This window comes from Argopecten irradians, chromosome 15, assembly GCF_041381155.1.
Source record: "Argopecten irradians isolate NY chromosome 15, Ai_NY, whole genome shotgun sequence".
Classification (NCBI taxonomy): domain Eukaryota; kingdom Metazoa; phylum Mollusca; class Bivalvia; order Pectinida; family Pectinidae; genus Argopecten; species Argopecten irradians.
Genome location: NC_091148.1, coordinates 11,173,232 through 11,317,410, shown reverse-complemented (window position 1 = coordinate 11,317,410; position 144,179 = coordinate 11,173,232). Strand labels below are relative to the sequence as shown.

General features: G+C 36.0%; 6 protein-coding genes and 3 long non-coding RNA genes across 28 annotated transcripts; 3 read left to right on the top strand and 6 right to left on the bottom strand.

Annotated features, from left to right (window-relative positions):
- Positions 1-11,384: 11,384 nt before the first annotated feature.
- LOC138309834 (T-complex protein 1 subunit alpha-like) lies at positions 11,385-27,657 on the bottom strand. Of its 2 annotated transcripts, none has more exons than XM_069251071.1 (12): positions 27,500-27,657; positions 26,577-26,662; positions 26,039-26,167; positions 25,304-25,401; positions 24,269-24,379; positions 22,521-22,702; positions 22,022-22,148; positions 21,315-21,490; positions 20,768-20,891; positions 20,145-20,337; positions 12,559-12,779; positions 11,385-12,012 (listed from the first exon to the last, which is right to left on the bottom strand). In XM_069251071.1, the coding sequence occupies exons 1-12, from the start codon at positions 27,570-27,572 to the stop codon at positions 11,808-11,810; spliced, it is 1,725 nt and encodes a 574-aa protein (XP_069107172.1). In that variant the 5' UTR covers positions 27,573-27,657; the 3' UTR covers positions 11,385-11,807. The 2 variants fall into 2 exon arrangements, with proteins under 2 accessions (XP_069107172.1, XP_069107173.1); XM_069251072.1 differs by having other exon boundaries at positions 12,559-12,722.
- Positions 27,658-28,040: 383 nt separating this feature from the next.
- LOC138309835 (probable enoyl-CoA hydratase echA8) lies at positions 28,041-37,493 on the top strand. Its single transcript, XM_069251073.1, has 7 exons — positions 28,041-28,151; positions 32,769-32,942; positions 33,200-33,294; positions 34,165-34,309; positions 34,778-34,927; positions 35,298-35,471; positions 36,675-37,493. Exons 1-7 carry the CDS (start codon positions 28,076-28,078, stop codon positions 36,752-36,754), a joined length of 894 nt encoding a protein of 297 aa, XP_069107174.1. The 5' UTR covers positions 28,041-28,075; the 3' UTR covers positions 36,755-37,493.
- Positions 37,494-40,822: 3,329 nt separating this feature from the next.
- Positions 40,823-49,869, bottom strand: LOC138309337 (uncharacterized). The gene is made up of 6 exons (XM_069250514.1): positions 49,747-49,869; positions 48,708-49,170; positions 48,290-48,473; positions 43,841-44,234; positions 42,149-42,345; positions 40,823-41,228 (listed from the first exon to the last, which is right to left on the bottom strand). Exons 1-6 carry the CDS (start codon positions 49,749-49,751, stop codon positions 40,912-40,914), a joined length of 1,560 nt encoding a protein of 519 aa, XP_069106615.1. The 5' UTR covers positions 49,752-49,869; the 3' UTR covers positions 40,823-40,911.
- Positions 49,870-55,328: 5,459 nt separating this feature from the next.
- On the top strand, positions 55,329-86,645 carry LOC138308547 (neural cell adhesion molecule 1-A-like). 7 transcript variants are annotated; one of them, XM_069249585.1, is made up of 10 exons: positions 55,329-55,346; positions 55,678-55,779; positions 74,303-74,368; positions 74,906-75,032; positions 77,799-77,939; positions 78,211-78,513; positions 79,812-80,084; positions 82,388-82,702; positions 83,352-83,375; positions 86,104-86,645. In XM_069249585.1, the coding sequence occupies exons 3-10, from the start codon at positions 74,303-74,305 to the stop codon at positions 86,205-86,207; spliced, it is 1,353 nt and encodes a 450-aa protein (XP_069105686.1). In that variant the 5' UTR covers positions 55,329-55,346; positions 55,678-55,779; the 3' UTR covers positions 86,208-86,645. The 7 variants fall into 7 exon arrangements, with proteins under 7 accessions (XP_069105686.1, XP_069105685.1, XP_069105687.1 ...); XM_069249584.1 differs by lacking the exon at positions 55,329-55,346 and adding an exon at positions 55,416-55,434; XM_069249583.1 differs by lacking the exons at positions 55,329-55,346; positions 55,678-55,779 and adding exons at positions 70,415-70,642; positions 83,722-83,777 and having other exon boundaries at positions 86,119-86,645.
- A 1,897-nt stretch (positions 86,646-88,542) lies between these two features.
- Positions 88,543-92,797, bottom strand: LOC138308551 (uncharacterized). Its single transcript, XR_011206149.1, has 3 exons — positions 91,699-92,797; positions 89,569-89,712; positions 88,543-89,060 (listed from the first exon to the last, which is right to left on the bottom strand). It is a non-coding gene; the product is annotated as an uncharacterized lncRNA (long non-coding RNA).
- A 688-nt stretch (positions 92,798-93,485) lies between these two features.
- Positions 93,486-128,094, bottom strand: LOC138308546 (neural cell adhesion molecule 1-A-like). Of its 11 annotated transcripts, none has more exons than XM_069249574.1 (13): positions 127,959-128,073; positions 125,576-125,701; positions 119,355-119,420; positions 117,913-118,042; positions 116,773-116,913; positions 116,222-116,524; positions 114,708-114,980; positions 111,433-111,747; positions 110,727-110,753; positions 105,503-105,697; positions 102,407-102,475; positions 96,083-96,211; positions 93,486-95,601 (listed from the first exon to the last, which is right to left on the bottom strand). In XM_069249574.1, exons 3-13 carry the CDS (start codon positions 119,418-119,420, stop codon positions 95,423-95,425), a joined length of 1,827 nt encoding a protein of 608 aa, XP_069105675.1. In that variant the 5' UTR covers positions 125,576-125,701; positions 127,959-128,073; the 3' UTR covers positions 93,486-95,422. The 11 variants fall into 11 exon arrangements, 10 of the variants coding, with proteins under 10 accessions (XP_069105675.1, XP_069105674.1, XP_069105678.1 ...); XM_069249573.1 differs by lacking the exon at positions 127,959-128,073 and adding an exon at positions 127,100-127,321; XM_069249577.1 differs by lacking the exon at positions 127,959-128,073 and adding an exon at positions 127,100-127,321 and having other exon boundaries at positions 117,913-118,039.
- Positions 127,533-139,547, top strand: LOC138308550 (uncharacterized). 3 transcript variants are annotated; one of them, XR_011206147.1, is made up of 4 exons: positions 127,533-127,753; positions 131,041-131,828; positions 132,932-133,015; positions 137,033-139,547. It is a non-coding gene; the product is annotated as an uncharacterized lncRNA (long non-coding RNA). The 3 variants fall into 3 exon arrangements; XR_011206148.1 differs by having other exon boundaries at positions 127,556-127,753; positions 131,625-131,828; positions 137,033-139,544; XR_011206146.1 differs by lacking the exon at positions 127,533-127,753 and having other exon boundaries at positions 128,806-131,828; positions 137,033-139,544.
- A 1,405-nt stretch (positions 139,548-140,952) lies between these two features.
- On the bottom strand, positions 140,953-142,107 carry LOC138308549 (uncharacterized). Its single transcript, XM_069249589.1, has 3 exons — positions 141,965-142,107; positions 141,478-141,671; positions 140,953-141,263 (listed from the first exon to the last, which is right to left on the bottom strand). The coding sequence occupies exons 1-3, from the start codon at positions 141,979-141,981 to the stop codon at positions 140,986-140,988; spliced, it is 489 nt and encodes a 162-aa protein (XP_069105690.1). The 5' UTR covers positions 141,982-142,107; the 3' UTR covers positions 140,953-140,985.
- Positions 142,108-142,691: 584 nt separating this feature from the next.
- Positions 142,692-143,717, bottom strand: LOC138309174 (uncharacterized). Its single transcript, XR_011206208.1, has 3 exons — positions 143,605-143,717; positions 143,035-143,255; positions 142,692-142,844 (listed from the first exon to the last, which is right to left on the bottom strand). It is a non-coding gene; the product is annotated as an uncharacterized lncRNA (long non-coding RNA).
- Positions 143,718-144,179: the final 462 nt, after the last annotated feature.

The following is a 144,179-nucleotide window of genomic DNA, read 5'->3' as shown; positions in this document are numbered from 1 at the left end:
ACCATTGGAGAGGTCGTGCTGTGCTAAGTGCAACAGTTTCAGGACCGATATCGCGGGTGAGTTACATTGTATTTTAAAGCGGGTAAAAATATACGGTAACTATAAAATATAATTATCATAAATACCAACTGAAGCAAATACCGTACTGCCAGTTATTTTCGCGGATCAAAAATTTCGCGATTTGATCTAAAACAGAGAAAATCAAATTTTATCGGTTTTACATTTTTTTGGTAAAATTTTCGCGATCTTGCTTCTAGGAAATTATATATGATTATTATGATTTAACCCTTTTTTATATTTCGCGGATCAAATTTCCGCAATCCGCAAAATTCCACAGTCTTCCCACCAAATACAAAAATGGCTATATGGCACTAATAAACAAGAGGATTACCTAACATGAATGAGAGCATGCAGATAAACCTGTCTGCAAAGATTAATGACCATCATGACCTTCTGATTTTAGAAAAATAAATTACAGAAGTAAAAAATGGCAAAATTTCTCTGGGTAATGAAAGAAAAAGCAGTTAAGAGTTATGTATGGAGATAATTCAAAACCAAGGTCTTGGTCCTTATTTCAATTGAAAAAATATTTTTGAAAACTAGAAATAAATTATGAAAATGTAAGCGCAATCATGAAATCGCTTAGTTGCTATAATTGCTGCATGAAAGTTAGAACGAAAATGCATTTTGTATATCCAAAGTTCAGCACATCGAACTGACCACATCAGCTAACTTGAAATTATGCAAGGCAGAACAGCGAAGTATGTCTTTCATAATTTGGGAAATGTACATTACGTCAGTGAATTCTTCAATGTGGAAGGACTCGTGACAATATGATGAAATGGGTGAGGAGAAGCAAAAGAGCTAGAAAATGATTTGTATAGTTTGTAATTCATATTGCTATTTTTTTTATACATATGTTATAAATACAGAAAACTGATGGGTTTAAGATTGGGGACTGTGGTTTTGTGTTTATAGGTCACCTTAGACGAAGTCTCGGTGACCTATTCTAATTGCATTTTGTCCGTCGTCGGCCGTCGTCGTCAGTCGTGCGTCGTGCGTCGTATGTCCGTAAACAATTTACATTTTCGACGTCTTCTCCAAAACTGCTGAAGCAATTTATTGAAATTTTGCACAAACCTTCTATGGCATAAGGCCAATCAAAACTGTGAATTATATGGTCGCCACTCCCCAAGTGGCTGTGGGAAGGGCCAAAAGGGGAAAATGGACTAAAATTTCAAAAATCTTCTTCTCCACTCATAGTCACTTATGTGGTGGAATCCAATACTCTTCATGGACAGAAAGGTCTTAAAATCCTCTAAAATATTGTGAATGATATGACCCTGTGGTCTGTCGTTTCCCCCTGGGGAGGGGGTTAAGTTTACTATAGTTTATTTAGGGAAAACATATTTTTTAGCATTTGCTGCTCAATTTTCATAGGAAATGCGTCAACCCTGTTTGGAATTTAAGCATTAGCATTTTAATATCATATCCATATTTGTCCTAGCCGAACCCCCGGGAGTAGAGGGGCGGGGCCAAAAGGGGCAAATAGGCTAAAACTTCAAAAATCATTCTTCTTAACTTCTGGAAATGGTAGAATCAAATACTCTTTATATATGGTAAGGTCTTAAGTGTTTTATGAAAATTGTTAATCATATGAACCTTTGGTCTCATGATTCCCCCTGGGGAGGGGGTAAAGTTTACTTCAGTTTATTTATGAAAAATACATTTATGAACATTATTTTCTCAATTTGCATAGGAATTGAGTTTCAAACAATTTCAGATTAAAAAGTCAAATTCATAAAATCACTGATAGACTTCAAGGACCAGTATATTGGTGTTAACGAAACTGTGACCATTAAGGTCCATGGGCGTCTTGTTTGTGATTGTAGATTGTGAGTTTGGCGATAGGATCGGTACGTGCATAGAGGACAATTGTGATATTGACAAGACGACGTGTTGTGCTCTGTGTCAGACTCCGGTAGAGGAGACGACTACAGAGATATATACAACTACCACTACAGAGGAGGAAACCACTACTACCACTCCGACTACCACAACCACTCCAACTACAACTACCACTCCCGACTACCACGACCACTACAGGTAAATATCATCACTCCGCTACCACGACCACTACAGATAAATACCACAACCACTCCAACTACAACCACCACTCCGACTACCACGACCACTACAGGTAAATATCATCACTCCGACTACCACGACCACTACAGATAAATACCACAACCACTCCGACTACCACGACCACTATAGGTAAATATCATCACTCCAACTACCACGACCACTACAGATAAATACCACAACCACTCCAACTACAACTACCACTCCGACTACCACCACCACCACTACAGGTAAATATCATCACTCCGACTACCACGACCACTACAGATAAATACCACAACCACTCCAACTACAACTACCACTCCGACTACCACGACCACTACAGGTAAATATCATCACTCCGACTACCACGACCACTACAGGTAAATATCATCACTCCAACTACCACGACCACTACAGATAAATACCACTACCACTCCAAATACAACTCTAACTACCACGACCACTACAGTTAAATACCACCACTCCAACTACAACTCTAACTACCACGACCACTACAGATAAATACCACTACCACTCCAACTACAACTCTAACTACCACGACCACTACAGGTAAATACCACCACTCCAACTACCACTACAGGTAAATACCACCACTCCAAATACCACGACCACTGCAAGTTAATCTCACCACTCCAACTACCGCAACCACGACAGGTAAATATCACCACTCTAACTACCGCAACCAATAAAGCTAAGTATAACCACTCCAACAACCAAAACCACTACAGGTAAATACCACCACCACTCCAACTACCACTACAGGTAAATACCACCACTTTAAATACCATTACAGTTAAATATCACCACTCCAACTACCACTACAGGTAAATACCAACATCCAAACTACCACGACTACTACAGGTAAATATCACCACTCCAACTTCCACGACTACTAAAGGGAAATATCACCACTCCATCTACCACAACCACTATAGGTAATTACCACCAATCCAATACCACAACAACTACAGGTAAATGTCACCACTCCAACTACCACAACTACTACAGGTAAATGTCACCACTTCCAACTACCACAACCACTACAGGTAAATATCACCACTCCAACTACTAAAACAGGTAAATACTACCACTCCAAATACCACTACAGGTAAATACCACCACTCTAACTACCACTACAGGTAAATACCACAACTCAAAATAACACTACAGGTAAATATCACCACTCCAACTACCACGACCACTACAGGTAAATACCACCACCAATTTAACTACCACTACCAGTAAATACCACCACTATTCCAACTACCACGACCACTACACCACTAAATATCACCACTCCAACTACCACGACCACTACAGGTAAATATCACCACTCCAAATACCACGACCACTACAGGTAAATAGCACCACTCCAACTACCACTACAGGTAAATACCACGACCACTACAGGTAAATAGCACCACTCCAACTACCACTACAGGTAAATACCATCACCACTCCAACTATCACGACAACTACAGGTAAATATCACCACTCCTACTACCACGACCAATACAAGTAAATATCACCACTCCATCTACCACTACAGATAAATATCACCACTCCATCTAATACGACCATTGCAAGTAAATATCACCACTTCAACGTCCACGACCACTTGGTAGGGATATGTCAACGTAATTTCTGTTGAATTGGCTATGGTTTATATATGATGCAGAAATGTTAATCTGCATTTCATATACATAAAAATGCATGATCACTGTTTTAAAATATAAGTTGTAATTTGACGAGGATTAAGAAAGACAAAAGAGGGTTGCTTAGGCTTGAAACAGTTCATAGTTTACTGATCAAGTATTTTTTTTATCCTGCAACATTTATGAAAAATCTTACCTGAAAGATGTCTCCGCGTTTTCAAATATGTCTTTCAGACAATATTTCGTCTCGGAAGTAGGTCATTCGAATCGGCGAAAGTGTTAAAATACAGCAAAAATATGTGGTAGGTGTATTCCGAAAACATAAACACTAGTTGCAGGATAAATAAAATTATAGAATTCAACATCATGTGTGTTGTTTGTACGATGATGAAACGGCCTTTTTTGAATTTTCAGAAGCTACAACAACTACAGTCAAACCAAGGTATGCCAAACGTTTTTTCTTAAAACCCCAAAAGTGTATTTATCGCGAAAATAACAACAACGCGAAAAATCTAATGCATGGAAATCGCGAAATTAAGCACTCGCGAACATATTCACGTTAACATGAATTGATTTACACGTCAGTGTTTTTACTGATATTTCCTTTTATTAATTGTGCATAGTTATGTTCTGGTTCAGAAATTTCGAAATGTTCACGTCAGAATTATGCCATAGTAGATGAAGAATTCTTGACTGTTAAAGACAATATTTTTGTGGATAATTAACTTCGCGTTCGTTTACATGATAATTTACGGCGATCTTCTTCTCTAGTTAACATACTACCACACATAATATCCTATTGTCTTAAGCATCTTACGCATTTTCTTCGTGATTTTGAATTTAATTGCCAATAAACATGTCTTATCTAGTGTTTTGTTTTTTCGCAAAAACGTAATCGCACGTAAAATTAGTTGATTTATTAAAAATAGTAATATTACTGGCTATCACATCATATTTTTCTTTATGTTTTAAATGATGATAAGCGTTTATGTTATCAATTACATTTTATTTCAATTACTAATTTCAGCACGACAACCACTGCCCCTACAACTACAACACGCAGCCCACGCCCCGATTGCTATAACTTGTTCCGTCTCCTTGACAACTACCCATCGGCTTCTTATAACGACATTTCTGATTGGCCCTGGCTGGACAGACTGTACTGTTTTCTATCAAGGTCAGGATTGTTTGATTTCAGGGGATATTACTTCATGTCACCAATATACCCCAGAGGTTACACGCGGCGACGACGTGGGGCAAGGTCATATAGGAGACGCCAATACAGACGAAGGGGCATGCTTGGATGGAGAGGATAGAGAAATATGACAACCAGAAGCGCCACATTTAAAATATCACTTTTTGGGCTTCATTTTTATAACAATTTTCTTCCATTAAAGACTTTTAACGCATCATGCATTTGAGTATTTTTTTTAGTTTTACAACTGATTGTTTTTACAACTGAATTTAAGTTTTTGGTAATTTACTAATAAAAATGCTTCATTGAAATAGCACTTTGAAAAGGCCAAGCGTTCCACTACAAAGCGATACAACACGAATATATGTGTACAGCATACCGACATTTACATACAACACATCGTATACAGAGGAATCCGTCGTTTTGGCCATGGCACACCACAAAGTCTATAAAAGTAGTAATTTAATTTCTGCTCCGGCTTAGCGTTCAGCATACAGGGAGTGTGACAACTGGTTCGCCCTTTATCAGAAAAAAATTGACCGTGTAGGGTGTGTTGCTTGGTGTCTTCGGCGGCATGCTTCATTATATAGACAGAACACGAATAGTCCGAAGTCTCCCAAAAACACGCATCACACACTACATACACGCAACACATCGCATACATGGGAGGCCGTCCTTACATGACCCCGGTCGTTACTAGAACGCCTGATAAATCAACCAAGTATGTCAATGTAATAGTGGGACCCTTCTCTGTTATAACGTTATCCCACTGAAACAAACTATATGTGTAGTAAATCAATGAACACCATACCAATATAGAGTCCATAGAAAATCAGAATACCATTGAATACACGAATTCTGATCACTGGACAAACTGGCTTAATACGAAGTTCTTTGCTGGTCCCCGTCGAATTATCTCTTAATCCTGACCAGCTCTTGTTTTGCAGCTCGAATTAAAAGAGTTCCAATGTAAGTGAAATGATATAACGAATATCCAATATTGACAATGTCTTTATGTCTTTATGATCCATTTCCAGTGGCACCTCCAACAAGATGTGATTGCGAGACCTTGACGAAGAAGATCGACCACCTAGAAGATGATATATGTCGTCTGAAGAAAGAGCTAAAAAGACAACGTGCTGAAAGTCGACGTCGAGAACGCCATCTTCAGAACAAATACAAGGAATGGAAACGAAGAGTACGAGGGGATCTGAACAGAAAGATGAGAATGTTCATAGAAAGTGTGCAACACAAAGAAAAACATCTTGAGGCTAGATTCCGCAGAAAGGAGAAGAGTATGGAGAGCCAGTACAAACAGCGAGAAATCATCATGAAACGTCAATATGACCGGAAGTATAAAGAACTAGACCGGAAGTACGCAGACAAGATACGGGGACTTGAGATCAAATTCAGAGAACGAGAAGAGGCGATAGTAAAAGAATGCCAGGAGGAACTCGATAAGAGGTCACGTAATATCTGGAGAATGAGGGGCTAGTTGTTTATTGTAAATCAACTTATTTTGACGGCAAACGTGATGTCATTCCAAAAATGTATTGGTTGAATTTTGCGATTTACTCTCATAAACTGTACTTTGGTTTGAGACTTCTTCGTGGTAATTTCATTTTGGAAAATTCTAATCGCTTACGAAACGCGGTTTACTGTTCTTGTGGAAGAAACTACTTCGAGGTAAATTTGTCGCCTTGTCTGCAATGCAGCAGACAACACAAAAAATGTTTTACCTCGGCGTCGGCGTCAGCAGCGACCGGGAAAATGTTTCCGTGCGGTAACTTAAGTAGTCCGGTTTCAACCAAATTTGGTACATTGCTTTATATCAATAAGATCTAGAATAGGTTGGATGGTGGTCAAAATCCGTCAATATTCGCAAGATTAAGAGGACTTGAAAATCTTCAAAACAGATAATTCCTTGGTTTCCGCTCAATACCTTTTGTATTTAGTATCCGATTTCAACCAAATTTTGTGTATTGCTTTATATCAATGAGATCTAGGATGCGTTTGATACTGGTCAAAATCCTGACAGGACTTGGTAATTTTCCAGGCGACACATCCACTTCCGTAGAATTCTTGTTATTGACAAATGACCTTGGTTGTCAATGGAACCTGGGCGCAGATGGTTATGAAATGAATGTTTGTTGGAAAACAAGTATAGTAAATATCATACAAATTGTACAGTATTATTGACTGTTTTTATCCTAGGCTGAGAAATAATGTACATGTAAGATAAACCAGGGACGTGATTGATCGTATATAAGTTGATAAGATTCTTATACTAATAATAGGAATCACTCGCACCCTATTATCTAAATTGACCATTTCATGGTGTTTGTAATCACATCTGACATTATTTGTTTCTCATAAATATTCTTCAATCAGATGAAACCTTCTGAAAAGAGGAAGAATCACATCCCTGGTGAAGTATCAAAGGTATTACGTACATGTATAATGCTAATGTTTTTATTTGAGAATCAAGGTAGTTGAATGTAGACTGTTTAGAACAAAATAAATAACCAATTTTACATCCTTTTGATATACATTTTTTATATATAAACTTCATTAGGATTGATATTGTCTTAATTATTATACTTTCTTATCCTCGACCTATCCCTCACGCTATATCCACCTCCAGACTATAGTACAACTGAAGGTGCTGTGTAATAATTAGACAGGCTGCTTGTTCCTTTGGTGTAATAATGGTTCGATGGCTTTGAAATCGGGCTTCAGTCTGTCATCTTCTAAAGAAAATTCTGTAAGTTGCGATTGGTTATATTACTATCCTCGATACTCTAGCGGTTACTATCACTGTCGTTATATACCCGACACTGACTCCATGGGTTACTATCACTCAACTGTCGTTATTTCCTCGATACTCTAGGGGTTAATATCACTGTCGTTATTTCCTCGATACTTCAGGGGTTACTATCACTGTCTTTTTATCCTCGATGCTCCAGTGGTTACTATCACTGTCGTTATATTCTCGACACTTCAGAAGTTACTATCACTGCCGTTATATCACCGAGGGTAACTTTTCGCTGTTGTTATATATATCGATACTTCAGGGGTAACTATCACTGTCATTTATTTCTCTATATTTCAGGTGTTACTATCACTGTCGTTATATTGTCGACACTTCAGTAGTTACTATCACTGCCGTTATTTCCTCGATACTTCAGGGGTTACTATCACTTTCATTATATCCTCGATACTCCATGGGATGCTTTCACTGTCGTTATATCCTCGATATTCGAGGATTTCTATCGCTGTCGTTATTGTCGTTATATCCTCAATGCTTCAGTGGTTATATATTCTCGATACTCCAGTGGTTACTATCACTGTCGTTATATCATCGATACTCCAGGGTTTACTATCACTGTCGTTATATCATCGATACTTCAGGAGTTACTATCACTCCCGTTATATCTTCGATACTTCAGGGGATGTTTTCACTGTCGTTATATCATCGAGGGTAACTTTCGCTGTCGTTATATATTCGATACTTCAGGGGTAACTATCAATGTCATTTATTCCTCTATATTTCAGGTGTTACTATCATTGTCGTTATTTCCTCAATACTTCAGTGGTTACTATCACTGTCGTTATGTCCTCGGTACTCCAGGGGTAACTATCACTGTCGTTATGTCCTCAATACTTCAGGGGTAACTATCACTGTCGTTATATCCTCGGTACTCCAGGGGTAACTATCACTGTCGTTATGTCCTCGATACTTCAGGTGTAACTATCACTGTCGTTATATCCTCGATACTCCAGGGGTTACTATCACTGTCGTTATATCCTCGATACTCCAGGGGTTACTATCACATGTCATTATGTCCTCGATACTCCAGTGGTTACTATCACTGTCGTTATGTCCTCGATACTCCAGGGGTTACTATCACTGTCGTTATGTCCTCAATACTTCAGTGGTTACTATCACTGTCGTTATATTCTCGACATTTCAGAAGTTACTATCACTGTCGTTATATCACCGAGGGTAACTTTTCGCTGTTGTTATATATTCGATACTTCAGGGGTAACTATCACTGTCATTTATTTCTCTATATTTCAGGTGTTACTATCACTGTCGCTATATCCTCGATACTCCAGGGGTTACTATCACTGTCATTATGTCCTAGATACTCCAGGGGTTAACTATCACTGTCGTTATATCCTCGATACTCCAGGGTTAACTATCACTGTCGTTATATCCTCGGTACATTTCAGGTTAACTATCACTGTCGTTATATCCTCGATACTTTCAGGTGTAACTATCACTGTCGTTATTGTCCTCGATACTTCAGGTGTAACTATCACTGTCGTTATGTCCTCGATACTTCAGGGGTTACTATCACTGTCATTATGTCCTCGATACTCCAGTGGTTACTATTCACTGTCGTTATGTCCTCGATACTCCAGGGGTTACTATCACTGTCGTTATGTCCTCAATACTTCAGGTGGTTACTATCACTGTCGTTATATTCCTCGACATTTCAGAAGTTACTATCACTGTCGTTATATCACCGAGGGTAACTTTCGCTGTTGTTATATATTCGATACTTCAGGGGTAACTATCACTGTCATTTATTTCTCTCGATATTTCAGGTGTTACTATCACTGTCGTTATATTGTCGATACTTCAGGGGTTACTATCACTGTCGTTATTTCCTCGATACTTCAGGGGTTACTATCACTGTCGTTATATCCTCGATACTTCCAGGGGTTTACTTTCACTGTCGTTATATCCTCGATATTCCAGGGGTTACTATCACTGTCGTTATATTCGTTACTATCCTCAATGCTTACAATCACTGTGGTTATATTCCTCGATACTTCAGGGGTTACTATCACTGTCGTTATATATCATCGATACTCCAGGGGTTACTATCACTGTCGTTATATCATCGATACTTCAGGGGTTACTATCACTTCCCGTTTATATCCTCGATACTTCAGGGGATTACTTTCACTGTCGTTATATCATACGAGGGGTATGCTTTCGCTGTCGTTATATCCTCGATATTCGATACTTCTAGCTGTCGTTATATATCGATACTGTCATTTATCACTCATTATATCACTCTATATTCCAGGTGTTACTATCATTGTCGTTATATCCTCGATACTTCAGGGTTACTATCACTGTCCGTTATATCATCGATACTTCAGGATTTTTCACTCCAGTTTGGTATCAGGGGTTACTTCACTGTCGTTATGTCCTCGAATACTTCCCAGGGGTAACTATCACTGTCGTTATATCCTCGGTACTCCAGGGGTAACTATCACTGTCGTTATGTCCTCCGATACTTCAGGGTAACTATCACTGTCGTTATGTCCTCGATACTTCAGGGGTAACTATCACTGTCGTTATGTCCTCGATACTCCAGGTGTAAACTATCACTGTCGTTATGTCCTCGATACTTCAGGTGTAACTATCACTGTCGTTATGTCCTCGATACTCCAGGGGTTACTATCACTGTCGTTATGTCCTCGATACTTTCAGTGGTTACTATCACTGTCGTTATGTCCTCGATACTTTCAGGTGTTACTATCACTGTCGTTATGTCCTCTCGATACTTCGGCAGGGGTTACTATCACTGTCTTTTTATGTCCTAAAACTTCATGGTATACTAATCACTGTCTCGACATTTCAGAAGTTACTTATATCACTGTCGTTATATCATCCGAGGGTAACTTTTTCGCTGTTGTTATATATTCGATACTTCAGGGGTAACTATCACTGTCGTTATGTCCTCAATACTTCAGTGGTTACTATCACTGTCGTTATATTCTCGACATTTTCAGAAGTTACTATCACTGTCGTTATATCATCGAGGGTAACTTTCGCTGTTGTTATATATTCGATACTTCAGGGGTAACTATCAATGTCATTTATTCCTCTATATTTCAGGTGTTACTATCATTGTCGTTATTTCCGAGGTTACTATCACTGTCGTTATGTCCTCGATACTACAGGGGTTACTATCGCTGCCGTTATATCCTCGATACTTCAGGGGTTACTATCACTGTCGTTATATTACCTCGATACTTCAGGGGTTACTATCACTGTCGTTCCTCAGATAGTTCGATACAAATCCTCGAAACAGTAATTTGGTTTCCATATTTTCAGTCTGCATTTAAATCTTCAAAAGAAGCTCACTGCAATTGAGTTTTGCTAGTCTGCATTAACTAGAGGTTAAAAAATAAAGCCTCAAATAGGGGCAGAGGCACTCATAAGGTCGAATAATGCAATTACAATAAACCTAATATCTGATAACAATGACAAAGTGTGAATGTATCAAGTCTCTTACATTGTAATTCTACATAATAATCAAACAATTTTTCTTACATTGTAATTCTACACAATAATCAAACAATTTTTCAAGTCTTTGTAATTTTATTCATTTTAGCTGACAATGGGGTGGGTAAACACAACATACAGAAACATTAAATGATAGTCCTTTGTTCTTGGTCCTCGATAAGGACCTATAATGCCATAAATGTTGCAATCTAAGCATCATTTATGTCAATATCACATTTATTTATTTTTTATAATGACAATAATGTCATTTTATTACATATCATAATGCTTTTGTTCAAAGCATAGCTTAATAATCCAGATGCTTTTGATCAGAACAAAATTTCACCTAATGTTTTCGACTGAAACAAAAGTTCATATCATAATGTCTTTTTATCAAAATTTCATTATGAAAACATCTTTTCACATAGCATGAAGCTGATATAATGAGCACTGTTAATGGAATTCAAAATAAATATAAGAACTAGAGTGACTTTTTAAATTATAGTTCGCCTCTGTTGAGAGCGTCCTGGTAAGAGTTGCCTTCCTTCCTCTCCGGAGTTAATTTGATCAAATCGTCTATTCTCAGGATCGTAATGGCTGCCTCTGTGGCAAACTTCAGAGATTTGATCTTTGAAATAGTTGGTTCAAATACGCCCTGCTTCTTGTTGTCTCTGACTTTACCTTCATAAAGGTCAAGGCCAATCCTACAAAATGAAGCAATGAAGTTTAATTATCTTCATTTAAAGGACAACTCAAGGTCATTTCTACACAGAATACAACACAGTTCTAACGTACCTCTAGGGACCAACGAATTATTTGTTTTAAACATACTGCATTATATGGATATTAAAAACAACTAAGAGGAACATTGATGAGTAATGAAAATCTGTATGAATATGTTGCAGACCTGTTCCTTTCAAACATGTTTCACTGTATTTACATATTTTACTGTTACATCTGATAATTCTATTGAAAAGTATTTTAAATTGAATCACATAATCAATGAGTCGCAAATTAAAGCTAATGTTGAACAGAAATCGCAAAATTTATAGTGGCCTGCACAAAAAACTGGTTGACAGTATATTCATATATACTCCAGTGTTACATGGAAAACCACTGTTAATATATCTACCTTCACCCATATCCTCGTGCATTTACCCCCATAAATTCCAAATGAACTGTTCTGCCTTTAAAATAGGACAACTATAAAGTAGGTTTTGGGGGGTGAAAATGTTCAGGTGTTGACTCACCATCTAAGGTCACGGTGCTCTTGTTGAGTCTGAGACATATTGTGATAAGCGCGGAGTTTGGCCACCAGATCTGTCGAGTCCTTCGCAGCATTTACAGCCAGTTGTTTGGGAATAACCAACAGTGACCTGGCAAACTCAGCGATGGCTAACTGCTCCCTGGATCCCTGAAATACAAGAACAAACAAATTAGTGGATACGATGGCTAACTGCTCCCTGGATCCCTGAAATACAAGAACAAACAAATCAGTGGATAGCGATGGCTAACTGCTCCCTGGGATCCCTGAAATACATTAGTGAATAGCAATACATAAATGACTTGCATCTAGGAATCTGAAAAGTTTGCACGACACAAATGCGCTCCGTCTCCATTTATAACAGCAGAATATGATGCGTGACAAGCTAAAACATGTTATAAACTATGAAAAAGCCGGGTTCTTAGCAACTGCCCCATGTCATGGGATCCAAACTTGCAACACAGCTAGAGGTGGAGAGCTTGTATTAATATATCGAGGCAAACTTGACCCACCCCAAGAGAAAAAACAAGTACTCATTGTAAATGGACACCATTACATAGTCCTCCCAAGACGCACCCCCGCTCAATTGCAACAAATCTGAAAAAAAGTGTGCACTATACGTGCAAAAATACGTTAATACAAGGCTATTTTCAGAGAATTGATTTGGCAGTTATCATGACTGTATGGCATCCCTTAAAATTGAAGATTAAAACACCCCATTTACCAATTTTCAATGAATTGCTGACGTAAAAATTGAAAACGAGGCAAGTTTTGCCAGCGACAATCTTTTAAATTTTTTGATCATATTGTATCTCAGCATCACTTAATACCCCTATATACTAATTATTTATTGATAATCAGAGACCAAAATAAAAAAAACAGGAAGTTAGCCCATCGGCCATCTTGGAATAGCCAAACTCTATACGAACAAACCTTTTTGGCAATCGTGTTTGTGTCGCCCAACACCTAAAAACGCCTGTATAGACCAATTTTCATTGATACGATAGAAGACGCCGAAACCTGTAAACCAAGAAGTGGGGCCAGCGCCAATCCTTTGGAATACTAAAAAGTCTATAGTCGTAAATATGTCTTGCAAGATGATGTTCGCCCTCCCCTTAAACCCCTACATACCAATTTTTCTTGTTGAGATCGGGGACACGACACCGAAGAAAACCTTAACATCAGGAAAATAGGGCCCTGGCGGGCATCTTGACTTCGTGGTTGGAAAAAAAACAAACCTTTATGCACCAGAATCCCACACTCCTAATGAATATGGTGTATGTGCAGTATTAGTGGCCGGACATCGGCCCAGTAGTTTCTGAGGAAAAGCTGCCAGGAACCCCGTGCGGCGGAAGACACCATAGCAGAACGATCTTCGTTTTGGAATAAAAATAATAATAAATCTAATCATAATGAGATCACGGTAGCAAAAACAATATGTCTCCCGCTAACTTCGTTTGGGGGACATAATAATAGTAATAAGAAGAATAAGAAACGGAGCTAAAACAATATGTCCCCCCACTTCGTTTGGGGGACATAATAATAGTAATAAGAAGAATAAGAAACGGAGCTAAAACAATATGTCCCCCCACTTCGTTTGGGGGGACATAATAATAGTAATAAGAAGAATAAGAAACAGAGCTAAAACAATATGTCCCCCCACTTCGTTTGGGGGACATAATAATAGTAATAAGAAGAATAAGAAAACGGAGCTAAAACAATATGTCCCCCCACTTCGTTTGGGGGACATAATAATAGTAATAAGAAGAATAAGAAACGGAGCTAAAACAATATGTCCCCCCACTTCGTTTGGGGGACATAATAATAGATTTGTAATAAGAAGAATAAGAAACGGAGCTAAAACAATATGTCCCCCCACTTCGTTTGGGGGGAATAATAATAGTAACTAAGAAGAATAAGAAACGGAGCTAAAACAATATGTCCCCCCACTTCGTTTGGGGGACATAATAATAGTAATAAGAAGAATAAGAAACGGAGCTAAAACAATATGTCCCCCCACTTCGTTTGGGGGACATAATAATAGTAATAAGAAGAATAAGAAACGGAGCTAAAACAATATGTCCCCCCCACTTCGTTTGGGGGACATAATAATAGTAATAAGAAGAATAAGAAACGGAGCTAAAACAATATGTCCCCCCACTTCGTTTGGGGGACATAATAATAGTAATAAGAAGAATAAGAAACGGAGCTAAAACAATATGTCCCCCCACTTCGTTTGGGGACATAATAATAGTAATAAGAAGAATAAGAAACGGAGCTAAAACAATATGTCCCCCCACTTCGTTTTGGGGGACATAATAATAGTAATAAGAAGAATAAGAAACGGAGCTAAAACACAATATGTCCCCCCACTTCGTTTGGGGGACATAATAATAGTAATAAGAAGAATAAGAAACGAGAGCTAAAACAATATGTCCCCCCACTTCGTTTGGGGGACATAATAATAGTAAACAAGAAGAATAAGAAACGGAGCTAAAACAATATGTCCCCCACTTCGTTTGGGGGACATAATAATAGTAATAAGAAGAATAAGAAACGGAGCTAAAACAATATGTCCCCCCACTTCGTTTGGGGGACATAATAATAGTAATAAGAAGAATAAGAAACGGAGCTAAAACAATATGTCCCCCCACTTCGTTTGGGGGGACATAATAATAGTAATAAGAAGAATAAGAAACGGAGCTAAAAACAATATGTCCCCCCACTTCGTTTGGGGGACATAATAATAGTAATAAGAAGAACAAGGACATAGTCATTCAGATCCCCCGCCAATGGAGATATCAAAGCTGAAGTAAGTTTGATTGTGGAGACTTATGTGTATGAAAAAAAACAGGAAAACCTAAAAATAGCAAAAGGCACTACTAGACCATAAGAACAATGTGTCTATGAAGTTTCATGGAAATATCTCTGCTAGTTTTAGAGTTGTGCTCCGAAACGATTCTTACACACAAAAATCTACCATTTTCAGCAATGTTTCCATGGTTACAGAAAAAAGTACAAAAAGTGAAAACCTTAAAATAGCAAAAGGCACTACTAGACCATAAGACTAATGTGCCTATGGAGTTCCGTGCATATATCTCAACCGGTTTTCCAGTTATGCTGCGGAAATGAACCTGGTACAAAAATATGAAATTTTCAGCAATGTTTCCATGGTTACGGAAAAAGTGCAAAAAAATGAAAACCTAAAAATAGCAAAAGGCACTACTAGACCATAAGAACAATGTGTCTATGAAGTTTCATGGAAATATCTCTGCTGGTTTTAGAGTTGTGCTCCGGAAACGATTCTTACACAAAAATCTGCCATTTTCAGCAATGTTTCCATGGTTACAGAAAAAAGTACAAAAAGTGAAAACCTTAAAATAGCAAAAGGCACTACTAGACCATAAGACCAATGTGTCTATGAAGTTTCGTGGAAATATCTCTTCTGGTTTTAGAGTTATGCTCCGGAAACGTGAACCTGGTACAAAAATATGATATTTTCAGCAATGTTTCCATGGTTACGGAAAAAATGCAAAAACTGAAAACTAAAATTAGCAAAAGGCACTACTAGACCATAAATACCAATATGTGTATGAAGTTTCGTGGAAATATCTCTACTGGTTTTAGAGTTATGCTCCGGAAACCATTCGTACGGACGGACCGGACAGACGGACGGACGGACGGACGGACGGAACCCATTCCCCCGCCAACTTTTGGGCGGGGGATACATAATAATAGTAATAAGAATAAGAAGAATAAGAAACGGAGCTAAAACAATATGACTTCGTTTGGGGGGGGAATAAAGAATAAGAAACGAGCTAAAAACAATATGTCCCCCCACTTCGTTTGGGGGACATAATAATAGTAATAAGAAGAATAAGAAACGGAGCTAAAACAATATGTCCCCCCACTTCGTTTGGGGGACATAATTACCACCTAAAGGAGTTCCTTAAAGATGCTCCACCACCGACAGAGCATAAATGATATTCATCATTTGAAAAATAATTGGTGTTAAATCGTGTATATATATGCCTAATTAACACAAAACCTTATATAAAATAATTTGTTTTGCTTTTGGTGCATGCACAATCAGTAATTCATTCCATATAAGATTTAGTTTCACGGAATTTTTTCGGGATGCAATTAATCATTTTTTATATTTTAAACTTTAAGTAAAATTAGAAGCTCAAACTTTTCAATGGTGGTAACAGTGTGAAGTAAGTAACTTATGTAACTGAAGAAAAACAGCAAATCGTATGCTCCTCTTTTTGATAGTGAAAAAATACCATTTGTCAGCGGTGGAGCATCTTTAATAGTCTGATCATAACCATTTCATAATGCTCTAGTGCCAATTATGAAGGTTGCTTACAACTGAAGGTCTGTTGTCTATGTAAACAACAGCTCATAAACAGGAGAATTACACCATAATACATTGGTCCTCAGAAAAAAATTAGAGTGGTTGAATGTTACAATCATCAACATTTCATAACTAATTTTCATCACAGGACAGTAGCAGCAAAGCATAAACCTTCTGTAGTAAACAGCTTTTCAGACAAGATTTTGACCATAGTGGCCAATACATATAGGTTAATTTCAGCTCATTTGTATTGGTGGAACTGGAGAAGAAGTTCAAAATGTTTTCAAGACCGAGACCATCTTTTATTTCAGATCAACGCAAGATCGTTACTATCAGCTCAAGTACACTGGTAGATGATCAACCAATCTGAACGTTATTTCAAACAGCATTTTTTTTTTAAAGTACTACAGTAATGTAATCGCACCAATACCCCTAAAATTCCATAATGGACTGGTCTAGTCTTTGATTTAGAAGAGCGCTAGCCTTAATATGTCTTTAGGGTTGAATGACTTAAAACTTTAAGTTGTAGTTAAAGTTGTATGAACTTGGGTGCAAACATATTAACAGCGATACAGTAGTTTGTCTATCCGTATGGTCATTGATCTAAGAAGATTTGATAATGACAGATATTGACCTCAGAAAAAAATTAGAGTGTTTGAGTGTTACAATCATCAAAACTTCATAATTCATTCTCATCACAGGTCTTAAAGGTTTTAACAAAGCAAAATTTAGTTTGGTTTCAACTTTTTAGGATCCAGTACTCTGCTTAGAAGTCTTAAATTTAATCGACAAAAACCATGACTATACATAATGTACATACAAATTACTCATTGCTACATTATATCTTTCATTATTCATTAAAATCTATCATTGATAGTTCAGACAACTTTTTTCCCTTGCTTCCTCTATATTCGAAAAGTCAAAGCATCTCCACGATTATGGAAGGAAAGTCCTATAGGACTTTCCTTCGAAAATCGTGGAGATGCTTCGACTTGTCAGTATTTGTTTTTAAATAATAATTTAAAACACGGGTAGACTAAAAGTTTTGAGTAGTACTAAATTGTATGATAGTAAACGCATATATATATATATGAGAGTACGAGTAATTTTCTTCAGTCTGTCTTCAGAAAAAAAATTAGAGTGAATGTTATTACAATCATTATATTACATTCATAAATAAGATTCATCATCAGACAGACACTAGTGTGCATTTTAACAAGATTTTAATCATATCATTCTGTATTTGCATATTACAGAGATATCTGCCCTTGCGGGTAGGTATCGATTGTGACGTCATGTGTTTGCAAGCGTTAACATCATACTTTTTGGAGCAAACGGCGTGAATTGCGCTCACAAAATAATGACGTAACAATCAATACCTACCCGCAAGGGAGCTAACTCTGTAATATGCAAAGACTGAATAGTACCGAGTGAGTATTTCTTTAACCATATTTTAATGATATTTTACAGAGTGTGTATTTTCAACTAGATTTTAATGACATACAATGTGTATATTTGTAATAAGATTTTAATGGCATAAAAAGTGATATTTTACTGTGTGTATTTTTGACCATATTTTAATGATATTTTACAGAGTGTGTATTTTTGATCAGATTTAAATGATATTTTACTTATGTATTTTTGATAAGATTTTAATGATATTTTACTGATTGTGTTTTTGAACCAGCTGAACCAGAACACTTTTAGACTCTTCTTAGTCCAAAAATAGACCTGTTCATTATGAGATTCCAGAGGAGTGAGAGACACTTTCATCAACTATAATAGAGTGTATTTTTATGTCCAATTGTCCTCAGAAAAAAATTAGAGTGTTTGATAGTTACAATCATCAATATTATCATATTTCATTCTCATCACAGGACAAACATTTCAGAAAAAAAGATATCGCCCTGTAGTATTAACAAATTGTCTAGTTTTTCTTACATTGTAGAGTTTCCTCTTGTTCTACATAACAAGCTTAAGAATCATGTCAATTATTTCAAAATTGAGGTCTACAAGATTTTACAGGGCATGTATGACAAAGTATCATGGGGTTTCATTAAATGATGGAAAGCCACTGTTTAACAGTAAAGTGCCAGAGTAAACTAAGATATTTCCACATCCAATCCAGGAGATAAGCAAAACCCTTGCTATTACAGCTGTTCATGTGTTTTTCACTTGGTCACAAAAATAAAATGCTCTTTCACATCTACATACCTACCCCATTACTCATGTAAAGTTTCATTGCAGTCTGACAAATGTTTTTTTTAGAAGTTTTCTAAATCAGTTAACCAAACCAACTGTCTTTTGAAGAGATCAGAAATGGTTTGGCCTGAGTATTATAGAGAAAAAAGTAATTACAGCATTCCTCAGCAATTAAATTAAGATGTGTCAAAACATCATAAGTTACAAGAAAGTCAAATAATGGAATTGATGATCAGAATTATATTTTGTATGTTAAGTTATCATGACTTTGTGTTAAGTGTAGTTTTTGCGAAACATTTTTATTTGTCCTCAGAAAAAAATTAGAGTGTTTGATAGTTACAATCATCAATGTTTTCATATTTCATTCTCATCACAGGACAAATATACAGAGCCAGTTGCTTTATACAAACTTCTGAACATAAAATATTTCACATCTTTTATGTAGGGATTAAAATACTAAAATATTTACTGCATTGAGTAGATAAGGATATCTCTAATCCATTAATGAGTATCTCATGAAACATCAAGTTGGTTAGTACTCAACAAGCCTTACTAAATTTTGGAGTCAAGATATTCATTTGAATGATCATATTTACAGGGTTCCCACTATTTTTTTGGACCAGAATTCAAGGTTTTTCTAAGTTTTTTTCAAGGACATTAAGTGAAATTCAAGTCATGTTTACACACTTTCAGATACCTTTCACAAGTTGGGTGCCTATTTTTTAAGAGTAATGCAACTTGAATGATGCTGACTGGACCTATTCCAATTAACACAAGAGGCCCAAAGGGCCTTATCGCGCACTTTTTTTTTTTTTTTTAGTAATTATTAAAAAGACTCTTACAATTAGAAAAAATTAGCAAAATTGACCCCTAAATTTGTTCAATTTTGATTTCCAACCATATAATGACGCTATAGATACCATACAAATATGCTATCCAATACATACAGGGTTCGACATTAACTTTTTAGATCCTATTTAGATTCTTCTTCTTATACTTTTCATAACACTTACCAGTGAGGTAGCATAATCTTCAAGGTAATTAGACAGTGCGGCCTCCACAGCTCCACCCCCAGGGACAACAGATTTGGACTCGAGGACACGCTTCACTACACACAGGGCATCATGGACGGATCGTTCCATCTCGTCACACATGAAGTCATTGGCTCCACGAAGGATGATGGACGCTGCAGATCTGGCCTTTGTTCTGATAGATAACATGGATGAATGAATCTGGTTATTACCAAATAAACTGTTTATCATCTTAAATGAATAGCAAGCCATTTTTCTTCAAAAAAGTAGTAAAAACAACTATTTCCATTAAAAAAAAAAAATTCATTATGTTGATTTTGTAGTTTTAATTAGCTTGGAATCTTTTTCACTTGGCCTATATATAGATGTCAATTTTAATACAAGAAACCATTGCTGACTGAAATCTTTTATAAATGTAAATGTAAGACAAAGCTTGTAATCTTCAGTATAAGACACAAGACTTATTTCTATCGAGACTTCCATTTCAAAACAAAATTGTGAAGATTAAAATTCATGAATTTAAAACCTGTATGGAATTTTTTTCATAGATTTGAAGAAGACACTTTATCACGCATTCCTGATAAGCATCAGTATAAGAAACTTACCCCTTGATAAGAATGAGTTCGTCATCTGATACTCTTTCCTGAATCACCTCTTCAGCCTGTCCGAGCATGCTGGCATCAAAAGATTCTTCGCCTTCTAAGTTGGCCAATGTTAGCACAAGTTGTCCTAAAGTACAGCAAACATAAGTCAATTTAATCACTTTTTTAAATTCCCGTCCAATTTTTGTTTTAATAATATGGCTGATACAGGTAAGGCAATTGACCTGTTCAGAATAAATTTTTATCTAAAATTTGATGAAAACAATTACGGATAAACTTGAATATATTTCAATGTTATGGATATATCAAAATTGGTGTGTACTCTATATAAATAAATTACAATCCTAATAAAACTTTTTTAGATGTATTTCCTCTTTTATTGGTGGACTCTTTTCTCTTAGAAATTATCATCCTGCTGTATCAACCAATCAAATGCAACGTTATAAACGGTGACGCAATTTTTTACGTTATGGGTTGATAACGCTATTTTTTAAGTCGTTGACAAACAAGATTAAATAATAATAATATTAATATCTTTTAGCGCTCTTACCTCCTGTGGCCTTAGCTATCCTCCTAAGATCCACCTTTTTACACCTACGTACGGCCATGGCTCCGGCCTCCACAAAGTACTTCAGGCAGAGGTCATCAATTCCTCCCGTGGTTAGGATAACATTAGCTCCTGAGGCCATGATCTTCTGTATTCTGTCTTTGGTAATATCAGATTCTCTGTAACGCAAGCAATAAAAAAAAACCATACTACTGAGGTAATCTCATCTACAATTAGAATAATTTACCATGATTTAAACCTGTACATCTTTGAACATTTAGCAAGTTTTTTTTTAAACACAAAATGCATTGTAATTATAGGATTAACCATCCTCCACATCCAATCTTCACAGAGGTTAACTGGTTTGTCTGTATTTATCGAGAGTGAATAAATCTTCATAGGGGTTTGTCTATATCAATTGAATGTGAATAATGTAAACGTACTGATTTTAGCACAAATGCGACAAAAACTTTACGAAAAGAAATTTAATATAATTTATTAGTGCAGATATGAACCAGCATGCTCCGGTTGTTCAACACAGGAAATACCCTTTAAATTTTTTTTAGTGCTGTACATAAATTAGCACTTCAAAGACAGCATGGAAAGTGCTAAAGAAACCTAAATGTACTCGTAAAATAAGTATGCAGAAGTCTCAATCACATCTCATCCTTGCCGACCCAGATATTCTCCAATATGACCACAACACTTACTTCTGTCGAACACCGTCGAGGTCTTCTGGATTCTCTATAAGTATTTGTACTCCCATCTTCATCTTGGCTTTCATCAAACCAAAGTCTAAACAAGCTATCTTTGCATTTGTGATCTTCTTTGGCATGGCTGAGAAAAAGAAATAGAATTCATAATATTTAATAAATGCCACTATTTAAGATGTTTTTTTTCTTTGCTTTTAAGGCTACATCTAATTTTTAGACAAAGCTTGAAGAGCAAATTTTAAATGAAATAGAGATTATTGTAAAGTTCAACTCAGCATGTCTCAAATTTCATTTCAGGTACCAAAATCACAAAATTATATTAGAAAGTTAATAATCAACTTGATCGACTACGAAACTAGAAATCTACATCAATGGTCGAAACTCTCACACAATATTTCTATTTGTCCTTCAATAAAACAATACAAACTGACATCAATACATGTAATTGTAAAATATTTTATGTAATCGTAAAACATTATTTGAGCATTCCTCTTACCTTGAGAAGCAACTGTGCAGTTGAGAGCGTACCCTTGAATCAGTGTACTTTCACTGGAGCTACGGCCATGAGCTTTCAGCACATTAACTGCCTTGATTGGATATTTATAACCTCCCTTTCCATCAGACGTCTTGATGGCATAAGCAGCGTCCACCACCATGTTGGAGAAGAAATCTGATTGGCTGAGAAGTGTGTCAAGGTCATAACTCAAAATATATTTTTTCTACTTGATTGAGATGACGTGCTACAATAAAATGTATATAAACAAACATGCTTACAACATATTTATGGTTATACTGAAGTATTTTTCATTAGGGCTGAAACGATTAGTCGAATAATCGGAGGCGATTAGATTAATGAAACTAATTGCTGATAATCGATTAAAGATTTTATTAATCGTTACATGCATAGCAAGTGCATTGTAAGCTGAAGATCATGGATTTCTGAGGAAGCCATCCCGACTGTAGTTTCATCTGTTTATGTACACGTTGTGAACTCAACAAAGCATATATGATTATGATGTGAGAAATTAGTCTCTGTGAAAGTTAAAATGAGAAAGTGAATGTCATGAGAAAGCTTGCAACACGCTGTTTGCCAATTTTCACTAGCAATGCTCCATGTTGTTACGTCAGGGAGGACTAATTGCCGCCGGGACGCTCGGGAGTGGAAGGAGCAGTAGTCATGAACATTTTAATTTTACTGTTGCATGTGTTTTTCATAAAAAAGGAATATTTTTGCTCATATTCCAATAGAAGATAAGAGTTGTTGATTTATTTCATTTTTTTGATCATGGAAATATAAAAGTTCATTGACAAAAATTTGGTGATGTCGCTCCGTGGCGATCCTGATTTGGTTGATTAGTCGTACGTGTGAAGGTCACGTCAAAGCAGCGGGTTAGCAGACTGGATTTAAACAATGTTACAGAAGATGATACAGGAACGGAATTTGGGACTTATTTGGGATAAAATATGTTTATTTTGTCATTAAATCCATTCTTATTTATTGGTAGGCTTATATTATGTAAGGCATGTGCTCTGTCATTTCGATACCAAAACATGGCGGACGTTTTCAGTAGTCAGTAGTGAGACAATATAGACTTTATCTAGTTGCCTTCAGTTCAAGTAATTAATCGATTAGTAATTGATAACATGTGACCGAATAATCGAATACAAAATTTACTAATCGTTTCAGTCCTATAATTTTCATCGCCCAATATGGTTTCTTAAAGGTGAATTTGATATGTGTAGACCAAACAGTGCATCTTTGGTTCTCAGAGGTTCCTTATAATCGTAGATATCCTTGCTGTGACAATTAAATGTTTTTGTCTGTACTATTTTGGTTCAAGACTACATTTCAGCTAAAATCGAAATTATGCTGCCAAAAAAAAAAAAAAAAAAAGATATCGTTTGTTTGTTTGATTAATTAATGTCCTATTAACAGCTATGGTCATGTAAGGACGGCCTCCCATGTATGCAGTGTGTTGTCTGTGTATTGTGTGAGGTGCGTGGTTTGGGAGACTGCGGTATATTCATGTTGTGTCTTCTTGTATAGTGGAACTGTTGCCCTTTTTATAGTGCTATATCACTGAAGCATGCCGCCAAAGACACCAAGCAACACACCACACCTGGTCACATTATACTGACAACGGGCAAACCAGTCGTCCCACTCCCTGTATGCTGAGTGCTAAGTAGGAGCAGAAACTACAACTTTTATAGACTGATATAAATCCTGGAGTGTATGAAGGATACGATCCAATGATTTTGCTGGACATGCTGGTCTTGGCTGCGTTTATGATACACTCTCGGCCGAGTTCTTCTACGTTGATGGTGAGGTGCTCCTGGACATATTTACAGGCTTCTCTAGAAAGTCACCAAACACACAATTCTTTCCATATTATGATCTGATATAGTACAATTTTTTATTTTAATAATAAGGAACATGATTCTATATAAAAATCCAATATCTAATGGAATTATGATGTGAGGGCGATAATTACTGCCGATATATCATATGTAACAAAACTATTCTTGCTAATTGCCATATTTCACTTTTTAAATGGAAATTTACTCTTCTATTATAAACATTTTTTTCTGTCTGTCCTACCCTGATCAACAATAAAGTTGATTTGCTGTCCTAGTCTGATTAACGATCTAGTTAATAACAATGAGATCAAATTAATCGGACCAGATTTTATATCTCCCACTGTATATACCTCCAGATCACAGGAACAGGAGGGAAGTTGAATGGGAATGTATTCACAACATAATTTGGTTTCTAGTCTTACAGTCTACATATATCAAACTTGTGAAATCTATAGATCTAACAACTACACCTCCAGCTCACAGGAACAACTACACCTCCAACTCACAGGAACAGGAGGGAAGTTGAATGGGAATGTATCATATCAAACTTGTAAAATCTATAGATCTAACAACTACACCCCCAGCTCACAGGAACAACTACACCTCCAGCTCACAGGAACAACTACACCTCCAGCTCACAGGAACAACTACACCTCCAACTCACAGGAACAGGAGGGAAGTTGAATGGGAATTATTCACAATGTTAGTAGGTTTCTTGTCCTACAGGCTACATTACATCAAACTTGTGAAATCTATAGATCTTAACAACTGCACCTCCAGCTCACAGAAACAGGAAAGAAGATGAATGGGAATTATCCATAACACAAGTATTTTTGGAAAATTGGTTTCAAGGTATTTAGTCTTACAGATCATACGACAAAATTGTGAGATCTATAGATCTGGACTTTTTTTTTTACTTACTTGCATGCTAATCTGTAGCCACTGATTATGGACGTAGGGTGTATTTTACATTTCACCAAGTCATCGGCGTTCTTTAACAGTTCAGCAGCAATTATAACCTGTATATCAAAGACAAAAGATTAGTCATTGCAGTAGAAAGTGATATTTCTTAACAAAAGTTGCTTGTACAAATTAATCAAACCTCAAGTTCCCAAGCAATGTGTCCTATTTATAATCACTGATAAAATAGTCAAATTGCTCATTTCCTTAATATTTTGTTTGCTTGAATGCTAATGGGACTAACTTACATACCACATGACACCTGATAAGTTTGTCTGAGACTAATGTTTCTATTGGTGATCAAATGATGCTAAAATATGATACTCCACACTAACGTCATTTCAGCAACAAAAATACAAAGAGTTATGTTCCATCACCACTGGAAATAGTCCCGCACAAACGTTATCAGGTATCACATGGTACATGAATTATTTCCATTAAAAATTGCAATTTGAAATGGAACTTTTACATAGACCTTGAATCTAGATACCTTTTCAGGGTTTTCAATATCAATAGTCTGATTTGGGCTAAATTACATTAGATAGCATACAGATGGTAACGAAAAGTACCCCCTGAAATTGCAATTGAAACTGAAATTGTACAGCCTCTCCTGAAAGATAATGAAACCTCTGCCTTGTACGCTTGAAGTTCAGATAGTTTGTAACTAGACCTGAAGTGAAGGAAGTCAATACTCACCACAGAAGTCGTACCATCGCCAACCTCCTGGTCCTGTAGTTCAGCGAGCTCTACCAGAATCTTAGCTGCTGGGTGTTCTACCTCTAATAGCTTCAGAATCGTGGCTCCGTCATTGGTAATAGTTACATCCTACAATATCAACACTTTAAAACTATCTCTGTCATTAGTAAAAATTACATCCTACAATGTCAAAACTTAATCAGATATTACTAATACGACAGTTTTGAGATCCCAAAACAACATTTGTAAAGTGCTATTTACTGACAATAAGTTCCACATTCAAGTGATTGACATCGTCTACTCTTTTGAAGGAAAGTAGGACTAATTGACGGTATATTGTACTTAAAAGTCATTTTGGGATCTCAAAACCTACCTATTACGTCAAAACCCCCTTGGAATTATCGCGGATCACCAGATTAGCCAAATTGTTTGTATAGGGTCATTTAGTTTTACCTGAAACAAACATTTTTTTTGTATGGCCATACATACTTTTTTTTTAATATGACAAGTTTCTGATTATGTATTTGTGCATACTTACACCAATATCGTCCACAAGCATTTTGTCAAGTCCAACTGGACCCAAACTGCTTTTGACTATATTTGCTATTGAACTTGCTGCCATCACTGAAATGAAGTAGGGAAAATCAAGCTTAAGAATAACTTAAAATAATAATATTTCTTTAAATAACTTAGGTTTTATCTGCCTCTAGCCACAAAAGGCAGCAAAAATGCTTCACTTGTATTAAGTCCACTTGTTGCAAATTAAAATATAACAGAAATATTTTTTGTACAGAGTCAATAATCATACTTATTCATATCAATTGGAATTAAGCAAGGCCATAATCGGAACAAGAATTCTTTCAAAAGTAGTCTTAGCTACACTAGTACAGTCCTACTTCAGTCTACTTGGCACTTCAGAGAGTTCGTTTTATTTATTTTTTTTGTTAACACCAATTGCAACAGCTCACTTCGGAAGTATTTGAAAATGGTCCGTGATTTTACGAGCGAAAATGAATATTGATGCTTTCAGAAAATGGACGACATTGTCTTGATATATTCTAGAGCTGGACAGGACCATTTATGTGAGGACTTGCTGAGTGTCACAAAACATGTTTACGATTGAGAGGCTAAGAAGGGATTTCCGTGTATTTGTTTTAATTAAAATAAAAATTCAACCTAAAACAATGGTTTGCTTTCTTTGTCTATATGTCTTCTTAAAAACCGAACCCTTCTCCCCAAACATTATATATGAATTCAAACAGTAAATTATCGACTTGAGTTTTGCAAAATATCCCTTTGGTTACCGGAGAACATGCCCGAACATTCGAGACCATGTGCGAGTCATGCTTGTTCTATGCCGTGAGTTGCCGGCTTCTGTAAACCAAAGACTTCGATCTTTATACTCAGTCAATGATTTTTTAAGCTAGATTAGAACACAAATTACATATTCTAAATACCAACCATTCTGTGAACGGACGGACTGGCCCGTAGTTCTGTCCCCACCGACAGTGAGTGTAGCCGTAGTGTCTGCCATGCTTGTTGTTTATTCTCGCGTTGTCTCGTTTCTTTCTCGAAAGGCTACGAGATCTTCGTTCATCTTTTTTTTCATTATATCATTTAGCTAATTTATTTATTCGAGATACTCATAAGAAAAATTATAGTATATCTTGAAAATATTAAAACTCGTCAATTCTGCCGAAAAGCAAATCTTAAAAATTTAAAACAATCTTCGTTGATGTCTACAACTCGTCACATTCCGGTGATTTCCGGTATTTATAATTTGAGGCCCAGTAGAGGGTAACGTAATCCTCCGACATTTAATTCATAACTTTCTTTATTCGATTCTTAAGCAAATCCGTTTTAATTAATTTCATGGGATTCAAACATGATATTAGGTAAGAAAGACTTATTCATATTTAGTTGCCAAATTAAAGTTGTCGTTATCCGATATTTTCTTTTAAGAATCCGGCTCTTATCCGATTTCTTTATTAGTGTTTTTTGTCATACGGTTTACTTTCACTTTGACCGTTGGACGGTATGTTGCCAACACGTTTGATCAGATACATTACTCCGCCGATATCTCGAATAACAAGGCGGTTTGCTACCGATAAAGGTAAATATATGTTGTACGGTTACACTACTGTGCACTCATAATATCATCTCTACAGTACATGTACAATTTAGATACGTACATTGCAATACACACAATGTGTACATGTAGATTATCTACCTCTCGAGCTTCTTTGATTTCAATCTTACATGAACATGTACAATGTATATAGCATCCTCGATAATTCAGGGGTTCCGATCACTTACGACCTCTACACCCCTGGACTATCTCATGGTAAAATTGGAAGCAACAGAACAGAACAGGTAATTTAGTCGTTCGATGTACATCAAAAGAGCCGTATAACGGTACACTGTGGTTGGCCATGATGTTGGACGTCGCTTTCTCTATAGTCTTCAAAGGAAAATTTTGTAGGCCCTGATTGGTCCAGATTTGTACAACTGAGCTACCTTCAGGTTTACTATGAGATAGTCCAGGGAATCATCTTTGCAAGTACAGACATTCAAAGTTGGGACTTCACAGATTCACCACTTCATGTGTTACTGAAGTCCTGCTCTATTTCTTATATACTTACATAGTGCTGCCTCTGGTTCTAGTGACTGACCATGTAAATAGCTTGTTCTTATCTAGTTTCGACTGCTCGTTTAATGTTTGATATTTTTATACAACCTTGTTACGTTTAAATATTGGTAACCATATTTGAAAAGCCTCTCCGGTATGGTCTTGTATGGTATATGCCCTCTGTACATTTTCATTAGATATTTTGTCTTCCTCTAATGTTGGATACCACAAATTAGGCGTAATAGGACTCTTGTATAGTGATAAAAATATTGTTATGTTCATGTACATTAGAATTCTGAAGATAAGTCCTAGAAAGCTATATGCCTTTTTAACCGATTGACTTGTAGGTGTATAAAACATGCTAGCTGAATTTTAAGTGCTTGTCAAATGTCACTAGTCTTTTTCCGTGGATACCTTTTGTATTTGTGGAAATAAGTAAATAGGATTTTGTGTTAGGTTACCAGTATTCAGGTGCTTATATTTTTTTCTGTGTTCAGTGCCATTTTTCGGTATTTGGTTCATTCGACTATGTTATTTATATCAGTCCATGTTAACAATGTTGTTCCTGAATAGTTTAGATTATAAGACTCTTTCATATGTGGATATGAAGGATAGAGATATTCTACCCGAGGGTCACAAAATGTTGTAAAACCCAAGGCTTGCCGAGGGTTTTGCAACATTTTGTGATCCCGAGGGTAGAATATCCCTATCCTTCATAACCACTTATGAAAGAGTATTTTTCTTTCATACCTCGACGTTTTATTGCAATTTTACAAGTATAATATCCAACCATTTAAAGGCCCACTACCTTTCCGAAACGGCTTTTAATTTTTAAAATGGGAATGTAAAACAGGATCGATAATTTTGTAGAGTCCTAAAAATTATTAACTTACCGTTAATACTACATTTATCATCACCTTCTGAACGATTTGATTAAAATAAATAAAATGTTTATTTTCATAACGCGGGTCGTATTATGTTTCCCGCCGTCGTCCTAAATACCGCGCGGTAGTTGACTATCACTGCGCCAGACGGCAAAACAGCGAATTGACTCTCCGCTGTTTTCATATATTACGCAGGCAATCTTGCATATGTTTGGTGTCGTAACCTTATTTTAGATCATCGGTATGCATTTTCTGGTGTTATTAATGTTTTTTAAGAAACCTTTATATTTTGCTCCGGAAAGGTAATGGGCCTTTAAGGATTGAATCTTGCTTTGGTCGATTTCATGGGGTGATGAATTGAGTTGCTCTTGAAACAAAATGAATGAACTGCGAAGCAGTTCATGTTGAATTTGTTTCAAGAGCTACTCCATTCATCACCCCATGAAATCGACCAAAGCAAGATTCAATCCTTATATTTCAATTTAATCGTATTAGATTTTTGTTTTGTTTAAAAAAATGCGAGTTTCTGGGCTTGTGCAAGTCTACAACGAGAGATGTAAGAAAAGAGTGCGTCATTAGTAGACAACTAATTAAAATAAATAGCGCAAATATTAGAATTTGTCATACATTTATTTAGAAACAACTTTATTTTCAATGTAATCCAGATGAAACATAAAACATTTACAATAGATTTAGAAGTGATTGCAAAAATGGTCCGCCGAAGATGCGGAAGGATAATGTCTAGACCGTGTGATACGGTTGTCTCCCGCTTCGATTTAAAATGGTAACGTGATGGGAACGGAAAGGTTCTAGTGGTTAAATGTAGCCTTTAGCTCTGATACAAGTTAAACAACTGATTAAAGGTAAATCAACACTCATTGAATTTAATATAGTATTTCTTATCGCCGTTTAGGCTTCATCATTTGTTTGTAACTGAGACGTTCTAACGTAGTTTCGATACAGTACACGTCACACAGGGACATGGCACATTTTATTGTGCTTCGGTAGGCAATGTTGCTGACTCGAACGATACACAAGAGTCAGTAAAACGAGAGTTCATAAAAATGCTTTTGAAATTGTAGAAATTTGTCCGTAATATTTGCACTTTTCTAAACCACCTCTGTTTAGGTCTATGCTAGTAGGAAGCTACACGTACGACTTTTTAGGCAAAAGTAGGTCTAGATAAAATATTTTCTTGCGCGAAAACCGATGTTAAGATACAATTATGAACCCACGTTCATACCCAAGTTCATGAGCAAATAATTATTTTTTCTTTGTTTTCATACCAAATCTGGCTTTCTGATTGGCCAATATTTTTTTGCATACCACTATGAAAAAAAAATCCGAGAATGGCGCGAAACCCCGACGTTATCGTGACGTCACAATAGAGACATTGACGTTGCGTATTGATTCGGAAAAAAGAATCCCTTGAAAAACCACTATAATGTTACATTTAAACATACATGTACTTCATTTTATCAAATAGAGTATAAAATTAATTATAAGTATTGATGTCACTATTTTTTTTTAATTTTATCGGGGTATGAAAACAAAATTGTTTGCAAATTTTTGTGAGAATCCGCTACGCGGACGCGGATTCACACAGTTTGCAAACAATGCTTAAATGAAACCGGATTTTTAAGTAGTTTCATTGAGTCCCACTTCAGTGAAAATTGAAATATTTTGAAATGAATGGGGAAAAAGTCAATTTTTCAAACATGAAAAATTACGTGATAAAAATTTCGTTCTTTGCATCTTTTGTAGTAAAGCAAGTCAAGTTTGTGAAAAAAAATGTTAAAATTATACCGAGGAAATGGAAATTTTGTTGACGCCGTGACGTCACGAGGCTTTATTGCATGGGTGCAGTACAGCCTCAGGTGACATGAGTATATTGCCCTAGACTAGCCAGTATTACACCCGTAGGTATGAAAGAAATAAAACTCCTTTGCATACTTCATTGCCCAAACGCTGCATTTTTCAGGGTGGCGTTCTTTGACCAATGCTTTTCATATAATTAATATACATACATGTTAGAGATTAGTTTTGATATAAACTATTCCTTTCTCCACGAGCGCTCAATGCTATTTTCCATGTACATGCACGTAAAACAAATCGGTTTGCATCACCAAATGTAATATCATGGTATCAGATGACTTTATCGCATTTTCGCATTCTCATATGAAATACACGAATATACCACAGTTTCCCACGCACTGTGCACTTCATACAAACTACACACTGCATACACGGGTGGCCGTCCTTACATGACCCTGACTGTTAATAGGACGTACATTTAATCAAACAACAACACAAAAAACCCAAAAACCGACCAAAGACACGTAGATTGCAGACAAATGCTAGGTGTATATGTATAGACTGAGTGCACGTGTATCGATTCACGCGCTATATACATTGTATAGGGATCGGTGAGCGCGCCGGAATACAGGTTGAGAGGAAAACGAAAATGTCTGACCTCGACAGGTGTATGCTCATAAACGATTCTTGAAATTCAAGTTTACTTATTTTATTCAAATCACAAAAATACGTTTTAACTTACATTGTCAGCTGTAATCAAACAAATAAACAAACAAAAATAAGTAGATTGAAAAATCTGATGTGCATGCTACATTTTGATTGCAAGAAAACCGACGGCCACAGGATGCCACCCTTAAGAAATCAACGTTTGGACAATGAAGTTCACAAAGGAATATGTGTTGCTTGGTGTCTTCCGCGGCATGCTTCAGTGATATAGCACTATAAAAAGGGCAACGGTTCCACTGTCCAAGAAGACACACTACAAACATACCGCAGTCTCCCAAAACACGCACCACCTACTGCATACACGTAGCACAAAACATACATGGGAGGCCGTCCTTATGTGACCTTGGCTGTTGATAAGACGTCAAGCAAACAACAAACAAAGGAATACTCATCGAGTTTCTACACTGTACGCTATACTAAATATCGAACTCCACGTGACCATGTATTAGTTAATGCTAATAGATGAAACTCAGAACATATCTTATTTATTTTCGTCGTGTTTTTAATCAGAAGTCAAATTGTTTTGATGAGATTTTTTTTAATCATCGTGTTCTATTCATAGAGAACTACACGGAAGATCACAATCCCTATGACCAAAATAGTTATTACTAAATCATTTTCATATTTTATGATTTTTTTCCCATTTTCATCTAAAACACCACATCATCGTCTCCAGCTCCCGAAACTGTGAGGGTAAAGATATTGAGAGACAAACATGTCCGTCTAATTGAGATCCAAAGGCCAGAGGTCAGGAACGCTGTAGATCCACCCACAGCCAAGTCACTTTATGAAGCCTTCCGCGAGTTTGACGAGGACAAGGATTCGTATGTAGCTGTACTGTATGGAGCAGGTGAGCAAATTGAATGATTGAAACTTAAATGTCAAATTGTCGGAAAACAATCTCCCGATTTTCTTTCTAAACTTTTGCTATTTCGTTTTCAAGTTAACATCCGCGAATTAAAAAAAAAGAAATTTCTTTCAATATATATGGTGTAGTTATTAATTCTCGGAGATGACATTTCACGAATTTACTCTGATCGCAATGTTGTACGAAGGTTCCTCCATTTCGTGATGACATCCAATGATAACATGAAAATATTGTCCTAGGTGGAAATTTTTGCGCTGGCTATGATCTGAAGGCCTTGTCGAAGTCTGACGGTACAGAAATTAAGTCACCAGATGTATCGGACATGGGACCTATGGTAAGTATAGTACTTTTGCTTCAGATCACCTCGATATCCCTTTTCCTTTTGGTTGCTTGGTGTCTTCGGCAACATGCTCCACTGATATAGCACTATAAAAAGGACAAAAGTTCCACTATACAAGAAGACACAACACAAACATACCGCAGTCTCCCAAAACACGCATCACGCACTACACACACACTACACACCGCATACACGGGAGGCCGTCTTTACATGACCCTGGCTGTTAATAGGAAATTAATGCATCAAACAAACAAACAGACATCTTGCTTCCGATAGAGGGAAAGTAATGTGGTGTAATCTTTCAAGAAGCATGGCAATTCATTCTTAAAAGATCGACATTTCAGTGTGACAGTGCGACAAGTGAAGAGCGACAGTGCGCTTGGCGCACTGTCGCTCTGCCGCTGAACACATTGTCGTTTCTAAGGCGCACTGTCGCTCTTTGTACGACACATTTCCGCTCTCTTGGCACAGTGTCGCTCCTCACATTGCACAGTGGTGCTTTTCAATTGGCGCATTTTTGCCCTGTCGTTCTTCGCGTTGTTACGTTAATTGTCGATGTTCATAAGGTACATTGTCCCTCTTCGCATGACACACTGTCGTTCTGCATGTGACGCACTGTCGTGCTTCTGATTGAAGCACGACTGGCAAGGTGAAAGGAGAGTGGCTTAAACACTACGCAACCCGATCACCCATAAAATTAGGAATGCTACACTCGTGTCACCATCGCGAAAAGCGACAATGATTCTTTCGAAGAACAACATTGTGCGACAGTGTGCCATGTGAAAAGCGACAATATGCCATGCGAATGACGAATGGCGCATTGTCGAAATTAGCCACATTAAGTATCATTTACTACTGCTGTAGGGACCTACACGTTTGAGGCTATCAAAGCCCGTCATTGCTGCCATATCGGGATATGCCGTAGCTGGAGGATTAGAGCTCGCCCTTTTGTGTGACCTCCGAGTTGTTGACCAGTCAGCAGTCATGGGTGTCTTCTGTCGGCGATTTGGTATGTTTGATAGCGCCACGTGGTATACTACTGGCGTCTAACGTCATGCTTAGATGCTTTCATAGCTACCAACTTGATATATTTTGAATGTTCACGTGTAAAATCATTGGCTGGAAATATTATTTTGAAACTTAAGGATATTGCCAATCTTGACGCCATTTTTTGTTAAAAGATAAAACAGCAAGAATAGGTCTGTAAAATATAATGAAGTCTGTAGTCAAATATAATAAGAAGTTAACATGCTGCTACATAAAGGTTAAGTTTATTTAACTTGGTTTCCACAGATGTACAAAAATACATAACATGAGGCACATGTATTATAAAACGAAAGCCACTAGAACTCATTTTTACCAAGCGTGTTAATACTAAAGACGTACTTGTTATTGGTATACTGTATTGGTAACTTTGTATAAAAGCATAGAAGGCCGGATATGTATATTCTTTCTAACCAAACTATTACATGTACAGGTGTCCCTTTGGTGGACGGAGGGACTGTCCGACTTCCTCAACTGATCGGATTGTCACGTGCTATGGACCTAATACTGACCGGTCGTCCAGTGGATGCTCAAGAAGCTTTCTCTATAGGACTGGCCAACCGATTGGTTCCTAAGGGCACAGGTCAGTAACAGAATCTTATACAATCATCGACCCATTTTCAGGTGGATACTGTTATTTATCAACCCGAGTAAGTTATATAACCCATGGTCGCAGGCTGATGATTATATCACTTTAGATGGTTGATAACTCTCCGTATCCACCTAAGAACAGGTAAATAACTGTTTTATAATACACAATTGACAGCCCTTTGAAAGAGACAATACTAAAATTGTCAGGATGATGCTGATCCAAGTATTTAACAAAAATACAAAGTTCTTTTATCCAAATGGGTATATGTTAATTTTTTTTTCTTGCTTATGTCGTCGGCTAGTGGTAGAATCTGAAGGTAACTGCCCGTCAATAAAGCATTATTGCCTTCGTTATTTTTTAGCCCTTGAAGCGGCCATCAGTCTTGCAACTAACATCGCCCAGTTCCCACAGCGATGCATGAGAACTGACCGATCGTCTGCTCTCAACGCCGTGTACGACACCGGAAGTGAGGCTGACGCGCTTGCGTACGAATTCTCTCATGGCATCAATGTAATTCAGGAGGAGAGTATCCCAGGTAAATAGAATTTAATTTTGTCTATCGCACGTAAAACAAAGATAAATTCAGGACGGCATTACTTGTATGTTTTATTTTTGTGTATAATGAATATCACCCTTGATATCCAGGAGTTATGATTATGATCACAACTCCCCTGGAATATTTCATAGCAAAACTGAAGACAGTTCTGGAGAAACACAAATGAACAATTACATGCCTGCAGAGATTATTTTTGAAGATTTACCGAGTGCGACGCTCAAATTCAAAGCCATGCATTGTACCTTCTACTCTTTTGATGTACATCAAATGAATATACTACCTGCTCATCCAAAGTCGCGCAAATGCATTTTTAAAATATTTCTATGACATGTTCCAGGGAGGTATAGGTTGTACGTGATCTTAACCCATGAAAATCGAAGATGACTGCGTATTGGTTTGTTTGTGGAAAATACACGTTAATACTACAATTACAATACAACTAGTATTACAATTAATTAAGAAACGAATATTAAAAACGACTAGGCCTAGCATGTTGTCCAATCCAATATTATTACATGTAATCTTCCTTCTTGCATGAATGAATGTAATACTTTTGTTTTTTGACCATAATATTTTGACATGAAAAATCAAACAGTAGCAGGGGATTATAGTAGACATCACAACCATGCTTTAAGCCTTGAAATACCACTTGGTGGTGCAATATATGTTGTTTTTCTATTTCGATGATGAAGAGTTTTCTATTTTGTATTAGCAATATCTAGTCAATTGTTGTTATCCCCCATGCGACACAAGTTTTTCATTACTTTTTTGATACGGTATTTACAAGTTTTTCATTACTTTTTTAATAAGTTTTGAACATAAAAATATTTAGTAAATGTCCATTTATCACTTTCTATATGCTGTTCTCTCTCCTGCTCAGTATACAGGGAGTGAGACGACTGGTTCGCCCGTTGTCAGTATAATGTGACCGGGTGGAGTGTGTTGCTTGGTATCTTCGGCTGCATACTTCAGTGATATAGTACTATTAAAGTGGCAAGAGTTCCACCAAACAAGAAGACAAAACAGGAAAAAACCACAGTCTTCCAGAACACACACAACGCAATTCAGACATACTACACACCGCATACATAGGAGGCCGTCCTTACATGACCATAGCTGTTAATAGGACGTTAATTAATCAAACAAAAAATTGTCATTTGTAAATCCTTTCTGTTTGTACAGGAGCATCATCATTTGCCAAAGGAGCAGGTAGACATGGTGACTTCAGACATTTGAAGAAGGATCCGTCATCGAAGTTATGATGGATATTGATATCCTTACATATGCCGTGCCATAGATATGATAATGTTTTATTGGAATGACCAAATTTTTTCAAAAATGATATATATATTAATTATGGACCTGTGTTGAGGTCCATCTAGTGTTATATCGCCCGAGTAGAATAAACAATAACCGACGGCGATATGACACCATGTGAACATAAACTATGGTTCCTAATTATTATATTTGATTTGTCGTTTCTTTAACAAATGTCGAAACCAATCTCATGTGTATATTAATTACAAGAAAAACATTGATCAAAGAACGCCACCCTGACGAATGCAGCGTTTCGGCAATGAAGTTCGCAAAGGAATATTAACTCTATGTTTCTAAAAATGGAAACACCGAGTTTATATGCTATATCACGCGACCTTAAAAATAGTTGAAAATCAGAGCATACCTAATATACAAGTATATCACACAGTAAATCATGGTGTAATTTTCCGTAATTTATTTCCCGAATTTTGATATATTTCAGTAAAATGAGCTTTGCTTTTGTATAACTTCACTTATAATTAAACTGTAACAAATATGTTATTGTATTCAATCAAGTGTAATTTATGGTTTAATACTGCATTGATGATTTGTTATTGAAATGAAATGGTTTTGTTGTAAATACGTAAGACTTTATGTACACAATCTATATAGGCTATAATGCCTAAACGAGAATATTTGTGAATAAAAAGACGATTTTAAGAGTCAACGCTTCTTTATTTTCAAACAAATTACCCATAGATAACCCCTAATTGCGTAGAATGTAAAATAATACACTAATATCAACTGGAAGAAAACGAATACTTTCTATCTGTCGAAAAACAAACTTTAAATTAGTCTGTTGTTTAGGAATAGGATATAGTCTGAGAAATGAAATGGATTATTGTGAGTTTGTTTACATTAAACCTGACAATGCAAGATAAAAATAAGGTAAAGGTTTGCAGATGTCCTCTGTAATAATCGTTACTAAGGAAGTATCCAGCAATTGTGTTTAAGTCTACCAAAATCGTGTAAGAATTAGTGATTGTAAAAACCGGCTTTAAATTGAATACTGAATGCGTATGCTTGCTCTACAACAACGACCAGAGTTTCACAAGGTTCTATTCTTGGGCCATTCTTATTTCTCATTTAAATATTAATTCCTTAATTAACTATTTTTTTACGTTTTTTGTTAATACTCTTAAACGTAGTGTAGAAATGCAAAGTATGAAAAATGATCAAACTATCAATAGGGATACTTACAATAAGCGGTATACGTATACGCATACTGACATGTACGTATAGGAATTATTCATAAAATATTTCATATTTTCTATTTTCCGTCTATTTTATTCATATCTTATATAACACATTGTAATTCTCTCCTCTTCTGATCTCATAACATTAATCAATCGTTGTAAAATGAAACAAACTATAATGTTAACCGTATAACCCTACCCGTTACCCAGGTATCACAAAGAACACACTGTGACACAGGTACATTGTACAATATACACTGCAGTCACGCAATGATTGTGCGTATTCGATTGAGCGGGTAGCCTTCCTGTGATCATGATATGTTGACTCGCTAAAGAGTATTGTAGTACTTCTAGCATGCAAATTACGATAGTATGAGTTTATTTTAAACTCAATATTCAAAACACGAAAATAGAAAATATGAATTTTTTTAAGAATACTGGTCGCTCCCCTTCCAATACGCACATATCCGTATGCGTATACGTACATGTATACCACTTATTGTAAGTATCCCTATTAAGAATAGGTGACCTAAAAATGGACAATAGCTGGTATCTCATTGAAGCGACACGTCAAATTACAGTAATTTACCCATCCACCATCATTTTGCTGATCAAATATTTGTTTCCAGTGTCACAAATTTGCAAAAATATTGTCGCAAATTTCCCATCACTGTATTATGACTGAAGGCAAGGCCTTAAAGGGCACAGCCAGATGTTTCAGTAAACCATTAATTTAACAAGGTTAAAATGTTCAATTTATGGAAATAACCGAGCCGACCGAATTTTCTGTTTATTTTAGGATGAACTATTGTTATCATGCACCGTCCGTCGCCGTGCGCCGTCCGCCGTGGGTAAACTTTTCATTCAAATGACTTCTTCTCAATAACCGAAAGGCCTCGGTACTGATATTTGGCCTGTAGCATGCTGGGATGAAGGGCTACCAAGTTTGCTCAAATGAATGACCTTGACTTTCATTCAAGGTCACAGGGGGTCAAGAAGGCTAAAATCTTCAAACGACTTCTTGTGAATAACTAAGAGGCCTAGAGACTTGATATAGGGCTCCTGACACGCTGGGATGAAGGACTATGAAGTTTGATCAAATAAATTACCTTGATCTTCATTCAAGGTCACAGGGGTCAAAAAAGCTAAAATCTTTAAACGACTTCTCCTCAAGAACCAGAAGGCCCAGGATGAAAGATTACCAAGTTTGTTCAAATGAATGATCTTGACCTTCATCCAAGGTCACAGGGGTCAAATAGGCTAAAATCTTGAAATAACTTTTTGTGAATAACTAAGAGGCCTAGAGACCTGATATTGGGCCTGTGACATGCTGAGACGAAGGGCTACCATATTTGTTTTAAAAAATGACCTTGAACTACATTCAAGATCACAGGGGTCAAAATGGCTAAAATCTTAAATGACTATGTTGTATTTTGCCAATAGTCAGATGACCGTTAAGGCCCATGGGCCTCTTGTTTATTCATGTATTCACACTCTGTCCTTATCCCCAAGCCCCCATTTGAGAAGGAAATCCACATTTTATTTCCGTAACAGATATTCCGTTTTAGGTGATTATAATGAAAGTGGTCTATCACTTGAATGCTTGCAAATAAAGAGCAAATAGCACTAATCAAAAGCTTCTGCCAGACGAAGATTATGTTCATCGGATCATAAAAGCGTTTGAACCGCTTGATTATATAATGAGCTGACTTCAAAGCATCTCATCACGATGGGATTTTTTACAGTGGGTAAAACAATGGCGGCCGTAAACTGAAGTTGTCAGTGTGTTCGATTGAATTTGAAAATATTGTTCTTTTCTTATTATTTCGTGTATGTGTTACCTTAGAAGTGCTTCGCACTTTGTGCCCTTCGGGTAGAAGGGCTGCGCCCTTATTATAGTATATTTCTTTTTTTTGTATTGTTCCACTCAACGCATTTATATTTGGTCTGTGATTACTGTAGAGTGATTTAATCTTGCTGTTTACTATTTTGAAATAAGTAAATATATATTATGATACTGATAAATTTTCGCGAGGATTTAAGTTTTCCGAATTTATATGAGTCCTCGGATATAGCGATATTAAACCCATCGCGAATATTAGCAACTCTACAGTACTGTACCTGACTACCATGATATTTCAACATCCCTTCCACCCATAATGCACACGTCAGCAAAACAACTTTAACTCGTAAATTGAAATCAAATGTAAGTATTGCGAAATAGGCGTTTAACAACTACGGTATTTCACTGGAATTCGACCCCTATATTAAAGAATGGAACAACACTAGTTCCCGCGATATTCACCTACATGTAGCAGTATCTGTGAAAATCATGCTCTGACTCCCTAGAGCGGTAGCAGAAGTGGGACCTTTTAGAGGGAAATAAGAGGTAATTATTTTAAAAATCTTTGAAGAAAAACACTTAACCTGTATGTTGTTTGGCTTAACATATCAGGTGAGCGATACAGGCCCTCTATGCCCCTTGTTTCAGAATGGTATGCTGTCTGTGTTATTTAGTTTGCTTGTACTTATTTATCTCTGTTCAGAAGTTCGCATTATGTGGGATTAAGTTATTTGCTTGTCCTCACAGGCTGCTATAGTCAAATAATTGGAGTATTTAGCATTTCCAATGCCTGCTATATAAGAACACTTTTCTAGGGTCCCAAATTTCACTTTCAGCTCTTGTTGAACCTTTGTATAAAAACTACCTGGCTATAAAGACCATTTCCCTCTGCCTCTTTGGTGGTCTCTATAGACAGGTTTTTTGAAAAAAAGAACATTTCTAAAGTTCAACAATGATATCTATAAACAACTCCACTGTTATTAGTAATTTTGTGTTTTATTCCTTATATCCGTAAATGATACATATGCAAGACATTTTTCCTGCCGTCTGCTACTTACAGTCGTTACAAATCTCGTCCGACACAGTCAGCGCACGAGAACACGTTGTCTGGGTCTACAGCACGCTTGATGGCCTCCAAACGAGCATAATTACTTCCCCAAAAGTCGTCTTTCCATGAAGGCGAATCAGCCGAACCTTCGTTTCGGTAACTTCCGTTGCCGTACGGTCGCAATTTTTCTCTGACCATTTGACCTTCTGCCACGAACTCATGTTCGTGGTCACCTAACCCAGACCAGCTGATACCGGTTGTCAAGGACATGTAACACTCCCGGAAGCCCGGATGTACTGATGTATCCGCAGTACCTACGTCATGGACTTTGCCTAAAACAAGCAACATGTTTTACCTTGAGGATTTTTTTTTCGTTTAAACATTGGATATTTGACAAATACTGATGTGTAACATACAATGTACATTAAGTGTTCTATCATATACATCAAGGTGCGGGTTGAGGTTCATTGGTGTGTAACATGGTTCCGGTCGCTAAACCGATAAATACAACAATTCGATCCATATCCAAATATTTCAATTTTAATTTCATATTGATCAGTTTTAAGAATACTTGTATTATTTTTCCGTAAAGTCTAACACTGGCGTGAACCCAGACTTTCCATGACCTTTTGAGTTAGAATTTATAATACATTGTGCTTAGTTGTAACACATGGGTACTGTATAGTTGTTAAATTTTCGCGGGTGTAAAATTTCGCGGTTAACTGTTTTGATTTTATTCCCGGGGTTTTATTTTCGCGAATTATCTTTCTAGCCTTTTAAAGTCAGATTTTTATGACAGGCTATGATATATGAAACCATGATTTTGATAAATTTCCAAAGGTATGAAATTTCGCAATTTTGGATAGATCCGCGAATTTAGCGAAATTAAAACCCCCGCGATTGCGAATATTAGCAACTGTACAGTACTGTGCAGCGGTGATGTTACAAAATATGGATACTTATACATATACATATATATATATATATGTGACTTTATACACATAACATTGCCACGGTGAAATGTCAAGGTCACAATTAAAGGCGTGTTCACGTGCATTTTTTCTGACGGACCCTAGAATAACAAACATAAATAAATAACAGCATTAATAGATGCTAGATACTAAAGGTCTATGAATGAGTTTATAATTTTTCTAAGTAGTATTTTTATTTGATATGATGTTTTATGATATTTACAGAATAGCATTCTAAAGTATATTTTGTTACAAGTGTAAAGACAATATCGGTAACTCACCTCCAACCCACGTTCCAGTTGCAAAGATGGCGGACTTTCCAAGCGGGAATGAAAATGCCAGATCAACCATGGCCTTCCTCCATGCCGGGGAAAAACTTTTATTGTTCATCAGGATGTTGGATATGTAGGTTCTGTAGTATTTAGGGTCAACGGCCGTGCGCTCGTATTCGATAAAGGACGAATAATTGTTATAGACACTGTAAGACAAAATACAACCAATCAACTGCCCAGAATCGATATAAAACATTTCAAATGTACAACAACAACAAAAAACAAAAAATACGATTATCAATTTTGTTAGAAGAACTGATATTATTACAAATACCAGCATGTATCTTATTGAAGTTCACTGATAACATTCAATACAATACAATGACACTGCATTGTTCTTCATATTGTACCAGGTATCCACCCTCGCTACCGATCTTGGCAATAGTAACCTAACCTGCTATAGTGGTATCCACCATTCTCTACCATAAATGTAGCGCCTTATATAGTTCCCTTTTTTCGCACTTTTTCGTGTAACATAAACATATCCCTACTATATATCATCTATAAAAAGTAGTTTCCGTTCCTGAACACTCAGTATGGTAATCAATATAAGACTCTTTCATATGTTGATATGAAGGATTGGGATATTCTACCCAAGGGTCACAAAATGTAGTAAAACAAGAGGCTTGCCGAGGGTTTTGCAACATTTTGTGATCCCGAGGGTAGAATACCTCGAAATTTTATTGCAATTTTACAACTATAATATACCGCCATTTTGAAATAAATTCGAAGAAATCCATGACTGGAAGTCAATTTTCCATACATGAAAAATTACGTGATATTTTCAAAACAAATTCCGTTGTTTGTATCTTTTATAGTAAAAACAGTCATACTTGTGAAACCAATTTTACCGAGGAAATAGAGATTGTGTTGACGCCGTGACGTCACGAGGCTTTATTGCATGGGTACCCATGCAATACAGTACCCATGCAATATAGCCTCAGGCGACATGAGTGTATTGCCCTAGACCAGCCAGTAATACACCTATAGGTATGAAAGAAATATTGTTTCTTTACATTATCTGGTAGTCCTAACGTTTCTACATGTCGCTAACAGATAATCATGCCAACTGTCCATATGTAGCTACATACGTCATTAATAAATCAGTTATTTTCCCTTTGGCTCAACTTTTGTGGAGGACACTAATTTAAAATTTCTTTGGGATACAAGTTCGTTGAGAGACACATGTACATAGTGATTGCGTGTTCATGTGGTGTCATTATTATTCAAACTTTTACTGTGAATGTGGATATTTTTGCGAGTGTTTATTTTTACGATTTGCATGCGCAAAACTTTCGCGGTGTTGTAATTTTTGCGATAGATACACTTTAACAACATTTAAAATATTACGCGGGGGAAATTTTCGCAACCAAGCGGTCATCGCATAAATAGTGTAAATTTACCCCTCACGTAAAGTTACACGTTTACACTATGTTTTCATTGAAAAAAAAACCAGTGAGTACCTCACCCTTGACCTAAAAATAGATGATTTAGACGCGTGCCCCCCTAACCCCCTAAACACATCAAATTTCGTTAGGACTTCAGGTTAAATAAACGAAAACCACGTAAATTAAACCTCCACGAAATATAACGATTTCGCAGTACTACCAGAACTACCATTGATCTAGCAATAGTACTCACGCAAATTTCTGCCACTCGGGTTTAAAGTTCACCAACTCATCCATATACTTGCGGGAGGCTGTGTCCCAGGTGCCGTAATGATTGGCGAATAGACTGATCTGTCCATGCGTTGCTCCTTCTGGTAATCCGTTAGTCATCATATATCCACCCCAGTTTGGAGGAGCTGAGAGGATAATCTCCGACATCTTTTCCAGCACTTGGTCTGCGACAGAAGTGCCGTTTGCCAGAACCATAGGATAGGCTATGTTTAGGTTGACTACACCGGGAGCCCCTCTGTGAATTTTAAAGGTGAACTTGGTTGATATACCGAAAGTTCCTCCACCGCCACCCCTCAAGGCCCAAAATAGACTGGAATCTGACGTTTGTGACTGGGTACCGTTCGGATCCGTAAGAACTTTGAAATGAAACAATGATGATACGATTAACAACATTTGAAAGACTACATTCTGCAATTCTGTAAGCAGTTCTTTACCAACGAGAACGGTAAAATGCTTGCTGCAATCATGAAATGGTTTAATATAGAATTAAGGACACTATAAATTGAAGATTGTATCGTTTGTCATTTGCAAGAAAAGGTCGACGAGAAGCCGGAAGCTTAAAACGCGACGTTGTGGAACGATTTTATCATCCAGCTGTTCCATTAATTTCGTTTCTCGTCGTATATGGGTGTCATAGTTTTAGATATAACATAATAACCTTTCAATAATTTTTATTTTCATAGTTTTTTCTAATGTAAATATATGGATTGAATGTATTTTTCTAATTTTCAAAGCCGCTATAAAAATAAGAAACAAATCATTTAATTCTTAATGATCATGATGTATACCGGCAATGCGAGAGGAAGCATTCTAAATTTAAGGATACATTTCAAAGGAAAACGTCGTTCATGTACAATATCTTTTCAAAGTCGCTTACAAAACATAACAAATCTTAGCGAAGATCTTGATAAAACATGTACTAAAATGATAAGAAACGACACGAAAACAATGTTATATCGGATGCCACTTCATTGTCATACACAGTACGGAAGTTCGATAGGGAAATTGCATTTTCAAATAAAATTTATTTCATAACCCACTGAAAGTTAAACACTCATGACACCAATGCATTTGATTAATTTTCAGACTAACTGATCAATGTACGATTTCTTTGATTTTCCAAATTGATACGCAAAGTCGATGTGTCTATTGTCTTCGGTTTTTCCGCGATTTTTTCTTCAAAGAAGTAGGGCGAAAAAGAATCGTCAATCAAAAAGTCGGATTCAGAATAAAAATAAACAAAATTGTTTCTGAGTGACCCTTATCGAATCACTGAAGGTTGTGTTAATATAATGAGATACAGCACCGTGTGAAATGAATTCTTCATCTTTCCTGATGGAAAACATTGCTTCTGCTTGATGTTTCAAATTTTCCACATAATGTTATGTTTTTTCTGCAAGCGGTCAAGGAATGCCAATGTTCATAGTTTAGTTTAAACACATTTTATCGCCATCATAGCAACAGGATCGGGCACAAGGTAATTCTAATTTACAGACACCCTCTCCATTACAATTTACAACTCATAAATTATATACATCATAAGATGGCTTTATATCATAAATATTATAGCTATTTTCTCAAAGAATATAGGACAAACTTATAAGAGAGAAGAAAGAGATAAATAAAGAGAGAGTAAGAAGAGTGGATATAACATCAATAGGTCACATGTTATTTACAAACACTGGGGCATGTTTTATGTACAGTATAATTAAACAAAGAAACTTTGTACCATCCAGTACAACCGACACTTAAAATACTATTACAATCAAAAACTTTCAACTTTTCTAAATGTTCGTCTCATCCCGTGCTAAAGGTGGCTTTCTCCATACATCACATGCTTCCATATAACAAGAATTTCACATAAGTGGATGTGTCGCCTGCACAGCATCATAAAAGATAGTTATTTACAGTTGAAAATATTGTTAATGATTAGGTGAAGTTATCAAGTCCCGTAACTCTTGCAAATATTGATGGATTTTGACCAGATTCAAACCCATCTGAGATACCATTGATATAAAGCAATACTCCAAATTTGGTTGAAATCGGACAATAAATACTAAAGTTATCGAACGGAAACCATGGATTTATCTGTTTTGACGATTTTAAAGTCCCGTAACTTTTGCAAATATCGACGGATATTAACCATTATCAAACTCGGCCGATATCTTATTGATATAAAGCAATATACCAAATTTGGTTGAAATCGGACAATAAATAATTAAGTTATTGCACGGAAACCGTTTGCCAGACGCTGACGCCGACGCCGACGTAGTAATACCTAAGTGTCGCCCTTGCGTTACAGGCGGCATAAAAACTGGCCCTAAGGTCTGGCTGTAGCAGGATGGCACATACAATGATAATATATGTATAACTATATACATATATAATGAAGAATAATAAATGTCAGTGTTAATGATCTAGAAACATTGATAAATGGAGCCAGTGTATTTCACAGGAAGTTTAGTTCTACAGTTCATGCAAGGGAGGGACCGTAATGGCCGAGTGATTAACATGTCCTGACATATAACCACAAGTACTCCACCTCCGGGATGCGAGTTCGAATACCATATAGTGCTGTTGCCAGGTACTGGACGGTAGTTTTTCTCCGGGTACTCCGGCTTTCCTCCACGAACAAACCTGGCACGTCCTAACATGACCTTGGCTGTTAATAGGAAGTTAAGCTTATAAAACCCACTCATTCAAGGGATGTTGTTTTCTGCTGTAGGGTACACGTATCTGAAATATTTTTGCGGCAATTTAATTTCGCGATTCACCACCCGCGAAATCCGCCAAACTTAATCACTCGCGAAAATAAATTGGTTTACAGTAACCGAGACCCTGTTAAACTTTTTGTGTAAGGTTGGTCTGGAGCTGCTCGTATATCCTGTTGTCTTGTAGCAATGATGTGACCTTGGCTTTTCCGACTTCGCATATTACAGAGATAGCTCCCTTGCGGGTAGGTATCAATTGTGACGTCATTATTTTCTCCAAAAACATATGACGTTACACTCACAGATGCATGACGTCACAATTAATAATAATACCTACAAGGGCAGATAACTCTGTAATATGCAAATACAGAATACAGTCATAGATGTACATGATGACTGTGGTTAACTTTGTTAACTATCGTAGTTAACATTGTTTTCCTTATTTTGTTTCCAACACCGTCACTTGGTATCTCAGGTGATATGCCTCCGCAGAACCAAGTTATTTATGTGCCTGCTACAACACAACTGGTGTTTTATCTGGAATGATGACACAGTTCATACCCTTAGGAATTGAAGTATCTCGCTGTGACTGTACTCTAGATATATTTTAACACACATTTGTATCACATCACATACATGGATGGGAGACCATCCTGAAATGGCCCGGGTTGTTCATATGACGTAAATATGATAAAGCAAAACAAACCGAATTTTTAATTGAATAGCTGAGTTGATGCTATTTCGCATTGCCTCTCTACTAGACAGTAAAATCCTTTTACCTGACGCTCTATGCTGCTTTCAAATGCTTGTTCACCTATTCACCTATGCATCTGTATAGTTATTGTCTATTCGCATTCTCTCTCATATTCGATCATAGTACAGTGTATTGATGAACATTTGATATTAAGACTCCAAGATGGTACAGTAGCCCTACGATACGAACTTGCGTTCCTTATATAAAGTTAATCTATCCGGATAGCTAATTTTCCGGACCGTCGGATTCAGTTTACGTATAATATAGTCAGTAATCAAACATATTCCCCGATATTTCCGTCGGATTGTGAGTTTTCCGGACTATCGGCGTCCGGATTATCGCGGGTCCACTGTATATGCATCGCAAGTGTTTGTCAGGTTTTAAGTTGCTATATTGATATGTTACTAAATTGACATAATTCCTCTATTTCATTAGGGAAACTATACGGGATAGTGGTATTTCTGCGTTTAAAGTGAATAGTCGGGCAAAGAAAACCAGTCTAAATGCGTTCATTGGCCTTCCAAAAGTTCTCACATATTAATACGACGGCCAAAATCTGCTTACGTTTCCCAGTTCTGACCATTAAAGTAAAGGAAAGTTGAAAGCATTAAAAGCGAGGCTGCGTGTAAATGTAACCACGGACATAGTCAGCCGGGAGGACGTTTTAGGATTCCTATACTTTAAATTAATTTCTTCGTACGCAGACAGTTTTTGGCGAGAGATTTTATTTTTCTATTTCATAAGAAATTATACTGGATACATTTACACCATTTTTACCGCCTTTAGCCATCCTTGCCCGACTGTTCACTTTAATATGAAAGCAATGTGCCATGACAGATACGCAAGGGAATGTTTCTTACCGAATTTCATTTATAGAATTTACGTATATGTATTTTCCTAGCTACTTCATGATAAAAGAAATAAATGCGTATGTAGGTTTCATTACCTGTACCCGTAGCAGAGGCTAGAGCTACTGATCCATTTGCCAACACGACTTCTACCTCGAGCAGATTATCCACAGCGAGGCCGAACATCCGGGACATTGGGCTATGGCCGCCTCCGTGTGTGTACCCTCCCATAGCAACGGTGTGCGCACTTCCACCAACTATCACACGGTTGTCTTTGTTGAGCTGAAACGGGAGAAAGATTACTATTTCTTTTAAATTATTATCTAATGTTTTCGTTCGGAAAATAATAAAAATGGAAAAAGACCCCCCAAACAATACAAACGAAAGTACAATATGAAAACATCAAAACACCCACCCGTCCCCACCCCCCAAAAAGAAAAAAAATACCCAAACAAACAAATAAACCAAAAAAAGCAACAAAAAACACTTATTTCAATTATTATCTGGCTGGCTTACCCTTTCGTACACTTTCAGCCAGGGGGCACCACTGCCAATGGTAACCTCACCATCCGGGTTCCGTCTAGAGGTCAGGTTGACATCAACGTCGGAAATGTTCCTCAAACTAATCTGGAAAGATCCATCTCCGGTGGACCTTCCGAAATAATCATGACCGGAAGAAATCACGGTCATGTGAAGGTTGTGTTGCCGCGCGAACATGAGTGCGATCTGCACTTCTTTTGTCGAGAATGGTGTTGCAATAATGTGAGGAAACTTTGTTACTCTTACATTCTGCATAATGACTATACTGTCGTATTCCGGTTGGTATGGAAATACCACATGACCATGCATTGCAACAGCAAACTGTGATTGTACCTCATTGCTTGGAAAGCATGGCATGCCGGGATAGCAGTACGTTGCAGCAACGGTGGACAATGACACCATCAGTAGCGCCAATATGGCAGTAAAAGGTTGATAACTCCTTCAAATAAAATTTAAATATTATCCGTCAGATAAAACATTAGATACTCAAGCTAACAGGATTAAAATGATGAAATGATTGACTGGTGACATAAATATAATGAGAAGCTGTTTATCATATGTAAAATATGCTAAATTCCTAGCAATACCAAATTAATCATAATTATGCATCCATTTAGGACCCTACAAAGAAGAAATTTTAAATAAGATTAAAGAAAAGATGTTGCAAAATTTTCAGATATTCGACAAAAACGAAACAAGCAAAAACTTTCCATCCCGCAAATAATTCGACTTATACGATATTGTATTGTAAATACCGATATGTAACCATTGCCTTGTCTGAATATTCTAGCACAAATATAAATTTCAAAGCTTACAAAAATATCATCCTTACCCCATTTTATGGTAATGGAACATTATGTTATAATACTTGAATATTTTGGCATGAATATCAATTCAAAGCTTCACTACAAAAATTATCCTCCTTGCCGAATTTGTTTTGACAATAGAACATTACCTTATTTGAATATTTTGGCATAAATATAAATTCAAAATTTTATTACACAAAAAACCTTACCCCATTTTATCCTAAAGACACAACCCAATCCACTCGGTATGTGTTTAGGGTTGAATCTTCTCCACTTCGCCTAAACAGACAGCTGGTAACTGTATGTGGGTGACTATATATACAGAATATAGGTAAAGAAACCCCTATCACTAGGTAACAGGCATATGCCTGACGACAGTCATGTCATAAGCTATAACGATAGTCAAATGTAGCGAACATGGCATGTGACCTTGGTCATTACGTGTAGTAGATTTTTACAATGATAACAACCTTGGTACGATTGTCGCCTTAGCTTGGATATTTCTAAATCCTCGACACACAGTTTCAAACCTGGTAAGAAGTGACATTGCGTAACATTAAACACAGTTCAATAATGGTTTAATATCATTAATAGTTATGAATATAACATGTTTTAAGTTTTAAGCTTTAAGTTATAATCATGATCAAAATCCAGTTAAACTAAAATCAGAACCTTTTGATTAAACGAATATTAATCAGTTGATACCGTTACTAATTAAAGGATAATAAAACAGGAAGATATGCATTTTATTTATCGCTATAGGTTATTTCTTATATACGTAAATAATAATTAAATGTTTTTGGAAATATGTATGATTTGTGTTAATGCAAAAAAATAATTGAATACTATTTTATAGATCCTGTCCAGTACGAATATGCTTTTAAAGATAAAATATGTTTCTAAATTTTATATACAATACATGCATGTAACCATGTGGAGAGGGCATATGTAGGCTTTGCCTGCTGCTCAATACAAAATTAAATCTTTTAATTTAATAAAACATTTTGAAATGAAATGAATATAAAATGTCAAAACGGACCCGCGTGGCTCAGTGAGGGAGACTACCGCAGTACAGAGGAATGCACATTTATCAGTTTTAACGATGATTAATCAAAATGATGACTATGAAATTAAAGATCGCTTTCATAGGGCACGTGTAGGGCCTGTATGCATTCACAACCTTCATACTACAAACAGAGCGGAGACTAATTTATTCTCTCTTCAACGGGTATACTGATTATGAATAGACAATCACAGAAAGCGAACAAACTCCGTATAGCTTAGTCAGCAAAACCTGCTTTTAAACATATATTAGGCTTTCCATTATTTCAATTATATTGTTATATATTATGCAAGCTGTAGAAATAGAAATAAACACATCTTAACGGACTAGGTATAGCTGACCTCTCACCCCAGTAACACGAGAACTGGTTTCATATTACTCCGCGGTACTCGACTAAGCATGCCGTGTTTGTTTGTTTGATTACGTAGCGTCTTATTAACAGCAAGGGTCATGTAAGGACGGCCTCCCATGTATGCGGTGTGTAGCTTAAATGTAGTGTGCGGTGTGTGCTTTGGGAGACTGGTATGCTCGTGGTGTGTCTTATTGTATAGTGGAGATGTTGCCCTTTTTATAGTTCTATAGCACGCCATGTTACATCGCACGGTCAAAACCTTTTATACATTAAATAATAGCAAAGACAAATTGAGAATGTAGGATAACTTGGGGAAAGAATGGTCGACATGCATTAAAAAAGATATAAGAGATCTACCATGTCAACCAGGTCCCATGCAGAAGAAAAGGTAATTATTTAACTTGCGCGATCCCAGAATTCCCGTGATCATGTGACCGAGAAAATCTCCGGTTGGTGTAATTTCCAACCGCATAAGATAACAAAACGAAAAAAGTCACATGTTATTTCATATATAACACTTACGTAGTGAATACCTCATAATGCAAGTTTACATATACATTTAAATGTCGTACTAAAGGAATGCAATAGATAGCCAAACACCACCAAGAAAAGTACAACTCATTGCCATATTAGTTAAATGACCTTTTTCTGCTCAAGCATTTATTGTCAGCTAAAATGACAGGGAATAATTTGAATGCTTGATGTTTAAGTTTTCTATCACAGCCATGGACATAACCTGAATAAGACTCAGTATTATACCCTGGTACGCTTTAAATTCGCATGGTCAATATTTTGCGGGTTCCTATTAAGAGCATTTTCGCGGGATTTTATTTTGCGGTTCATTAATTCTTACAATTACATATATGTAGGTATGTGAATGGAGTACTGTATTTCGCTGGTATTAAGAATTCGCAGGTTTTAGTGAAAACGCGAATAGAGCCAAAAATAATCCATCCACGAAATTTGCCCCATACACAGTATACATTGAACATTTTCTAGGCAATGTGTTGTAAATGGCAATTTTCTTCCGAACGTCCCGAGCTACTTTGTAACTCCTCCAACATGCAGGTCTTTATTTTGTCTTTTAAAAGTAGGTTTCGCCCAACCAAATTACTTTTTTTGTAAAATCCGATAAACGGAAGAAAAACATATTAAAAATACCTCAATTTAATTTCTTTATGTGTATGAGATTGAATAAATGTATTTTGAATATAAAATTGAAGGAAATCCTTAATTTATTACGATTGTCAGTCAGACAGAATAGTATGCAAATGAAGCTGCGATAGATTGTGTTGTCGAAGTTTCGCGCATGCGCATTGTTACGCACTGAAAGTAAACAAAATGGCTGAACGAAAGCGTGCGAGAAAAAAAATGTGTCTGCATCGGCAACAAAGGCGAGGAAATTAGAATGGAATCGGTAGCACCCTACGATATCTCTAGGGAATGAAAAGATAGAGATAGAATATAGCAATAGAAGAAACAGAAGCCACGTCTCAAGCGTAACTTGCCCGGATTCTGTTGCACGTGATGAGTTTTTCAACACATATGCCAGCGTACATACAGCGACAGACTTACTAGATATATGTTTGATGTACTACGCTAGCGAGCGTATGTAAGTAACATGAAGTGTCACTGTCACTGCTATCTGACTTTTTGTTGCACGCTTCCGTTTGTTATTGCGGCCTCGTTTTGGAAAAAAAATGTCATGTTCTATGTAAAGCTTTACTTCGTTCTATTCTTAGAGGGGTATTTTCCTGGTCAAGCTAGGCAACTGACCACCCATATTGTTTGCTGTATGCATTAAAAATAATCTGAAGATTATATCTATATACAGGATAAATTTCAATTTCATGGTGTTTATATTTCATTCATCCTCGATACTCCAAGGGTTCCGATCACTTACGATCTCTTCACCCCTGGACTATATCATAGTAAAAAAATGGAGACAACAGAACATAACAGGTAATTTAGTCATTTGGTGTTCATCAAAAAAGCCGTATACCAGTACACTTTGGTTATCTGTGTGCTTTGATGTTAGGCGTCGCTCTCTCTGTAGTCTTCAAAGGAAATCTTTGCTGGCTTGTGATTGGTCAAATGTTTTCCACTTCAATTTCACTATGAGATAGTCCAGGGGTGAAGAAATCGTAAGTGATTGAAACCCCTGGAATATCGAGGATGTATTTCATTGGGCGAAACCTACTTTTAACTTAGCTAAGTTAAGCCGTTACGAAATGCTAATATTGCGAAATACTTTGTGCCTATCGCAAAGTAGTTATGGTAGTTATGGGCATTGCGAAATACTTTGTGCTACATGTTAATTGCTTTGGACTGTTTGCCAGATATCATTTGCGAAATGACCATCAAATAAAACAAACACTTTTAGTATCATTATTTTTGCATCATTGTCAGTGTAGAGGAATATACGATATTTCTTTCATACCTACAGATGAAATACGGGGTAGGATTCAAAACGCAAACGTGACTAGAACTGTATTAACAGATTAATGTGGAGAGAACTAGTATAGACCTAGCCTGTTGTCTAATCCAATTGTTAATATTTATAACTAAGCAATCTTTTGTTAAACTGAATTTATCCACAATATATAGTGACAATAAATATTGAAATGTTTTACATATTATTGCAATTAATAGTCAAATCTCGATGGTTCGAGTGACTTATAGGAAAACATCGACAATAATGCAAGAATGAAAAAGGTAAATGTGTATTTCACAATAACCAAGCGGTTTTTACACGTCTTTATATATTGAATATATTATTTATTTTACCCTTATTATTACGAAATTAGATAAGAAATATAAGTTATTTATACCATCGCTATCATATTTAGTTAAAATTATAAGTCTAGGCGTATTTTTAATCAAAACATCCTATTACTAGTACATTTATTTCTTGACTTTCTTAACGTCTTGTTACTACAAAATCATATCAAAAAGTTCAAGATGGATTTTACATATAGCTGTTTTTGTTACATATGCCTGAGGAGGCCAAATTTGTAAAAGGAAAGACATTTGTATTGTTCAGGGAAAAAAAAGTTGCATCAGAAAACGTGTTGACTGGATAACACAATCACCACGCTCTAAGTATTGGCCCTGCAGGTAGGGCGTTAGAATTGTACCTGCTGCCCCTATTGCATGATCGTAAAAGGCGACTAAATTTAGGATCTTATCTTTTCTATTCTTCCTAACTGACTTTATCTTTCCTAATGCCTCCCTTGGCACCGCCTCATTTTTGGCCTTGAGTTGAGCGTTCGCCCCTGTGAGGATGGCTCTGGGTTCTGTCCCCTGGCCGAGACACACCAAAGTCTATAAAAGTGGTAGTTTCTGCTCCTGCTTAGCGCTCAGCAAAAAGGGAGTGGGACGACTGGTTCGCCCGTTGTCAGTATAATGTGACCGGGTGGGGTGTGTTGCTTGGTGTCTTCGGCGGCATGCTCCAGTAGATCCACTATACAAGAAGACACTACATGAATATACCGCAGTCTCCCGAAACACGCACCTCGCACAACATACACACAACACACCGCATGCATGGGAGGCCGTCCTTACATGACCATAGCTGTTAATAGGACGTTAATTAATCAAACAAACAAACAAACAAACTAAGTTTAAGCCATCGTGCCAAATGGACAATTATATTGGAGGTTTTCTTTTATTCACCCTGGATAATGCCGGATCCCATAATTGAACTGACATTTTGGCAGGTTTCCATCGCGGCATTGGCCGTCATTTGCGCAAAATAAATCAACTACATTGTATGCTTAAAGTCGTGAAGGAAAGAACTCAACTGGAGCATACAATTCCAAGTAACCGTTGACAGCTCAAGTGCTCAGCTGATTCCGCGAAATACACCTAATGACCTGAAAACGAAAATAGGCACAAACGATAAGGTAGTGAATATGTTTGTTTTTTTCATTTTAATTACAAATAAAGAAATATTTAAAAGAACGTGATTAAAGCAAAACAACTCACATGTGTTGAACTGGCAAGTCGGATCGCCCTCTTTTCTTACGTTGAACAAAATATTACTTGTGTGCTTCGTATCTTACTTCGCACAAGAAATGTAGAGATCCTACTCGCCAGTTCGATACACGTGAGCAGATTTGCTTACTTATATTATGATAAAATACATATATATGTAGTATCAATTTATTCTTTGAGGTAATTTATTGTAAATAAACAGTTCTTTTCTTTAGTAATTGAATCGTTAATGGTATGTGTTTTTAATGCAGTAAACTAATATGTAGTAAATACCTAGGGGTGCACTACACGCATACTGCCAGAGGTCTTATTACATGGCTACCCATGCAATTCAACCTCGTGACGTCACTACTATTTTCTCGGTAAAATTTTAACGTAGTTTTCAGAAACTACAAGATGTAGGTTGTTTTTTCTACCATAAACAACGGGATATTTGTTAAGGAGCAATTTTCATATATGGAGAATTGACTTGCAGTTGTTTTTAAGGTTATTTTAGTATTGATTACGCCTACGTTTGATTGACATTGATAAAATGTTGTTAAATTTAGAATTGGGTACACAGTACTAGGAAATACCCAACCGGAGCTACCGAGGGGAGATAAATCACATGTATTATGTGTAATGCCCGATGTCGTTCAAGTTGAGGAAATACCCTGAACTATATAAAAACAGATCAGAGAAATGACTATATTCAGAACGCTTCCATTTGTTTTCGATCTGACATTTCAGTGAGGGCACGGGAGTAAGGGACAGCGGACTGAATTTGACGTTTCATGTGGATGACTGAAGTTGTGTGAGACTTTCTTCTTCCAATTCTTTTTACCATCACGGGTAAGTACGTTTCATTTTAAAGTAAATATTTTGTGTCATATCTATTGAATAATGTTTATTTAAATTGTAGTGAGTGTCCGATATAATGCTCTTAGTGTAATTTGACATCATCTATAGGTTATTATATATATATTACTACAGCCTGGATCAGGAAGTAAGATAGTAGACAGCGAAAATGTACCACTGTTTTAAAACCGGTTTTACACGACTAGAATATCAATTACACTAATTCATATTAGAATACTTCAAAAAGACACGTAAATATATTGCCCGTATATAGGACAAAGAGGTAAAATTCAACAGTGTGGGCCAATTATTGACGAATATTCGAGGAACTTGGCTCTTGATGCATCTCTTGATGCAGAAATAACAAATAAAATGCATATTAAAGACGATCACATATTTTCCTCAAAACGAAAACAACAAACACAAATAAAACATATAGATAAACTATTTAGGGCACGATACGTATTGTCCGGATGGTCTCGTCTGTCTGTCGCTATAATAACTAAGTTACGATAGCCGGAAGGTGTGAATGTGTGGGTTATCTAATATAACATAATTAAGGCATATCGCACTAACCGTTGTAATACGTCAGTTAATCTTCGACCCATACCCTTTTATATATTTAATAATAGATATACACGGAACTGGGAATACAAAACTATTTTTAGATTATACCTATTCTCTGTAGATTTTAAAAACAACCTAACACATTGCGATATTACACTTAAGTTAAGTGTGTATGTATAAGCTGTACAAACTATTTCTCTTATTTTATAATTCTGCGGGTGACATGACAAATAACATGAATAAAGTACAGAGTTTTAGTCCACTGTTACGTTAACAGTGTGTATTGATAACACACGGATTGATCATTATCAGTTTTCAAATATCCCTTCCCTTCAATAACGATAGGCAATTATTAAGATAAAATCAGGATTATAATTTCATATCTCCACAAATCACGATTATAGATAACTTCTATACAGTTAATATGTTTCATTACAGGTACGTCTTTGTTTAAAGATGCTCCACCGCTGACAAATGTTATTTTTTCACTATCAAAAACAGGAGCAGACGCTTTAGTACTTTTCTTCAGTTACAAAAGTTACTTACTTTACACCATTACCACCATTTAAAAATTTGAGCTTCTAATTCTACTTCAAGTTAAAAATATGAAAAATAATTAATTGCATCCCGAAAAAATTCCGTGGCACTATATTCTATATGGAATGAAGTACTGATTGCACATGCACCACAGGCGAAATAAATTATGTTATATTATTTTTTGTGTTAATTAGGCATATTTATACACGATTTAACACCGATTATACTATGTCGGCTATGGAGCATCTTTAATGAGTAAACGCACCCGTTGTAGTATTTGGTATCGATAACGAAATTGACATTAAAATGGAAGAAGATGATTGTTTGATTAATTAATGTCCTATTAATAGCTAGGGTCTTGTAAGGAAGGCCTCCCATGTATGCGGTTTGTTGCGTGTATGAAGTGCGAGTGTATATTTTGAGAGACTGTGGTATATTCATGTTGTGACTTCTTGTATAGTGGAACACTTGCACTTTTTATAGTGCTGTATCACTCAAGCATGCCGCCGAAGACATCAAGCAACACACCCCACCCGGTCCATTATACTGATAAGAAGACCTCTCACATTAGCAAATTGGATTATATAAGAATTTTAATAAGAAACCAAACTTTTGATGTTTTAACAATTTCTGAGAGTCATCTGGATGACTCAATTGAAGATGGTGAACTTTCTGTTTCTGGATACAGTATGTATCGTAAGGACCGGAACAGGCGTGGTGGAGGTGTTGTTACATATGTCCTTAATACATTATCCTCAGCTGCTGAGTATTGTGAAACTGACCTGGAACTACTATCTATTACTATTAGGCATAACAACTCCTCACCAATTACGTGTGTCACCGTGTATAGACCACCGAATGAATTAGCTAACTGGTATGACCGATTTGACTCTGTCATGGAAAAATTGTCCGCGGAAAAGATTAACTTAGTGGTACTCGGGAATTTCAATGTTGATGAACTGAAATCTTCCAAACTGAAAGACTTGATGTTGCTATACAACCTACGGCAACAAATCACTGTACCAACGCGGGAAACCAGAGACTCAAGTACCCTCATAGATCATATCTATACATCAGACTTTATTGGGCATATTGTCTCCGGGGTTATTCCTTTGGGATGTAGTGACCATCACCTTGTATATGCCATCCGTAAGCTTAGGGGAAGGTCCCTTAACTCTCATAAAACTGTCCAATACCGGAAATTCAAGGACGTTAACCTAAAAGACCTGACTGCTGACATGCAAAAGGTTCCTTGGAGTTCTATTGAGGTGTTTGAAGATATAGATGATGTTTGGACTGCATTTAAAGATCTTTTTCTGGGTGTTATAAATAAACATGCACCTTTGTGTGAAAAACGAGTTAAAGCACATTCTGCTCAATGGTCTAATGACGATATTCTAAATGAAATGCATAATCGTGATTATCTGCATAGCAAAGCCAGATGTTCTAACTTAGAATCTGATTGGCCATTGTACAAAGCTTGTAGAAACAGAGTTCTTTTTAAAATTAGGCAAGCCAAACAAAACTATTTAGATGAATCTGTTATGCAATGTTCTAAGAATTCTAAAGAACTGTGGAAAAAGATAAAGGAATTTTTACCTAGGAACATTGACCGTTAATTTAAAAGTTGACGGAAGTACTATTTCTGAAAAAGTAGAAGTTGCTAATGCCTTTAATGATTTTTTCTGTAATATTAGATCTGTAATTGGTAAAACCTTTGATGATAGTTTACCAACAGTAGATAATTTTGTTACAGACAGTCCTTATTTTATACCAAATATTACACCAGATTTTGTTCTGGGTGAAATCAAGAAAATGGCTGATGGTAAGGCTACTGGTGTTGATGGTATTTCAGTGAAACTACTTAAAATAGCCGGTGACTCTATTGTGTCACCCTTGACCTTTTTGTTTAACATGTCCATTTCTAATGGAACTTTTCCTTCTGAATGGAAGAAGGCCAAGGTTACTCCTATTTTCAAAGCTGGTGAATCCAACTTGGTCAATAACTACAGACCTGTTTCTGTATTATGTGTTCTTAGTAAGATTTTAGAGAAGCATGTTCATAATACTCTGTATGATTTTCTTTCTAAGAACAAACTTTTTAAGTGATTGTCAATTTGGATTTCGTCCAAATCATTCTACTGATACAGCTTTAGTTAATATTGTAGATAAATGGCTTAAAAATATTGATGAAGGTTTTCTAACTAGTGCTGTATTTATCGACCTTCGAAAAGCATTTGATACTGTTAATCATGCTGTTCTTTTACATAAACTTAAATCATATGCTGTATCACCTCTTTCATTAAGGTTCTTTGAGTCTTATCTGACAAACAGATCACAAGCAGTAAGCTACAAGGATGTCATGTCTGATTTTAAACCTATAGATATTGGAGTACCACAGGGTTCAATACTTGGGCCACTGCTGTTTATTTTGAATATAAATGATTATCCTAAATGTCTTAAACATTCTACTGTAATTATGTATGCCGATGATACCTCACAAAGTGTGAGAAATAAGTCAGTAGATCTTTTAGAGGCACAAATGAAAGATGATTTACATTGTACAATCAAGTGGATGAGAGAAAACAAACTCAGTCTGAATTTGAACAAAACCCAGTGCATGATGATTGGATCAGCACAGAGGTTATCCAAATGCCGAGAGTTGAATTTAAATATAAATGATTTTCATATTGAATCTGTACATTGTGCAAAACTCCTTGGAGTTTTTGTTGACCGTTGTCTTTCATGAAAAGACCATATTGACTATGTATCAAAGAAAGTTTAAAAAAAGATTGGTGTTCTGAAAAGGCTAAGGCCATTTATGTCAAATGATGTTCTGAAAAAAGTCTACCAAAGTATAGTTTTTCCACAATTTATATATTGCTCTGTTGTTTGGAGTGAAGCCAGTAACAAATTTCATAAATTGTGCAAGCTACAAAAAAGAGCAGCAAGAGTTTTACTAAATGTTAAGAGATATTTTAACACCATCCAAAGTACTTTTTACTCAGTTGAAGTGGCTGCCAATAGAAAACTATTTTATTTTTAGGAAAGCTGTTCTTGCTTACAAAATTTTACATGGGGATACTCCTAGTGTCTTCAGTAACATGTTTACCTATATTAAGGATGTTAGAATGAGAAATACAAGATCTTCAATTTCAAATAAGTTTTATATTCCTAATGCTAGAACAAGTTATTTTAAGTGTTCATTTGTTTACACTTGTTCCAATGTACTAAATGGATTGAACAATGATATTAGAAATGCTCCCAGTGTTGCTGTTTTTAAACAAAAATATTTAAAGGATGTATTTTCACAATTTTAGTTTTATACTATCTACCAATATTTTAGAAAGCAACCATATTTACATGTTGATATGAATGTATATGCCTTTTTAATTAAGGTATTGTCTGTATTAAATTGTTGTCTGTGATAACTGTATATATTGATGCAGGGCCATATTGTAAATTAGACTTGTCTAAATATGTAACCCTGGTTAAATAAAAGATTTTATTATTATTATTATTATAAGGGCAAACCAGCCGTTCTACTCCCGAAACTACCATTTTTATAGACTTTGGTGTGTCTCAGCCAGGGGAAAGAATTCAGTGCCTACCTCACATGGGCGAATGCTCAACAGAAGGCCAAAACTGAGTCGGTGTCAAGGGAGACATTAGGAATATTTAGGAAAATGAGAAAAGATAGTATCCTCAATGTAGTCAATCTGATTGAAATACAGATCCTTATAACCACTGCGTTCCATAGAGGATCTAACGAAATGAAAATAAGGATTTGTATTTTAATCAGATTGCAATGTAGTCGCATTAAACAATCATGCAATAAGGGGCAGCAGGGACAATTCTAACGCCCTACCTGCAATGCAGGGGTCGGTATACAGGGATAATAGTGCCTGTAGAAAATATGTTTTGTACATATTTATTTATCAAATGACGTTAGGGATGAGTTCCACCTTTTAATACAATGTAAATGTTAGGATGACTTTTGATGTTATCTTTTAGTTGATACTCAGAAATATCTTGTCTTTAACAGTATAGATAATTTTAACTAATTCCAATTTCTTATACACCATCCTCTTGCAAATCTACTATTAAATCAACTTTATGTGATGTGGTGGGGGACTACTTTTGAATCCTGCAACATATTGCTGTTATACGTACCATTTCATTAACTTTGAGCATACTTACCTTATTACAGTTTAATATGGAATAAAATATGGTATACGATTGATTTATTGATCGATCTTACACTGTTACCTGAGATTAACCTGTGATTCTATACTGAGACCAATTCTGAGACAGATCATATCTTTTAACGCTTTTACCTCCAGAACAACACACATACAATGCAAATGCATACCTATCACACACCCCACAACTATATTGCTATAGTAGAAAGTGACTAGTCTATGGTAGTTTATGTCAGTGGGCTTCAGTGCTTGGCTGCCTTATTGCGTTGGATTTAGTTTTCTCGAAACGTAAAACCTATCTCAACGCCTTTTGTCACAAATGACAATATAGTTACCGAAATTGGTCAAATATTAAACACATGATGTTTCATATTTGACAAATTTTGCATGTTAGATATATTTTAATACTTATATACACAGCAACCAATCTGATTAAAATACATATTTTTTAAAGGCCCAATATCCGTATCTTTCTTATTTTTTTATGATTTAGAAGAATGTTGAAAAAAAAATCCTGTTGTAAATCATGCAGAGACGGGACTAAATCGAAGTCAAGATGAGCGATTATGATTCGGAATATTTTGATAAAAATTAAATAAATATTGAACATCGCTAGGTGGGTCCCACTTAGTCAAACAAGCCGAAGTTAGCCGACATTGTAACGCCGTTGCCGAGAACGTCATGTGACTATCGTAACTACGTAACGTCTGTCCGAACTCTTCCGAAAATGGGTCATGAACTTTCCGACTTCCGTTCGGCAATAATCGTAACTTCTATGGCGACCAGTTTAAAATGAAGGCATGTTTACATGCATCGACTTTCAAGAACTGCTGTTCCAAAGTTATTAAAAAACATTATAAATACTCTTTAATATATCTTAATTTCAACTACATCTACAAATACGAACAATATCGGAGTCGAGTTTAACTTGAATATTTGCTAATAGTTACGTATAGTGTGCCTTTAATCACCCCGTTCAATAGAGGATCTGACAACATCGCAAGAGGGGTCACTATTTGCTCGTTAAAACTTTAACGTGGTTTTCAGAAACTACAAGATGTAGGTTTTTTTTAATTTAAAACATAAACAACGGGATATTTGTTAAATATATCAAGCAATTTTCATATATGGAGAATTGACTTGTCGTATGTGTCTAGAATGTCCCGACAATTAAATCTTTTTATTATGTTTCACAACCGTTAAAGGCAGAATGATTCTTTAAATTCCATTGAACATGCATGGACTCATCGTGTCTACACCCTACCTGATCTGATAATATATACCTCTATTTAGAAAACACCGTTCATTATTAAGATTATAGAGTAATTAAAACATGTACAGTACGATATTACACACATGTATCGATAGTTTTGACAGCGGTCGAAAAATATGGGATTGTTGTTCTGTTTTTTTTTTTAATTTACGATACAATCTATGATCATAATACAGATAGACCTAACACTATGCAGCGCTAGCTTTAAAAAGTCGCGAGGCGCCAATAGGTACAAAGAAGTGTAACGACTTGTTTTGCTACGACCGCAGCCATTAGCGTAGAGTGAGAATTATACAATTAATTTGTTTTGCCCTGGGTTCGACTGCCGCGTTAGCTTGCAGATTCCTATGTCTCGCTACAATATTCAAAGGTACTATTGAGTATGGACAATGGACGACATCAAATTCATTTTACAGTTTATTAATATTTAACATGTGTAAAGGCGACAACAAGAAAATACCGCGTGGCTCAGTGGGAAGAAATGTGTAATGGATAGTTTTGGTGCTAATATTCTCACGTTTTCGCTATCAGAATTAACTCCTGCCCATCAATGAAAGACCGAGCACGTGGCGCTACACACCGGGCCGATTATCGATAGTTTAACCTCCAATTTCACAAACACCGTTCTCCAGCGAAGATTCTCAAAATATTTCCTTAACGGTTAACCCCGAAACTCAACACAGGAGGCTCCCACTCTTTTCCAGCCTACCAACAGCTCTCAACACAAGAGTGAAGACTTTTAAATACTATCGAAACCCGTCTAAAAGCGAGACATGCCAAGTCCGTCATTGCACAATTTCACAAGTATTTCAAACTCAAAAATATGGCAAAAATATCGACTGACAGCGAAAAATACACACACAGTAATGTTAATGCATTTCCATACTATACGATAACAGCAAATTAGGGAAAGGATGGGCGACAAATATATAAAAATTACATAGGATTCAAAAACACAACCCTCACCTCTCAAGGCCCGGTAGAAAACTGAAAGTCTCGGCGCAGTCCCGAGATTTCGAGCCCAGCAAATTCCCGCCAAAGTCTCGGTTAATATAATTTCCGGAAAATATAGCAACGAAGCGCACCGCAGCTTCGTTACAGAAGCTTGATTGTTTCATATCGTTCAGTTTAGTTCAGTACATACATACATGTATACACATAGTGCAAAATACAAATACAAGTAAATACATTCGGAACAGAACACAGACACCCCTACCACTCATTCGACGACCATAGCGCTGGTGTAGAGAGTGATTTCAAAATCACTTGTTAGTAAGTATAAAGCGCCTCGTGTAAACAGCATTTGTAATGAATAATAATAAACACATACCGATCAGACATCGCCGTATATTTATTTATAACATGTGTGCGTCCGGGTTTCCTGTTTATAGTCTCGGTGTATTACACGCTTGGCTAGTCAAGTTTACGCTAGCGAGTAAAGCGTTTGTAAGACCCGGATTGACAAAATCCGAGGGTATAAAAGCCCGCGCTGACAGCATAGTCCACACACTTTTACTCAACTTTCTCAGAACAATAGACTTTTATGACAAGATATAACACACATTATCCCTAAATATACAACACTCACACAAATAGAAACATGGCATGTAACCAATTCAGTAGACCGTCACCATTTCCTTACTATGGGTTGCCTAGAAATAGGTCGGGGCGGTGGACCTAATTGGCCAACATACCATTTCTCTCTCTCTCTCTCTCTCTCTCTCTCTCTCTCTCTCCTCTCTTCTCGGTTTCCATATACAAAAACATAACAGGAACTAAGTAAGTAACCCATTCAATAAGCCGTCACCATTTCCTTACTATGGGATGCCTAGAAATAGGTCGGGGCGGGGGATCTGAATGGCCATCATACTTCGTCCAACCCCTCTCAGCTATCTTCATACTATCTAAGGGTGAAATCCATTCAATAAACCATCGCCATATCCTTACTATGGGTTGCCCAGAAATAGGTCGGGGTGGTGAACCTGATTGGCCACCACACTCTGTTCTTTTCTCCCCTATATCTTCTACGTCCTCTCTCACTTCCAAAAATTCTATCTTCTCCCACCACTCTCCTCACACTCTATCTTTCTCCATCTCTCACAAAGAACATAGCACAATACTCCTCCCCATTACCTCCTGTCTATTCCTCTTCTCCATAAACATATATCAATACTGACATCACGTCGCAAAACAAATATAGGGATAATTCAAACATCACAACAAATGGCATCGGGAGTTCTTCCAGGCTCGTCCCCATTGCTGGGGCACTCTAGTAACACCAGGAGTGAGAACTGAAGTAAACAACCAGCCAACACATCACACACCACCCATCGGAACTCATAACCTCGTCAACACACCCCTTTTTTTAACAAATACAACAATGGCATCGGGAGTTCTTCCAGGCTCGTCCCCATTGATGGGGCACTCTAGTAACACCAGGAGTGAGAACTGAAGTAAACAACCAGCCAACACATCACACACCACACATCCATCGACAACCACCCATCCCCCCCCCCCCCCAACCCCGTATACAATCCCCATTCCTGCCCTCATGTTTTCAATTCCCACTCTGTTGTCCACTATCGTAGAAATATTTATCTATTTATTTATTTAATAGTTTTTTTTTTTTTATCTATTAATTTTCCAAATTATCCATACATGCACTTTCGGCTCAACACCCTCTTTCTATAATAACTTCCTATAGTCGTCCTACTAAAATTCTCTACTCCCTCACAAAAACTAATGTCACAATATGCACAAACATACTTTAAAAACGTCGGAATGTACAGTATTATGTGTCGAAAGATAGGTATGGCAATACAGAAAGCAGAGACATTGACAAGAAGAACAGTTTTTGTATGGAGTCAGTCTTGGTTTGTGTTTAAATGTAGGGACACCAAAAAATTCACGAGCACGCGCACGACAACTACTAACACTTAGTCCGTCGGACGGGACTTAAAGACGGTGTCCCGTGTGAGAATGCCCAGCCTTGCACGATAAAAACCCCTCTGCGGTCTTTCGATGAAGAGTAGGTGTGATAACGCCGGCCCAGAGGTTAGGTATAGGTACAGGTCATAGTCTAGATATTTTCACATAGATAAATTAGAAGGGCTTCAAAATTATAGAATCTATATACCAAATTGATAGGTTAGGTTCCTTCCTTTCCCCCTGCTCTTGATGGGTAGGGCTAGTTACTGCTAGACGATGCCATGGTAGGACATTTTAGAATCTAGGAGTCGTCTTCCAAATTAATAGATATATAGGTATAGTAGACGACTCCTCACTCTATGCTTTCTCTATATACTCTGCTCTTCCTACTCCATTTCCTATCTTTTCTCGTGCCCCGAAACGTTATATTTAGCGTCACGGCACGTAAAACTCTTCATTCATTCATTCGACGAATTTCAGTCTGGTTTCAACACTCAAGCTGTGAAGATCGCGGAGTAGCAGGTATAGGCTATAATGGTATTCCCCTTGATAGAGTGTTTGGCAGCGGCTCGTGACCTGTGATAGGTCAATGACTACACAGTATAGTCGGTAGTAGTATAACCACAAGGTGGTTAGCGACTACATAGGTAGTCAGCGACTACAAGGTAGTCGGCTACAACGTAGTTGTCGGGAGTCCAGGACAGTGACTATACGCCTATATATAGGTAGTCAGCGACAACGTAGTTGTCGGGAGGAGTCACAGGGAAGTGATTTTAGGCCTATAAACACAAGGTGGTTAGCGACTACATAGGTAGCGATAGTCGGCGACTAGGCCAGTAACTACAGGGTGGTTTACGACTACACGGTAGTCAGTGAATATAGATTGTTTGTTATATACCCAATCATTAAGACCAGGTGTCGATGGTCAGGCAGACCACTGTATATATACTTATATATGAAATTATGTCTATTGTTAATCGCTCAGAATTTATGTAATGTTTTACACTATCACATAGTAGTCATATCGGTATATATTTGCTTCTGTAGACTGGTCACTAACCAAGATCATTCACTATTAGTGACGAACCCATTTAGAAACGTCACACATTCTAAATGAATATATCGAATGTTCTTCTCCTGAGTAAATGCCAGTATATTGTAAATTATTATTCTCCATTACCTACACGTGTAATACTGGCTGGTCCAGGGCAATACACTCATGTCGCCTTAAGCTGTATTGCATGGCTACCCATGCAATAAAGCCTTATTACGTCTCAGCGTCAACACAATTACTATCTTTTCGGTGCAATTTTAACATTTTTTTCCCAGAAAGTAGGCTGGATTTACTTGAAAAGATATAAACAACGGGATTTACGTTGAAAATATCACGTAATTTTCATGTATGGCCAATTGACTTGCCTTCGCGTTTTTCTTGAATTTGTTTCAAAATGTTGGAAAATCATAGTAGTAAAATTCCAATAAAAAGTTGAGGCATAAGAAAAAAAATACTCTTTCTTACGTGGATATGAAGGATAGGGATGTTCTACCCGAGGGTCACAAAATGTTGTAAAACCCGAGGCTTGCTTCAGCGACATATGAAAGAGTCTTAAAATATCATATGTGAAACTGGTTTAATACCAGAAAATTGAACCTGCCCTCCAGGGCGTTAGAATGGTACCTGTTGCTGCTGTTGCATGATCGTAAAAGGCGACTAAATTTAGGATCTTATCTTTTCTCTTCTTTCTAACGGACTGTTGCCTCCCTTGACACTGCCTCACGTTTGACCTTTTGTTGAGCGCTCGCCCATGTAAGGTAGGCTCTGCGTTATTTCCCCAGGCAGAGACACATCAAAGTCTGTAAAAGTTATAGGTTTTAGTCCTGCTTAACGTTTAACATACAGGGAGTAGCACGACTGGTTCGCCCGCTATATAGTTTATATAGGAAAAACACATTTATGCACCTCCATCTTGTCACATAAACAACAAAAAATAGTTTTGTGTGAAATGGCCACCGGATGGTGACATTTAATATTACACAAAATATATAGACAAACAAATAAAAAGTCATACTGACTAAGGCATAGCATTATACATATCAAACAAAGGAGACACTTTGTAAAATAAAGAAAAGCATGAGTGGGGTTTACCAAAACTCTGCCAAACATAAGACTTAAAACAAAAAAGCATAACTAAATAACTAACTGGAGTAAAATAAAAGATCATGGCTGGAAATATAAATTTATATAAGTTTTCAAAACAGAAATTGTGTTCCACAAACGATAAATTTTGGGTGGAAGAGGGAGGGTAATTGCTTAAAATTCAAAATTGGAGCTCGCACTTTCTCATGATAATGGCGCATAGAAAAAATTTTTCTACCCATGATCCTTTACTCCTATCAGTAAAGGGAAGTAATCCTAACAATAAATTTGGGTACTAGATTAAAGGGAGAAAACTCCTATAAAATATATGTGCAAGTATCGGTATGCATAAATTAAGCTAAGTACTTAGCTGCCTTTTATGCATCCTCCATCTTGTCACATAAACAACAAAAAATAGTTTTGTGTGAAATGGCCACCGGATGGTGACATTTAATATTACACAAAATATATAGACAAATAAAAAGTCATACTGACTAAGGCATAGCATTATACATATCAAACAAAGGAGACACTTTGTAAAATAAAGAAAAGCATGAGTGGGGTTTACCAAAACTCTGCCACAAAACCAAGATGTTGAAAACATCTAGGTTTCCCCACACAGGCGAAACCGCTATAAATGCTATGCTAGTCATAAAAAGTGTAAGATATAATTAAGGTACACACAATTTGTTGTAAAATAGAACAAATACAAAGTAGTCAATAAATGTATGCAGATCCATCGTATTTATACGAACAATACAATATATACTCTCAGATACTTGTTAAAAGGGTACAACGAAATTTTTTTAAATGGATGTAACCATTAACTCACTATTATATATAAAAAATTTAACCTACAGGGCCAATAAAATAACCTGTGACAGTTTTTGTGAACATTACAACAGAAAGCAAATGCAAATTTATAGTTCAGATACTAGGGAGGGGAAACCGGCTCAAGCAAGCCTCCCTTATTCAAACTCTTGACTGCATAAGCAATAAAGACACATACACAAATAAGATAAAATGGACAACCGTATTATGAATTGCTAACACAATTAGCTATTGAAAGTATTACAAATACAAACCTCAGGGCAAAAAGCCACCAGCGAATGAAAAGTGACACAAGCAAGCTTCCAATTCAATTGCCCACATTTTAAACAGTATAAACAATGTGATATATCATATGCTTACAAAACTATAAAAATGAATATCTAATAGTTAATTCTGAAGGCTGTACATTAATAATAATTAGCACGATATATCATGTACAGCAGAATATAAGCAACCGGCTTTTATGAACATTATTTGCTTGAAATGAGTCAAACTGGGTTAGAATTATTAGCCTGAAATAGCATTTTAACACCATATCCATATTGGTCCTGGCTGACCCCCAGGTGTTTGTTTGTTTGCTTAATCAACGTCCTACTAACAGCCATGGTCATGTAAGGACGGCCTCCCATGCATGCGGTGCGCTGCGTGTATGCTGCGCGAGGTGCGCGCTTTGGGAGACCGCGGTAAATTCATGTTATGTCTTCTTGTATAGTGGAACTATTGCCCTTTTTATAGTGCTATATCACTGAAGCATGCCGCCGAAGACACCAAGCAACACACCCCACCCGGTCACATTATACTGACAACGGGCGAACCAGTCGTCCCACTCCCCGTTTGCTGAGCGCTAAGCAGGAGCAGAAACTACCACTTTTATAGACTTTGGTGTGTCTCGGCCAGGGGACAGAACCCAGAGCCTTCCTCACAGGGGCGAACGCTCGACGCAAGGCCAAAAGTGAGGCGGTGCCAAGGAAGGCATTAGGAAAGATAAAGTCAGTTAGGAAGAAAAGAAAAGATAAGATCCTAAATTTAGTCGCCTTTTACGATCATGCAATAGGGGCAGCAGGTACAATTCTAACCCCCTACCTGCAGGGCATTGACCCCCAGGTACCAGAGGGGTGGGGCCAAAATATGTCAAAATGGCTAAAATTAAAAAAAAATCTGCTTCTGAATTCACAGGTTTGATGGAACCAAATAATCTTCATAGATTAAAAAGAGAAATTTATAAAATCACTGACATTGACTGGCTTCTAGTTTGGTTTTGTTGTTTAACGTTGGCAAAGCAAATTGGAATTTTAAGCATAAGGTTTGGTTACATAATACACTATCAAAATAAAAAAACCCAAAAAAACAAAAATTCTAATACGAAGGTTCAACTTTAAAGTTTATTCTGTTTCGTAGATACTTTTTACAAATTTGAACCAACTTTTCAATGCTCTTTCTGTAGCAGCACTCAGGTGACCGTCAAGGCCTCTTGGGCCTCTTGTTAATAATTGGATTTTTTTGCATATAAGTTTTATCATAATAATACTGTATCTCACGTTTTCTAACATCTAAGAAAAATACTCTGAATGTACTCTAAATAACCCACAAATTAATATTTATAATTTAATTTTCTAGAGATATGTTTTTTTCGAATACATTTTGGGACTCTTTTTTTTTCTACGAAATCATCATGCCGTTATTTCAGACAATACATATGTATATTTTTCTTCGTTGATGATGTTTGATGCGTTACTTTTCTACGATGATACAAATATTATCTATTTATTCTGTTCGTCTTCTAGGTCTATATATTTCGGACGGGTGCTCAAAAATGAATGACTAATATGTGTCGCATATAAGTAATAACTTGACTAACAATCGAGTTTTCGACTTCCTGTATATTTATCTTGGATTTATGAAATCGCCATACATGAATATTCTTAAGTCGTTGGTAAACACGCACCCCGCACAACATATACGCAACACACCGCATACATGGGAGGCCGTCCTTACATGACCATAGCTGTTAATAGGACGTTAATTAATCAAACAAACAAACAAACAAACAAGTCGTTGGTGGTACCTCGATTGCGGATATACACGGACATTTAATTTATACTGTGCATGTGTGTATATATAATACACCCGTACCCAATCTTATTACCTGTATCTATATTTAGAAGGGAAAACCTTGAATAAGATATTCGATGATATTCTAGAACAACTTCGACTGTTCAATGCTATTCTAGAACAACCTCGACTGAAATGAGATCTGTTCGATGCTGAGATTTCAGTGGGAACACGTTAGTTGAAGACGGCAGACTAAATTTGATGATTCAGTGGAAACACGGGGATTATTTAATTTGTGTCATTTTCCTTCTAATTATTTTACCATCACCGGTAAGTACAGTAACTTTCATTTTGTTGTCATATTTTCAAAGTATTGTAATCTTATCTCCTTTTGAAATATAGTCCAAATTAACCGATGTTTGATCAAATAACTATGTTGAAATATCAATTAGATTTGCTGTTATTAAGTCAATAGGAAAATAAAATCAGCCAGGCATACAGTTTTATCGCCATGATAAACACAACAAATATATAACACTTCTATACAGATATGTTTCACTGCAGGTACATGTATGTTTGAATGAGTAAACACGCCCTATGTAATAGTCTTCTGTATTGATGTAAATCCATAAAGACGTATTACAAACGAGATAATTTACGATGCTAGTTCGTAGTCACATGGACAACGTAAATGTGTAATCTTGTGTGATACGTCTCATATATACTCTGTGACGTATTACACACATTTCAGTTCTCTGCTGTACAGTAAGTGTGTAAGTGGTGTAATGTTGGTCGAGTGTGTATGTGTGTGTGTGTGTGAGAGAGAGAGAGAGAGAGGAAATGTTAGTATATGATATTTGCCAATTAACCAACATTAGTTGTATTTAACTGTGTTTGTTGTACACGGTTACGTATATTCAGTAAATATATGCTTACTTAAAACACTTTGTACTATTGATACTATAATCTCTATGGAAGTTGTCCTGTTTCAATGATATGAATTAAGATTTACTTCAATATAACCAAGTTTAAAGATGCTCCACTGCCGACAGAGCATACATTATATTCTTCATTTGAACAATAATTAGTGTTTAATCGTGTATATATATGTCTAATTGACACAAAAAATACTATAAAATAATTCATTTTGCCTTTGGTGCACGCGCAATTAGTACTTCATTCCATATAGGATATAGTGCCAAGGAATTTTTTCGGGATGCAATTAATTATTTTTCATATTTTTAACTTGGAGTAGAATTAGAAGCTCAAACTTTTCAATGGTGGTAATGGTGTAAAATAAGTAACTTTTGTGACCGAAGAAAAATATTAAATCGTCTGCTCCTGTTTTTGATAGTGAAAAATACTATATGTCAACAGTGGAGCATCTTTAACTATTTCTTCAAAATAAGTACATAATACATACATACAATCACAACAATCAGTGCAAGCTTTTGATTTTTGTCATGTCTAGACTACTAGGGCACAAAGGTCAAGTAGATATACAACATTTTCAATACACATGAACGACTTTATCATCTCGGTTGTTGTTAACCGGTCACCTATATTATTGTATTATACTGTATTGTCTGATAGTAATGTCAGTTCAATGAGTCATCCGTCTTTTTTTTTTAAATATCTGTACCTCTTTTGTATATATAATATACCTAATACATTTTCTAGCTGTATATAGCCCACCGAACAAAACAAAAAAGAATGTCTGAACTATATATATTTGTATAAATTGGTCAATTACTTCATGATGTTTTCTTCAAAACAAACAACCAATATAAGTTTTGGATTAAATAGCCACAGCCTATTTTAATATTTAATAACCACAGTGTTGACAGCTAGTGTCTCTGCTTTTTATTTGTCAGCTCCCGATTCTGGGGTAAAGTTTTGATTTGATACCTTTTTGAAGAATGACTGGTTTCGTGTAATTTTGTGTGTATGCCTCTGTGCCGTCACAATATATCCTTTTTTTGGCGATTACTTTATACGGATTTGGGTTGTACGGCGGTGTGGTTTTGTCTCGTCTGTTCTGCTTAACAAGTGTGTATTCCGAATCTCTCGCCTGTCTTCTAGTATGTGGATACCTTTTCATTTTTGCCTTTTTGCTGTTGATCTCTGTTGTTTCTGATCTCTTTGTCATCTGGTACTGTACTGCAACTAACGATGGAAGTTTGATTCTGATGTTTCTTCCAAACATTAATGTTGCTGGAGGAATACCAGTTGTAGTATGTAGAGTACTTCTGTAGTTCCTGGGAAACGCGAAGAGTTCTTGTTTCCATGCTTTATTTTTGCTGTCGTTGATCTTTCCTATTGTTTTCATAAATAAGTTCCACTTCACCATTGCTAGGAGGCAATAATGGTGTCACTTTTCTGTGGTGAACACCAATATACCAAAATTTAAAATTTAGCAAATTCCTAACTACTGAATGATGGTCCAATGTCTGTACTGAGGATCTCGGGTACTCCAAAGGTAGCGCTGAATACCTAGCCATAGAATTCAAACTTTTGTTTGTTGAATTCACATGTGCTTTTGTTGAGAGTTAAGTGATTCTCCTCGCGTCGCTCGAATACGGTTTTCAAGTTTGTGTCGTGCTCATGCTGTGATTTGCCATAAACTATGATATCATCACATCCTCACATCGTTGAATCCTTCGAGGACAGTTCTGAGGGTGTTTTGTAAAATCTCCGCAGCAGATGATACTCCAAAGCTTAGACTTTTATAGCGTCGTAATCCTACATGTGGTGTAAATGTTTTTATATTTCTGGAGTCGTCGTCTAGATCCAGTTGATGATAAACGGCATTAAGGTCCAGTTTACTGAACACTTTCGATCCGTTCAGGTCAACGATAAGGTCATGAATTGTTCGGTGTTATGTGTTGTTCCCTTTGAATAGCCGTGTTAGCTTGGCGCATATCAACACAAAGTCGTATTTGTCCTGGATTCTTAGGTTTTGGTGCAACGACAATCGGAGCGACCCATGGTGTAGGACCGGACACTTTTTCAATGATATCCAGTATTCTGATCTTTCAACCGTTTTATTTCTTTTTCTACTTCTTTCCTCACATGGAAAGGAATTCGACGGTGTGTTGGCTGACTGGTTGAACATCTCTTTTGATGTGTAACTTGAATTTTACATTCTCACATTTTCCAATTCCTCTTAAAATGGATGGATATTTGTCATAAAGTTCATCACATTTTGCTTTGGGTGTCATATTCGCAATGGTGGGAATAATCTGTAGCTTAAGTGCTGTTTCATAGCTCAGCAAGTTTCCGTGTTTTCCTTTCACAACAAAGAGTAATCCAGTCGTAGTATTGTTTTTGTCTCAATGGTAGCTTCAAATGTTCCCAAAAGTGGTAAGAAGTTTGACGATCCATTCCCCAATACCTTTATCTTTGATTTTTGAGAAACCTGTACATGAAATGTGAGACATATCCCTTCAGTACTTTCTGAGAAATAGCGGTAACAAACTTTAATTATCAAAATCTAAGATGGCTGCCATGTCCTGTCGGCCAAGTTGTTCACCGATCGGTCCGAAAATGCTTTATGTACAACTAGACCTCTAGGGGAACCTGCACATGAAATTTGAGACAGATCCCTTCAGTAAATAGCGGTAACAAACTTCAAATATCAAAATCCATGATCGCGTCCTGTCGGCCAGTTTGTTTACAGATCGGTCTGAAAATATAATATGCACAACTAGGACCTCAGGGAAACTTGCACGTGGAATGTGAGACAGATCCCTTCAACGCATTCTGAAAAATAGCGGTAACAAGAATTGTTACCAGACGGACAGAACGACGGACGGACCACGGACGAAAGGCGATTTGAAAAGCCCGCCATCTGATGATGTTGTGCTTGTACAAACTGTGTCCGCTAGATTTTATGGTCCTTGTACAAAAGCTGTGGCAGTGGATGCGTTAGATTTAATGGATAGCGTGATCACCAAAAACATTACTATCGTTTTTTTTGTTATTCTCCAGATGATGTCCACAAAGATGCTTAGATTGGCCTTCCTTGCGCTTGGATGCATTACAGTGATTACAACAGTACGTATACATTCTCCGAATCAAACATAGAAAAGATTTATAGGTGACATTGTAATATAAAATTTATTAAACAAATTTAAGCATTTTATATGCCATGAAAGTTTAAATTTCATATAATATAGTCATGAGTTTTAAATATTCTAATTTAGCATATAACTAGTATTTTTGGATATTTATACATAGTATTTTTGTATACATAGACAAAGTAATTCATTTACGTTTTATATATTTAAGAATTACGAAATCGGGCTAGTATCTCGTTTATATCAACACTGTACTAACAGTCCGCTACACATGGCTGAGCGTAATCTCGTTCAACCAGACTCTTGCCGGCTGGGCATGTTATGCCAGACAGGGAATGCGTAGTATCAAGTGTCTGGCTCAACGAGACTAGGCTGGGCGGAAAGCATAGTACAAACAATCAAGGGACAAACCTCTACAACTAAGCTCACTAACTATGGGTGCGTTCGATTTACACTACATATTAGTCTCCATACAGATTACATCAGTTATTACGATTTTTCTGTATATGAGCAGTTGGATATACGTTATCCCGGATACGACTGTCAAGAGAAAATTGCGAATGGAACTGTGCTTCACCATATCTACTTTCCAAACGGAAGTTCTGAATATTACTGTTGCTATCCAGTCGTCTGTAACAGAGGTAAATCGTCAAAACACGAATGTGATCACATTTTTTAAAGTGTGACATAAGTAATATTAATGCACACTGATCATGACTTATACACAATTTTTAGCTCACCTGGCCCGAAAGGCCGGTGAGTTTATGTCATGGCGTGGCGTCCGTACGTCCGTCAACATTTCATTTAAATTGTCATTGGATTATGCATGGATTGTAACCAGAAACATCCTTGGGGGAAGATATATAAAGTTTTTGTATAGATTTCGGCTCTCATATACCGATGGTTTGTTTATTTGATTATTATAACCTCCTATTAACGGCCAGGGTCATGTAAGGACGGCCTCCCATGTATGCATTGTGTAGCGTTTGTGAAGTGCGTGTTTTGGGAGACTGCGATATGTTCGTGTCTGGTCTTCTTGTATAGTGGACCTGTTGCCCTTTTTATAGTGCTTTATCACTGAAGCATAACGACGAAGACACCAAGCAACACACCTCACCCGGTCACATTATAATGACAACGGGCGAACCAGTCGTCCCATTTTCTTTATGCTGAGCGTTACCCCGCACTTCACACACGCTACACACTACATACAAGTGAGGCCGTCTTTACATGACCCTGGCTATTAATATGACGTTTAAATAATAAAACAAACAAACAAACCATGTGAGGTTTGTTTGTTTGTTTGATTTATTAACGTCCTATAAACAGCTATGGTCATGTAAGGACGGCCTCCCATGGATGCGGTGTGTTGCGTGTATGTTGTGCGAGGTGAGTGTACTGGGAGACTGCGGTATGTTCGTGTTGTGTCTTCTTGTATAGTGGAACTGTTGCCCTTTTTATAGTGCTATATCACTGAAGCATGCCGCCGAAGACACCAAGCAACACACCCCACCCGGTCACATTATACTGACAACGGGCGAACCAGTCGTCCCACTCCCTGTATGCTGAACGCTAAGCAGGAGCAGAAACTACCACTTTTATAGACTTTGGTGTGTCTCGGCCAGGGGACAGAACCCAGAGCCTTCCTCACAGGGGCGAACGCTCAACTCCAGGCCAAAAGTGAGGCGGTGCCAAGGGAGGCATTAGGAAAGATAAAGTCAGTTAGGAAGAAGAGAAAAGATAAGATCCTAAATTTAGTCGCCTTTTACGATCATGCAATAGGGGCAGCAGGTACAATTCTAACGCCCTACCTGCAGGGCAAACCATGTGAGGACGGCCTTCCATGTGTGATGCGTTGTGGGTATGAAGTGCAGGGTGTGTGTTCTGAGAAACTGCAGTATGTTCGTGTTGTGTCTTTTTGTATAGTGGAAATCATGATCTTTTTTATAATGCTATATCACTGAAGCATGCCACCGAAGATACCAAGCAACACAACCCACCCGGTGTCACATTATACTGACAATTTGCATATAACCCAGTCCGTCAGACATCAGTTTCAGCATAGAATGTTCCGTGAAGCACACGGAATTCCCCGTGCTTTTCCCACACGGAATTTCCCGTTCATTTCCCATCCGGAATTCCTCGTTTATTTTCTGACCTAAAAATAGCTTTGGCATAGAAATTCCCCATTATTGCATTTTTGAAATTAAAAAAAAAATAATGTTATAGAAAAAAATTCTGGCATTAGGGTTGAATATTGTTTTTACTGTGTTAACGGTAGTAATGGGATAGACATTTAGATGTATTTATCACAGGGGGCCAGTTAAATGAAAATGGATGTTGTCATACGTTATTTGTATTTGGTGGATGGACTTTTTCAGAAAATACGAGATTTGAAGAATTATTAAAACAATCGGGATAATTACAATAAAACGGAGAAAGGGACGACAGTCGACATATTGGAATTTTTACCCCGCCTCGATTAAAGTTATTTTTTTTCACGATAGTATACCTTTTCTCCAAGAGTCATAGTCATGTGTCAGTCCTCCGATAATCCATAATCACACACATACCATGCAAAAGCATATAAACGATGTCTATATAGTCGAACGCAATATTTTTCTCCACAATTACCGGCGCATTCTGACTTGAGACATTTTAATCGGTTTAGTAAGAGGTATTTCGATACGTTTGTTTTCGCGGAAAATTTTAATATTAAAACGTATCGAAATACCTGACTAAATCGATTAAATTACATTGCAGGGGAAGTCACTCTAATCGCTTTCAGTCCACTAAATACAAAAAATGTATGACAAACTGGCCCCCTGTGATATATATTACATTATATAGCTAAGTATATAGCTGCCGTATAATATTGAATTTTTGTTTTGTACTTTTCAAACTTCGCGTCACTCAAAATCACGACAATACTTATCTTGTACTTTTGTTTACTGGTATGTTTTTGATTAATAAGTGTCCTATTGACAGCCAGGGTCATGTGAGGACGGCCTCCCATTTATGCGGTGTAGCGTGTGTGTTTTGGGAGACTGCGGTATTTTCGTGTTGTGTCTTCTTGTATAATAGTGGAACTGTTACCTTTTTATAGTGCTATTGATCGGACGTTGATCAAACAAACAAACAACAAACAAACAAACAAACAAACATACACAAATAATTAACGGACAGCCTACCAGCCAGAATATCCCATCCATGCAATATGTTGTGGTGTTTTGATATCTCTATGTTCTGGGAGGCTGCGGTATATTTGTGTTGTGTCTCCTTGTCAAAGTGGTATGTTTGTGAATGTCTAAATATTTTGGTAGACTACGATATATTATTGTTATGTCTCTGTGATCATAGGTAGGAGCATGACAGTACAAATCATTTATACTTCGTATATATTTCAGGGGATATTGAATTCTGCTCCGAGGATCTTAGGAGTGACCAATGCATTCCATGTGCAGGACCACATTGTAACTACAAAAATATTTCTTCGCAGCATGTAGTTCAAAAAGATGGGGAATTCTGCAGAGAAAAATGTATTTACGGTAAGTTTTTCTTCTGAAGACTGAGTACAGTAAACTTATAATATATTATACTGGTCTTCTGTTTTTTATTGACAACATAAAGTTTGACAGATTAAAACAATTGTAATTCGAATGATTAAGGCCGAGATCGGAGGTTTCCGGATTGTCAAGGATTTACTGTACAACGACCTAAGTAGTACTTACTTTCTTGCAACTTTTTCTAAGACTTGCATAAATTATTTAACTTGTTTTCAACGCTTTTCTTATTCGTTATACAAACCTGATTTCCCAGGTACGCCCGTTGTGAAATTTGATCCACCGGAGCAAAAAAGACATCGAGGAGATAATGTGACTCTTAATGCGTTTGTTAAAGCCGATAACGTAGTGGAACATTCCTACTGGATCGAAAACAGGACTGTGATAGCTATGAACATCTATGCAATTGACACGAACAAGTATACAATTAAAACCAGTCAAAACAAAATATCGTTGACTGTAACCGACCTTCATTGGTCTGATACTGGAATATACAGTCTAGTGGTAACAGATTCGGCTGGGAACTCCGGTAATGGCAGCATTAACGTGAACGTCGTATGTGAGTATTAACTATATTACCAGTATAATATGACGGGTGGAATGTGCTTTTTGATATTTTTTGCAGTATACTTCAGTAAGATGCTCTCTGCAAATTAAAGGTGTGCCGCGATGGCCGAGTGGTTTAATTAGATGTCCCGATAAATTACCACAAGTCATCCACCTCTGGGTTGAGAGTTAAAACCCATTTGGGACAGTTACCTTAGGCTTTCCTCTTGGATCACTAATAAACTTGGCACGTTAGTAAATGACTGTAGCCTTGATACAAAAAAAACAACAACAAAAAAACAAAAACATAGGTCTAAATACATGTAACTCCTTAAAGATAACACTTCCTTGCTACGGAAGACAACTCATGGTGTTTCAACGCATGCGTGTGGAAATTGACAAATGCTCCAAGCTTTTGAATGACTGTCAATATCCCCATTAACCTTAAAGTGCGATTATATCTTACCTGTTGCGGGTCACTTCAGCATGACCCTTATGGTTATCCAATCAGCGAGTCTTCTATGAAATCTTCGGTTTGTTTGATTGATGAATTGATGTCCTATTAATAGCGAAGTTCATGTATGGATGGCCTCCCATGTATGCGGTGTGTTTGAAATATGGGTGGTTTTTTTGGGTAGTGTGCGGTCTATTAGTGTATATAGTAGTGTGCGGTTGCGTGTTTTGTGAGACTGCGCGTGGTTGTTTCTATCGGAAGTATAAACGGCTACTACTATGTCCCGTTTCTAGGCCAGGGATCATGCTGGTGTGACCCCGAACGGGGAGTTGTTAGATCTTGTATTGGAGAATATCGTAGAGCATCGTATAAGTATTTTAATTAGATTGCAAGCGCACGAAATCGCAAACGAAGAATTTTACTTCACTTGCTTTTTATTGCAATATAAAAATATTTATTAATTGTTAGGTCGAAGAAATATCTCGTACCATAGAAAATGATTGTAGGGAATGGGACGACTGGTTCGCCCGTTGTCAGTAAAATGTGACTTCGTCGGCTTGCTTCAATAATATAGCACTATAAAAAGCGAAGAGTTTCACTATACAAAATGACAGAGCACGAATATGTTACATTCTCCCAAAACATGCAGCACTACATACACGCTACACACCGCATACATGGGCGGCCGTCCTTACATGACCCTGGATGTTAATAGAACGTTACTCAAATCAAACAAATGTTGGTTTTATATTAAAGGACGGCCTCCTTGTATGCTATGTGTTTGTGTGAGTAAATATTTTGGGGGATGGCGGTATTTTCGTTTTGTAGACATATTTTACTTCTGTTTATCCTTGCAGCCCATCCTCTGGTCACCATGGAAACACATGGCTACGCCGATGCTGGATCAAAGTTTGATGTGATCTGTAGAATTGATGGGAACACCTTGACAACATCTATGACCTTCAAACACAGAAATGAGCAACCCCGACGATTGAATGTTGTCTCTCCACAAGTCGGGGAAATTAAATACACGATTCACAATATCAGTTCAAAAGACGCTGGAAACTATACCTGTATAGCCAAAAATTCCGTAGGCAAAGATGAAAGATTCCTGTACCTGAGTGTATATTGTAAGTAGCAATTTTATGTATATGAATTTGTAAAGCCTTATTTCGTTTCTTAAAAAAACTTAACATAAGGTCTCTCAAAGCATAGTTTGAATTGAAGTACATAATGCAGTTTCAATATTGAATAAGGAAAACCACTTGGTACAGACTAATACTCTCTCCGAATTTTATTATTCAACAGAATTCGGTAAGCAACAACATGATCTTGTTTAAAGTTGTGTGTCATAAAACATACAATGTGTGAATGTGGATGCTCTTAATGATGGTTCAGATCCATAAAAGCACCAACATACTATTGACATAGTGGTAAATGTCACATGAAATATCTATATGGTTACTGTCGATGTCAGTCACGTGATGGAACTCTTTTTTTCGATCGGAGCTACCCGTGTCATATCACGTGACCAACATCGCAATACCTATACATATCGGAATGAATTGGATTACTTAGGAGATTTCCGAGCTATTTTAAACGTGTACACGTGAAAAAATCAATATTTAGATTTGATATTTAATAACTTTGCCCATATAAACTTTACAAAATGCGATGTAAATGTCAAGTTTAAAACTAAGAGTCGAAGAAAAAGATATCAAACACTTCAAATATTTTTAATATATTTAATAGAAAAAGGCTTAGACCATACAATTTTAAACTCGAAACCACAGAGTCGTGAAATACGACTAAATTTAGAATATTGTTTTTCTATTCCTTCTCTGACTGCATCAGTTTTAACCTCGGTTTGAGCTCTCCTCCCTGTGGCTCTGGGTTATGTCTTCTGACCTAGACACAAGTAACGTAGTCTATTAAAGTGATAGTTTCTGCTCCTGCTTGGTGCTTCATATAAACGGAATGGGACGACACAACAGAAGGCCAAAAGTGAGGCGGTGTCAAGGGAGGTGTTGGAAGAAATAAAATCAGTTAGTAAAAAGAGGAAAGATAAATCCTATATTGGTCGCCTTTTACACAAGCAATAGGGGCAGCAAGTACAGGTTTACCACCCTACCTGCAGAGTAATATTACATACTCATGTCCGACAAGGGAACAAACGTAAACATTTTTGAGGTTAGGTTTAACCTTGGTTGAAACATGAAAAAATAAACTGAAGTCTTATTCGGAAGCAAGACATTTAACTTTGTTATCAAGTTTGAAGAAAATCCGATAATATTTATTACAGTTATTGTACGGAAGTGGCAGAAATGATTTTTTTTTATTAAATCAAAGGGCCATAACTCTGCTAATTAAGACCTGCCAAAAGTGCCGATCGAACTTTGCTAAGCCCCAAAGGTATTTTACTTTAAGTGTTTTTAAGTTTTAACATTTGATAGTTATTACATAGAAACTGCACAAAAATGACATTTGTAGTAAATTAAAGGGCCATAAGTCTAATAAATAACACCCGCTGAAAGAGTTGATCGAACCTGGCCAGGCTTTAAGGCATTTAACCTTGTTACCAAGTTTGAAGAAAATCGGTTAATATTTATTACAGTTATTGTACGGAAGTGGCAGAAACTGACTTTTTAGGTCACCTGAGACTCAAGTGACCTTTTCTAATTGCCTTTATCCGTCATCGTGCATTGTGCGTCGTGCGTCGTAAGGCGATAAACAATTTACTTTTTCGACTTAACAACTGAATCAAATTTGTTGAAATTTTGCAGAAACCTTCCATGGCCAAAGGTGAACCAAAATTATGAATTATATGGTCCCCGCCCCCTAGGGGCCTGAGGGTGGGGCCAAAAGAGGTCGAATAGGGTAAAACTTTAAAAATATTCTGAAATTCCAGAACTGGTAGAATCAAATACTTTTAATAGATTGAAAGGTCTTGACGTCCTTTACAAAAATTGTGAATTATATGACCCAGGTGTCTCACGTTCCCCACTGGGGAGGGAGTCAAGTTTACTATAGTTTATAATGTCAAATGTTGTCAGAATTATCAGTATGAGATGGCCATTGGATCCTATTTTTTCATATATTTATCCCCAGTTTTCTCAGAAAGCCGGGAATACAAATATTTCTACGAAAACAATTATAAAGTCGGGATTTCGATCCCAGACTCCGGTTCTGGCCATCATTTTAGAGTGAAAGACACTAAAAAAAAGAAAAAAAATCCCCCGACCCTATTTTTTTGGCCTTAATTTAATCTTAAATCTTAAATTTGTCTGTCAAGTGGACAGGGATATATCAACCAGAGTGTAAAAAATGTCACGTTTTTTGGTTTGAAATATTTTGTCTTTAACGCGTTTAAAAATTCAAATGTTAAATAAATGTCATATTTATTAAATGATAATGCCATATTATTTTCTTTCAGCAAAGCCGAAGATGAAGTTTCCTAACGACAACAGAACATTTACCTTTTACGCTGGGGACAACATGTCTATACCTATCTCTGTTACCTATCAACCACAACTTGACGTTCTAATTTGTCGACGCCATGACTTAGCCGAGCTTCCTTTCAAAGGAATTCCTTTAATTGAAGACATCTGGATGACATTTGATGCAGCAATTACAAATGTACAGCCTCGTGATAGTGGAAACTTCACTTGTGAAGCCACAAACAGAATAGGAACCACACATTCTGAATTATACATCATCGTCACACCTAAAGAAAAAGCTGTTAGAAAAGGTAATAATCAAGTTCGATTATCATCTCGTTGGCCACTTGGAGTGGTAAGGTTGTCAGTATATTACCACAAACCCTCAACCTTTTGGTTGCGAGATCCAATCATAAATGAGTCAGTTGCCAGGTATTGATCGCTGGTCGGTGGTTTTTCTCCTGGTACTCCTCCACAAACAAACCTGACAAATCTTACACTAAGCGTCCCATCAACTGCTTTACATAATGTTTTCGTTATAATATTGGAGGCTTTGGTTAAATTATATTGTCGTCAGTCATCAAACGATATCTTTTAAGAATGAATATCAAAAGATGTTCAGTATATATTCGAGTGAATATTGAAATCATAATATTGAAATGGAATTTTACTCATAATAAAAACATTTATACTACGTCAATTTTCGGCTATCGTTGGTCGATACGGTATCATTCATTTAAGTTTATATACTAGGCTCACTGATTTTATTGTTTCAGAAACAAGCAAAGTTGGGTTATCTATTGTGAAAAAAAACCCAAAAAATTCTTAAAATACATTTGACCTCATTCATGTTTTCGTTGTATTCATATTAATGTAGACAAACGTTTTTGGAAGGCGTGAGAATATACACATTTTTTTAAATTTGTTAACAGTGATCATATACATTTTTGCTTTATTCAGACCAGCAGAAGACAAAAGAAGTTTGTAAGTATATTGCCATTTGTGCCATAACTTGGCAAAAATCCTCATATATGTTATTTTATCTTCAGTAATGTATTGAACACCGTAAGGTTTGATGAATTACGCTACGAAAAACATTCAAAGGCACGGATAAAGAATATGATGCCTTATAAACTTTAGTTACAAAACATATTTTTGTATATGTTTATATGAAAACCTATCTGCAGAAGTCACCATAAAATTACTAATATCACTTAAAATATAAAATGAAACCACATCTTGATAGTCTGATCAAATATATTTATTTTTCTGCACTGTATATATAATTCTTTTTGAATTTTTTAAAATTAAATTAACGTCATATTAACAGCCAGGGTCTGGGCGGTATCTCCATGTATGCGGCGTGTAGCTTGTGTATAGTGTGCGGTGAGTGTTTAGGGAGACTGCGGTAAATTAGTTTTGTCTTCTTGTAAATTGGAACTCTTACCCTTTATATACAGTGTAGAGCTTTACATCAATGAAACAGCCGAAGTCATCAAACAACACACTGAACCCGATCACATTATGCTGCCTACGGGAGAACAAGTTGTCTCAGATCTTTATTGCTAGAACCCAGCACTAAGCAGTAGCAGAAACTACCACTTTTATAGACTAGGGTGTGTTTCGGCCAGGGGACAGAGCCAAGAGCCTTCCACAAAGGGGCGAGCGCTCAACCGAAGGCCAAAAGGTGTCAAGGGAGACGTTAGGAAGAAAGGGGAGTCTAAATTTAGTCGTCTGTTAAGTAATATTTTACTACTAACGGCTCTGACCGATAATTAATTAATTTGACCGGAGTCACATATATATAGATCCACTACACAAATCAAAACCAATAATTTACAAGTTTAAAGCCTTTGAAAACTTTTAGCGCTGTCTGAACTGGGAAACCGGATGTTTACATGTACAACTGGTGCCATTTAGGGGAATAACTGGTCTTTTTCATCTGTGTGTATCATCTGGAAAATATATCTTAGTATAGGAAAATCAATATTTTTCTGACTGTTTTGAAAACAAGGTACTTGGTTACAGATATGGAAACAGTACAAGTGCACATATCAAACAAAAATCATTAAAATGGACATTTAATGTCTAACCATATTACATGTACTTACTGATAAAGGGACTTGAGGATGTATGGAAGTGAACTTTTGACGTGAATCTGTCCATGCCGTCCTGCTTCCAAAATTTGAGGTCGTAGAAAGCAGATGGTACTTACACAAGTTATTTTGCATATATTATGAAAAATATTATCAAATCACTAATCTTAAGTTAGAAAAACAAACTTTATTTGGTTTAAAATAATCCTCTCGGTATATTTTACGACATGGCGGAACTCTATGCATTGGCAAGTCATCGTCTTTACCATTGTATATTAACGATTTATGGCACTGTCATTGTGTGAAATATGAAACAGGATACTGGTCTTGATACTAGTCAGTTGTTAAAAGTTAGAATCAACTGAAAATTATTCACAATACTGGCACATTCAGCAAACAGCAAAACACCTCGTGGTCAACGATTATGGAATCCATCAACACTGCCGGACTTGAGAGTAGTGAAGTTAAAAACTTGCAAATACATTGTATAAATATTATTTTCAATGGAATCTTGTAATTCAGGTCAAATTTGCCTAAAACTAGTCTATCATAAACGTACAGTGTAATTAACGTTTGTCTCAATGTCTGACAAACCATTGAATTTCGCATGTTCTGATTTAAGTGATTCTACCGTTCAGCTTACATCGTTACAGTACAATTTAGGCCCATTAGGCTAACATGGAAATCATGACTGAGATCGATATATGATTGTGATGATGATGCTGCTGCTGATGATGATATTGATATTTGATGTAAATGTTTGTCAAAATGGTTTTAAATAGAACAATTGAATATGTAAAAAACATCAATAAAAAATTGTCATTTCACATTGATTGAGAAAATGTTAATAAAACATTGAATTTTTTAGTGGGTGCCTCTTGGTTGTGATCCTTGGTTAGGTCACTTAACATATTCAAGACATCAAAAAATCAATTCTATAATTGTATGTTTTCTAATGTCAAACATTATTCAAAATTCAATGGAACGACCTGGAATGTCAACACAACGCTTGTAAATGTATCAGCTAGATATGATGTAAATATACATGTATACTGTTGCATAATACATGTAGGCTTATATCAGTACGATGTAGATGATTTCTGAAAAAGGCAAAATATGTTCAAATTTTACCAGACCTGTGAATTAAACATAAGGGAACTTATTCAGCAAGGGAACTGATTCTAATTGATAACTTGAATACAATACATGCACTAGGCCTGGCATTTATCAAGTTTATATAGGGGTTTTCCGCTTAAATTTGTTTGAAAAAGATTAAAATGTAGAATTTATACAGGCATTCGAATTAGCTTACCTGTATCATCTGCACTTCAACTGAATTATACCTCGTTCATAAATGTACATTCAGGGTTTTGTATATTACAAGTATAAGGTGCAAAACAGAACAATCTACATACTATTACTGTACAAAATGTACTTGTTTTTAGATTTGAAATATCTGAACTAGTCTTTGTTAACTTATGAAATCCATTCTTACCTCTAACCAGGACAAGCTATATCAGACTACCAGGTATACATGTATATGTAATAGCATAACTGGATTTTATATTGTGAATGTGAGATTATACTTCAGTTATAGGAAAATGAATCTTAAATAGTATTTTCTTTTCCAGCAATTATTAATACAAGCGTTGGAAGAAGACAAATGAACAATATTCTGATGACACTGCATGTACTATCTGTAATTGAGCTGAGTGGATGAAATTTGCCCTACAGAAGATCTGATAGCAACCAATCAAGAGCTGATAACGATGACACAACCTAATTATTTGTTACAAAGATAGTTAAAAAAGGAATTCAAACTTGCCTGGAAAATCAATCGCAACACATCTGTATCAAAATATCTCTGACAGACAAAATCATTAATCTACAAAAGTATCCATTGTATGTGAATATTTGATATATGTGAAAATCAAACCAGGAAATCCCAATGGAATTTGGGTCAGATATGGTGATATCACCACTCATATTTACTGTTTAAATTTTCCTAGCGTAACACATTATACAGAAAAGACATTGTAATGAACACGTCTTTGTTTGAAAGAAATCTTTAGTTTTTACACTGCCTTCTTGTGTCGAAAAAAAGGAATACAGGGAAGGTAACTCCCGAATAATAAAGTTGGTCCAGAATATCTTTTAATATGTTGTAAGAGTATTTCATCATAGATATTCTATATTCAATCATTAAAATATGTTATATAACAATCTCTGAAAATATTTTTATTAAATAATGTTACAAGAAATGGACATGTTATTATTAACAGCTAGTGTCATCATGTAAGGACATCCTCTCATGTCTGCGGTGTGTACTTTACATTGCACTGTGTAACGTTAACTTTACAGGTTAATTATAATGGTGTATCTTTGTAAATATGATCATTTTAATTATAATAATATCGGCATATGTTAATTATTGTAGGAATATACAGGCCATGGGCTAGGAGGGTCCCACATGCACCCCCCCCCCCCCAAACCTCCGAACCAATATTTTTCTGAACCCTTATGACCCACTGATCACAAATCCAAATGTTAACATTGCATAAGTTGGGATGAACTTCCGGTTATGACGTCATCAAGATGGCCGCCATCTCGAATTTCACTAAAAATTGAAAAATAGTCATAACATTAACATTTTTCAACCGAAGTAGACAAATGAGGTATCAAAATGACCACATTAGAACAACAAATACATATCAGGACCAAAAAATCCAATATATGTTGTGATTTCTACGCAGGAAATGAAAAAAACGGATTTAAAGCTCAAAAATGGTGATTTTTCAGCAAATTTTTCATATTTTGTTTGACGCAGCAAAAATGTTTCCCAACAACAATCTATTATTTCTAATAAGTTTTTTGACCACTTATCAATCAGTTTAAACAACAACAACAACAAAAACCAATGTTAACATTGTATAGGTTCCGGTTATGACGTCATCAAGATGGCCACCATCTCGAATTTCACTAAAAAATGAAGAATAGTCCTAACACTGATATTTTTCAACTAAAGTAGACAAATGTGGTATCAAAATGACCACAATAGAACGACAAATACATATCAGGACCAAATAATCCAATATGTGTAGTGATTTGTGCGGAAGAAATAAATAAAATAATCTTTTAAGCTCAAAAATGGTGATTTTTCAGCAAATTTTTCGTACTTGGCTTGACGCAGCAGAAATGTTTCCCAACAACAAATTATTACTCGTAATCAGTTATTTAAACTCCTATCAATCAGTAAATTCAAAAACAACATCAAAAATATATAGAAATGCAAAAAAAAGAATTATTGTTATACCCTCAATTTTGTAGATTAGCATCGTCTCAAAAATAACACAACACCTACTGATAGCGTAACAAATGTAACCTAAGCTAAGCCTGTGTTTCCGTTAATATCATTAACAGTTCCCAAAGTGTTTGTGTCTTTGAAAATGAGCACATTCATTGTTTATTTCCTGTGCATAGCATAAGCAAAATGTCAGATGGTTACTACAATGTCACTAAATAATATGTCTTTCACTGGTTCTCAATGATAACCATTATCATTGTGCGTGCTTTCTCGCCTCACTGACCTATCCACTGAAGAGACTCGGCATATCTGGTAGCTGGTACATGGAGTCCGAATCAGAGTACTCAAGATATCAGTATCCAATTCGTCGAAAGCCAGATCGACGTTTTCGATGCCGATGAGCTCATGTGACACTGCATTACCAGTGTTGTTCTAGCCTTTTATGACCCATCCATGACCAGAGTTCATATCAGAAACAACAGGTTCAGAGATGTGGGATCCCTTTCAGATTCTAACATATCGTATGTATATGCTGTTTCAGACTTCTCCGGCATAATGGAAATTACACCAGATGCACATTCTTCCAATGGTGGAATTGGTTCTCCTTAGCACATAACTCCATAATTTGTATGAAGTACTATTCATCAATCATTGTGGACCCTCGTGCAACCATAAATGGCACAGGTGATATCATTGAGGTCATTAATGAGGGCATAAATGTTAAATGTTTTTCATTGGTCTGACTTTCCAACATGTATATCAACGATGAAATGAAAGACGAAATCTTTAACGAAATTCCAAATATAAAAATGATAAAATTCATATTTTTACACAACAACTTTAACTTTTCTATACCAATGTATTGTTTATTTGTAGTAGATTTAATGTTTATTTCGTGTAAAGACTGATCAGTTTGGTTTCTGTGTTCCTGTGGTTGATGAGGTAGCTGTATGTCGTATGTGACATCTCTTTCATGCATAGGCTGACGCAAGTTAACTGGATCGTCAAAGTTAAGGGTTACCACGCCGACTGACTTTGGCTTGCAGACAGCAAAAAAGCAGACCATATTCCCCATTAAACCGCCTACCAGCAGAACACACCCGCGCCATCCATATACCTCAATCAGATACGCCATAAGGTAAGGGAAAACCATCGACCCACATCCTGCTCCTATCCCAATCACCGATATCGCAATCAATTTCGCTCTTCCGTTGAAATATTCACCGACGGATGTAAAACAGGAGCCGAAGGTTAATGAAAAGCCGAAACCTGGTGTGAAGAAAATTATTTTTGATACATAACACCTAGAAATATTTATTGATATGCCAGTACCACGTTAATCTAATAAATCAGACCAAATGAACCGAACCGTAGAACCGTCGTAAAAAACAACACGTTTTAAATTCCCACACACAAAAAATATGAGAAAGAATACTTATTAATGCATTCTCACTACTATACAAAGTATAATTAATGCATTCTCACTACTATACAAAGTCTAGTAACTTCGATGTGATCAGACTCTGATGAATCTTGATTTACATATCTAATATTTGAACCGAATAGTCTTTTTATAAGTTATGAGAAAAATTCACTAACGGATGCTTTTGTTACACACGCGACAAACTACATACATGGAAGGTCTTCCTGAAATGAGCCTGGTTGTTATTATGACGTGCATTAAATCAAACAAGTGCGTTAATGCCAGGGTCATCTAACCTTGGGACATATTAATATTTTCACAATACTACATAAATGTTTTTATAAAGAAAAGTACCTGCGATAACGCCGATTGAAACGATAAGATATGGAATACTTGTGGCGAAGAATGATAAAGAAAGTCCCAGAAAAATCAGCAACCCTCCACACATTCCTGCTATCCTCACTCCGTATCTATTGATAACTTGTCCACAAATAATACCTGGAAAATAAATATAAATAAATCAATTTCTAATTTGACATTTTTTCAGTGATCCATAATGACATAATATCAAAATCCCACTTTTTACATGGCGACAGTTAAACGACTGGTTCGCTCGTTGTCAGTATAATGTGACCGGGTGGGGTGTGTTGCTTGGTGTCTTCAGCGGCATTCTTCAGTGATATATCACTATAAAAAGGGCAACAGTTCCACTATACAAGAAAAAACTACATGAATATACCGCTGTCTCCCAAAACACGCAACTCGCACAACATACACGCAACACACAACATACATTGGAGGCCTTCCTTACATGGCCATAGCTGATAATAGGACGTTAATTAATCAAACAAACAAACAAACGTACCGCGGCCTCCCAAAACGAAATACCTTAATTGGCTAAGTTGAAAGGTCACCATAACGTGACGTCAAATGAGATGTTATCCAATCCGATTGAATACATATCCTTATTATTACTCCATTTGATAAAGAATCTGACAATATCCAAATGGTAGTCGCGTTGTATATAGATATAAAATAAAATATTGTCATACCTCTACTTTTCGTTTCCAAATTTTCACAATTTAAATAGTTCGGAATTTAAAATCTGCAGCAGCATGTTTTTAAAGAAAGTTCCGATTGTAAATTAATTCTCTTAACATGAAAATTATTAACGCCTCCCGTTATCAATATTTGTTTTGAAATTAAAGATAAATCCCGTTCATTGAAACTCGTCTCGCGACGTTTCGCAAGCTGTTCAATCCATAGTAATTATGTGGCCAACTAAATAACTTTATACTTATCAATTAGACAAATTTCTGAAGTGTCATAATTTATAATCCTTTACCTAAAGTTTATAAAAGACGTTCACAATGGTTATAGCGTAATATTATGACCAGAATTTTCTAGTCAGTTGATGGCAGGGTAATTTAAGCCGTTAATAGTTGAAAGTTTGCAATTTGGACAAGAATTTCTGTCAGCTAGCGGCACGGTAAATGCATGCAAACAAATCAATGCTTCTACTGCCAAAATTCAATATCAACTATTTTTTTTCTTCTATTTGTCGATGTAAAATTTAAATCTTTGATATTTTCAATTTGTCAACATATACACTGAACTGAAAGCTCTTTTTTTCAGTAAGAACATTAACGCACATTTAACTCTAAATCAATACATTAATTTTGTCAAAGATCGATATATATCATGTTTTTGTATTAACATTGTCAATGACTGATACATGTATGAGAGCGTGGAACAGTACTAGTAATGCACACGTGTATTAGACTGCCTGCATACCGCACTAGGTGTACTGTAGAAGACACACATACTATATCAAGTGGACGGCCCAACGCCTTTAGTTTGTATAGTACACATTAGAAAACACATTATGTTCCACACATAACACCGTATACACACTACGTATACGAAGATTATACTATGGTGAGTGAAACACGCACCCCGCACAACATACATGCAACACACAGCATACACGTACATGGAAGGCCGTCCTTACATGACCATAGCTGTTGGTTGGACGTAAATTAATCAAACAAACAAACAAACTATGGTGAGTGACAAAACGTCCACATACTTATTTTAAAAGCTATTTATCTGGTCAACGGGAATCCGAGGTCTGTTGATAAAGACAAAAAAGTTTGATACACTGCAAAAATCCCCATTTTACTTTAAATCAATACATTTTATGCTTGCTTTCGTTTTGTCAACTAAGTGTACTGTAGGAGACTCATACATAATATATATGTGCCATTAAATTTGGCGGCGTAACCTTTTGTTTGGTACAACGCTAGAAAATACTGCCCCATATCAAATCTAACAACGTGTACACGCTAACAATGTGATATATGTAATATAGTGGTCGATAAAACGTCCAAATAATAATTAGAAGTCACTTTTTTCGGTTTGTTTACCATACATCGAATAATTAAAGACAAATAAAAAAGAATAGATAAACGATATTATACTTACCAGCTAAATCCAATATGCCGGTCGTAACGGCTTGGACAAGAGCCGTTTGTGCTTTACTTTCCCCAAAAAAACGAAGAAACTCCAGATTTAAAACGGACATATTAAACGGAAATCCGCCACACAAAAATAAGTTTAGGAAATTAACTGCAAGTACCACATATTGCCGTATGGCACACAAACGATATGACATCATGGTAAATTAGCTACACATGTACGAGCTCCGAACAAAACATACTAGGTCGCCTGTCTGATCAACGAACTGTTGGGGTGTATTTAATCACTGCATTCATTCATGAAGTCGATAGATGTTTTCACAGCGCTAGTACATGTTGTAGAACAACACTAGACTTAGTCCAATACACCAAAAAACGGAGGAGCATTCCACTACGTCTATATAAAACTTACACCAATGCAAATTGTTCACAATTTAATTGTATATATAATTATCTTGGTACAATCCCCTCGCTCCTTCCCTCTCAAATTACACAATTAAACTGAATGCCATGAAGGTGGGATCGAGGTTAATCAACTCTACAGGTGTCATACATAACGCATACCCGGTGTTCATGAAAATATATCCCCACATTGTTTTCTGTGAACACAGACTAAGTAATTTAATTTCTTAGTCTGCATATATCGACTAGCCTGTTTCTATATACATTAATTTCACTATCTATACACGTACCACCAGCTGTTCCATGTAATATACTTTTCTGTGGACATATACAGCCATAAAATCATCTGGGCTATTGCACTACGACAATATCGGAAATTTTGAAGGTTACGAAACGTGATGTTTCAAATATGCTATGGATTGCACTGTATGCTTTAACATTTTCCTAACTTAAAAATACACTCGTAAATGTTTGACATGAAGATGAAGCAAGCAATAGAAGGCGATACTGTCCAGCATTCGGGATATATAGTGAACTGCGTTCAAGCGTCCGGTTTAGACTCCTCCCTCAAATGTTGTAACATTCTGTAACAACAGCCAATGCAATCTCTGGAAAGTTGTCTCAATTGGTTAGACTCCATGTGGTGTAGCGCAAAGTTGACTTCACAGGGATCTACTGACACTTGACTTAATTATACCTTTGTACCAAAGATTTGTTAGCATACATTTGTAGATAAAACGGTTTCAAACACGTTTTTAAGTCAATCGTATTATACGATCATCGAAAGACAACACTATATATCTTCGTAAAACTTTCCCTGGAACATACACGGTTGTATCTGTATATACATGTATAAGGCAAAAAATATGCCTGTTTCAAATAGGGTTTCATTGACAAACCAAATAGGCTCGGTAGGAAGGGATTTTTTTTATATAAATATTTTTTGTCAAGTTCAGATGCAATAGCGAGCTGTTTCCTAAACAGATATATGGCTCCTATTTATCAATAATGATTAAACATTAGTGTCTTTCACTCTTGACTCTTTATTTAACAATATGAATAATTGGAGATTTGACTAAGAAAGGAGGTATTAACAGCTTAGAGTAAAACTATTAATAGGAGTATCCTTTTAGGTACAAAAAATTGGGGTCGGGGGTAAAAAATTAGGGTAGGTCGGGTAACCCGAAACAGACATTTTCTTCTTATTTTTTTGGCCTTATGTAGATATTTCATCTGGAAGCAGACATTTCACCTTTAATATGCATTGTTAATTGTATGAAATGTAATAGTAATGTTTAAAAGTGTGCTTATAAATATATATTCAAACACTTTTGTGTTAAACAAACCAAAATACATATATTACAAATTAATGTTAAAATATAACTCGTCAGGTTTTGGAAAACAAAATTTATTTCATTTGTATTGTCATAATATCACATTTTCTTAAAATCGCATAATACATATTATACAAATTTCTCTTTGGAAGTATTATGCAGCTTTTTGGCACATTTGTATAAATTAAACATTTTAAAACTATATATTTTCAGCTAATGTTAAGTTAGCTTATATCATTGCATCGGATTATTTATGCAGGTAAACTATTTCACAATTACCATTTAAAGTTATTATATCAAATGTTGTTAAAATTTGATTTGTATCGATATGGCAGTAATGCTCCCATACTCAAGAATCAACAGCTTTAAATGTCATTCACTGTAAACATTTACAATTCTTATAATGCATATGTTTGATTTTGTAAATAAGAGCTTAATAAGTACTGCCAAAACTAATGATAATTACGTCTACAATACTGTATAAAATAAAGACTACACATGATCAAACCTAGGATCCAAGTTAGTTGTAGTCTTCATTTACAATGGAAACAAAAATTATAAATTGAGTTCTGGAGATATAATTTTAACTTAACATAATCATAGCCAAACTCCTACATACATTTGTCCGAGGTACCAAAGGTAAAACAAAGAAAATACATCACTGATCTGTATTAGGCCTAAAAGCCTGAAATGAAATATATATAAGAACTGAACATCTGTCGTGTCTTGGAATTCGACTATTTATAAATGACAGTATCAACAATTATAGTAAAAAATGATAGGTGGCATGAATACCAAAACGTTTGAAAGATACAAATCAATGCTTCAAACTAGTCATTAGATAAAACAATATGTTATTATAACACAAGTGCAAAACACTGTCAATTATGATCTATTAGCACCGATAGAAATTATGGCTGTTCGGTAGTTCAGTATCAGACGTACACTTTAACCTGATTCGTGCTTCAAAGACAGCGCATAAAACGCTAAAATAAAACTACCGCTAAAACCAATATATTTACAGTATTGATCACACTGCATCTGGAGACTTATTTTTTACGCTATAAATTTTTCCCTTTTTGTTTTAATGCTATTTACTACTGTTCAGCAGATGTTCCAATGTTTATATAGTTGCTTTGTGATGGCGAGTTAATGTAAGTTGTAATATGGCATACAGAGATAATCATAATAGATCGGGGCTCTGATAATAATCCGGACAAAAATTGTCCGAGAAAAATAATAGTCGGATGGAAATGACCTGGGACGGATTACCATAATGTTACATATTGTCAAAGAACACATAATTTGGAAGTCCGGGCGGAAATTAACGAAACAGTTTACCGTAACGCTGTATATTGGCCAAGAACACATAATTCACCAATCCTAAAACCTCGTAACCATGACGATTTAGGCTGGAAATGTGTCCTGATTTTCGAGGATTCACTTAATAATTTTATCAGGTAAATACCCTAATGACCCTCACTTTCAATAAAATGTCAATATAATATACCAAACCTAACGTCTTAATAACCACAAATGATCCCCTAAAGCTCATATACACTGCTTTATTATTCTAGAACACCTCTGAAACCACATTACGTAAATCTATATCACTTTAAGGCTTGGTCATGGCACGGTAATACTTGAGGGATTTTTGGGAGGACATCAAATGTGTACAAACCGGCACATTATCATTTTTCACGATTCAAACTGTGCTTAAAACTTTTTCTTGAGAGTTTGACACCTAGCTGTTATACCCAACTATCAGTATTTTTCATTTTTAGCTGAAATCACGGATCACTATTTCACAAATTTCATAATGCTAATTGAGCTTTTCGGATTACACCTGTAGCACCACTAGAAAGTTTTTCCATATTATTTGTCTTTCCTTGTTCGTGTGGTCACTTCTGGTATAACACTTGACACTCATGGCCAGATCCTCTTGGAACGTCATCAACAGAAATGTTGACACTCATTTTGATTAGACGCTCCTCGTTAGACACTAGTTTCTTCGAAAGCATTTATAGATGCATCATTTTGTGAACGATCGAGAAGAGGATCCGCTGGATTATCACTGGTAGGGGAATTGGCTTCTGCTTGATCAACAGTGGAAGAAGAACCGTCTTCTGGTGTATGATAACTACTGGTAGGGGAATTGGCTTCTGATGCTTGACCTAAAACAACAATCAGAAAGTATTCAGTTACATTCATGGTATTCTGTAATGCACCGATTTCAGCAATAATTTTATTTTAGTGCTTTGCGTGTTGTCTTTCAAGCGCTAATTCATGTACAGCGCTCAATATTATATAATATTTTTTATCGATATTTAAGTAATCCATTGCATCAATATTTTCTTCTATATCATTAATAGATATATATCATGATGGGAAGAGGTTTCGTTGGATCATCACTGGTAGAGGAACTGACTTATGTAGATGTTTCCATAATCTTTTCTAATATATCATTAATTAACATACATTACTCTCACCAGGACCATTATTTTGTGAATGATCGAGAGAGTCCGTCACACCCAGGACCTGCTTCATTATTTTGTGAATGATCGAGAAGAGTTTCCGTTGGATCATCACTGGTAGATGAACTGACTTCTGGAGATGTTTCCATAATCTTTTCTAATATATCATTAATTAACAAACCATTGCTATCACTAGGACCTGCTCCATCATTTTGTGAATGATTAGAAGAGCCTCCATTACCAGGCATCGATGTTAAATTATCGGAAGAGGGATCGCCTTGATTTCCAGCGGAAGGAGAACTTGATCGACCTAAAACAACAATCAGAAAGTATTCAGTTTCATTCAGGATATTCTGTAAATACATTTATTTCAGCAATAAGTTTATTTTAGTGCTTTGTGTTTACCTGAACATGATGCTGATACTATGGCAATGGTGAGAACATTTTACCTGTACATGATGCTGTAAGTATTGCAATGATGAGAACATTTTACCTGTACATGATGCTATAAGTATTGCGATGATGAGAACATTTTACCTGTACATGATGCTGTAACTATGGCAATGATGAGTACATTAAACCTGTACATGTTGCCATATTATCCTTTCTTATGAAGCTATATTGACAATATTGGTGTCAAAATGAGCCTTCTCCAGGCTTGAAGAGATCAATATACTTGATCTAAACATTATTTAATGTTGCTTTTGTGGGGAAATTGATGATAAATATTAAAATTCTACTGTAGCACTAATACAGGCATGCATCATAAAGCATAGTTTTCTGTGGTAACGTTTTATCAATTATTTTATATCGATAATCTATGCTGCTGCGAAATCATTTTTGGATATGAAAGTATTTTGTATTACCGGCTATCTTACTTTCGACTATTTCTTTTATGCATATAAACAAAAGAAAATATCCTTAAAGTTTACTTTATTCCTTTTTTGGATTTAACATTACCAATATGATGTCCTTATTGTCTCCAAAGATAGAGTGCAAGAGAAGTAAGGAGGGGGGGGGGGGGGGGTTAAATATTAAGCACATATATTGGATGGGACTCTGTAAAGCAAAGTAAGTGGATTCTAGTTTTACAAAGCAAACCTTGATTTTGGTTAATAATTATTTTTCAGTTTTCCTTACTTTAATACTTTTTATCACATAGTACAAATGCGCACTGTAGCCGAATAACTAAACAAGGACGGGAAATGCGGATGCTAAAAGCCATGCAATGTTTGATTCCTATATATACAGTATACTACTGTAATTTATAAGCAAACAGAATGTCTTTGGAGACTGAATCCACTAATCTACGGTTAGACAAACACCAGGTTAAAGTAGATTTCTACAACACCTGGTAACATAAAATATGACTAAATGAAAGAAACTTTGTTCGATAAAGTTTCCATTCCATGAGTACCATTATATTTGATGACTAGAATCCGAATCCATCAATAATCATACATAATGTCAACTTCAGTCACAAAACTATTTCATCTTGAAACAGGCTTTATAGAAATATCCTGCATGTCCGATATATTTGAGAAAAAAATAATACTCTTTGTCTTTTAACTGTTTTAAGGACTAAGCACGAGGAAATCTTTTTGTGGTGACCAGATGAATAGGTTTGATGTCGATGTCATTATTTTGCTGTAGAATTAGCCATAATGATGCCCATATTATAATTCAAACGCTTTATCACAGATCGAATATTGACCTTCTAGATTCTGAAAGTTGTTACGTGATTGGCCATCTCGCGATCCCATCCATTCACCAAATAAGTTTTTTAATACGTTGTTTTTGTGAATATTTTAACGTCCTATTAACAGCCAGGGTCATGTAAGGACGGTCTCACATGTATGCAGTGTGTAGCGTGTGTGAAATGCGTGATGCGTGTTGTTCTTCTATATAATGGAACTGTAGCCCTTTTTTCAGTGCTAAACCACTGAAGCATGCCGCCGAAGACACCCAGCAACACACCCCACCCGGTCAAATTATACTGACATCGGGTGAACCAGTCTGTCAGATAAGCATGTACTCTATATAATAATAAGGCAATAGTTCAGGGTTGAAATTGAATACTTAAGTACGAAATCAACAATTAATTTTGCCGATGACCTTATTTTAGGTCTGATCCTCACGAGACCTATCTAGGAAGTCAAATGATTAGTGACAGATTTTTTTTGTGCATGAAATGTAACGACATTTGCCTTCGCAATAGATCCAGTCGTAAGATCGCATTCACTTTATAGAAGTGGAAAGGAATCTCAAAGGAAAAAAGTACTGTGGATTTAGACTACTCGGTGCATAGCGACAATACCTTGATCAAAATCAGCAGGGTTTTCAAGCTCAGATTGTAATCTCAGTCACTGATAAAGAACAGTATCTATATATGGTTTAAAGAAACAGAAAATGATGAAGACAGATGAGCAATCTGATTAAAATGCATATCCTTATTATCACTACGTTTAAAAAGAGGATCTGACAACATCCCCTTAGTGGTCATGTCCAATCAAGTCGCTACAATCGGAACCTTGAATGTGAATTTCTTGGGACGAAATAGTGTGAAAAAGCTCAGAATGATTTTCGTGTATGCAGTTTTCTCGCCCAAATAGCTGAGCAAAGCTTAATGTATATAAAAGATAGTACGAAATGACTTTGCAATTGTATAGCAATTAGTAAACAAGAGGCTCAAGAGGCCTTGACGGTCACCTGAGTGCTGATATAGAAAAAGCATTGCAAAGTTGGTTCAAATCTGTAAAAATTATTTACAAATTAGAATAAACTTTTAATTTGAACCTTCGTATTATAATTTTTATTTTTTTGTTTTTCATTTTGATAGTGTATTATGTTACCAAACATTATGCTTAAAATTCCAATTTACTTTGCCAACGTTAAACAACAACATCAAACTAGAAGTCAGTCAGTGTCAGTGATTTTATAAATTTCACTTTTTAATCTATGAAGATTATTTGGTTCCATCAAACCTGTGAATTCGGAAGATATTTGAAATTTTAACCATTTTGACCAATTTTGGCCCCGCCCCGCTGGTCCCTCGGGGTCAGCCAGGACCAATATGGATATGGTGTTAAAATGCTATTTCAGGCTAATTATTCTAACCCAGTTTTACTAATTTCCTATTAAAAATAATCAAATAATGTTCATAAATGTGTTTTTCCTTTATAAACTATAGTAAACTTGACCCCCTCCCCAGGGGTGAACATGAGACCCCAGGGTCATATAATTCACAATTTTTGTAATGGACCTCAAGACCTTTCAATCTATTAAGAGTATTTGATTCTACCAATTCTGGAATTTCAGAAGATTTTTGAAGTTTTAGCCTCTTTGACCCCTTTTGGCCCCACCCCTAAGGCCTCTGGGGGGCTGTTACCATATACATTTATTCACAATTTTGTTTGACCTTTGGCTATAGAAGGTTTCGGCAAAAAGTCGAAAAAGTAAATTGATTATCGCCATACGACTGACGACGGGCGACGACGGAAAAAAGGCGATAAAATCAAGTGACCTAAAATGCATGTGATCTAAAGTATAGGTGGTCATCCGAACATGACTCCTTATGTGGTGTTGGCAGATCCTACATTGACCAGAGTTGTTATCACTGTGGGTATCCGTACACCGGATCTTGGTATCGACGAGGCGGTGGCCGGTCACAACAAGAGGAAGTTTTGCAATATTTTCACAGTTTTAATGTAATTAATGTATCTGTAACTATTGGTCAGTTCAAGCTTATTATATATCGCGTCCGTATGCGATCTGTCAACCCCCATCGTCATATATTCATTGAAGAATAGACAGGAATCCAGGGTCACCTGTAAGGGGGTACCGCAATGAAAACGACTGTGAACTACTGTTGATGACATTGAATTACTAGATTGTTCCATGTTACCATTTTCGGGTTGCATAGACGGCTTATGATAGGGAAGTTTATGTTTAGGCCAATTTCATACTGTCGTGGCCATGGATGTTTCCACAAGACGACTCAAAATATAGTTTGTGTACGGGGACTTGCTAAACTGGTGTACGGGGACTTGGTTTATGTGATAAAAATTGTGTACGGGGGCTTGGCATCATTAAAATGACAATCTTCACAATAAATTTAAAACAGATAGTGTCTAGTCGTCCAAAAGACAGATGTAAAGTTTTCTTCCGAGGTCTATGCCTTCGTAGATCTCATGTTAAGATGTCAATGGAATAGTAGCCCTACCAGACGAAGATGATGGATGTTCGTTGGTCTGTAGTTTCTGTATACAATATCTGTTTGTTTGCTGACAATTTTGTAAAATTCTTTAACGGAGGGAGTTTGACGGAAAGCCTGTGACCCTCAGCAGCTGCAAAACTCATTACAGATTTAAATATTGACGATGTATTTTGCTATGCGGTCGCGTTTGATGACAAACCGATAAACTCTATAATTCGAGAATACAGCACGGAACTTCAGTTTAATGCACACCTGTCCAGATGTCACCCTTTACTGATATGATTCCGTTTCTAACATTTTCCGTTTTAATTTTGCATACTATCCTTATTTGTCAGATTCATTGTTTATCATTTGCAGTTATTTATTTTTATCTAAAGATAATGTTTTAATACTTCTAGTTTCCCAAACTCAAAATTAATTGAAAAGAACAGTTTTTGCCTGAATTGATCAAAATCAAAATTATTAATCATTCTACGTTGCGCATCAATTCAATCAGTAATTTAATAATCGTATATAACGCTATATATATTACTATCTAGAAAGGAATATTTGGCTTAAAAAGCTACGTTTCTCAATTCATTAACCAATTCGTCGTACAATCGTCAACCAAGCTGCCGTACAATCAACATCCAAGCCATAGAAAATGAATTCCGTAATCAGGAAAGCATCTAATATCCATATCAGTGATTTATTTTGAACCGCCTTTTTCACTGTGGTACCCCTCTGCATGTGACCCTGGATTCCTGTCTATTCCTCAAGAAATATATGGCTATGTGGGCTGAGAGACCGCATACGGACGCGATATATAATAAGCTTGAACTGGAAAATAGCTACAGATACATTAATTACATTAAAACTGTGAAAATATTGCAAAAGTTCCCCTTGTTGTGACTGATCACCGCCTCATCGATACCAATATCCGGTGTACGGGTACCCACAGTGGTTATTTATTTTAATCAGTTTGACAGATTAGGTGATGGTAGACATTCCATTACATAAACTCTAAGAAAGCATTTATGATATAAATACAAGCTCATAAAGCAATAGAAAATAAACTACAAGCACAATGTAAAATGTTAGATTCATTTAAAGACAATGAAATATGTTGCTTAAGCGCAATGGCGTAAGCTTGAAAGGCGCTGAAATTAAAAAAATCCGCTAAATCTAGTACAAGCACATGCCCTACATTTTGGCCTTTGGCCGAGACACACCAAAGTCTATAAAAGTAGTAGTTTCTTCTCCAGCTTAGCGTTCAGCATTAAAGGGAGTGGGACGACTGGTTCGCCCGTTGTCAGTATAATGTGACCGGGTGGGGTGTGTTTCTCGATGTCTTCGGCGGCTTGCTTCAGTGATATAGTACTACAAAAAGGGCAACAGTTCCAGTATACAAGAAGAAAGAACACGAATATACCACTGAAAATACAGACCTGCACTTCAGACACGTAACACATGACATGCATACATGGGAGGTCGTTCATACATGGCTCTGACTGTTAAAAGGCACGTCCTGTAGATCACGAATATACCGGAGTCTTAAAAACCACGCACTACGCACTTCATACACATAAAACATCGCATATATGGGAGGGCGTCCTTACATGAACTTTGCTGTTAATAGGACGTTAATTTAATCCAACAAACATAAAAAATAAGATGTTGCTAATCTATTAGAAAATAACTACACTCAACTAAAAGGTCTAATAATCATAAGAAAAGAAAATGTGGCCTTGTAATTATATTTATTAAATGGCTGCGTTTTTTGGCTTGCCTCTGATAGGCTGTAACTACACTTTTCCGTCATGATACAATTATATATTTTCTAGAAAATTCCAAACTATGCATTGTAACGCCATCTCAGGTTGTTAAACCGTATTCGACCCAATAAGCGCCCAGGGCGCTTAAAAAATTGATAAAACTGAAAAGGTACTAATAAGTCGAAATAATTGCAAATCTATACCGTTTTATGTAATTTTGGTCCTTGAAATTGAGGCCTCAAAAGGGGGAGGGGCGCTTATAGGGACATGGGCACTTATTGGGTCGAATACGGTATATAAGATTCAAATAAGTGATCCTGCTCACATTTGTGTGTGGACCACATATTTATAGGACTGTTCAAATAGAAAGCATCAGTGACAAAACCTAAATCCGGCATGTACCATGCATTCCATGTGCAGATCATCGTAAATAATGTTTAAAGTAGCGAAATGTGAATTATTAACTATAAAATTATTAATTTCCATTTATAGTATGTTATCTTTCCTGATGAATTAAAACATTAAATTCATTTACCTGCGGTCTTGCTAGCCCGAATCAAGATGCCAAAAACAAGTGTGATGATGGAGAGAACAATCGTTGCGACTGGAAAACATCAAAAACAAAAAGACACAGATTTTCTTGCAATCAATCTAAAAGTATTATTAAAATGATACCCAACTTTCATTTATAACTTCTTAATTGGATAAAATTTTATCACATGATATGGAATATGTAAGATGTTTCACCAGAAATACCCGTTCCGCATTTGACCAGTAGTAAATAGAAAACATATGCAGTTAAAACTTAATATGTTTCCAACGACTCTCAATTCTTTGTAAGTAGTGCGAACAGTTTACAAAATATTTTCAACATTCTACCTAAATATGAAACAGCATCTTGTGCAAAGGTAAACTTAGAAAAAACGAAAGGTAAGGATATGGAAACGGATGCCTCCAAACTCCAAACAAAAATCATGGGTGAATGATAACATCAAGGCACCCGGTGTATATCATGGATATAGAATCAATAAAGTTCCGTAACATTTGCAAATATTGTTCCGTAACTTTTGCAAATATTGACGAACTTTGACCAGTTTCAATCCCATATCTCATTGATAAAAAGCAATGTACCCAATTTGGTTGAAATCGCACAATAATTAAGTTATCGCCACAGGGGAACAGTCCAATGAAAATACGAGATTAAAAAACTATTAAAAAATCGGGATATTCTACGATTGGAGAAGAATTTTTTTTAATTTTAGCCATTTTCACTGTATTTGGCCCCACCCCAGGGCGATATAATTGACAATTTTGATTGGCCTTATACCTAAAAGGTTTGTGCAAAATTTCATTATCTGCTTCTGCAGTTTTGGAGAAATTATTAATGAACGCACGACTACAGACAAAAGGCGATTAGAATAGGTCACTTGACACTTCGTCTCAGATGACCTAATTAAAAAGCAATACCCAGTAATTGGATACACGTCTTAAAAACGATGCCCGAAAAATAACTAATATCACTGATCATATATATGTAATATGCAATGAGAAAAATATAAGAACACTTAGGACCTCAAAAGTTTTTAAACACATTTTGTATAGCAATAACGCAATTACTAAACAAATAAATGGCAACACTATACATTTATTGCCCTGGCGGTAGGGAGACATGACGCTTTGTTTACCCAAGGCTTGTCATATTTCCCGAGAGCGTAACATGATTTTTGAACACGACGTTCAGCGGGATACACGATGTTTTGTCGTCCTCACACGTAACGTCTCTCAACCAATCAGCGACTCATTTGGTAAACAATCTAATATTCAATAGCAGACAAATATGTAAGGAATTCAAATGGAAACTTATACAAAGAATAGTCAACACAGTAAATAAACTTAAATAAATAGATAAATCGAATGACCTGTGTACATTCTGCAACATTAAGGAAGAAACTTTCATTCATTATTTTATGCATGTCAAAAATGAAAAAAATATCATTATAAGACTTATTCAACTTAACCCCAAATTATATTCTGGAAGAAAAGCACGTTATGTTAGGAGGGAATACTAATTTCAACAATTACCAGTTTTATTATAATGACAATTAAATGGAGGATTTGGATTGCAAAAAAATATTATCGAATATCAAAACATTGATCAGAACAATTCAGACACCAAAGTCTCTTAAAATGGTAGACGACTGGTTCGCCCGTTGTCAGTATAATGTGATCAACATAGCTGTTTATAGGACGTTAATTAATCAAACCAACAAACAAAAACACAAATAATTTAATCAGAATCAGAACATATTTGGAATGGATGGGATATTGGAAAAATTGGTTACAATATTAGAAAAGAGGCCAAGAGGGCCTGTATCGCTCAGCTGGTTTGCAATGCCAAGTAATGTTCTGAATACTGATTGTTGTTTCTTTTCTGAAGGAATTTGAATATTTACCTCTAATTCTCTATTGGGTCTCACTCTTTCTGCTCCAGGGGGTCCAAAACAAAATGTTACCCTTTCCCCAAGGATGTTTCTCAGCCAAATTAGGTTACATTCCAAGCAGAACTAAATGACTTGTAGCGATTTAAAGGATTAATTACTATTTCCCCTATTAGGTCCCGCCGATTCCTGCACCCGGGGTCAGAGCAAAGAAATTAATACAACTTCTATTCACCTTCCTTCAAGGATATTTCTAGACAAATTCGGTTACAATACATGCAAAACTCTATGACTAGAAGCAATTTATAGGAGTTACCTCTGTTTCTCCTATCGGCCACCCGCCCCTCCTGCCCCCGAGGGTCAGACAAAAAATTTATACAAACTATGTTCATTTCCCCCAATAATATTTTGGTCAAATTTGGTTTATATCCATGCAGAACTCTTGGACTAGTAATGATTTACCTATATTTTCCCTATTTGGCCCCGCCCCACCTGCCCCCGGGGGGTCAGAGCCAAAAATTATACAAACTCTGTTCCCATTCCCCAAAGGATGTTTCTGGCCAAATTTGATCACATTCCATGCAGAACTCTATGACTAGTAGCGATTTAAAGGATTCATTTCCTATTTCCACTACATGTTTATTTCATTGGCAGCTGTCCGACGGTTTTAGCAAAATGAAGTTGTTGCCAAGTATATACCTGGGTTACTTATATACTTTTACTGTTAAATATATATGTTGTTTTAGCTTTGTTTGATAAATGAAAATAAATACGTATGTCCTTTTGTGTCAGGATACATCTATAATTTTCATTCTGGCTCCGCCTTCGAGTAAATAAATCTTACCAGATAAAACAATTTTAGACGTATCCCTCGACAGAGGGCCATTCTTGTATAGTACTTCTTTGTGATTATATCTAAATTACACAAAGTAAATCCATAGGCCTGCAGAGATATCCGTTGAAGATTGGGAGAGTGACGTCCAGCAAAGCAACACCGTCAACCAGTGTACAGATTTTTGATTCTTTTGGTGAATATCAAAGGACCAAACCTGCTAGTCCAGTGGTGAATATAAAGATAGCTGGAGTATCGAGGATGATGAGGACAATATGTAAATGAAAGTATAATCAAACACTTGGGAAGTATGAACAATTCACATGTAATATGAATATGAGTGATCCTTACAAATACTTACATGCGTCGCATTCCAAGATGTAATATATAGATGCTGAAATGTTTCCAACCGCTAATATCAGGAATATGCTTCTAATAATTATTTCGTTTTGTCCTGGATATTTTTCTTGAGATGAACACATACAGCACACGCATGCACCATAAATGGAGGCTATCACCGATAACAATATTGGTATTGTTACAAGATAGACCAGAGCTGAAACAATGATATGTTACATGCTGTTCAATCTGATTAAAATACAGATCCTTATAACCACTCTGTTAAATAGAGGATGTGAGAAAATCCCATTAGGGGTCATGTCCAGGTGACCTTTGAAAATGGCCAATCAAATTGCTACTTGCCAAATTTTGACAGTGAATTTCAGGGGACGAAATAGTTTGAAAAAAGTTGTCAGAATTATTACGTAGTCATCTCGCCCAAAGAGCACAACAAAGCTAATTGTATATGTATACTGGGACGAAATATCGTTTTCAATCCATGTAGCAAGGTGTAGAAAATCCATTTGATCAGAGTCCAAGTGGTATAAAGGTCATCTCTTATGTGACATTGTCATATCCTCTTATCAAACGTAGTGATAATAAGGATCTGTATTTTAATCAGATTGCATACTGTTATGAAATTTGAAAAAAAATATAAAACAAAATTAAGACACGTAATGCATGAAAGAATAGACAACCACAAACAATGGTTGGGATAACGTCATATCAACAGCTAAGGTGGGATGCTGCGGTATATGATTGTGATATCGCAAAATTATTGTTTGTTTATTTGTTTCTGTGTTCGTATAACGAAGCAGGGCGTCACAAAACGGGACAGATATACATGTAGGGAACTCTATAAGGTTTGCTGGGTGGTTCCATTATGGATGTTAAAACATGGCTATTTTAAAAGAAGAGATATTGCTGAATTCAATTATGGAAAGAAAAGAGTGTGTAGTTGAGCTTGGGTTTTTTCACTACAGCTCATTGAAAATGACATGTAGTGCATCACTTTTTTCTTTTCAAAACTGTATCCCATGAAAAAAATGCATTTTAAAAGATGCTCCAACGCCGACAGAGCATAAATGATATTCATTTAAGTTTTAATGAAATGGCAATAAAATTTAAAACAAACTATCTTTTGTGTTCAAATATTCATTTATTCTAATCACATTTTGTCATATTAAACAAATAAGCCTATTTTACGAAAATTAAAAAAGAAAATGGTTGGTCGCTGATGAAACATTTGAGATATTACAATTTTGAGTAGCCAAAGCCCTCCCCCTACCCCATGCACATATAGTCTATATTCTTCTGTTTCTACATTTTAGCATATTCATTACTGATAAGAAACTTATAAAACGTCAAAAATACATATTTATTCTACTTTGATGAAGCAATAATAAACAATCATTAATCATGAAACATCATAGCAGAACTTTAGTTTTTTAGCCCACCATCATCAGGTGGGCTTTTCCAATCGCCTTTCGTCCGTGGTCCGTCCTTCCGTCCATACGTTAACAATTATTGTTATCGCTATTTCTCAGAAAGTGCTGAAGGGGTCTTTCTCAAATTTCATATGTAGGTTCCTCTAGGGCCCTAGTTATGCATATTTTATTTTGGAAAAAATCGGTCAACAAGATGGCCGCCAGGCACCCATCTTGGATTTTGGTTTTCAAAGTTTGAAAAGTACATTTAGAGAAAAGATCCATCTGACAATCGTCAGACATAGATCAGTCTTTGGTGGGCACCAAGATCCCACTGGGATCTCTTGATTATTAACAAGGTTTGTCATTTGAGAGTTATCTTCCTTGTATCCCTATTTTTTGTAATGTTTTTTTCTTCTACATGTCCATTTCTTGTAACATTATTAAAAAAAATATTTTCAGAAATAGTTATATAACATATTTTAATGATTAAATATATAATATCTACATTTCATGATAAAATACTCTTACAACATATTAAAAGGTATTCTGGACCAACTTTATTGTTCGGGAGTTACCGTCCCTGTATACCTTTTTTCGACACAAAAAGGCAGTGTAAAACCTAAATATTTCTTTAAAACAAAGACGTGTTCATTACAATGTCTTTTCTGTATAATGTGTTACGCTAGGAAAATTTAAACAGTAAATATGAGTGGTGATATCACCATATCTGACCCAAATTCCATTGGGATTTCCTGGTTTGATATTCACATATATCAAATATTCAGATACAATGGATACTTTTGTAGATTAATGATTTTGTCTGTCAGAGATATTTTGATACTGATTTATTGTGATTGATTTTCCAGGCAAGTTTGAATTCCTTTTTTAACTATCTTTGTAACAAATAATTAGGTTGTGTCATCGTTATCAGCTCTTGATTGGTTGCTATCAGATCTTCTGTAGGTCAAATTTCATTCCCTCAGCTCAATTACAGATAGTACATGCAGTGTCATCAGAATGCTGTTCATTTGTCTGCTTCCAACGCTTGTATTAATAATTGCTGGAAAAGAAAATACTATTTAAGATTCATTTTCCTATAACTGAAGTATAATCTCACATTCACAATATAAAATCCAGTTATGCTATTACATGTACATGTATACCTGGTAGTCTGATATAGCTTGTCCTGGTTAGAGGTAAGAATGGCAAAGAACAAAGACTAGTTAAGATAGCTCAAATCTAAAAACAAGTACATATTGTACATGATAGTATGTAGATTGTACTGTTTTGTACCTTAAACTTGTAATATACAAAACCCTGAATGTGCCAGATAATATTCAGTATATTTATGAACGAAGTATAATTCAGTTGAAGTGCAGATGATACCGGTAAGCTAATTCGAATGCATATATAAATTCTACATTTTAATCTTTTTCAAACAATTTTGAGTGGAAAACCCCTATATAAACTTGATAAATGCCAGGCCTAGTGCATGTATTGTATTCAAGTTATCAATTAGAATCAGTTCCCTTGCTGAATAAGTTCCCTTATTTTTAATTCACAGGTCTGGTAAAATTTGAACATGTTTTGCCTTTTTCAGAAATCATCTACATCGTACTGATATAAGCCTACATGTATTATGCAACAGTATACATGTATATTTACATCATATCTAGCTGATACATTTACAAGCGTTGTGTTGACATTCCAGGTCGTTCCATTGAATTTTAAATAATGTTTGACATTAGAAAACATACAATTATAGAATTGATTTTTTGATGTCTTGAATATGTTAAGTGACCTAACCAAGGATCACAACCAAGAGGCACCCACTAAAAAAATTCAATGTTTTATTAACATTTTCTCAATCAATGTGAAATGACAATTTTTTATTGATGTTTTTTACATATTCAATTGTTCTATTTAAAACCATTTTGACAAACATTTACATCAAATATCAATATCATCATCAGCAGCAGCATCATCATCACAATCATATATCGATCTCAGTCATGATTTCCATGTTAGCCTAATGGGCCTAAATTGTACTGTAACGATGTAAGCTGAACGGTAGAATCACTTAAATCAGAACATGCGAAATTCAATGGTTTGTCAGACATTGAGACAAACGTTAATTACACTGTACGTTTATGATAGACTAGTTTTAGGCAAATTTGACCTGAATTACAAGATTCCATTGAAAATAATATTTATATAATGTATTTGCAAGTTTTTACCTTCACTACTCTCAAGTCCGGCAGTGTTGATGGATTCCATAATCGGTGACAGATGTAATATGTGTCTGCATACCACGAGGTGTTTTGCTGCTTGCTGAATGTGCCGGTATTGTAAATAATTTTTAGTTGATTCTGACTTTTAACAACTCACTAGTATAAGACCAGTATCCTGTTTCATATTTCACACAATGACAGTGCCATAAATCATTAATATACAATGGTAAAGACGATGACCTGACAATGCGCTGAGTTCCGCCATGTCGTAAAATATATCGAGAGGATTATAGTTTGTTTTTCTAACTTAAGATTAGTGATTTGATAATATTTTTCATAATTTATGCAAAATAACTTGTGTAAATACCATCTGATTTTTATGACCTCAAATTTTGGAAGCAGGACGACATGGACAGATTTACGTCAAAAGTTCACTTCCATACATCCTTAAGTCCCTTTAACAGTCAGTATCATTTTTAGGTCGCCCGCAAGTTAATATGCCGATCAGTATTTACATGTAATATGGTTAGACATTAAATGTCCGTTTTAATGATTTTTGTTTGATATGTACACATGCACTGTTTCCATATCTGTAACCAAGTACCTTGTTTTCAAAACAGTTAGAAAATACTGATTTTTCCTGTACTAAAATATATTTTCCAGCTGATACACACAGATGAAAAAGACCAGTTATTCCCCTAAATGGCACCAGTTGTACATGTAAACATCCAATTCAGACAGCGCTAAAAGTTTTCAAAGGCTTTAAACTTGTAAATTATTGGATTTGAATTGTGTATCGGATCTATATATATGTGACTCCGGTCAAATTAATTAATTATCGGTCAGAGCCGTACGTAATAAAATATTTCTAAAAAATTAGAATCTCCCCTTTCTTCCTAACGTCTCCCTTGACACCTTTTGGCCTTCGGTTGAGCGCTCGCCCCTTTGTGGAAGGCTCTTGGCTCTGTCCTCTGGCCAAAACACACCCTAGTCTATAAAAGTAGTAGTTTCTGCTCCTGCTTCGCGCTCAGTTCTAGCAATAAAGATCTGGGACGACTTGTTTGCCCGTAGGCAGCATAATGTGATCGGGTTCAGTGTGTTGTTTGATGACTTCGGCTGTTACATTGATATATAGCTCTATATAAAGGGTAAGAGTTCCAATTTACAAGAAGACAAAACTAATGTACCGCAGTCTCCCTAAACACTCACCGGACACTATACACTAGCTACACGCCGCATACATGGAGATAACGCCCAGACCCTGGCTGTTAATATGACGTTAATTTAATTTTAAAAAAAAAATAAAAAAATAATTATATATACAGTGCAGAAAAATAAATATATTTGATCAGACTATCAAGATGTGGTTTCCTTTTATATTTTAAGTGATATTAGTAATTTTAAGGTGACTTCTGCAGATAGGTTTTCATAAAAACATATACAAAAATATGTTTTGTAACTAAAGTTTATAAGGTTTTTCGTAGCGTAATTCATCAAACCTTACGGTTTGCAATACATTACTGAAGATAAAATAACATATCTGAGGATTTTTGCCCAGTTATGGCACAAATGGTAATATACTTACTACAAACTTCTTTTGTCTTCTGCTGGTCTGAATAAAGCAAAAACGTATATGATCACTGTTAAAAAATTACAAAAAATGTGTATATTCTCACGTCTTCCAAAAACGTGTTTACATTAATATGATTACAACGAAAACATGAATGAGGTAAATTATATTTTAAGAATTTTTTGTTATTTTCACAATAGATAACCTAACTTTACTTGTTTCTGAAACAATAAAATCAATGAGCCTAGTTTAGAAACTTTGATGAATGATACAGTATCGACCAAAGATAGCCACAAATTGGCGTAGTATCAATATTTTTTTATAATGAGTAAAATTCCATTTCAAGAAAACGATTTCAATATTCACGCGAAAATATACTGAACATCTTTTGAGCCTTTAAACTTCGTTATCGTAATCTAAACTGATATTCATTCTTAAAAGATATCGTTTGACGACTGACGACAATATCATTTAACCAAAGCCTCAAATATTATAACGAAACCATTATATAAAGCAGTTGATGGGACGCTTAGTGCAAGATTTGTCAGGTTTGTTTGTGGAGGAGTACCAGGAGAAAAACCACCGACCAGCGATCAATACCTGGCAACTGATCCATATATGATTGGATCTCGCAACCAAAAGGTTGAGGGCTTGTGGTAATATACGGACAGCCTAACCACTCCAAGTGGCCAACGAGATGATAAACGAACTTAATTATTACCTTTTCTAACAGTTTTTTCTTTAGGTGTGACGATGATGTATAATTCAGAATGTGTGGTTCCTATTCTGTTTGTGGCTTCACAAGTGAAGTTTCCACTATCATGAGGCTGTACATTTGCAATTGCTGCATCAAATGTCATCCAGATGTCTTCAATCAAAGGAATTCCTTTGAAAGGAAGCTCGGCTAAGTCATAGCGTCGACAAATTAGATCATCAAGTTGTGGTTGATAGGTAACAGAGATAGGTATAGACATGTTGTCCCCAGCGTCAAAGGTAAATGTTCTGTTGTCGTTAGGAAACTTCATCTTCGGCTTTGCTGAAAGAAAATAATATGGCATTATCATTCGATAAATATGAAATTAATTTAACATTTGAATTTTTAAACGCGTTAAAGAAAAAATATTTCAGACCAAGTTACGTGACATTTTTTTCACTCTGATTGATATATCCCTGTCCACTTGACAGACTAATTTAAGATTATATTAAGGCAAAAAAAAAAAAAAAAAAAAAAAAAAAAAATAGGGTCGGTCGGTCGGGAGGATTATTTTGTTCTTTTTTTAGTGTCTTTCACTCTAAAATGATGACCAGAACCGGAGTCTGGGATCGAAATCCCGACTTTATAATTGTTTTCGTAGAAAAGTGGAAAAAAATAGGGTAGGGGTAAAAATTTAGGGTCGGTTGGGTAACCCTTAACAGACATATATTAGTATCCCGGGCCTTCTGAGAAAGTCGGGGATAAAAATATCAAAAAAATAGGATCCAATGGCCATCTCATACTGATAATTCTGACAATATTTGACTTATTTACTATTACAAATGACCAAATAATGCTAAAAAATGTCTTTTCCCTATACAAACTATAGTAAACTTGACTCCCTCCCCAGGGGGGAACGTGAGACCCCAGGGTCATATAATTCACAATTTTTGTAAAGGACCTCAATACCTTTCAATCGATTAAGAGTATTTGATTTTACTATTTCTTGAATTTCAGAAGAAGGTTTTTGAATTTTTACCCTATTTGACCTCTTTTGGCCCCACCCCTCAGGCCCCTGGGGGGCGGGGACCATATAATTCATAATTTTAGTTCACCTTTGGCTATGGAAGGTTTCTGCAAAATTTCAACAAATTTGATTGAGTTGTTAAGTCGAAAAAGTAAATTGTTTATCGCCTTACGAAGCACAATGCACGATGACGGACAAAAGGCAATTAGAAAAGGTCACTTGAGACTTCGTCTGGTGACCTAAAAAGTCATTTTCTGCCACTTCCGTACAATGTAATAAACATTAACCGATTTTCTTCAAACTTGGTAACAAGGTTGAATGCTTTAAAGCCTGGCCAGGTTCGATAAACTCTTTCAGCGGATGTTATTTATTAGACTTATGACCTTTTAATTTACTACAAAAGTCATTTTTGTGCAGTTTCTGTGCAATAACTATCAAATGTTAAAACTTAAAAACACTTAGTAAAAGTGAAATACCTTTAGGGCTTAGCAAAGTTCGATCGGCACTTTTGGCAGGTCTTAATTAGCAGAGTTATGGCCCTCATGTGTGTGGAAATTCCACGAATTTGCTGGGTATTTTATTTTTTTTTTTTTTGCCTAATCCACAATATCTTGTTTTCACGTATAGTTGTTTTGGAAAACAGTCTACCTATAAAAGCATGTATCTTGTTATTTTTAAATTAAAATTTTATGTGCCGCAATTGTTATACTCGCGAATCATGAAGAGCTTTTAACATCATATTTATCACCAAAAATCACTTACATTTTGAAAATTACAAACTTGCAAATGATTTTTAAAGGATTTTAAAGTATATTTAAGAGTTGAAAGTTATATTTACATCTACAGTATAATAAATATTACCTATGGTGAAAAAAACGACAGAAACCGGAATGACTGTTGAATGTTTTTTGCGCTAAACGTCAATGCTTTAAATAAACTTGCTATTTTTTGCACTAGATATTACGGCGCATTGCTACTTGACCGACTTTGGTATTTAGTAATACGGTCCGAATCTCAACTGATCGATTGATTGATAATCTGTCAGAAAACTGCAAATGGAAAGAAACAAAGGCAAATATCACTCATATGATAAATAGAATCTGTCATGAGTTTCCCTTCATATTAGATTGATGATACGAAGTTCGCAAAAAAAATGAAAAATTCTATACTCGTATCATCAATCTTATATGAAGGGAAACTCATGACAGATCCTGTATTTCTCGTGAGTTTGTTCCCTTGCCGGACATGAGTATGTAATATTATTCTGCAGGTAGGGTGGTAAACCTGTACCTGCTGCCCCTATTGCTTGTGTAAAAGGCGACCAATATAGGATTTATCTTTCCTCTTTTTACTAACTGATTTTATTTCTTCCAAACACCTCCCTTGACACCGCCTCACTTTTGGCCTTCTGTTGAGTCGTCCCATTCCCTTTATGTGAAGAACTAAGCAGGAGCAGAAACTATCACTTTTATAGACTACGTTACTTGTGTCTCGGTCAGAAGACATAACCCAGAGTCACAGGGGCGAAAGCTCAAACCGAGGTTAAAATTGATGCAGTCCGAGAAGGAATAGAAAAACAAGATTCTAAATTAAGTCGCATTTCACGACTATGTGGTTTCGAGTTTAAAATTGTATGGTCGTAACCTTTTTCTTATTCTTGGCATAGAAAAATATTTAAAGTGTTTGATATATTTTCTTCGACTCTAAGTTTTAAACTTAACATTTACATCGCATTTTGTAAAGTTCATATGCGCAAAGTTATTAAATGTCAAATCTGAATTTTGATTTTTCACGTGTACACGTTTCAGATAGCTCAGAAATCTCCGAAGTAATCCAATTCATTCCGATATGTATATGTATTGCGATGTTGGTCACGTGATAAGACACGGGAAGCTCCGATCGGAAAAAAAGAGTTCCATCACGTGACTGACATTGACAGTAACCATATAGATATTTCATGTGACATTTATCACTATGTCAATAGTATGTTGGTGCTTTTATGGATCTGAACCATCATATATGAGCATCCACATTCACACATTGTATGTTTTATGACACACAACTTTAAACAAGATCATTTTGTTGCTTACTGAACTCTGTTGAATAATAAAATTCGGAGAGAGTATTAGTATGTACCAAGTGGTTTTCCTTATTCAATATTGATACTGCATTACGTACTTAAATTCAAAATATGCTTTGAGAGACCTTATGTTATTTTTTTTAAGAAACGAAATAAGGCTTTACTTATTCAAATACATAAAATTGCTCTACTTACAATATACACTCAGGTACATGAATCTTTCATCTTTGCCTTCGGAATTTTTGGCTATACAGGTATAGTTTCCAGCATCTTTTGAACTGATATTGTGGATCGTGTATTTAATTTCCCCGACTTGTGGAGAGACAACATTCAATTGTCGGGGTTGCTCATTTCTGTGTTTGAAGGTCATAGATGTAGTCAAGATGTTCCCATCAATTCTACAGATCACATCAAACTTTGATCCAACAACAGCGTAGCCATGTGTTTTCATGGTGACCAGAGGACGGGCTGCAAGGATAAACAGAAGTAAAATGTCTACAAAACGAAGATACCGCCATCCCCCAAAATATATACTCACACAAACACATAGCATACAAGAAGGCCGTCCTTAAATATAAAACCAACGTTTGTTTGATTCAATTAACGTTCTATTAACATCCAGGGTCATGTAAGGACGGCCGCCCATGTATGCGGTGTGTAGCGTTTATGTAGTGCTGCATGTTTTGGGAGACTGCAATATATTCGTGCTCTGTCATTTTGTATAGTGAAACTCTTGCGCTTTTTATAGTGCTATATTATTGAAGCATGCCGACGAAGTCACATTTTACTGACTACGGGCGAACCAGCCGTCCCATTCCCTACAATCATTTTCTATGGTTCGAGATATTTTTTCGACCTAACAATTAATAAATATTTTTACATTGCAATAAAAAGCAAGTGAAGTAAAATTCTTCGTTTGCGATTCCGTGCGCTTGCAATCTAATTAAAATACTTATACGATGCTCTACGATATTCCCCAATACAAGATCTAACAACTCCCCGTTCGGGGTCACACCAGCATGATCCCTGGCCTAGAAACGGAACATCTCGGGACATAGTAGTAGCCGTTTATACTTCCGAGAGAATCAACCACGCGCAGTCTCACAAAACACGCAACCGCACACTACTATATACACTAATAGACCGCACACTACCAAAAAAAAACCCACCCATATTTCATACACACCGCATACATGGGAGACCATCCATACATGAACTTCGCTATTAATAGGACATCAATTCATCAATCAAACAAACCGAAGATTTCATAGGAGACTCGCTGATTGGATAACCATAAGGGTCATGCTGAAATGACCCGCAACAGGTAAGATATAATCGCACTTTAAGGTTAATGGGGTTATTGACAGTCATTCAAAAGCTTGGAGCATTTGTCAATTTCCACGCGCATGCGTTGAAACACCATGAGTTGTCTTCGTAGCAAGGAAGTGTTATCTTTAAGGAGTTACATGTATTTAGACCTATGGCGTTTTTGTATCACCGCTACAGTCATTTACTAACGTGCCAAGTTTATTAGTGATCCAAGAGGAAAGCCGAAGGTAACTGGTCCCAAATGGGTTTCTAACTTGCAACCCAGAGGTGGATGACTTGTGGTAATATATCGGGACATCTAATTAAACCACACGGCCATCGCGGCACACCTTTAATTTGCAGAGAGCATCTTACTGAAGTATACTGCGAAAAATACTCACATACGACGTTCACGTTAATGCTGCCATTACCGGAGTTCCCAACGGAATCTGTTACCTCTAGACTGTATATTCCAGTATCAGACCAATGAAGGTCAGTTATAGTCAAAGATGTTTTATTTTGACTGGTTTCAACTGTATACTTGTTCGTGTCAATTGCATATATGTTCATAGCTATCACAGTCCTGTTTTTGATCCAGTGGGAATGTTTCACTACGTTATCGGCTTTAATAATTGCATTAAGAGTCACATTATCTCCTCGATGTCTTGTTTGCTCCGGTTGATCAAATTTCACAACAGGCGTACCTGGGAAATCAAGTTTGAAAACAAGTTAAATAATCTATGCAAGTCTTAGAAAAAGTTGCAAGAAAGTAGGTACTTCTTAGGCCGTTGTACAGTAAATCCTTGACAATCCGGAAACCTCCGATCTCGGCCTTAATCGTTCGAATTACAATTGTTTTAATCTGTAACACTTTACGTTGTCAATACAAAACAGAAGACCGGTAAAATATATTTTATGTTCACCGTACTCATTTTTCAGAAGAATAACTTACCGTAAATACATTTTTCGATGCAGAATTCACCATCTTTTTTAACTACCAGCTGCGAAGAAATAATTTCGTAGTTACAATGTGGTCCTGCACATGGAATGCATTGGTCACTCCCAAGATCCTTGGAGCAGAAATCAATATCCCCTGAAATATATACGAAGTAAAAATGATTTGTACTGTCATGATCCTACCTATGATCACAGTTTCACTTTAAAAGAAGACAGAACAATAAAATATCGCAGTCTACCTAAACATATAGACATTCACAAATATACCACTTTTACAAGGAGACACAACACAATTATACCGCAGCCTCCCAGAAAATAGAGATATCAAAACACCACAACATAATGCATAAATAGGATACTCTGGCTGTTTATAGATCAATCAAACCAAACCAAATACACTGCAACACATTGCACACATGGTAGGCTGTCCGTAAATTATTTGTGTCTGTTTGTTTGCTTGATTGATCAACGTCTGATCAATAGCAGTATATAAAGGGTAACACTATTATACCCGAAGACACAACACGAACATACCTTCGGCGGCATGCTTCAGTGATATAGCACTATAAAAAGGGCAACAGTTCCACTATACAAGAAGACACAACACGAACATACCGCAGCTTCCAAAACACGCACCTCGCACAAAATACATGCAACACGCCGCATACATGGGAGGCCGTCCTTACATGACCATAGCTGTTAATAGGACGTTAATTAATCAAACAAACAATCACAAACGCTACACACTGCATACATGGGAGGCCGTCCTTACATGACCCTGGTCGTTAATATGACGTTAAAATAATCAAATAAACAAACCATCGGTGTATGAGAGCCGAAATCTATACAAAAACTTTATATCCCTTCCCCCAAGGATGTTTCTGGTTACAATCCATGCATAACTCAATGACAAGTAGCAATTTAAATGAAGTGTTGACGGACGTACGGACGCCACGCCATGACATAAACTCACCGGCCTTTCGGGCCAGGTGAGCTAAAAATTGTGTATAAGTCATGATCAGTGTGCATTAATATTACTTATGTCACACATAAAAAAATGTGATCACATTCGTGTTTTGACGAAAATTACCATTTATACGCCATTGAAATAAAAAAAAGGATAAGAAATGTTTACCTCCGTTACAGACGACTGGATAACAACAGTAATATTCCGAACTTCCGTTGGGAAAGTAAATATGGTGAAGCACAGTTCCATTCCCAACTTTCCCTTGACAGTCAAATCCGGGATGCCGTATGTCCAACTGCTAAAAGATAGAAACATCTTTATGATTTTTTTTTTTTTTTTTATAATTTTTTTTTGTCAAACAATGTCAATTTTACATTAATCAAATAATCATGAAATACTAATATAGTTATCTTCCATGCACATCTTTCACTCTGTCTGTCGTTCTTTCATTCAACAGTATTATTACATGGTTTGAGTTTTTTGATAGAGATGGTATAAACAGAATATCTAAAAGACTGAAAATTCGCTAAAAAGTTCTGAACTTCAGAGCATTCCCAAAATAGATGAGTGGTTGTCTCCCTTTCTAAAGCACATAACAAATAGTGAGGATTATTAGAGAGACCAATTTTACAAAGATAAGTGTTATTTGTTAGTATGTAGTTGGAAATTCGGAACTGAAGTCAGTGAAGTTTAGTATTATTGGTAGAGATAAGGGATATATTGTATATATCTTTCCATGTTTCTTGATCGTAGTCAAAAGAGGTTCCCCATTTAGCTTGACCAGTTATTATAGTATTGTTTTTGACAAGTGCTCTATAAAAATCTCGGACTCCACAAATGTTTTCCAGTATAATTTCAAGACTAAAAGGAATAATTGGATAAACTAATTTTTCATTTGGTAAATTTACATTATTCAGATACTTTTTAATACTGTATATCAGTCCATGATATTGATGATAATTATTTATTACACCATAAATATTACAAAATGATTCAGATGTAAGGAATGAACATGGAGAAACACTTTTTAACAGGTCTTGTATAATTGAAATTCCCTTTTTAAACCATAATTGGTAGAAAATCGTTTTATTTCCAACAATTATTTTCATTTAGTACGAATTCATGTTAACTATATAGAGACTAATGTGTAGTGTAAATCGAACGCACCCATAGTGAGTGAATTTAGTTGTAGAGTTTTTTTGTCCCTTGATTACATGTACTATACTTTTCGCTGAGCCTAGTCTCGTTGAGCCAGACACTTGATACTACGCATTCCCTGTCTGGCATAACATGGACAGCCAGTCTGGTTGAACGAGATTACGCCCAGTCATGTGTGGCGGACTGTTAGTACAGAGTTGGTATGAATGAGATTCGAGCCCGATTTCGTCATTTTTGAATATATTATATAAAACGTAAATGAATTACTCTGTCTATGTATACAAAAAATACTATGTATACATATCCTAAATACTAGTTATATGCTAAGTACTATGTTATATGGAATTTAAACTTTCATGGCATATAAAATACTTAAATTTGTTTAATAAATTTTATATTACAATGTCACTTATAAATCTTTTCTATGTTTGATTCGGAGAATGTATACGTACTGTTGTAATCACTGTAATGCATCCAAGCGCAAGGAAGGCCAATCTAAGCATCTTTGTGGACATCATCTTGAGAATAACAAAAAAAACCCGATAGTAATGTTTTTGGTGATCACGCTATCCATTAAATCTAACGCATCCACTGCCACAGCTTTTGTACAAGGACCATAAAATCTAGCGGACACAGTTTGTACAAGCACAACATCATCAGATGGCGGGCTATTCAAATCGCCTTTCGTCCGTGGTCCGTCCGTCGTTCTGTCCGTCTGGTAACAATTCTTGTTACCACTATTTTTCAGAATGCGTTGAAGGGATCTGTCTCACATTCCACGTGCAAGTTCCCCCAGGGTCCTAGTTGTGCATATTGCATTTTCAGACCGATATGTAAACAACATGGCTCAAATTCCATGTGCAGGTTCCCCTAGAGGTCTAGTTGTACGTAAAGCATTTTCGGACCGATCGGTGAACAACATGGCCGACAGGACATGGCTGCCATCTTGGATTTTAATAATTGAAGTTTGTTACCGCTATTTCTCAGAAAGTACTGAAGGGATCTGTCTCAAATTTCATGTACATGTTCAGGTTTCTCCTTGTCCTTATAAGTTGTGCATATTGCATTATGGGACTGATCTCATTCTGATTAAAATACAGATCCTTATAATCACTCCGTTAAATATAGGATCTGACAAAATAAGATAGGGGGTCACGTCCAGATGACTTTTATAACACGTGGTATTCATACCCAATCCATTTTCTTGTTACATCAATTGAAAACGATATTTCGTCCCAGTATACATATACAATCAGCTTTGTTGTGCTCTTTTGGGCGTGATGACTACGTAAACCAAAATAATTCTGACAGTTTTTGAAACTATTTCGTCCATTGAAATTCACTGTCAAAATTTTGCAAGTAGCAATTTGATTGGCTATTTTCAAAGGTCACCTGGACATGACCCCAAATGGGATTTTCTCAGATCCTCTTATCAAACGTAGTAATAATAAGGATCTGTATTTTAATCAGATTGTGATCGGTTAACAAGATAGCCGCCATCTTCGATTGTGATAATTGAAGTTTTTTACCGCTTGCATTTTGGGACCGATTGATGAACAAGATGGCCGACAGGCCGCCATCTGAGATTTGGATAGTAAAAGTTTGTTACCGCTATTTCTCAGAAAGAACCAAAAAATTTTTTTTTTAATTTCATGTGCAGGTTTGCCTAGGGCCCTAGTTGTGCATATTGCATTTTGGGAATGATCGATGAACAAGATGACCGATAGGTCGCCATCTTGGATTTTGACAATTTAAGTTTGTTACAGATATTTCTCAGAAAGTACTGAAGGGATCTGTCTCAGATTACATGTGCAGGTTCCCCTAGGGGCCTAGTTGTGCATATTGCATTTTCGGACCGATTGATGAACAAGATGGCCGACAGGCCGCCATCTTGGAATTTGAAAGTTAAAGTTTGTTACTCTATTTCTCAACAAGTACTCAAAGGATCTGTCAAATTCGTGTGCAGGTTCCCCTAGGAGTCTAGTTGTGTATATTGCATTTTCGGACCGATCGGTGAACAAGATGGCCGACAGAAGGCCATCTTTGATTTTGATAGTTGAAGTTTGTTACCACTATTTCTTAGAAAGTACGGAAGGGATCTTTTTCAAATTTCATGTGCAGGTTTCCCTAGGTCCCTGGTTATGCATATTGCATTTTGGATTTTGACAATTGAAGTTTTGTTCCGCTATGTCTAAGAATGTCTCAAATTGTATGTGCAGGTTCTCCTAGGGGTCTAGTTGTGCATATTGCATTTTAGGACCGATCGGTGAACAAAATGGCCGAGAGGCAGCCACTTGGGTTTTGATAATTGAAGTTTGTTACTGTTATATATCTCAGAGTAGTCAAAGGATCTTTCTCAAATTTCATGTGTAGTAATATGTAGTTAAAGCTTGAAAAACAGAGAAAAGATCCCTCTTTCCTTTGTCAGACAAAGATCGTTCTTAGGTGGGCACCAAGATCCCTCTGGGATCTCTTTTTATAAAAACAATAGGAAAGATCAGCGACAGCACAAAATAAAGCATGGAAACAAGCGTTTCTCATCAACTGCAGACGTACTCTACATTATAATTCCGTATAACGTAATCGCCAAAAAAGGAAATGTATACAAAATTACAAGAAACTCGTCATTCTTCAAAAAGGTGTTAAATCAGAATTGTACCCCAATATTGCGAGCTGACAAAAAACAGAGACATTAGCTGTCAACACTGTGCATGGTTATTAAATATCAAAATAGGCTGCGGCCGTTTAATCCCAAACTTGTTAGGTTGTTTTGAAGAAAACATGAAATAATTGACCAATTTATATAAAAATTGTATAATGGTATTGATAAGTCTTCTAGAGTTCAGACAATCCAGCTCGATGGGAGATACTCGTACGGCTAGAAATTGTATTAAGTATATTTTATATACAAAAGAGGTACAGATATTTAAAAAACGACGGGTGACTCATCGAACTGAAATAACTATCATAATACAGTGTAATACCATGATATAGGTGTGCGTTGAACAACAACCGAGATCGTTAAAGTCTTTGAAGCGAGTTGAAATTATTATAAAGAAGCCTTTGTTGTGAGATAATATATTTTCGAATATCTACTTGATCTTATGGCCCTAGTAGTCTAGACATGATACAAATCAAAAGCTCGCGCTAATTGTCGTGATTGTGAATTTCTTTTCACAACCTATAGTTTACGTTTAGATTGAAGTAACCTAAAGTCACATCATTGTAATAGGTTAACTTTGTTTGATTTATTAACGTCCTATTAACGGCTATGGTCATGTAAGGACGGCCTCCCATGTATGCGGTGTGTTGCGTGTATGTTGTGCGAGGTGAGTGTGCTGGGAGACTGCGGTATGTTCGTGTTGTATCTTCTTGTATAGTGGAACTGTTGCCCTTTTTATAGTGCTATATCACTGAAGCATGCCGCCGAAGACACCAAGCAACACACACCACCCGGTCACATTATACTGACAACGGGCGAACCAGTCGTCCCACTCCCTGTATGTTGAACGCTAAGCAGGAGCAGAAACTACCACTTTGATAGACTTTGGTGTGTCTCGGCCAGGGGACAGAACCCAGAGCTTCAATAGAGATTACAGTATCAATACACAATAGTAGTAAAGGTTGTAAGTCAACCTATCTAACCATAAGTCACCATGTACAACCAACACAGTTCACTAACATTACATAACTTACACACCAACGATTCAGATCTTCTTAATTTCCCTGAATATACTCTGCCGGAATAAGTGTGGTGCTCAGGCGCCAGAATAGGATTGGTAGAAATTCAAAAGAAGATTAAAAGCATGCAACATAAGTTTAAACTGTCCAATGGTCATGTCCGTCTCAAGTCACCGGACACACCTACTCACATTCCTCTCATACCTATGTTCAAGACCATTAAAGGCGCACAATCCATACAAATCTCTACTACTTTAAAGATACACACACCTTAAAATATAACATTTTATGACTTATTTAAACAATTACAAAATATAACCCTGTTACATGTTATCAATGTCCATAGTTAACATACAATAGGCAAGACTGCCTAAACTCCATTCATATTACACATATTTACATTCTGAGTGTTTCGTCACTATATGAATCAACCAATGACGAAAACAAACACTTGCCTATGAAAACACTATGAATACAATATGAATATAACGTTTCTCGTGCATCAATCGGCTGATTTTAAACATCACACCAGTTTCATATCAAAACAAAGTCCCCCACAATATTTTAATGTATAATATTTAATGTTTTGTTTCTTGATATAGAATCAACAAAGGTTTATCATTTGTAATTTGCAAAAAAAAAAAAAAAAAAAAAAAAAAAAAAAACAAGGACATAGTCATTCAGATCCCCCGCCAATGGAGATATCAAAGCTGAAGAAAGTTTGATTGTGGAGAATTATGTGTATGAACAAAAACAGGAAAAAGGAAGTTGAGCTAAAGAATGATGGAGTATAATTCAAGTAGAGCGGGGCTGCAATTGTTGAATCAGGTATACAGCCTTAACATTTATATTCGACTATATACACAAAGATGGGTGGAGTTTTGCAAAGTAACATTTACCATTTATCATGATATTTTCAGCAATGTTTCCATGGTAACGGAAAAAGTGCAAAAAATGAAAAATAGCAAAAGGTACTACTAGACCATAAAAAGCATGTGTCTATGAAGTTTCATGGAAATATCTCTGCTGGTTTTAGAGTTATGCTCCGGAAATGAACCTGCTACAAAAATATGATATTTTCAGCAATGTTTCCATGGTTATGGAAAAAAATGAAAACCTAAAAATAGCAAAAGGCTCTACTAGACCATAAGAACAATGTGTCTAATAAGTTTCATGGAAATATCTCTGCTGGTTTTAGAGTTGTGCTCCGGAAACGATTCTTACACAAAAATCTGCCATTTTCAGCAATGTTTCCATGGTTACAGAAAAAAAGAGAAAACCTTAAAATAACAAAAGGCACTACTAGACCATAAGACCAATGTGTCTATGACGTTTCGTGGAAATATCTCTTCTGGTTTTAGAGTTATGCTCCGGAAACGAACCTGGCACAAAAATATGATATTTTCAGCAATGTTTCCATGGTTACGGAAAAAACCAAAAGGCACTACTAGACCATAAGACCAATGTGTGTGTGAAGTTTCGTGGAAATATCTCTACTGGTTTTAGAGTTATGCTCCGGAAACCATTCGTACGGACGGACGGAACCCATTTGTATATCCCCCGCCAACTTCGTTGGGCGGGGAATAAAAAAAATCGACCGGAAGGCAGAAGCTTGAAAACACGACGTTGTGGAATGACTTTGTCATCCAGATATTCCGTTAATCTTGTTTCTCGTCGTATATGGGTGTCATAATTTTAAATATAGATCTAATATAATAATCTTTTTTTCATTTTTAGGTCATCTGATACCATGGTGACCTATTCTAATCGCCTTTTGTCCGTCGTCGTCCATCGTGCGACGATAAACAATTTACATTTTCGGCTTCTCCAAAACCGCTGAAGCAATTTTAATGAAATTTTGCACAAACCTTCTGAAGCATAAGGCCAATCAAAATTTTGATTTATTTGACCACCACCCCACAGGGGACTGTGGAGGGGGGGCAAAAGGGGTAAAATTCACTTTAATTTCAGAAATCTTCCTCTCCACTCACAGATGTGGTAGACTCAAATACTCAAATGGATAGAAAGGTGTCAAGGCCCTCTACGAAAATTATGAATTATATGACCATGGGGTCTCGGTTTCCCCCTGGGGAGGGGGTTAAGTTTATTATAGTTGTATAACAAACACATTTTTGAGCATTATTTGGTCATTTGTAATAGGAAAATAGTCAAACGTTGTCAGAATTATCCCTATGAAATGACCATTGAAGCCTATTAACAAATTTTCCATGACTGACCCCCAGGTTTTTAGGGGCGAGGCCAAAAGGGGTCAAATTAGCTAAAACTTCAAAAATTTACTTCTGAAATTCTGGAACTGACAGAATCAAATACTCTTCATAGATAGAAAGGTCTTAAGGTCCCTTATTAAATTGTGAATTATATGACCCTGGGGAGGGGGTCAAGTTTACTATAGTTTATATAAGAAAAACACATTTATGAACATAGTTTGCATGGTTTTCGTAGGAAATTAGTCAAACTGGATTAGAATTAATAACCTGAAATAGAATTCTAACGTCATATCCATATAGGTCCTGGTCGACGCGCAGGGGCCAGAGGGGCGGGGCCAAAAGGGGTCAAAATGGTTAAAATTTCAAAAAATGTTCTTCTGAATTAACCGATGTGATGGAACCAAATAATCTTCATAGATTAAAAAGTCAAATTTATAAAATCACTGACTGACTTCAAGGGCCTAATGGGCCAATATGTAGGGTTATATGTCTTTGTTTCATTGTCGATCCGAACTCAGGTGACCGTTAATGCCCATGGGCTTCTTGTTATTTTCAGAAATTGTTCCAATTCAAATATTATAGCTAACGCGCTCCACGGGATATGTAGATAGCTTCTGCTATTCATGGCCGCTATGAAAATCAGAAAAATGCATTCAATCCCTATGTCATGACACCAATGGGAATCTATAAATTTTGGGGAATTCAGACTATATGTCAAAAGAGAGATACGCTAACAATACTACTTTCAAATGAAATATGCTTACCTGTGATGGTAAAATAATGTGAAGAATGTCCCACACAAATTCAATAATCTCCGTGTGTCTATTGAATCATCAAATTCAGTATGTTGCCTTCAACCTACGTGTCTCGTTCCAGTCGATGTTGTTGAGCTATTATAGTAAATGTATATATAGATATCCTAAATTTAGTGTTTGGTATCTCCATGCAGTTTCGGGTGTATATTTAGATATATATATGTATGCATGAAAAAGATCCTTGTCACATTGCATTGTCAAAATACATATGTTAAAAAATGAATAGACAAATTTATATATGTACATATACAGATGATATATTCAATAGTATGTACATTGTAGGATTGAATTTTGAAGATTGTTTTTTTTAACACTTTCATGTTTGTGTTACCTTAGAAGTGATAGGGCACGAAGGACTGCGCCCTTATGAACATATCAACTTCATCATTTAATGATACGTTTACCGAAGTTGCTTTGGGCGATTTTCAGATATAGCAAAATTCAATGTAATCATAATGTATATGTGTGTATTATAAATGTTACTGTTACATCCATTTTTAAACATTTGGTTTCTGACTTTGACAATCGTAATGTAGCAAGCTGAAAGAGCCCATCATGTCCGTAGCAGTTATTGTTTTTTTCTGCACATGCGGAACAGCATGTACAAAATAGTGACATAGTCTTCATTTGGACAGCCTCTTGTATTGTATTTAGTATATGATATAGAAAATCTGTTTAAGATATGTATAAATATAGGTACAAATTACAGGGAGTGGTATTTAACACCGGTTACTCATCGCTCTTTAATCATAAAATACAACATAATAGGTGTAATGCGTGTATGAATTGAGAAGCCGTCCGTATAAATTTCATCAAACAAACAATAGATGTGCGTTGAACGACAACTAAGTTCAATAAAGTCGTTCATGTGTGTTGAAATTTTGGGGGGGAGGGTGCGGGGTTTAGTCCAAAGTCATTAGGCCTATTATACACATAACGTGTATAAATGTATGCTTTGATTGGGTCTATTGGATCTATTCTGTCATTTTATTGTTTTACTGACTCGCGTCGTGCAACATTGTCTACCGAAGAAGAATGAAATGTATCCTGTACCGGTGAGACGTGTGTCGAAACTACGTTAGAACGTCTCCGTTACGAAGACTAAACGACGATGAAAAAAACCTAAGCCAATGATTTGTTTGTTTGTTTAATTAACGTCCTATTAACAGCTATGGTCATGTAAGGACGGCCTCCCATGTATGCGGTGTGTTGCGTGTTGATTTACCTTTAATAAGTTGTTTAACTTGTATCAAGGCTAAACGCTACATCAGGCTAAACCCATCACGTTACGGTCATTTTATTTTAACACTGTGATAATGTTAGTCTATGCCTTACCAATACACGTGGATAACGGTACAGTAAGCTAGAGTCTATATTCCATTCATGTAATATATCACGTCACTCTCAAAATTAGCAATGGTATGAAAACAGTTTAATCAAGTCAGACTATATCTCAAAAGGAGGTACACTTACCTTAATGTGTATATCGCTGTGTCAATGTCGTGTTGTTTTCTTTCAATCTACGTTGTGTAACAAGAACGCGTCATTGAAGGGAAGAGAAGGTTGTTACCAATACACACAGTTAACGTAACCGTGAACTAGAATCTATACTCCACTCATGTAATATATCATGTCACCCTCAAAATTATAAAGATAGGTAAAATAGTTTGATTAAGTCAGCCTATATTTCAAAAGGAGGTATACATACTTACCTTGATGTGTAATATCGCAGTGTCAAGGTTATTTTTAAACCTACAGAGAATAGGTGAATGGTTCCAGAATAAAACATGTACACGACTGTATGCGTTAATTCATAGTATGTGTTTACAGTACAAGCTAAGTATAGCTTTGGTATTCCCAAATACGGTATATCTATTTAAATATATAAACGGGTATGGTTCAAAGGTTAGCTATTCCAGGATGTAATGATATATATAGTAACCTATGTGGGTGCTACCAGGATATTGATCATGTGGCTAGCTTGATGAATCATAATGAGATTTTTGTTATCTCATTTGGTAGGGTTGTAAGTTAAACGTCCTATTAACAGCCAGAGTCACGTAAGGGCGTGCCAGATTAATTAATGGAGGAGAGCCGGAGTACCCGGAGAAAAAACACCGACAGACGGTCAGTACCTTGTAACAGCACCACATGGAATTCAAACTCGCGACCCAGAGAAGGTGGAGGTCGTATGGGCTTAAGTCATATGGGATATACACTAACTGTCGATAGCATTATGTCAGACATTGATACAAATAAAGTCACTACAATTTAAACAAATATTATTGAATAAAGATGACAACATAATTACTGTAAAATGAAATGTACTTACCGGTGATGTTGACGGAATTTGAAGAATATCTCACACAAGTTTAATAATCCACGTGAAACATCCCACGTTTTGGCACTGAAATGTCAAATCGAAACGTGCGTAACGTTTGCTAAATTATACTGGGTCAATGTGTCTAAATTTAGCCATGACTCTATTCTATTTATAAGTAGTAAAGGGTATTTCCTGAACTGTAATCCTTTCATCAGATCGGATAGGGTCTACACACGATGCGTACATGTACGATGCATGTTCATAGGAATTAAAAGAATTGCAGGTGTGCACAAGATTAAATGTATGTCTATCATTCGGTCTTTAATGATTGTGAAACATCAGAAAAAAGGATTAAATTGTTCAAATGCAGGTGCATTAAATACTAAAATACAAACCACAATTACAAGTCAATTCTCAATATAGGAAATTTTTTAAATATTTTTAACAAATCTCCCGTTGTTAATATTCTATATAGAAATAAAAACAACCTACATCTTGTTTTTGTAGTTTCTGAAAACCACGTTAGAATTTTACCGAGATAATAGTAGTGACGCCACGAGGTTGTACTGTACCCGTAGGTATTTGATACATATTGGTTTACCGCATTAAAAATCACATACCATTAATGAATCAATTGCTAAAGAAAAAAACTCTCTATGTACGATAAATTGCCTCACAGAATAAATTGATACTATTTTATCATTATATAGGTAAGGAAATCTGCTCACATGTATGCGAAGCACACAAGTAATATTTTGTTCCGCGCAAGAAAAGAGGGCGATCTGACATGCCAGTTCAACACATGTGGGTGATTTAAGGAATGCTTTTTATTTTTTGTTGTTTACTGGTGTGTAAACTGCATTTTTGTACATATATTTTAAATGACGTCATGTTGAAATATCTGTACAAAAAATGCAGTTTACACACCAGTAAACAACAACATATTAAAAACATTCCTTATATTCACATTTCGACCGACCATTTCATTTAAATTTAGTGTTCCGGTCGTTTTTTCAACGTTAAACGATTGATGGAACAGCTGAGTAATTGATGGAATCGCGAAACAGTTGACTCCAATTTGGCGGGAACATGTGTCAAGTTCCGGGAATAAATAAAATATAGTTCCACAATAACTTTATCGTTTTTAATCCATTTATTCCATATGTTTTATTTTTTTATTTTTTAATATTAACACAATGCTTCCCATTGCATTCAAACTGATGCTGATATCGACCCTTGTAATGGCATATATTTTAGCCTAACCGGATGCGCATTCACATAAGGGCGGAAGTCAGTGTTTTGGTTTGTGTTCTTGCGCAGCAGCCCCTCTGCGTTTACGCAAGTGTAAACGATTGCCCGGTTAGTAAGGTTATATAGGAAAGTGAAAACGAAAATGTAAATATTTTGCTTTAATCACATTCATAATATTTCTTTTTTTGTAATTGAAATGAAAAAAAAATATATTCACTACCTCATCGTTTGGTGCCTATTTTCATTTTCAGCGATCGGATTAAAATACAGATCCTTATTATCACTACGTTTGATAAGAGGATCTGAGAAAATCCCATTAGGGGTCATGTCCAGGTGACCTTTGGAAATGGCCAATCAAATTGCTACTTGCAAAATTTTGACAGTGAATTTCAGGGCCGCTATAGTTTGAAAAAAACTGTCAGAATTATTTTGGTTTACGTAGTCATCTCGCCCAAAGAGCACAATATAGCTAATTGTTTATCTATACTGGGACGAAATATCGTTTTCAATGGATGTGACAGGTGTAGAAAATGTATCCTATATGAAGACCACGTGGTATAAAGGTCATCTGGACGTGACCTCCTATGGGATATTGTCGGTCCTTTATATAACGGAGTGGTTATAAGGATCTGTATTTTAATCAGATTGCATTTTCAGGTCATTAGGTCCATTTCCCGGAATCAGCTGAGCACTAGCTGTCAACGGTTACTTGAAATTGTATGCTCCATTTGAGTTGTTTCCTTCATGACTTTAAACATATTTGATTTATTTCGCGTTAATGGCGGTCAATACCGCGATGAAAGCAGTCAAAGTATCAGGTTCATAATGGGATCCGTCATATTTCAGGGCGAATAAAAGAAAACCTGCAATATAAGTGTCCATTTGGCACGATGGCTTAACCTTAGAGCGGGGTAGTTGTGTTATCCAATCTACACTTTTTTTCCTAACTTTTAAAACTGAGATACCAGACGTGAATGTTCTCTCGGAAGGTGGCGAGGGATTTGTTTCGGCGACAGGCATTGGTTGGGGAGGACCGGTGTTGGGAAGAGGGGTGGACAGTTTTGTTACATGTAATGATGGTCAACCGCTATTTTGAAATTCACATAGGAAAATTCCATTAAGGAAAGAACTTTCAAACTTTTCAAATCAGATGGTAGCAGACGACGGAAGAGGAAAATTATGTTTCTTTTTAATAAAGTAGACGTATTTAAAATGATGCCAGTAGTATGTATTTATGTTTTGACTTTATTATTTATTATTTTTTAAATAGTATTATTTGTATCAATGTCCGACATAATGCTATCGACAGTTAGTGTACATCCCATATGACTTAAGCCCATAAGCCCTCCACCTACTCTGGGTCGCGATTATTGCAAGCCAACGTATCTGCTATCCGATTGCTCTTTAAAGATTGTTAAAGATCTCAAACACACTAATAACTTATTGTGGCAATTTTAAGTAACATTTTCAAATAGTTCTGATAACTATTCGTGTGTAATATCTCCAGACATTGACATGTTTTTGACATGTTCTGCAAGATATATTTCACTGTTTCAGTTACGATGGCAAATAACAGAAAACAAACACAATGCAATTATATTATGATATTTCGTCTAAATACAACACTTCTTTGTGCAAGTTGTCAAGCATTTACTGTGAATGTTTTGCAATGAAATTACCACCTTTATAACATTGAATTTGTGGTTCCCCGGACATAGTTTTTCCCCAAATTTTTAAATACCAAGTATATAGTGACATATATATGACAGAAACTGTCGTTATATCTACCCTAACCTTTTTGGATTTATTTTGATAATTGTACTTTTTTTTAAATTTTTAGGTCATCTGGTCCGAAGGACCAATGCGAGGTTATGTAATACCTCGGCGTCCGTTCCTCAACAGTCCACTTCTTCTCCATAATCGCTGAATTTAATAAAATTTGACCGGTAGCATTCTTATGGAGTACTGACTGGTAATTGTACAAATAGTCGGGCTGACCCCTCTGGGGCGAAAAAGGATCCAGTTTTTGCTATTTCCATATAAATAACTTTAAACAACTCTTGAACTCGGCATGATATATGACTCATAAAGCATATGTAGCATTCTTATAGGGCGGGTATTCAAATTGTACAAATGATGGGACTGACCTCGAAGGCGTGAGGGGAGGGTGGTGTCAAAAGGGTCAATTAGGCTACTATTTTCCTACAAAACAAAGTCTTCTCTGAAACGTATGCATTGGATAGTACTTATTGTCATGTGGTATTTATAGTATCGTTATATGGTTGGGATTCAGAATTTCTAATTGTAAGAGTTTTTGTGATAATTACTAGAAAAAAAAACAGGTGATACAGGCCCTCTCGGCCCCTTGAGGTTTGTATATATTTTACAAGTTTCATAATTACATGCAACGTATCATTGTTTCAGGTGTGGAGCATAAAGTAGCGTTTGCGATATCGTTGATAAGCATTATATTTGGTTTGGTAGTAGTTGCACCAAACCTTAAGTGCTGCACGGTTAGTCTTCTGGAAGGACATCGTAGGAGAAAACGAATCTTCATTTTATTAATATTGATAACAACAATTGCAATTAATACAATATCAGGATGGGACTTCCGAAGATGCGACGTAGGTGAGTGTTTGTAAGATATCAAATACCATGAAAAAATGTAGGTAGGATAAACCATGTTTTGTAGATTTTTTTCTCCTGTGGACAGAATCGCCTGATAGAGGTTAACAACGATGATTGTTGGATATGGAATTTATTGGTGTTAAAGATGCTCCACCGCTGACAAATGGTATTTTTACTCTATCAAAAACAGGAGCAGACGATTTAGTAATTTTCTTCAGTTACAAAAGTTACTTACTTTACACCATTATCACCATTTAAAAGTTTGAGCTTCTAATTTTACGTTAAGATAAAAATATAAAAAATAATTAATTGCATCCCGAAAAAATTCCATGGCACTATGTCCTATATGGAATGAAGTACTGATTGCGCATGCACCAAAAACAAAATGAATTATTTAATATTATTGTTTGTGTAAATTAGGCATATATATACACAATTAAACACCAATTACTGTTCAAATGATAAGTGTCATTTATGCTCTGTTAACGGTGGAGCATCTTTAAATAATTCCCATATCCAATAACCCAAATAATTATTGTTGAACTATATTTGCACACGTTTACGGCAAAGTGACATCAAACCATTGTAACCAAGCTGAAGTCTTGCCTGGGTGCGTTAATTCTCCCTAAATAAGCCCTAGGGTCATCGTACGGCTAGATAGACCACTAAGCAAAACAATTATGAATTTTGAGTCGTTAGTTTATAGAATGAGAAAACATGAAAGATTCCGACGCCATCACACATCTGGTATCAACAGCAGGTTGTTCTGCAAGCATCGATCGAATTATAGCAACATGACGTCATTCGATAATTGATGACGTTAACGGTGTGTGATTTGACAATGAGAAAAAAGTAGTTCGGATCAAAGTTTAAAATCTCGACCAATCAGAAGGCCGGAAGGTGTTATTCCACTAGAGGAATATCGATATATTTATCCAATACCCAGCACATTTATAAAATTGCTTGAAATTGGAATAACACTTATTGTGGTAGAAAAAGTCATAAAAGATTTTACATAGGCATTGATTGAAAACTTCTTCATAGAATAAAATAAACCAAACAATTATCTCATAATACAACAATATACATTACTCTGCTTTCAGTGCATTTAATACCGATGGCCATTTTGTCATTCATCTTATTTCTGTTGGACATCGTCGTCATTGTTTTGGTTGTCAGGTCCAACGGTAAGTGAGTTTTATATTTGAATCAATCAAGAACCTATATCATTTGATATTTGGAATTGATTTACTAGGTTGGACGATTTATTAAAAACTAAACTTTTATAAATTAAGTTCACAAATTTGTAGAACAAAGTTATTATAAAAGAAAAAGAACAAAGCCCTTACGTACTTCTAAGATTATCACACCTTTTAGCTCAGTGTATTATTTTTCTAATAGTTAAACGTCTAGACATAATAATGTTTAATGTATTTTTATAGTCCAGTAAAATACGAAAAAAGAGGCCTAAACTCTAAATAATTGCAACATAATTTGTTTTGAGCTTTTTGGGTTGGAGGATCTTAGTATTTTACCATGAAAAAAGTCGCCAAAAATCATATGTTCGGAAAGTCGTTTTTTCAACACCCGAAAAATAAGAAAATATAAAAAAATAACTTTTGACCACTTTTAAAGTACAATTTCTGCTATTTTTGCAATACTTGAAATATGAAATCGGGTATATAGTGAAACAAATTTAAGGTTCAAATAAGTTGAAATGATACAATAATTTCAGCCAATCCAAGAAATAAAGAAGGATGAAAACGGCTCAAACCTTTTGAATTTAGCTAACATGACCATTTTTGTTCTTTTTAGATGCAAACATTTTTTTAAATCTTACCCTGAACAACATTAGTTTATGTTTTATGCCTGAAAGGATTACCTTTTTTCACATAGCTAGCCATGCAAGATAGAGTTGTCCCATGAAAGACAGCCTATGTAAGATAAATCTATCTTACATAGCTGTGACGTCACAATTGCCGAACAATCAAATGACGTCATATCAGCCAAAGTTGACGTCATTTTTCTTCTATTTCGATTGATTTGCCGGATTTATTTACCATTTCATTTGTTTAATTTGCATTTCAAACCGTTTTACCTAAGATTTCTTGTTTATATTTATCAATATAAACCAAACTTTGATGAGCTCTTTCGAATGGCGTTCTTATTTTTAAAATCGATCAATTATTTAAGAAGTTAAGATTTTGTAACAAAATGGCTGCCTCACCTTTCGTGCAAGTAACTCGACAAGCAATGTGAGAAAATAACTCTTTCAAATGTAAATTATGTAGGATAGAACTATTCCACCCTCGGGTACAGAATTTTGGGTCAGAAACCTCGGTAAGCCTCGGTTCTGACCCAAAATTCTGTACCCTCGGGTGGAATAGTTCTATCCTAAATTCTTTGATATTAATGCCTGATCATTAAAACATTAGCTAAAAAAACTAAATATTAACCTGTCAAGTTGACTGATAGTGCCAATTTGAAGAGCTTTAATGCTTAGATTTTTGGCAAAACACCCATTTTGGTAGTTAATTTCCAAATATGTTATATCCATTTCTGTATATTTTGTTCTTGTTATTTTGATCATTTGTTGTAAAAATGGAATAAATATATTAAGTAGTAAAAAACTTCCTATCACGTTAATTTGGCTGAATACCAAAACATGTGTCCATAAATCCTCAATACAAAAATCTTATTTTTCGAAGATGCTTTATTCGATTGTCATAAAAGTTTGCTAGTAAATCAATCCGAACTGTGATGATGTTTAGCTATAAAATTGAAATTGAACTTGTGTTTCATTTCTTTATCTCATTGAAAATTATGTAACCCCCTATCCGGTTCCATTATGGAAAAATGAAAAACTGACGTATTCCAATATTTGATCATAAAGAAACTTCAATCTCACTTTATAAAAAACGCTTCATTATGGTGGTAATATCTGCCAAAGGATTTTGCAATCTGATTAGTCACAAAATAGATATTCACTTTTTTGATATTTCAACTTAAGGACTTAACCAAATTGAGAAGTTTACTAAAATTGGCACTAAATGAGGATTTGATCGACCTCACGACTTTTATATTTGGGGATATCTTGTTATAGTTGTCTCTTTTAGATGAGAATAGCCTACATATAATCTGAATTAATAACTATCTAAACACTTGAGACGGTACTTACTGAATAATTCTTGAATAAAAAAGACATATTATTCAATTTGGAATTCAAAATATCCTTGGAAAAGGCCAAAAGACCAATTTTGAGCAACCATTTAAAAAAAAATCCACCAAAATGAGTATCAATGGTATTGTTGATAATAACAATTTTTAGCTCACCTGGCCCGAAGGGCCGGTGAGCATATGTCATGGCGCGACGTCCGTCAACATTTCCTTTAAATCGCTACTAGTAATAGAGTTCTGAATGGATTGTAACCAAATTTGGCCACAAACATCCTTGGGAGAAGGGGGAACAGAACTTGTATAAATTTTGCCTCTGACCCGCTGGGGGCAGGAGGGGCGGGGCCCAATAGGGGAATTAGAGGTAAATATTAAAATTCCTTTAGAAAAGAAACAGTCAACCTGTATTCAGAACATTACTTGGCATTACAAACCAGGTGAGCGATACAGGCCCTATGGGCCTCTTTTTTATCTTCACAATCCAACAAAAGCACATTTGGCTGTTGCAAGGACATAATTATTCAATTTTCATGTTGTCATTCTTTTTCCCTGTTTTGATTTCAACTTATGTTTTTGGCAATCTGTGTTGTCCTTATAACGTTCTTGCCATACAGTAATTTTCTAGTATCTCAAGATAACCATGTAAGTTTATTTTTGGCTTCAAAGTTGGCAAATTATGCAAATATCCCTATTTTTCTGATTTTTCGTGGTCAAGAAAAACAATTCTCCATTTTTTTTTTATTTGTGGCGACTTTTTTCCTTGTATAAAACAAAGTCAGATCTGTATGAAAAACAAAGAAAAAATTCTGTTGCTATTATTTTGGGTTAACATCCTATCTTAACTGGACTATTATGAACCATATGTACGGTAAGACATGCTTATATGTTTTCGGGATGTAAGAGAAATACGGTTGTACAAGGTAATATTCAATTAGAGTTCAATTGTCATTCATTCTTTTGTATTTAATCAAAGCACAACATTTAATAACTAACAGGTAACATATTTAAGTTAAACCGGTAAATAGCCCCAGGAAACTGCTACACTTCGCGTCGCACCAACCACTTTATATAATGTTTATAATGTGATAAATGACTATCATGTATATTATCAAATTTCAAAAAGCTGTTAAAAGCTCATTTTCTTTCAGAAACAAAACTTAAAAAGGTTCTTAAAAGGAATAATAACATAATACATCATCGACGATTGTCTTTAATATGAGGTTAAACCACCAAACAAATGCATGTTACCTTCCTATGTTAACTACTACATGTATGTGAAGATTTGATTCGCTGTATAAATTTTGCGACTTGACAAAATTGTCACTTTAGTATTCCATTTCCGCTTAAAAATATATAAACCGTTTCGGAAATGTGTGCTTTTAATTATCCCCCGCAAAACGCGTTTTTGGGGAATATTAGATTGGGTTCTGTTCGTTCGAGATCAGGGCTATAACTCAAAAACCATTCAACGATGCTCCTTGAAACTTTCTGTAATCTGACAAGTGTCCTAGTTGTTCTTTTTGCGATTGCGGACCTTCCGTCTTTGGATTTTTTCCGTTACCATGGAAAAAACACATAGTAAAAAATACCGAATTACTGTTTCCTTATGTTTCTGGACTCCAAAAACCGTTCAAAGCAGCTTCAGGAACTTTTTTGAATATATCAGACAAGTGCCCTAGTTGTGCCTTTTGCTATTGCGGACCTTCCATTTTAGGTGTTTTTTCTGTTACCGTAAACCTAGTCAAACATACCGAATTACATTTTCGTTTTGTTACCTGCTGTTATTTTGTTCTTTAGTTTTACTATAATCGCATATACATTTAAAGTAATACTTGTATAATTGTTACTTTGACTTTGATAAATTTCGGTTTTATTCCAACTGCGGGTCGCGGGGTATTATGACACGCTTTGTGGCTCATTGTTATTATAATTTATTAGCGCGATTATAAATAAACATGATTCGGTGGTTTAATACCGGAATACCACTAAAATAAGTGCATTCATGAATGAAACTTATGACTTTTTTGTAGAAGCCACCTTTTCTTCTGATTCTACTGATCAAATGCCTAATGGAGAGTCACAGAATGGGGAACCAGTTTCTGGTAACGGTCAAAATGCGTCTTGTAATAATATTGAATTAACTAGTAGGCATACAGATGCCACAAGTAATAGTCAAGGAGTCACAAGGAACGTATTATGATGACGACATTTCTGTTGATAACGCTTCACTGATGTCAGCAGGCACTCCAGGGATGTCAGAAGGCACTCCAGGGATGTCAGGAGGCCATTCTGATTAAAATACAGATCCTTATTATCACTACGTTACCTCTTATCAAACGTAGTGACAATAAGGATCTGTATTTTAATCAGATTGTCAGGAGGCGCTTCAGGGATGTCAGATTACGCTTCACTTGGATACTGATGTGTTTTATGAGTGTGTGGATGTGCTTCATAAGTGTCAAGTGTTATACCAGAAGTGTCCATGCGCTGCAGGTAGGGCGTTAAAATTGTACCTGCTGCCCCTATTGCATGATCGTAAAAGGCGACTAAATTTAGGATCTTATCTTTTCTCTTCTTCCTAACTGACTTTATCTTTCCTAATGCCTCCCTTGGCACCACCTCACTTTTGGCCTTGAGTTGAGCGTTCGCCCCTGTGAGGAAGGCTCTGGGAGTATGGGACGACTGGTTCGCCCGTTGTCAGTATAATGTGACCGGGTGGGGTCTGTTGCTTGGTGTCTTCGGCGGCATGCTTCAGTGATATAGCACTATAAAAAGGGCAACAGTTCCACTATACAAGAAGACACTACATGAATATACCGCAGTCTCCCAAAACACGCACCTCGCACAATATACACGCAACACACCGCATACATGGGAGGCCACCCTGACATGACCATAGCTGTTTATAGGACGTTAATTAATCAAACAAAAAAACAAAAGCGAACAAGGAGAGACTAACAATATTGAAATAAGATTCTAGTGGTACTGCAAGTGTAATCCGAAAGACTCAATTAGCATTATGACTTGGTCATGAAATGGTGATCCCAGATTTTAGCTACAAAATGAAAAGTACTGCTAGTTGTGTATAAGAGGTGTCAAACTATCCTGAAACAGTTTCAAGTACAGTTTGAACCGTGTGAAATGGCTATGTGCTGGTTTGATGCTGCAAGGGTAATCCGAAAGGCTCAATTTGCATGAATAAATTGATGAAAAGGTGATCCGGTATTTCAGATGCAAAATAAAAAAATATATTGTTGGTTGGACATTAGAGGTGTCAAACTATCCTGAAAAAGTAAACTGCGTGAATTGGGAATGTGCCGGTTTGCACACATTTCATGTCCTCCAAAAATTCCTTATGCATCATCGTGCCTTGACCAAGCCTTACCGTGATATAGGTTTACGTAGTGTGGTTTCAGAGGTGTTCTAGAATAATAAAGCAGTGTATATGAGCTTTAGGGGATCATTTGTGGTTATTAAGACGTTAGGTTTGGTATATTATATTGACATTTTATTGAAAGTTATGGTCATTAGAGTATTTACCTTTCCAATTATATAGATCATGATGAAGTATCGGGATAAAATTATCCAGTGAATCCACGATAATCCGGATACATTTCCAGCCTAAATCGTCCGGGTTACGAAGTGTTCGGATTGATAATTATGTGTTCTTGGCCAATATACAGCGTTACGGTAATATATTTCCGTCCGGACTGTGTTTTTTTCGGACGATTTTTGTCCGGATTATTATCAGGGGCCCGATCTATTTTGATTATCTCTGTATGCCATATTACAACTTCCATTAGCTCGCCATCACAAAGCAACTATATGAACATTGGAACATCTGCCGAACAGTAGTGATTAGCATTAAAACAAAGACGGAAAACTTGATAGCGTAAAAAATAAGTCTCCAGATGCAGTGTGATCAATACTGTAAATATATTGATTTTAGCGGTAGTTTTATTTTAGCGTTTTACGCGCTGTCTTTGAAGCAAGAATCATGTAAATATGCACATATGATGCTTAACCACCGAATTGCTCTAATTTATATCGGTTGCTAATTTTTTTTAATTTACAGTTCTTTGCACAATAGCATATTGTTTTACAGTATACATGTAATAATATCTAGTAACTGTTGTTTGAAACAATGGTTTCGTATCTTTTCAACTGTTTTGATATTGATTCCACCGATCCTTTTTTGATACTGATATTCATAAATACTCGAATTTCAGACCGTTAAGCCTATAACAGATTTGTATGTAATTCTCTGTACTGTTATTCGTATAAATATATATGTAAACGTTCAAGGATTGTCCAAATTTTACGTCATAAAAGGACTTGCTATCGCAAACGTTCTCACAGGTAATATAAACATGTGGAAATTATTCAAATGCTCGAGCAAATATAATTTGTTTGTTTGTTTGTTTTATTAACGTCCTATTAACAGCTATGGTCATGTAAGGACGGCCTCCCATGTATGCGGTGTGTTGCGTGTATGTTGTGCGAGATGAGTGTACTGGGAGACTGCGGTATGTTCGTGTTGTGTCTTCTTGTATAGTGGAACTGTTGCCCTTTTATAGTGCTATATCACTGAAGCATGCCGCCGAAGACACCAAGCAACACACCCCACCCGGTCACATTATACTGACAACGGGCGAACCAGTCGTCCCACTCCCTGTATGCTGAACGCTAAGCAGGAGCAGAAACTACCACTTTAATAGACTTTGGTGTGTCTCGGCCAGGGGACAGAACCCAGAGCCTTCCTCACAGGGGCGAACGCTCAACTCAAGGCCAAAAGTGAGGCGGTGCCAAGGGAGGCATTAGGAAAGATAAAGTCAGTTAGGAAGAAGAGAAAAGATAAGATCCTAAATTTAGTCGCCTTTTACGATCATGCAATAGGGGCAGCAGGTACAATTCTAACGCCCTACCTGCAGGGCCATCGAGCAAATATAAAGAATGCGTTATAAGTATTTGCAAAAACACATAATTTATGCAATTTATGTGTAATAAAGACTACAACTAACTTCTAGGTGTGATCGTGTACAGTCTTTATTTTATACAGTATTGTCGAATATATCATTAATATCATTCGTTTTTGCAGCACTGCCAAAATTAAATTTAACCTCTTATTTGCACAAAATTAAAACATGCATTATCAGAATTGAGAATTTTAACGGTGAATAACTGTTCAAAGCTGTTTGATTCCTGAGTATGAGAGAATCATTGCCATATCTATACAAATCCAATTTTAATATCATTTGATATTGTATCTTTAAATGGTAATTGTGAAATAGTTTGCCTGTATAAAAAATCCCATGCAATGGTATTAGCTTACTTAACGTTAGCTGGAAATATATAAAGTTTTAAAATGTTTAATGTTAATATACAAATGTGCCAAAAAGCTGCATAATACTTCCAAAGAGAGATTTGTTTAATATATATTAGGCAATTTTAAGAAAATGTGAAAAAGTATAATAAATTTTGTTTTCCAAAACCTGTCGAGTTATATTTTAACATTAATCTGTAATATATGTGTTGTGGTTTATTTAACACAGAAGTGGGTATGCTTTATACAGTTCGACGAGATCCCGGAGAGATCTTGGGGACTTTAAAATGACTGATGGAAGTATAGTACAAGATATCCTAGAGGTTTATCTTGGCGCCTACCACACAATGATCCATGTTTGACAATGGAAAGAGTGATCTTTTCTATGCTTTATAAATTTTAAATATCAAAATCCTAGATGGCAGCCAGATGGCCATCTTGTTGACAGTGTTCTCCCTTTTGGATTTTTTCCTGCTGGTCCTAAGGACCGGCTGACCCAAAAAGTTACTGGTCCTGACTGAAAGTTACTGGTCCTTACAAAATTACAATTCCTCCTTGTAGTTTTTAATATTACTAGTTAACTTAGCTAAGTAACAGTTTTACTAACAAACGATTAACAAAGCAATACACATTAAAGCATTTTATTCAGTTATTTGTCGCTTAGATCTCCATTTCGGAACCCAAATCAGAAAGTTCTGCTGGTATGTCAGAGTCCAACTCTGAAAAATCCGAATCGGAAGCATTTATGCCATCTTCCTCCTTCCCCTGTGGAAGTGGCAACTCTAATAATAAGGTGTCATCTGCTTCGGTTTGAGTAGAATGGGTAATATGGGAATCTGGCCTTCTAGCTCTAGAGCCATCAGCATTCCACTTATGGATGGCTGGAGTTGGGGTAAATTGTTCAATTCCTGGGGATAACAGTTGGACTGCCATAAGGTCTGAAAAACACATTCCATAACCTTATAAATACATAAATTATACAGGGGTAAGGGGTAATATAGACTTTTAAAACAGGGGTAAGGGGTAATATAGACTTCAAAACCACTACTGAAAGTCTAAAACTCTTCAGATGTATTCTTTGAAGAAATTATATGAATTTTTTTTCATCCTTTTTTAATGAGATTTGCATATTTTTTTCTGTTTTGACCATACCTGACATGGCTGTAGAGCTTAGTCGGTTTCTGTATGCAGTTTTAACCTCCTTCATGCAGCTGAATCCCCTTTCACACTCTGCGCTTGATGCTGGTATTGTAAGAAGAAGATCAATTACCGCAAGGATGTTTTCGTACTTGGCTCTGTACTGATCATTGATGAGTGGCCAAGTCAAGGTCTGGACAGCTTCATGACTGATAAAGGAGATAAAAAAAACACAGTTGATGATTTTACACCACAAACTGAAAACAGAAGACATCAATCAAGTCAAAATATGGCAAGATGACTATTTTAAAGTAGTTTGAAAAATTAGAAAGAAATCAATAACCTATCTATCTATAGTAACAATTCATATAATCATATTACATAATTTAGACATTTAGGCATTACATAAAGATTAAAGATATACTGGTGTAATGGTATTAAGGCATTTCGGTCAATTAAATATACAAGGATTTCTGGTTAATATACACATTATACAAAGCACACTTTAAACTTGTCCATTCATGTCCCATTCTTGTCATATCCAGGCCACTTCTGACAACGGTTGACTCAAAGTGTTCAAGAACACAGGATAACTTTGCATCTCCAAAGTCTACAGTCCAATTAAACTAAACTTTTAGAGTTAGCACAGCAAGCATGCATTTCAGCCAGTGTATACATCAGAATTATAAACGCATTAGAAGTTATCCATACAAGCATGCAGAGTTATGTTTCAGCAGTAGATGAGTGATTATATGGGATATGAAAACACACACCAGTATATTTATTAGCACAAAAATAATGAAATGTTCGTACAGAAAGTATGATAAATAAGAAAGGATAATCAAAGTTTATATAGTGATAAGTTGATAACTAATAAGTGAGGTTTAGCTGGGATGATAGCTCAATTCACTACATATAACTACATTCTAAATGTAATCATAGCATAAGCACAAATTCTAGGCCCACTACTACGGCTTTTAATTTTTAAATGGGATGTAAAACAAGATCGATAATTTTTGTTTAGTCGTTAAGATATTTCAGTATTAATAATTGTTTATTTTCATTAACGCGGGGTCGTATTATGTTTCCCGCCTTCGTCCTTACCGCGCGGTAGTTGACTATCACTGCGCCAGACGGGCAAAACAAGCGAATTGACTCTCCACTGTTTTTCTGTAAAATATTGGTGGCCATGTTGACAAATCTGCAAAAGCCTGGTAGATGAAAGAATCCCCTCATCTAAGTCATGGAATCTGCTTTTCAGAGTTGTTTGTAGACTAGATATTACAGCCTCTTTTTCATTCTCAAATACCCCTAGTCCACCAATCAATGTCTGGCCTTTGAACACGTCAGCTCTGATCACTTTTGCCAAGTTGTATCCATCTCTAAAAAAATTGAAAATAAAACATATTTTCTAATTTATTTTTAAAATGTGGTTTTTGTAGTTTAATATTAAATTACCGGGATAAAGTGGCATTAACTTTCTTTGAAACATTTTATATATTCCATGTATCATTTCTATTAAATCAGTGAAGATCTAGAAGTATGCTATTACCTAAAGACACATTAACTTACTCTCTCCGGAAGTTTTCCAATGAACCATCTGCATTCTGTAGATGGTTTTGGCAGTCATACACCGTTGCAGTCTCCTTCTGTAAGTCCATGGACATACTTCTCAGGATACATAATACTTCATAGAGGAAGTGTAAAAACACCAGGATAGATCTGCTGACCATATGAGATAGAAGGCCCTTTGCCTTGGATTTCACAATGGAGTTTGTGTTGTCAGTTGATGCCTGCATATGTACAAAAAACAGGGTAGTAGATAAAACATAAGGATTCTTTGCGTTTTTCTAATCCACAAATAGATAGGCCTTATAGGATTACATGTTTGAGAAAAAGATAAAATAATGCAAAAAGTACACCTGCAGGTCAGTGCAGGAATGCAACCAGTAGCAATCGAGTAAATAATAATTATATTGATATCATGGAAAAATCCTAGGGAATCGCCTTATCCAAAATATAGCTTAAGTTAATTGCATATTTATTCAAATTAGGTTACATATTGAGTTTACGTAATTTCTAAGAAAAAAACATACAGTACTGTAGTCTGTCTGTGGAAAACAAAAAAAAAATAAACTATACCTTTCTAAGGTGAATGATGAGGGCAGGATATGCTTGTAGAAATTTCTCGATGCAAACAGTTGAATGTCCCAACCATCGTGTTCCTCCTATCCGAGTAGGAAATACCGAAGTTGTACTCTCTCGGCTCCGAACTGGACACACATATTTTACACATTCCTATCTATTGAGAGGGGAGGATCCTCCTACATGCCATGCGTGTGAATCTCCTCTCACAGTGGAGCATATTTTATTGCATTGTATTGATTTTAAACACATACGAGATAAATACTACGATGTCTCCGACATGTAAACTTTGTTTCATGCCGTGTAGACATAATCGTATTTTTAATTATCTCAAAGAGATTCGGTATTTTAAGCAAAATATGAACGTTTTTCTTCATCATACATCGTATCAACTCAACATTTCATCGTTTCATCAACATTGTGCATGAGTTTTCTCATGTCGTTTTTAGCCAAATTTATTTTATCCCATGCAAACCTTCTTTTTTTATCAAATTAACGTTTACAATCTGTGTTTTAGTCCTTTACTTGCTTTTTCTTACCTGAACTTTTATCCTGATATTAATGCATGACTT

Excerpts from the sequence above, each read along its gene's own strand:
- LOC138309834 (XM_069251071.1), bottom strand. The coding sequence starts at position 27,572 with ATGGCAGACACTACGGCTACACTCACTGTCGGTGGGGACAGAACTACG. Across the intron at positions 12,780-20,144 it reads AAGATTATGCTACCTCACTG|GGATCCAGGGAGCAGTTAGC; the intron begins GTAAGTGTTATG and ends CTTGTATTTCAG. Across the intron at positions 12,013-12,558 it reads GAGCACCGTGACCTTAGATG|GATTGGCCTTGACCTTTATG; the intron begins GTGAGTCAACAC and ends TTCATTTTGTAG.
- LOC138309835 (XM_069251073.1), top strand. The coding sequence starts at position 28,076 with ATGTTGCCAACACGTTTGATCAGATACATTACTCCGCCGATATCTCGA. Across the intron at positions 28,152-32,768 it reads GCGGTTTGCTACCGATAAAG|CTCCCGAAACTGTGAGGGTA; the intron begins GTAAATATATGT and ends CATCGTCTCCAG. Across the intron at positions 32,943-33,199 it reads AGCTGTACTGTATGGAGCAG|GTGGAAATTTTTGCGCTGGC; the intron begins GTGAGCAAATTG and ends ATATTGTCCTAG.
- LOC138309337 (XM_069250514.1), bottom strand. Across the intron at positions 48,474-48,707 it reads GGCTGAAAGTGTACGAAAGG|CTCAACAAAGACAACCGTGT; the intron begins GTAAGCCAGCCA and ends CTCCCGTTTCAG. Across the intron at positions 42,346-43,840 it reads CCCGAGTGGCAGAAATTTGC|TGTCTATAACAATTATTCGT; the intron begins GTGAGTACTATT and ends TTTGTCTTACAG.
- LOC138308547 (XM_069249581.1), top strand. The coding sequence starts at position 70,574 with ATGATTCAGTGGAAACACGGGGATTATTTAATTTGTGTCATTTTCCTT. Across the intron at positions 75,033-77,798 it reads TCCAGTCGTCTGTAACAGAG|GGGATATTGAATTCTGCTCC; the intron begins GTAAATCGTCAA and ends TATATATTTCAG. Across the intron at positions 82,703-83,351 it reads AGAAAAAGCTGTTAGAAAAG|ACCAGCAGAAGACAAAAGAA; the intron begins GTAATAATCAAG and ends TGCTTTATTCAG.
- LOC138308546 (XM_069249570.1), bottom strand. The coding sequence starts at position 119,420 with ATGATGTCCACAAAGATGCTTAGATTGGCCTTCCTTGCGCTTGGATGC. Across the intron at positions 105,698-110,726 it reads GAAGACAAAAGAAGTTTGTA|CTCTGGTCTATCTTGTAACA; the intron begins GTAAGTATATTA and ends TCATTGTTTCAG. Across the intron at positions 102,476-105,502 it reads CATCTTGGAATGCGACGCAT|TCGCAACGATTGTTCTCTCC; the intron begins GTAAGTATTTGT and ends GATGTTTTCCAG.
- LOC138308549 (XM_069249589.1), bottom strand. Across the intron at positions 141,264-141,477 it reads AAGCTCTACAGCCATGTCAG|ACCTTATGGCAGTCCAACTG; the intron begins GTATGGTCAAAA and ends TGTGTTTTTCAG.